Source organism: Pollachius pollachius (assembly GCF_949987615.1).
Source record: "Pollachius pollachius genome assembly, chromosome: 6".
NCBI lineage: Eukaryota > Metazoa > Chordata > Actinopteri > Gadiformes > Gadidae > Pollachius > Pollachius pollachius.
Window position 1 is genome coordinate 25517572 of NC_136939.1, and position 142389 is coordinate 25659960.

At 46.0% G+C, this 142389-nt stretch overlaps 7 protein-coding genes across 9 annotated transcripts; 5 read left to right on the forward strand and 2 right to left on the reverse strand.

Annotated features, from left to right (window-relative positions):
* Positions 1-1086: 1086 nt before the first annotated feature.
* Positions 1087-18004, forward strand: LOC307076961 (double-stranded RNA-specific editase 1-like; the record flags this gene model as incomplete). Its single annotated transcript, XM_079738193.1, has 10 exons — positions 1087-1201; positions 5150-5224; positions 8556-9565; positions 10336-10450; positions 10866-11034; positions 11475-11629; positions 12585-12753; positions 14099-14280; positions 14957-15135; positions 17828-18004. 10 exons carry the CDS (start codon positions 1087-1089, stop codon positions 18002-18004), a joined length of 2346 nt encoding a protein of 781 aa, XP_079594319.1.
* Positions 18005-25537: 7533 nt separating this feature from the next.
* Positions 25538-37203, reverse strand: LOC307076881 (septin-8-A-like). The gene is made up of 10 exons (XM_079738102.1): positions 37005-37203; positions 36355-36469; positions 33152-33347; positions 31492-31678; positions 30408-30569; positions 29748-29844; positions 29191-29359; positions 28918-29050; positions 27321-27511; positions 25538-26620 (listed from the first exon to the last, which is right to left on the reverse strand). Exons 1-10 carry the CDS (start codon positions 37035-37037, stop codon positions 26605-26607), a joined length of 1299 nt encoding a protein of 432 aa, XP_079594228.1. The 5' UTR covers positions 37038-37203; the 3' UTR covers positions 25538-26604.
* A 332-nt stretch (positions 37204-37535) lies between these two features.
* On the forward strand, positions 37536-41888 carry LOC307076879 (ankyrin repeat domain-containing protein SOWAHC-like). The gene has a single exon (XM_079738099.1). It carries the CDS (start codon positions 37873-37875, stop codon positions 39505-39507), a length of 1635 nt encoding a protein of 544 aa, XP_079594225.1. The 5' UTR covers positions 37536-37872; the 3' UTR covers positions 39508-41888.
* A 5915-nt stretch (positions 41889-47803) lies between these two features.
* kpnb3 (karyopherin (importin) beta 3) lies at positions 47804-75836 on the forward strand. 3 transcript variants are annotated; one of them, XM_079738088.1, is made up of 26 exons: positions 47804-47963; positions 50692-50772; positions 52181-52373; positions 52628-52730; positions 53049-53145; positions 54106-54210; positions 55373-55495; positions 56007-56127; positions 57130-57217; positions 59279-59385; positions 62881-63005; positions 63924-64013; positions 65141-65314; positions 65715-65933; positions 67144-67227; positions 67365-67497; positions 67859-67980; positions 68388-68484; positions 69226-69398; positions 69769-69880; positions 70132-70187; positions 70599-70721; positions 71658-71877; positions 73025-73253; positions 73400-73541; positions 74556-75836. In XM_079738088.1, the coding sequence occupies exons 1-26, from the start codon at positions 47886-47888 to the stop codon at positions 74640-74642; spliced, it is 3282 nt and encodes a 1093-aa protein (XP_079594214.1). In that variant the 5' UTR covers positions 47804-47885; the 3' UTR covers positions 74643-75836. The 3 variants fall into 3 exon arrangements, with proteins under 3 accessions (XP_079594214.1, XP_079594215.1, XP_079594216.1); XM_079738089.1 differs by lacking the exons at positions 47804-47963; positions 50692-50772; positions 52181-52373; ... (3 more) ...; positions 55373-55495; positions 56007-56127 and adding an exon at positions 56155-56176; XM_079738090.1 differs by lacking the exons at positions 47804-47963; positions 50692-50772; positions 52181-52373; ... (3 more) ...; positions 55373-55495; positions 56007-56127 and adding an exon at positions 56611-56617.
* Positions 75837-77428: 1592 nt separating this feature from the next.
* On the forward strand, positions 77429-93755 carry ddx4 (DEAD (Asp-Glu-Ala-Asp) box polypeptide 4; the record flags this gene model as incomplete). Its single annotated transcript, XM_079738194.1, has 22 exons — positions 77429-77452; positions 77536-77575; positions 77661-77717; positions 77796-77843; positions 77924-77962; positions 78062-78082; positions 78164-78226; positions 78323-78355; positions 78437-78493; positions 81042-81074; positions 81160-81195; positions 81639-81674; positions 82005-82147; positions 83719-83871; positions 84594-84748; positions 85194-85323; positions 86256-86422; positions 88681-88826; positions 89158-89257; positions 92405-92675; positions 92892-92999; positions 93658-93755. 22 exons carry the CDS (start codon positions 77429-77431, stop codon positions 93706-93708), a joined length of 1911 nt encoding a protein of 636 aa, XP_079594320.1. The 3' UTR covers positions 93709-93755.
* A 697-nt stretch (positions 93756-94452) lies between these two features.
* On the forward strand, positions 94453-120933 carry LOC307076875 (ubiquitin-protein ligase E3A-like). Its single transcript, XM_079738094.1, has 13 exons — positions 94453-94676; positions 95419-95463; positions 96567-96901; positions 98009-98319; positions 98995-99369; positions 99668-100234; positions 108695-108839; positions 110456-110661; positions 111184-111348; positions 116534-116689; positions 116878-116951; positions 117378-117521; positions 118064-120933. The coding sequence occupies exons 1-13, from the start codon at positions 94600-94602 to the stop codon at positions 118182-118184; spliced, it is 2721 nt and encodes a 906-aa protein (XP_079594220.1). The 5' UTR covers positions 94453-94599; the 3' UTR covers positions 118185-120933.
* A 1399-nt stretch (positions 120934-122332) lies between these two features.
* On the reverse strand, positions 122333-137390 carry LOC307076878 (cyclic nucleotide-gated channel alpha-3-like; the record flags this gene model as incomplete). The annotated part of the gene is made up of 9 exons (XM_079738098.1): positions 122333-122857; positions 123290-124119; positions 124601-124707; positions 126502-126603; positions 131208-131264; positions 131660-131716; positions 132610-132777; positions 132913-132966; positions 137326-137390. The coding sequence occupies 9 exons, from the start codon at positions 137388-137390 to the stop codon at positions 122333-122335; spliced, it is 1965 nt and encodes a 654-aa protein (XP_079594224.1).
* Positions 137391-142389: the final 4999 nt, after the last annotated feature.

The following is a 142389-nucleotide window of genomic DNA, read 5'->3' on the forward strand; positions in this document are numbered from 1 at the left end:
CTTAAATATGACAATTATATGATATATTTATATATCTTCCATTAGTGTGTTCTTGACTTTTAATTTTGCTCGGACCCCGTTAATCACCGCTTGCAGTTATATTTTAAATTGATTTGGTTTGAAGTCAATAACCATAACTATATTTCACCTAATATTGCTGCTGAATTCCTTTCTTTTCAATAACATTTTTCAATATCATTAAAGATTATATTCGATTATCCTAAAATAGTAGATTATATAATATTATATTAGAGAAGTAGATTAGAAACTACACGATAGCATTAGAGGAGGAGAGGGGTAGAGGAGGAGAATGATGGGGATATATGGAGAGAGGAGGAGGAGGAGAAGAAGAGAGAGGAAGAGGAGGAGGAAGAGGAGTAGAAGGATGGGGAGAGGAAGAGTGGAGGAAGAGGAGGAGGTAGAACCGAAATCCAGATTAGCGGCCCTTTCAAATGGACTGCGCTGTCAGAGCTCTCTCTCTCTCTTTCGCTATGTTGCGATTGAGTGACCCTCCCTCTCCTCCTCCCCCTCTCCTCCCCTCCCTCTCCTCCTCCCCCTCTCCTCCCCTGCCTCTCCTCCCCTCCCTCTCCTCCTCCCCCTCTCCTCCCCTCCCTCTCCTCCTCCCCCTCCCCTCCCTCTCCTCCTCCCCCTCTCCTCCCCTCCCTCTCCTCCTCCCCCTCTCCTCCCTCTCCTCCTCCCCCTCTCCTCCCCTCCCTCTCCTCCTCCCCCTCTCCTCCCCTCCCCTCTGTATACCCTCCCTGACACGCCCGCACATGCTGCACACTTGTAAAGTTGACGACGACAGAGGAGGAAGGAAGGGTGAGAGAGGATCAGTGTGACAGCACTTAGAGAGAGAGAGAGAGAGAGAGAGGAAGAGGGGGATAGATAGAGAGAGAGAGAGGAAGAGAGAGAGAGAGACAGACAGAGAAAGAGAAAAGGAGAGAGAGAGGGAGAGACAGACAGACAGACATTGAGAGAGAGGAAGGAACTGAGTTAGAGAGACAGAGGGAGAGAGAGAGACAGTCTTCCAGAGGGGAGAACGATTTCTGATAAACTAAAAACACGGAGCCCCACGACGGCTCCACGATGGCGGAGCTGTTGCCTGGCAACGCAGAGCCGTTGCCGTCGGTGACGGCCGCCTGTTGCCTCGTCCGGCATCGCCGCTTCAGACGGAGGCGCAAGAAACGCTCCGAGCGCAAAGGTAGAGTGTGTGTGTGTGTGGGTGTGTGTGTATGGGGGGGGGGTTATTTTTATGCCACAGGAAACAGCTGTTAATTGTTTAATTGATATTTTGAATTTTGGACGATTTTTCATCCCTCAGTGAAGAAGTGTGTGTGTCTGTGTGTGTGTTTTTCTGTGTGTGCTGCGTGTGTATGTGCGTGTGTATGTGTGTGTGTGTGTGCATTTGTTTCTGTGCGTTTGTGTTTCTTTGTCTCTGTGTGTGTCTGCGTGTGTTCTTCTGCGTGTGTGTTTGTGTGTTACTCTGTCTGAATTTGTGTGTGTGTGTGTGTTTCTGTGTGTATGTGTCGGTGTGTGTGTTTTTCTGTGTGTGTGTGCGCAAAAAATTCCTCTGTTGTGACTTGAGCTCTGAACTTTTTCCCCAGTTTGAACCGGTTTCCGACAAGTTTTCGTCGTTAGCGGCAGAAGTCTATACTTCGGAATCGCCATTAAAACGGTTCACCGGCGTTTCCGGCGATGTCGTTGATGGCGGTGAAGTCTTTGTCCAGACCGATGGGCGTTCTGATTGGATGCCGGAACAAAGGAGGGAGGGAGGAGTGGTTGGGAGAGGGGGGGAGGGAGAGGATTGGCACTTGCGTCGCGGTGCAGGGTGGTGTGTTGTTGTGTGTTTATGCTGCGTGGTTGCTAACAGCGATGGTGTGAACACAGATCGGGAGGATTTTCGACGGCGCGAATGTTGTGTGATTTGTTGTGTGAGTGTTGTGTGAGTGTCGGCCGTCGCGATCGGGTCAAGATATCACATCGACATGGCCAGTGTAGTCTCTCTCTATCTTTATGTCTGTGTGTCTCTCTCTCTCGCTCTCTTCAGCTCTCTATCCAACTCCCCCCCCCATCTCCCCCTTCACCACTATCGTTCTCTCTCTCTCTCTCTCTCTCACTGTCTCTCTCGCCCTCTCTTACTCTTTCTCTCTTCCCCTCTCTCTCTCTCTGTCTGTCTGTCTGTCTCTGTCTCTGTCTCTGTCTCTGTCTCTGTCTCTCTCTCTCTCTCTCTCTCTCTCTCTCTCTCTCTCCAACAGACCCACACCCATCACACTAAACCCTTGAGACAGATACAGGAGTAACAATCTCCAAACACACACACACACACACACACACACACACTCTCTCTGATACGGTCTCACCTGTCCATCAGCCCTTGAGGTCGGGCTAATCCTGAGGCCGCGGGGCGTGAAATTCAACATCTACCATGAGCCTCACCCCCACCTTCACCCCCTTCCCCTGCCTCTCCCCCCTTTCCATCTCCCTCTCCCTCCCTCCCTATCTGTCTCCTTCCTTGCTGTCACCCCTCTCTCTCTAGCTCTCGGGCTTTCTCTCGGACGGTCCCTCTCATCCTCCTCCCCCCCCCCCCCCCTCTCTCTCTCTCTCTCTGCTGTGAGGGATAATCAGGGACAGTGTGGCCGACCTACACAGAGTTCTCCATTTGCTGAGAGAGTCTTGGGGGGGCGGGGGGTTGGGCAGCCATGCCAGCGGAGTGTGAGGCCGTGATCACTCAGGCCAGCCAATAGATCACAGAACGTCTGATCAACCCTCGGGAACAATTAACTATATCTGACAAAAGACTTCTTCTTTGAATATTATGATATATATTAACTTTCACTGTTTGCTGAATAAGAGCTTGATTGTTTATTTTGAACTACCCCGTAAGAGATGTTACGCTGGCCTGTAAGGTGCACTAGTCACTTCCTCATCAAATATTTATTTATATACATAAATATTTATAAAGCCATAAAGAGTGTGATTGATAGTGCCTGGCACTTGGTTCTATGAACATCCTTCCTGTACCGACAGCGATATATTGTTTCTCTTTCTTCTGACAAATGTAGTTATTGTAAGTCCCTTTAGGTAAAAGCGTCTGATAAACGCCCTGAATGTAAAATGAAATAGAAGAAAGATACTGCTGCACTCTGATTGGTCAATGAGCAACAGGTGTGCAGCCTCTGTTGCTCATCTCTCTCTTTCTCTCTTCGAGCGAGAGAGAGAAAGAGAGAGAGAGAGAGAGACTAATCTAATCTAGCCATTTCCTTTTTTGAAATTGAAATCGATAATAAAAATATTGCAAAAGTCGAACCTGTAAGACGACAATGTTGCTTCACACCGTATGTGTTTGCGCACATGTGCTTGTTTGCGCACGTGCAAGTGTGTGTGTGAATGTGTTTGTGTGTGTGTGTGTTTCATATGAAGTGCATTAAAAATGGCTACGTTGCAACCTTTTCCCCAACCGACGAATCACATGCTTAGGAACGCAGACAGCTGTGGTTAATTCACTGGTAATCTAGCGTCTTAAATGCCACATTTCCATTTTCCGGCCTCTCTCTCTCTCTCTCTCTCTCTCTCTCTCTCTCTCTCTCTCTCTCTCTCTCTCTCTCTCTCTCTCTCTCTCTGCGGTTAAATTACTTAAAGGCTGACGTTTGTAAGCTGTCGAGAACGTAAAAGTAAGATCGCAGTTTCAATGTGTCCCGATGATTGCGTTTCGTGCTTAGCTTTTTTTGCGTTTCACGATCGCGTTTTGCGTGTCAGGAAATGTTGTACTCTGTCGTTGTTCAATCTGCAATTTACATTCCGACCTGGTTATATTTATCGTAAATTAGCGATGGATGTTTTGAAATTTCTGTTTAGTAGGAAATTCCTCTCAAAAAATAACTAGACGTAAATCTTGTTTGAACCAAAAATAAAGGGTGATAGATGAATTATTCTGTTGTATGTGTGTTTGTGCAGTTGGGTTTGTGTGTGTGTGTGTGTGTGCACGCCTTGATCCATCTGTATTAGGTCTACAGGGGCTACATTAAGCCAGACACACACACACACACACACACACACACACACACACAATGTTCCGGACACTACACCACACCCACACACTTCCTCCTCATCGATTGGAGGGTGGGGTCAGCGATTGCCCTCGGCAACAAACCAAGACCTCCAGAACCCATCCATCATCGTCGGATATTGTCGCCATAGTTACCATACAGCTAACATATCCAGCAGTCCCCACGTAGCATGTATCATAGCATCGACGACAAAATGAGTGTAAGGAGAGACTGACAGACAGACAGACAGACAGACAGACGATCGATAACATTTTTTTACTTGCAAAAGTCTCACCTGTAAGATGACATTGTTACTTCACATCGTGTGTGGATGTGTTTGCGCATGTGTGCTTGTTCGTGTGTGTGCACGTGTGCTTGTTTGCGTGTGTGCTTGTTTGTCGCATGTGCGACTGTGTGTGTTTGTGCAAGTACGCTTCTATACAAAAATTGCGTTGTTGCTGACTCGTTGCACAAAAAAGACAAAGCACCACAAAAACATTCAAAAAGAGACACACACATCAGTTACCGTCATCCTCTGAAGGAGAAGCCACATCAACTTTCGCTGCGTGTCATTTTTTCCCCCTGTTCGCTGCCCACAGAACACTGAGCTAATGGGGACATTAGCGCTAGCATATGTCAGCGCCACCACCAGATGCTAACCCTCTTGATGTATCAGCGCGCTGCCGCCATTTTGCGGCAAATGTTTTTATTATTTCCTTCTTTGCTGACCGAGGCTTTTCCTTGTGGCTTCGTTTAAAATTACATACAATAAAATAATACAATGAAACAAAATAGATAAGTAAAAGAAAACAAAGGCAATGTTAAAAAATGCATTGTAGAAAGTGCAATGTATTTAAAATTTTGCAGAAAGCTAAAGCAAACATAAAAGTACAGGCTAGGCGAGCCAGAGAAAATAAAAACGTCTTCAGCTTTCACAGAGAAAACTAAAACTATAGCGGACTGTAAACTTATAATTTTTTTGCCACGAAATTTCCAACTATTGTATTCCTTCACAGTACTGTACTGTCTGTGTGTTTATGCATATATGTGTGTGTGTGTGTGTGTCTGTGTGCATGTTTGTGTGTCTGTGTGTGTCCTCCTAGGTCGCCCTGGGTCCGAGCCAGTGAGGAACCAACAGAAACTGTTCCCCGGAGCAGGTGGAAAGGACGAGGTCATGAGTGAGTCACCAACTTCACCTTCAAACCTTAACCGCTTTTTATATCTCTCTCTTGACACTGTCTCTAAAAATATAAATAATAATAAGCCACTCCCTCCAACCCTTCCTACTTATTGTATGTCGTACTTAGTTATAGTACTTTATCCTAGCTATCTCTGTTGTTAATTGGGAATGGGTCAACCTAGTGATTGTTAGTGCTTGGCACTTGGTTCTATGGTCATCCTTACTGTACCGACTTTCTTCTGACAAATGGACTTATTGTAAGTCGCTTCGGGTAAAAGGGTCTGTTAAATGTAATGTTAATGTAAATGTAAGAATAATAATAATACAATAAACTAATGTATAGTATACTTTTTAAAATACTGGAAGACGCTTTAGAGAGTGAACACAAAATAAAATCATTTAATCAGAACGTAAATAAGTAAAAAAAAAGATAAAATAGGTTCAAATAAAATAGGTATCCAAAAAAACTAAAATAGATAAAAGAAAAGGTGGGTTTTGAGGGCCTGTTTAAATGATGAAGTATATCCCTCTTTCCCCCCCCGGATTTTGCGTTATTTATTTCGTAAACTGCGTAATGCCACCGCTTTCACGTGACGTACGGCGTCGATCGATATTGCTATGGTCGATCTCAAATCTTTAAATCGTACGACAAAAAATCGTATCGCATGCCGATCGGCTCCTCGTGTGGAATCATAAAAAATAAATTATTCTAATTTTTTTTCCCCAACTTTTTCGTAGGGGAAGAAAATAGGGGTGCCTTCCAATTATTCTTTCCGTTCTTTTTTTCCTCCGCGCCCCTCTTTTCGCGGCGGGCTAAGCTTCTAATCCGGGCGGCCAGGGTGTTTCGGCGGGGATATCTCAGCCAGTTTGGATGACAGATTCCAAAGCTTGACCCCGCGGGCCCCGACATAAAACTCTCCCCAAAGCCCCCCCCCCCCGGGGTGCGGTTTATTTGAGCCTCCTACCCCCCCCGTCTCCCCCATCTTTCTCTCCCTCCCTCTCCCCCGTCTCCCTCTCTCTCCATCTTTCTGACCGCCCCTCTCCCCCCCTCTCACTCCATCTTTCTGACCCTCTTTCTCCCTCTCTCTCTGAAAGTAGAACTAACCAGGCCTAACGCCACCCATTCATCCACACGTTCATAAACCCACATTCACCTATTCATACACAAATTCACCCATTCATACACACTTTCACACATTCATACACAAATTCACCATTCATACCCCGACGGCGGAGTCGACTCCTCAGGGCGACAGCCAGCCCGTTAGGAGCAGTCAGGGTGAGGCGTCTCGCTCAGTGACACCTCCACACTCGGGGATCCAACTAGCAACCTTCCGGTTACCAGCCAACCCGCTCTAGCTCCTGAGCCGCGTGCCGCCCCAGTCTCGCACCAGTGGAGCACGACTTCCGAAGCGTCTCGCTGTATGTTTTATTCACCGCGGGGAAAGCGCTCCGCTATCAATAAACGCTATACTTAAAATGATACGATCAATGCGTCCCGAAACAAATAACCGATTTTAAAGTTTGCTTTCTTACTCGATTTAAATTGTATTTATCCTGCACAGGGGAATTGAACCAGATAGCACATTTGGTACTTTGCCCTGGCTTTGCTGGCCCGCTGCCTGACCTTCTTGTTCGCGTTGTTTCCCCCCAAACACTAGTAATCCGTCTCCACTCTTTTCTCGCTGGCTCTCTCATTCCCCGACAGACCAGTAATCGCTGGTTTTCCCTGCTGCTGTGTTGGGTCTTAACTGGTATTGTGTGTTCATTGTGTATTCTTGTACTGGTTGTGCGCTCTGATGGCAAGCCATAGGCCATTCTAGCTGTCGGGGAACATTATGACCCACTGAGCCACATTGTATTGACGGTGCCATGTATCGGTGTGTAGGTACAAACACATGCTCACTAGCAAATGGTGCTCATCTGTCCGTCACACATCTAGGTGGACGCACCCACTTGTGATGTCAGAAGAGGCAGATTTTCAAAACAGCTTTAACGGCTAATCACACTCACACCTGGTGGTACCTTTAATATAAAGGGCACCTATTGAACCACCGCTGTGAGTGTGATTAGCTGTTACAAGCCATTTTGAAAATAAGCCTCTTCCTGTGTTATAGTGACATCACAAGTGGGCGTGTCCACCTAGATGTATGCTAGATAGATGAGCAACGTTTGCTACAGTCCACTGGGTAGGCTGGTAGACTGATTTATCCAGCATACGTCTAGGTGAACACGCCCACTTGTGATGCCACTAAAACACAAGAAATGGCACTTCTCTCTCTCTGTCTCTCTCTCTGTCTCTCTCTCCCTCTAGCTCTCTCGCTCTACATCTAGGTGTACACGTCCATTTTCAAACGGCTTGTAATGGCCTATCACACTCCCACCTGGTGGCACAATAGGGGACCTTTAAGCTACATAAACACTGCATATAGAAATCATATTCTGAGTCCTGTGTGTAAGTCCTTAATATACAATTTAACTGTTTCTGCGATTCCCGATAAAAGTGTTTGCAATCGGAACTTGGTGTTTGAACCTTGTGTTTCTCCCCCACCTTGTTACAGACCTGTGAAGTTAATTCGGTGTTTCTCGACTCGAGTATCAGAGTGGGCGTGGTTAATATGTGGGGGCGTGTCTTACATCAAGGGGGTGTGTCTTACCTCAGGGGGGGTGGGGTGACCCCTCCCCCTGTCAGGCTTTTGCTGAAGGATGTTATAAATGAGAATTTACATCATGTTCCAACCGGCTTTGGTAACAGGACATGGTGATCTGTGTTCCAAAGATAGCGATAAGAATTAAAAAAATGAGTGACAATATTTGAATTAAAACAATGAAAAATAAGTCATACAAGGCCTTGGTAGAGGGTTTTATCACAGACCTGAGCGGCGGCCATTTTTATTTTAACGCCTTTCAAAACTTCCTACTCCTTTTACCCTAGCTAATGTTAGCATGTCGTTTGGTTAATATCAAACTCCTGTCAACTTTATTCTTTGATTATGTTGTTTGTCTTGTGTGTTAGACCAAAAACATTGTTGGTAAGCTAGCTAGCTATTTGATTGTGGTTTTTTGAATAATCAGCATTTCTAGATTAGATCAAAAAAGTACTCGATTTTTTTCCAATTTTACTTAAACTAATATTGCTTTTAACGGCACTTTAAACGACAAACGTAATCCATATTTGTATTAGCTTAAATATTAGCAACGGAACACACATCACCTGTTAAAAAAAAAAAACGCAAAGAGCGAAAAAAATAAAGGAACCTTTTACAAATTCTCCGTTCACAAAATCCTCCAACAAAGGCGTCGTAAGTCACTCAATCCCGCCGCCGCAGGTTCCAGCGGCGCCGACGTCAAGGAGAACCGCAACTCCCACAACCGCCGCTTCTCCAAAGACGGTGGCGGCGTTGGGGCTGCAGCAGGGGGGGCGGGGCCTGATGGCGCCCTACTGCCCAATGGGAAGCCCACCGGGGGCGGAGTCAACAGCAAGAAGCGCCCCCTGGAGGAAGGGAACAACGCCAGCTCCAAGTACCGACCGAAGAAACGCAAGAAGGCGCCGGGACCGGTGCTCCCAAAGAACGCGCTGATGCAGCTGAACGAGATCAAACCCGGGCTGCAGTACAAGCTGCTGTCCCAGACTGGGCCGGTCCACGCGCCCGTCTTCGTCCTCAGCGTGGAGGTCAACGGCCAGCTGTTCGAGGGCGCCGGACCCACGAAGAAGAAGGCCAAGCTGAGCGCGGCCGAGCGGGCGTTGCGGAGCTTCGTCCAGTTCCCCAACGCGTCGGAGGCTCACCTGGCGATGGGACGCACGCTGGCGGTGCACACAGACTTTACGTCGGACCACGCAGACTTCCCCGACATGCTGTTCAACGGGTTCGAGACGGCCGTCGTTGCCACGCCGACGGATGACCCCTTCCAGTTCCACCTGCCACCGGCACCCGGAATCAATGGTTCCTTAGGCGCCGAATTCCCCTCCCCGGTTGTGAACGGACAGATTCTGGTGGGTGTTGGCGTCGCCGGTTGCGGAGGAGGTGGAGTCACAGCAGCGGCTACGCCCGCCTTCGCTCCGCCCTCGAGCGCGAAGAACCCGGTGATGATCCTCAACGAGCTGCGGCCGGGTCTGAAGTACGAGTTTGTCTCGGAGAGCGGCGAGAGTCACGCCAAGAACTTCGTGATGTCGGTGGCGGTCGACGCCCACAGCTTCCAGGGCTCCGCCCGGAACAAGAAGCTAGCCAAGGCGCGCGCAGCGGCGGCAGCACTAGCGGCGCTGTTCAACGTCCAGCTGGACCAGGCGCCGTCACGGCAACCGATCCCCAGCGAGGGGCTGCAGCTGCACCTGCCCCAGGTACTGTGTGTGTGTGTGTGTGTGTGTGTGTGTGTGTGTGAATATCTTAATGTGTGTGTGTATCTCAATTTGTGTGGTTGTGTGTGTTTCTTTTTCTGTGTGTGTATTATGTGTCATGTGTCTCGTGTGTGAATAACTGTGTGTGTGTCTTTTTCTGTGTGTGTGAATATCTCAATGTTTGTGTGTGTGTAAACATGTGTGTGAATATCTCAATGTGTGTATGTACATGTGTGTCAATATCTGTGTGTGGTTGTGTATGTGTCTGTGCGCGTGCGTGCTATCTTAATTAACATCACCACTGAGTGCAATTCAAACAGCAGCCCTGGCGGCTGGTTTCAGTTAGCGATCAGAGACTGAACAATCTAACACAAATTAATGTGTGTATGAATGGGTGAATGTCCAAATTAATGGGTGAATGTGTGTATGGATGGGTGAATTTGTGTATGAATGGGTGAATGTGTGCATGAATAAGTGAATGTATGTATGAATGGCTGAATGTTTGTATGAATGGATGGGTGTGTGTATGCATGGATGAAGGTGTGCATGAAAGGTTGAATGTGCATGAATGGGTGCGTGATTGTGTGTATGAATAGGTGAATGGGTGCAATAATGGGTGCAATACTGGGTGAATGTGTGCATGAATGGGTGAATATGAATGAAAGGGTGAAAGTCAGGCAATATTGTACAGCGCTTTGGATAAGAGCGCTATATGAATGCAGTCCATTTAACGTGAACGTTTATCGTGTTCTACCGTTTCCAAACTCTCTCAGGTCCTCGCAGACGCCGTGTCGCGTCTCGTCGTGGACAAGTTCAGCGAGCTGACGGACAGCTTCACCTCGCCCCACGCCCGGCGGAAAGTTCTGGCCGGCGTCGTCATGACGACAGGTAATGTCTTGTGTTATTTTGGTTTTTCTTTTTCCCGATCGCTTTCTTTTAGAATTTTGTCGGAAAATACAAGAATTATAAAATTTAATAGCAGCAATTTTAAGGCTCTGTATAGTTTGATGTTATAGCATGGCCACTAATCCTATGAATAAATATCGGACGGCAGCAAATCTATATAAATTGTAGTTTCAGCACGATTTTTTCTGTCGAAATCCGTAATCAATCACCGATTTTTGTGGCTTAATTCCGGGAATTTCCGGGAATTTCCAACAAAATCCGAAAGAAATAACTGATCTTTGTCATTCCATTCTGTGGATGTCCATCGAAATCCGTTACAAATTAAAATCTCACACAGATACACACAAAGATAGACACTCAAGTCACTTTATGTTAACTCGTTCCCGTTCCCATCCAGGCGCGGATGTGAAGGAGGCGCAGGTGATCTGCGTTGCCACGGGAACCAAGTGCATCAACGGCGAGTACATGAGCGACCGCGGCCTCGCGCTGAACGACTGCCACGCCGAGATCGTAGCACGCCGGTCCCTGGTGCGGTTCCTGTACGGACAGCTGGAGGCCCTGCTCAGGTGAGACACACACACACACACACAGTTACACACACAGAGTCACACACAGAGACACAGGCACAGATACACACACACAGATACACACACAGAGACACAAACACAGATACACACACACAGAGACACACACCTGTACGGCCAGCTAGAAGCACTACTCAGGTGGGTGCACGCACTATACACACACATAGACACACACACACAAAGAGACACCTGAAAGCCTTCCTCTGGTGAGACACACACAAATACACACGGATACACACAGTCACTAACATACTCACTCACAAACTTACTGTGTGTATGTGTGTTTGTGTGTGTACGCCTGCTTGTGTGTGTGTCTGTGTCTGTCTACATGTGTGCGTGCCTGCGTCTGAGTGTATGTGTACGTATATGTGTGTGTATGCGTGTGTGTGTGTGTGTGTGTGTGTGTGTGTGTGCGTTGTCAGCAGCAGTAGCCCGTCCCAGCAGGCGTCTGTGTTCTCCCGCTGCGACACGGCCCCCGGCTTCAGGCTGAAGGAGCAGGTCCAGTTCCACCTCTACATCAGCACCTCCCCCTGTGGGGACGCCCGCATCTTCAGCCCACACGAGACCAGCGTGGAGGGTCAGTGGGGACCAGTACACCACACACCACCACCACCACCACCACCAGTACACCTCACACCACCACCAGTACACCCTACACGTACAGAACCAGTACACCATGCACCACAACATCTTCCACGAGACCAGCGTGGAGGGTCAGTACACCATCACAACACCACCACAACCAGTACACCACCACAACACCACCACAACCAGTACACCATCACAACACCACCACAACCAGTACACCACCACAACACCACCACAACCAGTACACCATCACAACACCACTACAACCAGTACACCTCAGACTACCACAACCAGTACACCTCACACCACCACCAGTACACTTCACACTAACACCACCACCAGTACACCTCACAGCATCACCACAACCAGTACACCACCACAACCAGTACAAATCACAACACCAGCACGACCAGTACACCTCACCACCACAACCAGTACACCACCACCACCACAACCAGTACTCCTCACACCACCACCACCACCACCAGTACACCTCACATCGCCACCACCACCAGTACACCTCACATCACCACCACCACCACCAGTACACCTCACACTCACACAACCACAGGGCGCCTCAAGATACGATACTCGTTACATTGCCTGACATGAAAATGCAAAATATTTTCATTAAATAAATTCTTTTTTTATGGGAAAATATTATATCATAATTTGCACCAGTTCATCGACTCTCGTATCGCACGAAGAAGGGCGACGATATATCGCTGTATCTATATTTTTCCCACCCCCATCTTTTCAAACCGCTTGTAACGGCTAATCACACTCACACCTGGTGAATAATATCAATCATTTTCGGCAGCTAAAATGACTTCCGACCCAAAAAATAATTAACGTCCATTTCTCTGCGTGGAAAAAACACCGTCCACATCAAAAGTACATCAGCCCTTAACCCTGACCTCCACCCACTGTCCTGTTGTCCCCAGACCAGGGGGACCGACACCCAAACAGGAAGGCCCGGGGCCAGCTGAGGACCAAGATAGAGTCCGGGGAGGGCACCATCCCGGTCCGGACCAGCAACACCATCCAGACCTGGGACGGGGTGCTGCAGGGGGAACGCCTGCTCACCATGTCCTGCAGCGACAAGATTGCCAGGTGAGCTTTGTCAAAATAAAAGCCCCTCTGTGGTGTGGTTTAGGGGTGCCTGTTTTGTTTTCCTTTCTTTGTGTGCGAATGTATGGATGAGTATGAATGGGTGAACGTTAGAATGAATGGGTGAACGTGTGTATGAATGGGTGAACGTGTGTATTAAAGGCATGTTTTAAATTGCAAACCGTCCTCGGTTTGTCACGTTGCAATCACAGAGCCCCCCCCCTCCCCTCCCAGAGGCCACAAGGGGCCCCTGAGGGCCTGATTGCATCCCTGATTAACCAGCAGGGGGCCGGGTTGGCTGCCGAGTGCAGGAGTCATGAGAGAATTACCGCATTAACACTCGTTGCTGCTGCCATTTTACTATATTTAAAAACTTTATTAGATTCTTCATTAACCATTTTTCCTTCATAATTAACTCTTTCATATTTATATTTCTTCCGTTAGTGTTCTTGACTACAAATGTTTAATTTCCCCAGAATTTCAAAGATTTTTCAGGTATATGCTTTGAAGAAAGCCCTTAATTCACTTGAGTATGCTTTGAGTTTTCTGGATGTTGTGTCAATAGACATCAATTGACATTTTGACCATGTGAATGAGGCTGCAGTTCAGGTTTATAAGTGGAACATCTGTCCTTAAATATGACAATTATATGTTATATTTATATATCTTCCATTAGTTTGTTCTTGACTTTTACTGCTTGCGGTTATATATTTTTATTGAATTTCAAGTATGTCGGAAAAGTGCTTTAGATAAATAGGTAATACAACTTTATTAACCTCCCGGAGGGGAAATCCCTTCGTTACAACAGCTCAGCAGCAGTGGAAAACACAGGATAAGATACAATATAAAGTGTAAATTATAAATTATACTTTGACGTGTATACCTATAGTGAAGCTTCATTTCACGTAGGGTAACTGTTAGCTTAGCTCGCTGGTAGCTTAGCTCAGTGTTGGCTCAGTAGATTGTCATCCAGCCCTAACACCTCTCTCTCCTCTCCTCCACTCCCCTCTTCCCCCTCTCCCCTCCCCCCTCTCTCCCCTCTCCTCTCATCCCTCCCTCCCTTCTCCCTTTCCCCTCTCCCCCCTCCCCCCTCTCCCCTCCTCTCTACCCTCTCTCCTCCCTCTCCCCTCTCCTCCTCCTTCCCTCTCTCCCCTCTCCTCCTTCCCTCTCCCCTCCCCTCTCCTCCCTCCCCCCTCTCTCCCCTCTCCTCTCCCCCCTCCCTCCCTCTCCCCTCTCCTCCCCCTCTCTCCTCTCTCCCATCTCCTCCTTCCCTCTCCCCTCCCCTCTCCTCCCTCCCCCCTCTCCCCTCTCCCCTCTCGCCCCTCTCTGCCCTCTCCTCCCCTGTCAGGTGGAACGTGGTGGGCTTCCAGGGCTCCCTCATGAGCTACTTCACGGAGCCGCTGTACTTCTCCAGCCTGATCCTGGGCAGCCTGTACCACGCGGACCACCTCTCCAGGGCCATGTACCAGAGGATCACCGACATAGAGGACCTGCAGAGCCCCTTCGCCCTGAACCGGCCTCTGCTCAGCGGTCAGCCCCCACACCACACCTCACACAGAGGACACAACGCACAGAACACACACAACACAGAACACAACACAGTACAACGCACAGAACATGGAACACGCACCGCGCAGAACACAGAACACACAGCGCACAACGCACAACACACACCGCACAGAACACAGAACATACAACACACCGCACAGAACACAGAACATACAACACACTGCACAAAACACAGAACAGACACCGCACAGAACATACAACACACTGCACATCGCATAGAACATACAACACACTGTATACCGCACAGAACACAGAACATACAACACACCGCACACCGAGGCGACAAGGAGTCCACGGAGCGAGAACAATCGCATTATATTTGTTGGGGAAATGAATAGAACGTTGTTTAGCTCACTTTAGCTCAAGTCACCAAAAAGCTAAAGTGAAGCTTAATTTAAGTTAGAGTTCATGGTAGCTTAGCTCACCGGTTGCCTAGCTCAGTGTTAGTTTTTTTATGTCTTTACGCAAATTATCTCGTAAACCTTTTTCGATTCCTTTTTTTTCATTTTTTTTCACTTTCTAAAAGACAGAGGTAGATGTTTTCCAACCTCTTCAGTTATCCTCGCCGACAAATCGCTTCACAAACTGAATAACTCACTCGAGTCTAAGATCCCCCACCCCCCCCCTTTCGCCACAGGGATCAGCAACGCGGAGGCCCGTCAGCCGGGCAAAGCCCCCAACTTCAGCATCAACTGGACGCTGGGCGACCAGGGGCTGGAGGTGATCAACGCCACCACAGGGAAGGACGACTTGGGCCGGCCCTCTCGCCTCTGTAAACACGCCCTCTACGGACGCTGGGTCAACCTGACCGCCAAGGTGGGCTCGCATCCCCCCACACAAAGCTTCATTATTATTTTATTTATTTTATTTTTTACGGGACAGAAGATACAGAAACAAACAACAACTATAAAGACATATGGACACAAAAATACCAGAAGGTACAAAAACAAACATCAACCACAATAAAGATATATGGACACACAAAAAAGAAAGGTACACCAACAAACATCAACAACAGTAAAGACATATAAACACACAAAAAACAAAGGTACACCAACAAACAACAACAACAATAAAGACGTGTGCCCTGTACTACGAACCTCGATTAGTGGGTTAGCGAGATATGTTGCACTCAAAGCCTGGGTTAGCTGGGACACGAAAGTCTGTCTCTTTTAGTGTCGCTGTATTGCCATGGTGACTTACGCTCTCAACCAAACCTGGTCGGGAGCAGGTTTTCAGCTAAGTCAATCGGGTTAGGTTGGCGTGCGCAGCTTCCTAGCCCCTCCTTTGACAATGGCTTCACCATAACTGGGTGTTCCCGTGGACCTCGGAAAACTAGTCATTACCCAACCCTTTGTTTGTTAATTGTTCCTAAAATATCTATTTGGCCCAAGTTAATAGTTTTTTTCACTGACCACAGAGTGTCGCTGGTTAGAGTTAGGGTTAGGGTCGTGTGTTAGGGTTAGGGCCGTGTGTTATGGTTAGGGTTAGGGCCATGTGTTAGGGTTAGGGCCGTGTGTAAGGGTTAGGGTTAGGGTCGTGTATTAGGGTTGGGTTAGGGTTATGCAAACAACAATATTCAATTAATGATGAAAAAACGATTAACTTGTGCCAAATAGATATTTTTGTAACTATTAACAAATATAAACAAAGGGTTAGGTAATGACTAGTTTGCTATTTATTATGGCACCTTATTATAAAGTGTAACCAGACTGCTTGATCTATCCAGTTTGTAAAGGTGAGTAAAATGACTGATAAATGCCCCTTTCACGTGAACGTGCATTGAACCTAAAGCGGAAAACATGGCTCGACCAATCGAATCCTAAGTGAGCTTCGTAGTACCATTTAACTCTGATAGCGAGTCACTCTGTCGAGCCTGGTTTTCCCAAGAAAGCCTGGGTATGTTCAGCGATGTTCATAGTATACCCCACTGGACACACAAAAAACAAAGATACACCAACAAACATCAACAACAGTAAAGACATATGGACACACAAAAAACAAAGATACACCAACAAACATCAACAACAGTAAAGACATATGGACACACAAAAAACAAAGATATACCAACAAACATCAACAACAGTAAAGACATGGACACACAAAAAACAAAGATACACCAACAAACATCAACAACAGTAAAGACATATGGACAAACAAAAAACAAAGATACACGGGAGGTTGCTCTCCCAAAACCCTCTGCTATAATATCTTCAATGTTGAGATTCCTCAACCGCCCATCGCTCCTGTTTGTTAAGCTTGGTGATTGTTATTTGTTTCATGATTTAGATTCAGATTTTATATTTGGGGCGTTTAGCAGATGGTTTTATCCAAAGCGACTTACAATAATAACATTTGTCTATAGAAAGAGAAAAAACAATACATCGCTATCGGTACAGTAAGTGCCTAGCTCTAACAATCCCTAGGTTAACCCATTCCCCAGCTAGGATAAGATGCTACACGATGCTATGTACTTTTTTTTAGATGAAAGGACGTACAACGTACAATAGGTGTGTACATTAAGTGCGTGGACATATATGTAATACATGTAATACATGTAATAAGTGCATACCAGTGGCGGCTGGAGGTTTTTAAAGTGAGGGAGGAAGGACTGCGCACTTTGTTTCTATTAGTGGCGTTTGGTGGCATAAGTATGTGCGACTCAAGTTGTTTCAGGGTGTTTTGGTGAACTACATAATATAATGGAGGGATAATTATATGATTTGATACAAATCCACCAGTGGCAGCATTATACTATGAAAGCTGGTGGGTAGCATGTCTTCGACTACAAGGGCAGAAGGAAAGGACGCAAAGCCAATTAGTCAAATCAGGCCTACACTTCATTTGTAAAACTAAATAAAAAAATCTGGGCCTATCAATGGGCCTATTTTTGACCTCAATGACTAAAGCTGTGGTTGTCATTTGGCTATGTTTATTTTCAGCGACAATTGTTGAAAAAAAATGAAGACACAAGACCAAAAGTGATGCCAGTTAAAATGCAACATTATCAAACAGAACGGTCAGAGGAACAAACAATTAAATGAACAAAAATAACATTATCACACAACTATTTACATGGGCTGTAAGCCTAACATTGTTTGAGGCAAATGTGGATGTTAATGGATGTTTCAGAATGTTGGTCATGGTGTTAAGCCAATCCTCCTCGCGGGCTCCGCACCTCGGCCGCGGGCAGCCGGTCACAGTCTTCGCAGCCCGGTAGAGGGCAGCCCTGCCCAGCCGCGGCATTAAAGTAGTCATATGTAAGGGCAATTAATTCATTGCAGTAGTCTGGGCAATCTACATTTTCTATTCTCAACAATGTTAAGGAGGATCTTCCTCCCTCTCCTCACTCGAGAAGCCTCTACTGGTGCATACATGAAGTGGCATCTTTTCTTTTTTGCTTTTTTCTACGTTATTCTGGCATTTTACTGGCATTTTTGCAGCATTTTCGCAGCATTTTCCTGTCTGTTTTCCTTCAACCTCTCTTTCTCTCCCCTTCCTCCGTCAGCTCTCCACTGCGCTGCGGATCCGGGCGGGCACACCGGCCACGTACCATGACAGCAAGCAGGCGGCCAGCGAGTACCAGGCAGCCAAGCAGGCGCTCACCAAGGCCTTCCACAAGGCCGGGCTGGGCGCCTGGGTCAAGAAGCCCACCGAGCAGGACCAGTTCACCCTCGCCACCTGAGCCGACCGCACAGACTCTGCACTCCGGAACTCCAGACTACGTACTTTAATGATTTATTTTTGCATTTTTTATGCTTTATGATAGAGTGAGATCGAGAAGAAGGTGTGGGAGATGCAGAAAATGACTACGGGCAGGATTGGAACCCGTGTTACTGCGTTCAGGACTGAGGCTATATGGGACTACTGAGAGACTACTAACTTTAAAGATTTATTTTTGCATTTTTATGCTTTATGATAGAGTGAGATTGAGAGGGAGTTGTAGGAGATAGAGGAGAGGACATGCAGCAAAGGACCACAAGGATTGGAACCCGGGTCTCTGCATTCAGGACTGAGCCATTATGGTACGTGCTCTACCTGCTGAGCCACCGGGGCCCCCAAGAGACTACTGACTTTACGTCATTGTGTCGTCGCACAGCTCGTCGTGTCTGAATTCCGATTTTTCGGGAACTACCGATTTCTCTGGGACTACCGATTCGTCGGGAGACTAACGATTTATCCGGGACTACCGCTTTCTCTGGGAACTAACGATTTCTCGGGACGCGGAAGAAATTAATAATTGTGTTCTCGGGTGAAGAGTTCTGGAAAAAAATACAGAAATTGGGACAGATGGTGAAGTCTCGGTTGTGTGCGTCTGGGGTGTAGTTGGTGTGCAAAGTATAAATTCTTGTCAGATTTAAAGGTACCATGGCATGAAAATCTCACTTTATGAGGGTTAGGGTTAACATAAAAATGATTTCCCCTAGCCTGCCTATGGTCCCCCAGTGGCTAAAACTTGCGTTTGGTGTAAAACGAGCACTATGTGTTCTGCTCGCCTTTGAAAAAATGGAGGCTCAATGATTTGGAATGTGGTCCCATATGTCGTCATAAAGGATGTAAGCTCCTCCCCTTTCTCTGCCTTGCCCGCCCAGAGTATTTGGCCCGCCAATGAGACACGAACGTGCAAGCGCCACATGTGTGTGTTTGATTACACACACTGTAACGGAAGTGTTTGCTGTTGGTGTTATGGCGCATAACACATCGGTTCTTTGACGTCTCTTGTATTTCCACAACGAGACTGTAGTTGGGGTTATCTCAGCCATGGTTGAGAAGGAATTGGGGGAAAGGAACTTTGGCTTTGAATCCCTGAAGTACATGAACTGCGACATGCTGCCTGCCGCAGGTTGCCGCGAGGCACCACCGCCCGGCAGCCAGCAGCAGGCAGCGTGCGGTTCAGTCTACTTCAGATTGATGTGGAGTGGAAGAACCAGAGACGTCGGAGAACCCGACGATCCCGTCGTTTGTGATTCATAATATCGTCTGGAGGCGCACACAGCTTTTGGCCGTGATAATATGTATTATATGATATAGATATCTATGTATTATATGATATTATTTAGATATAGAGCTCCAGGACTGTAACGCAAGTGTTGTACACTTCCTTGTTATTTGGATAACCGTTCTTCTGTTGGTGTTATGGCTTATAACACGTCAGACTCTCGTCTGGTATTTCCACAACGAGACTAGTGGGGGTTATCTCAGCCATGGTTGAGAATGAATTGGGGGAAAGGAACTTTGGCTTTGACTCCCTGAAGTACATGAACCACGACATTGAGGAGAAAGGGATTGTTGGCCGCGAATGTCTCCCGCTTGAGCCCCGCTTCCCACTGCCGAGGGACCACCACCTTGGCGCTGCAGGAGGCGGTGGTGCCTAAGCGCTGACCGCTGCTGAGGTGGTGGTCCCTCGGCAGCGAGGCTCCGGCGGGAGACAACCACGGTCAACAATTGCGGTCAACAATCCCTTTCTCCTCCATGTCGTGGAAGAACCAGAGACATTGGAGAACCCGACGCGGTCGTTTGAGATTCATAATATCATCTGGAGGCTCATACAGCTTTTGGCCGTGATAAAATATATTATATGATATAGATATCTATGTATAGTATGATATTATTTAGATATAGAGCTCCAGGACTCTATATCTAAAAAGGTTAAAAAATAAATCAATTCCGTCACACCAGAGTACTTTTGTCGCGCCTGGGTTGTTGTTGTCACGCCAGGGTGTTGTTCCCGGGGCTGCAGCTGGACTCTACTCCCTTGACCCGCCTCTCTCCTCCTCATTTGCATTAAAGCTACAGACACCGAAACGGAGCATTTGGGGAAAGCTCAATGTGCGACTGGCTCGTAGTGGCTGTAATTCTGCACCACAGCTGAATTTTGGGAACGTCTTCAAATACTGTGTTTGGGGCCTATTAATATCTATATTAAAGCATCCATAAAGTAGCATGCCATGGGACCTTTATTTCTCTCATTGTTATTTAGTCCGTTTTTTTGTTTCTCTTTCTTTGTTCTGTCATGTTGTACTCACCCCCCTGTTCCTTGGACAGCACTTGGTATTTAATGTGAATCTAGATTTGTAGACGTCAATGAATTATGCAACTTTATAAGAACGAACGCAAGTGTACATTCGAAAATATTTATTGGGCGGTAGCGGGGTTTGATGACAGACAGCGACAGTTCCCATGTTGTCAAAGGTGATCGGCACACACGATGGAGTGAGTAGTCATTTTGCACGTACAAATGTACCCAAACTCGGAGGAAGATTCGGCAGGTTTGTGGTAAAGATCGAATTCCCTTCCTTAATTTGTTCCGCTGCTCTTTTTCCGACCATGTACCTACGGTTTGCATACGATTATAGAATTTGGTCTGCCATAATAGTGACGATATCACATTCAAACCGGTAATGCGATGTTGCATCGGTAACAACAAAAAAGTTGTGCTTTCTTCAAAATTTGTGCAAAATGATGAAATTATCCTGTGATTGTCCAAGAACAGAGCCGTACCACCCACGCTTTTGCCGCTGCAAACGACCAATAGCATGACTACCTGCGTTTCGGATCGGACGTTTGTGCACCATTGTCGTCGTCGATCCCCCACTGTTAAATGTCCTGTTTCCTGTTTTCTCTTTCCTCTTTCCTGGCCCTGTTGCACTTGTATAAAGGTACCAGCAAACCCTATGCAATGAATGAACTGTTCTGCGCCTGTGAAATTCAAAATAGTATTCCTTTTTTTTTGTTTTTGTTATTTTATATTTTTACATTTTTCCCTTTTTAGAATTTTTTTTCTTTCCTTTCGAAGCAAAAATCATCCATATGCAGCCCGTGAACCACAGCAGAAAACCAAACCAAACTGTTGTCGACATCTTTTACCCCCACACCCCCCATACCCACACTGTATCGCTTTGCACCCGAATCGATCCACAAATGTCTTTTTTATAAACACTTTTGTCATCGTTTGTAAATCCTCTCCCTTGTGCGTTTACTTCTGAAGAGAGAACTCGATCATTCTTACCTTCTCATTAATCTTCACCAAAGATGATGTCAGCATCCGTGTGAGAGTCAAAACGTTTTTGTTTAATATATACATTCCAATCTTTTTTAAAATCCGCACAAAATCTTCGTTCTCTCAGTTTGCGTCGGGATTTCGGAAAAGTGGTTGTGTTTTTAATGTATTTATCTGTGCCCGTTTGGGTCGACATGTGTTTGTGTGTGATTGCGTGTTGGTGAAGTGTTGTGTTTTTTTTGTGTTATCCTTCACTTATTCGGGCCCGGACTAAAACGCTCGAGAATAATATCCCAAAATTCTGAAAACTGTGTTTTCCGTAGCACTGTCTCTTCACCTGAGTGAAGTTTTTTTGTTAAAGCTTTGTTTAAGTCGATATTTCTCTAATTATCTACGTTCCTCTTTAAACGTTACCCTTTTATATAAAGGTTTTATTTTATACCAGTTGAAAGTCTAAACTGACCCTCCAGCCTCAAATATTTCTCAAATTAATTTGACCTCCACCTATACATAATTAATAAGATGTAACCTTCCTTTTGATGTAAATCAACGTAAATCTCACGATGTATATCAACCCTGAAGCTATTTTGAATGTCTTATCTTTGTTGTCTTGGGGATGATGTTGCGTGAACAAATGTGTGTGTGTGTGTGTGTTGGTCATGTTTGAAGGTCATGGGTTTGCTCAAGGGTAGGGCAGCCTACTGCGTTTTAAGCAGCGAAGAGGTAGAACAGTTTTAATCAGTTGGACTTCCACTTAAGCTGGGGTGAATGACTTGGGGTGGAGATATAGGTGGGTGGGGAGGCGTTCCTGCCATTTCGATGCTTATCTCAGGACTGATTCCCACCTGGAACGTGAATGCTTTTTTGGTACAAATATCAGAGCATTTGGGTCCTTGTCCCCAACACACCCCTCATCGGAATAGGGCCTCTTTTGCTTACAATCGATACTTTAATCACGCTGAAAGGTAAAGAGATGTAGGCTGCAGGAATAATCTGATCTTTTTGTTATGTTGTAACTGAAGTTCCAGGTCTGAAACATTTGCTAAAGAGTTAGCCGGGGAATCAGCTAAGCTAAGCATCTCAACGGCAAGACTACGAGACGGTAGGGTGGGGGGGCTGACAGAGTTCGGAGACATCTTGAGTACAAGCCGCCGGCTGGTACGCCTTGCAGTTGACCCGCCATCATTCCCTCCCCCCCCCCCCCCCCCCCCCCCGGTCCGTGAACACATGGAGCACGCTGCATGAGCCGTCACTGTTAAGCATGTGAAAAAAAATATCTGCAATTCAATAAACACAAAATGACTGACATGAAAAAAATACAAAATAATAAAGAGGATGTTAATCTCAGATCCGGAGATTCGAATAAAGTGCTGATGATATGTTTATTGCGTTGTGTTTGTTGTTGGTTTGTGTAGCAGAGGGACAATTTTGGGGGGTGCTGCTCACTAATCGAGATGGGGATGGCTAAGTTCAGGCGGTAGAGTGGGTTGAATGGTGACCGGAGGTTGCTGGTTCGATCCCCGGCAACTCCTAGCTAGAGTGTCGAGGTGTCCCTGAGCATATCAGCTTTTATCAGTCGTCATGTAAAAAAAAACGAGGTAGGCCTAACACTTTCGTCTTTTATCTGTCGCCGTCAAAAAAACATAAGGGGTCATCATGAAAACAAACATAAGTGGTGTTTTTCACAGAAAACCTAAGGGGGAACATTGTAATATCGTCGTCAAATAAATCATAGGGGTAATGCTGTCGTTTCTTAAAAAAACATAAGGGTCACATTAGTTTTTTATCGGTCGTCATGAAAAAAAACAGGGTAACACTGTCGTTTTTTATTGGTTGTCATTAAAAAAACAAGGGGTAACGCTGTCGTTTTTTATCAATCGTCATTAAAAAAAACATAAGGGTAACACTGTCTTTTTTATTGGTCATCATTAAAAAAAAAAAGGGGTACCACTAATTTTTTATCGGTCGTCATCAAATAAAACAAAGGGTAACACTGTCGTTTTTTATCAGTCGCGGGCGCTCCTTTTGTCAACGTGTCACAAGGTAGAAGTAGCCGTCTCGCTACCCTCTTATCTACGACCGGCGTATCTTAAGCTATGGAGAACCGGGCGCCATCAGCCATCGCCCACAACTGGCTGCCCGTCACCTGGCTTCATGTCAGTGACCGCCACCTGTTCGAAATAAGTGGGGCCGGCGGATTTCGGCGCAGATTAGCATCGGTCTTTTCATCCCCGCGGCCAAAGCAGGCTCGCTTTTCAACAGCAAGAACGTTTCTCGAGTTAACATGGGAGGGAACGTACAGTATGTTTCAAAGGAAATGGCATCGTTATGTGCTAGACATATGAGAAAATGGTCTCCTCACATTCACTTGCAGTGCCGAGTTTAGAGGGGGTCTCTTTCCCGTACCAACAAGAATGAATTAAGTTTATTCATGGGTATATGTATTTAGACGATAGATTTAGAATAATCAGCATGTGAGACCAAATTTTGGTTATTCTGGAATTCGGAACGGCGGTTAACCCAAATCTTAATCAACACATTATTAATTCTAGGCGTTTGGATGATCTTTGACCGCACAACGCTACCATCTTATGGATGGAAGTGGTCATTGCAGCGTTTTGCTTATTTTTAAATTCTTGCTATTTAAGTTAGCTATTTAAGTTAGTAACTATTACTATTGAGTTAGTTAATAGTAAATACGTTTGTTCATAGTACAAAAAAAACGTTGACATTGTTAGAAAGACAGACACCCTTGTTTTATATCCTCCTACCAAAGAGTAGTTGGTCTCTTTGGTCAATTGTAAAAGGTCAAAGGTCAATGACAAAAAAATGTATTAACCACCCCCACCCGGATAGTGTGGTGGGCAGGAGTTGAACCCATGTACCCAGATCTCAGTGAGATCATGTTTTATCACTTTCGAATCACTGCCTTGGCAAATTAACTGTTGAATTGATGAGTGTGAATAACTCTGTGTGAATCAATTGATGTGAATGACTTAATTCACATCAATTGATTCACACAGAGTTATTCACTCTCATCAATTCACCATACATTCATTCACAAAAAGGACTCAAACCCAGGTCTGCAGTCCTTATGAACTTCAGCCCATATAATCTTCAGTGCATTCCACTGGACCACAGACCTGCTGGCTATCATTTTGTCAGAGTTGTATGTTACATTACAATTCACATGACATTGGTTCCAAAATGAAACCAGGTTACCCACGAGAATGTCCAGGACTTCAGTCATCTCCACTGAGATATCTATCACCTTAGCTGTGGTTGAATGGCAGTAAGTGTATAGTGTGAGTTATAAGTGACCATCCACGGTGGGACGTCTCCACTGCGCCACATGGTCAGAGATTATGATTAGGTCTGAAGGAATATTTTACATTATATTCACACATCGTAAAAATAGTAATAGCGGCCGATAAAACAAGTATTTTTTTATGACGACTCTTTATGTTTTTTTCATGACTGCCGATAAAAAACGTGTTTTTATGTTTTATTGGACGGCGACAGATAAAACGACATTGACGTTTATTCAGAGACGACAGATAAAAACAACAAGTGTTACCCCTTATGTTTTATTTGACGGCAACAGGTAAAAAACGAGAGTTACGTGCTTGCACACCGCCGCGCGGCAACCGCCCTTATAACCGCCTCGCTGCCGGAGGGTTCAGCGCGGCGGTGTGAAGGGCCAGGCGTTTTCAAAAGCGGCTGCTGCTGCTGCCGCTGCCGCTGCTGCCGCCGCTGCCGCCGAAAGCTGCTTTCACACCGCCGCGCGGCAACTCGCCGCCTCCATTCATTTCAATGAGGGAAGGGCGGCAGAGGGGAGGCGGCAGCAGCAGCAACAGCAGCCGCTTTTGAAAACGCCTGGCCCTTCACACCGCCGCGCTGTACCCTCCGGCAGCGAGGCGGTTACAAGGGCGGTTGCCGCGCGGCGGTGTGCAAGCACCTAAAAGTTTCAACACGGGGAAAGCTGAGCGGTAGGGTAAAATCTGTGCGCGTTCACGTAGGCGGCAACCGCTTCCTGGTTTTCAGCCGCTTTTGTAACCGCCTCCCCTCTGCCGCCCTTCCCTCATTGAAATATATGGAGGCGGCGAGTTTCCGCGCTGCGGTGTGAAAGCAGCTTCTTTTAATGACGACCGATTACAAAAAAAAAATTGACTCAGGCACCATTGATTTTGCAACATCATGCTTTTTTTTTATTGTTCTCCATAAAAAAATCGAATTGTACCAAATTCAATATCATATCAAGGTTAAAAATGAGCCGACAGTGGTCAATAAACACAGCCTAAGGAAAAAGCCATACATAATATCTATATATAACGAGAGGAAAATCTCAACACTGTGTACTCGGGGTGAGTATAATACATAATAACAAAAGTCAATAAGAAACACTGGTCATGTAGTGAAGGCACCATAGAAACGTTGTGGTTCTTGAGCAGCTTAGCAAGCCAACAGAGCTACGCACTTTGAGAACCACAGCAGTGGAACTAAGATGGTCCATGGCCCGCAAACTAGTGAGAAGAGCCGGACTAGAGGCTCTCTGTGGAGGAATCTTCTGGCTAGACCGAGGAAACCGCCGAATGTAGCTTAGTCTGGAGCTAGCTAACTGTGATCGTAGCTAGCTAGCTAAGATCAAGATTAGCCAGAAAGTTGTAGGGTACAAACTAGCTAACTAACTATTTGTAGGGAACAAAATAACTAACGAACTAGGATGCAAACTATCTAACTAACTAGCTGTAGGGTGCACACTAGTTAACTAACTTAACTAACTTGACTAAGTGGGGTACAACTAGCTAACCAACTAGTTGTATGGTTAAAAACTAGCTTACCAACTGGGCTACAAACTAGATAGCCAACTAGGCTACAAACTAGCTAGCACCCCTCCCAGATAATTTAACCGGACCTCATCCCATGAAATAAAATAAACCATAACCTAAACACCAAAATATGCCATCTGACATTTACACCCAAACAGCTTAAACCCTTGAATATGTAACCATGAGCATCATCCCAAAAATACTTCTCTCTACCAAAATACTTTGCCCCCCTGTGGCTATAGAGTGAATTGCAGACACAGGTTTAACGTTTAACCCAGTTAAACATTTGTTTAAATAAAGCCGTACGCTATGGCAAGATATACTAAATACACGTTAAATCACACAAGGACAATAATTAAAGCTTTTTTTGTTGATGTTTTCTTCTTTTTTAAAGGTGATTTTGCTCGTCGCAACATCCAGGAATTATTGTTTTTGTCGCTTCGGTCGCAGCGTTCCTCACATGAATCCAGAACTGTTTGGAAAGAAGGAAACACAATTAAAACAACAAGAGGGTGGAGAAATACTAAGTGTGTGTCTGGTTGTGTGTTCATCTCACTTCTTGCGGTCTTAGTCCTGCTGTTGTGTGTGCGTTTTGTAAGTTCTGTGTAAGTACATGCATGCGCTCGTGTGTGTACATACGTGTATACGTGTGTGTTTGTGTGCTGGATGTTGTGTTGGGTGTGTTTACGTGTGTTCCTCTCACTTCTTGCAGTCCTTGTCCTGCTGTTGTGTGTGTGCGTACGTGCGTGTACATGTGTGAGTGCGTGTGTCTCACTTCTTGCAGTCTTTTCCTTCCTGAGGTTGTTGTGTGTGTGTGTCAACATGTGTTTGTGTGTGTACGTGCGTTTGTATGGGTGTGTGTACATACGTGTGCACTTGTATCCATGTGTGTGTCACTTCTTGCAGTCTTTGTCCTTCAGGTTGCCACTGTGTGCGTGTGTATGTGTGTGTGTGTGTGTCAGGTTGTGTGTCCATCTCACTTCTTTCGGTCTTTGTCCTTCTTCAGGTGGCTGCTGTGTGTGTGTCTGCATGTGTGTTTCTGTGTGTACATGCTTGTATACGTGTGTCAATCTCAATTCTTCTTCTTTGACCTTCTTCAGGTAGCTACTACGTGCGTGTCTGGTTGTGTCTTTGCCTGTTGTGTGTACGTGTGTGTCTGGGTTGTGACTCACTTCTTGCGGTCCTTGTCCTTCTTGAGGTTGGCCCCGCCCCCCCCATAGCTCCCCCCCTGCAACAGGAGCTCGGCCGCCGCCCTCTTGGTGCTGAAGCCGTTGAGCTGGTCCTCCAGGGAGCGCCTCCGCTCCTCCAACCTCCCCTTCTCCTCCTGGTGGAGCCGCTTCAGCTGCTCAAAGCGCCCCTGGAGCTGAGGGGGGAGAGGGGGAGAGGAAAAGAGGGAGGAGAGAGGGGAGAGAGGGAGGAGAAAGGGGACGAGGGGGAGAGGAAGAGAGGGGGTGAGGAGGACAGGGGGAGAGGAGGTGAGGAGGACAGGGGGAGAGGAAAAGAGGGAGGAGAGAGGGAGGAGAAAGGGGACGAGGGGGAGAGGAAGAGAGGGGGTGAGGAGCAGAGAGGGAGAGGAGGTGAGGAGGACAGGGGGAGAGGAGGGGAGGAGCAGAGGGGGAGAGGAAAAGAGGGAGGAGAAAGGGGACGAGGGGGAGAGGAGGGGAGGAGCAGAGGGGGAGAGGAGGTGAGGAGGACAGGGGGAGAGGAGGGGAGGAGCAGAGGGGGAGAGGAAAAGAGGGAGGAGAAAGGGGACGAGGGGGAGAGGAGGGGAGGAGCAGAGGGGGAGAGGAGGTGAGGAGGACAGGGGGAGAGGAGGGGAGGAGCAGAGGGGGAGAGGAAAAGAGGGAGGAGAGAGGGGAGAGAGGGAGGAGAAAGGGGACGAGGGGGAGAGGAAGAGAGGGGGTGAGGAGGACAGGGGGAGAGGAGGTGAGGAGGACAGGGGGAGAGGAGGGGAGGAGCAGAGGGGGAGAGGAGGTGAAACACACAAGGGGTGCATGGATGTTAGATTCTGGACCAGGGATTAGCAACTGGCATGATAAATAGGGCCAACATTTTTCATCATCATCATCATCACTTTAACTAATTGGATATGAGAGAAACTACAAAATAATTCTTAATAAGAACTAAATATTTGTAGATATATGTCTGTATGTTTATTGAACAAACATACATTAATTTAATATTTTCCATGCTCAAATGCATTTTTAACGTGTCTATACTCTTGCTAAACAACAAATACAACAATAACAATAACAGCCACATGAGTGATTGGTAATTTCCATGCAAAGGTCTCACATACGTCGTCATTCAATGATGGCAGAAAACTGAAAGACAGTGGCCCAACATTAAGTGCAACAACTAGCATTATATTCAGTGCAGATGTCGTAGTTGTAGTGGCGACTTAAGTTGGAATCTTTCATGACTGATATCGTTTCTAAAGAAACTAGACACATGTGTTTGCCTTTGAATTCTATGAACAGATACTCTGTTTCCCCATCTTGACTGAAAGGTATGGTTTTCTTGATCGAGTTTTCACTGCTCATGGCCATGACGCTCTGTCCTTATTTCTCGCTGATGAGCCCCTCGGCCCTGAAACTGTTTGCATAGGAAGCGTCCTTTATCGGTGAACAGCATCATTACAATGACTGACTGAATCAGTTGCGGTACATCAGTCAGTCGCATGCGCCCGCGGGCCGCCACTCGCCCATCCCTGCTCTAGACTCTGGGAAGTAGTCTAGAGTCCAGCAGGAAGTGGGGGCTCCATCGTACCTCTCTCTCCTTCTCCTTGAGCTCCATCTCCTTCTCCTTCACCCTCTGGACGAACGACTGCCTCATCTCCTCCTCCCTCTTCTGCAGCTCCCCCTGGAACTCCTGCCGCTTGAACTCATACGTCTCCTGGAGACTACACACATATACACACATATATATATCAGACACACACACATATCAGACACACACATATATATCAAACACACACACACACACACACACATCAGAACTCCTGCCGCTTGAACTCGTTCGTCTCCTGTGGGGGGGTCCTACCTGACGGGCTTGCTCTCCGGGTCTGTGTCTCTGAAGCCCATCTCCTCCAGCTTGCAGCGGCGGTAGAGCTCGTAGTGCCGCGTGTGCGTCTGCTCCCGCAGGTCCTCCATGTTCACCCCGATCAGCATCTCACGCAGCTTCACGAAGTCGCAGTGGCTCTCGTTCTCCACTGGGGGGAACCAGGGGGAGCGTCAGGCTCACCGAGCTAACGGCTGGCTTCATTTTAAGGTGGGGCTAGCCTTTAGCTGCTAAAGCTCCAGCTATGATAGCCGTTATGTGCTTGGTGTGTGTATGAATGGGTGAGTGTGTGTATGAATGGGTGAGTGTGAGTATGAATGGGTGAATGTGCTTATGAATGGGTGAATGTATGTCTGTGTGCATGAATTGGTGAATTTATGTGTGAATGTGTAAATGTACACATTGCATGTTTGTGTGAATGGGTGAATGTATATGTGACTGGGTGAATGTGTGTGTGAATGTCAGTCCAAGCGCGTCTAAACAGAGACTAGCCCCCTAATAATTGCAGCCGTCTTCAACCCTCAGCTCAGGGAGCTCACCTTGCACCACACCCCAGGGGTACTGCCGTGCCTTTACCATCTTGTTCCCTATCTTCACCTCCTCTGTGCTGCCCACCACCGCAAACGGGAGGATGCCCTGGGGGGGGGCGGGGGGGGTTATATTTGTAAAAACGAAAAGGGACTTAGAGCAGATCACACACCTTCACCATTTCATACACACGTTCACCCCTTCATACACCCATTCACTCATGCATACACACATTCACCCGTTCATTAACACATATTCACCTACTCATACACACATTCAAGTATTGGACATTTGGCTGTGTCTTATTCATTCACTATGAAATCCCAAAGACACTTTTAAATCGTCTTGAAAAAGAGATTTTAAATCTCAAGAGACTTTTATCTGGTTAAATTAAGGTTTGATTAAATGAATAAAATAAGTATTCATTTATATATTTTTAAATAAAATCAAAAAACAATAGTAATAGTAAAAGATATATATATATATATCAATAAATAATGTAAAAAATAGAAAAACCCTTGGGTAACCGCGGATTTTCTGGGGAATTTCTGTTACTCAGAGATTCGGGAGCGTCAAACAAGAGACTGCATGGCCAAGCAGACATAAACAAACAACAACTTCTGCCTAAACGGTTGAAACGATATGTTTTTGGATCAACGACCTGTACTCACGTTCATGGCGGAGTTGATGCTGGACACGGTCTCGTCGTCGGTAGGGAACTGGTAGATCTGGACGCCGTTGCTGACCAGCTCGCTCATGATCTTTAGCTTGAACTTGTGCAGCTCGCTCTTGGAGATGGTGTCCGCCTTGGCGATGACAGGGATGATGTTCACCTGCAGAGGGACATTCCCCACAAGACACGGGGAGAATTCTTACATGTTTGAATAAAGGTTAAAAAATTATTAATAATAATAATAATCATAATAATATACATATATTTTATTTTTAATTAATAAATATATATTTAATTAAATATCGAAAAAACAATATAAAATATTAAAAATATATATTAATTTTATAACATTTATTATTTACATCGTTTCTTATTTTAATTATTCCAAAAAGGAAAAAAAATTCCCAGCCCGAAACCGGTGACATCATCGATCGACCTCTCACCCCTTTCCTTCACACTAACGAACAGCCTTACCTAGCGCTGACATACCTGTCGCTGACTCAGCGTCGTCAAATCCTGCTCGGTCCTGCCTCTGTCAGCACACGTTATTACCGAGGCAACCATTTCAGTTTAGAACGCAACCCTGGGCTTAATGATACCCCCCTCAGGTATGTTCTTCAAATAGCGGCCTGCACCTCTCCTCAAGTACAGGCTGCTACCGTAATGCTTGTGCTATAGGAGCTGTGTGTGTGTGTGTGTGTGTGTGTGTGTGTGTGTGTGCGTGTGCGTGTGCGTGTGTGTGTGTGTGCGTGTGTGTGTGTGTGTGTGTGTGTGATAGTGTGTTAGCTCTGTCAAATGTGTGTGTGTGTATGTGTGTGTGTGAGTGACTGTGTGACTGTGTGTGTGAATGAGTGAGTGCGTGAGAGAGGGACTGTGTCTGCGTGTGCGTATGTGTGTGCATGAGTGAGTGAGTGAGTGAGAGAGTGAGTGTTTGTAGTGGGCCGCACAAACACACACACATACACTAAAATGGCCGACCTTGCCATCCAGTTTCTCCTCTAAAACGTTCAAACTTGCGGTCCAGCTTCTCTTCTAAAATGTCAGACCCTGCGGTCCAGTGCGCCCTCTCTGAAATGGCCGACCTTGCTATCCAGCTTCTTCATGGTGACCAGGTCCAGGGACTTCAGGGAGTGGCCGGACGGGGCTATGAAGTACAGGCAGGCGTGGATGCGGGAGTCGTGGTAGTTGTGCAGCGAGCGCTTGATCTTCAGCTCCTCCTGCAGGTACGACTCGAACTGCGTGTCGATGTAGTCCACGATGTGCTGGTAGCTGAGCGCACACAAACGCACACACGCACAAATGCACGCAGGGTTTACCTTACATTTAGGTTCATTTAGCACATGCTTTTACCCGAAGTGAGATACAACGGTTAACACACACTCACACATTCACCCTTTCACATACACATTCACCAATTCACACACACATTCACCCAATCAAACAGATTCTCCCATAGTTGACATTACAACAGGTGACTTACAACAGGTCACACACACATTCACCCATTCCCACACATATTCACCCATTCACACACACATTCACACACACATTAACCTATTACATTTACTTTTACATTCAGCAGCAGATTTTATCGAAAGCGAATGGTAAACGGTTCATGCACACATTAAAACACACACACACACACACATACACACACACACAATCACCTATTTACACAAACATTCAAACACACATTAATCCATTACATTTACATTCAGGGCGTTTAGCAGATTATTTTATCCTGAGCGACTTACAATAAGTACATTTGTCAGGAGAAAGAGAAACAACAATATATGACTGTTGGTATAGTAAGGATGTCCATAGAACCATAGAAGTGCCAAACACTAACCATCCCTAGGTTAACCCATTCCCCGTACACAACAGAGTTAGCTAGGGTCCGACGATACACAACTAAGTAGTATAACTAAGTACGACACACACAATTCTACCCAAAGCGATTTACATGGGATACAGACAATCACCATTTCACACACACATTCACACACAAATTCACCCATTCGCACACTGAGGGAGGAGTCAGCTCAGTTACAAAGTGTTTTTTTGGAATGAATGAACACATTACGTTATCAAATTCAAAAATAATTGTTTGAATAACCGTGATTTCAACATTGACCATAATTATCTTGATTATGATTTTTGTCCCATAATGAGCAGCCCCAGGACCCACCTCTGCTGCTTGTTCAACTTTTACCAAAACGATTAATTAACAATTAACAATTAATATTACCAAAACAAACTCCAACTGAAAAAGATGGTGCGCCGGCCCTTTAAACCTCACAGTATTCAACTCCAGCCCCGAAACCGCTGGCCCTTTAAGCACCACCCTCGTCGCTGCCGTCGTCATGGTAACCCATAAGGGCTTTGCAATTAATCCAATTTTAATCGTGATTTCGAATTTTGACTCAAACGATCTCCAAACCAATATTAAAAAAAAATCCTTCTTCTTTAAAGTATATTTATTGAACGGCTGGATACATATTTGCACATTATTTTCGATTTGAACTTTTTGTGTATTTTCTTTTAGGGGATATTTCAAAGTTCTCAGTTACAAAGTGGTTTTTTTGGAGAGAAATGTTTTCAAACTTAAAATTTATCGATTGAATAATTGTGATTTCAACCTTGACCAAAATAATCCTGCCCTCCAAATTTCCCCACTGTGGGACTAATAAATGATTATCTTATATAGATATTTATCCGTAATCGAGCAACCCAATCACCCACCTTTGCTGCTTGTTCATCTGGTCACCGAATCCCACGGTGTTGACGATGGTGAGCTTCAGCCTCACGTTGCCTTCTTGGAGGTCGTAAGTCTTGGCCGAGAGCTTCACCTTGGGCTCGAAGTGGGACGACTCAGCACTCTCGAAGTTAGTGTTGAAGAGCGTGTTCATCAGGGTGGACTTACCGATGCCCGTCTCTCCTGGGGGGAGGGGGGGAGGGAGGGAGAGGGAGAGAAAGAGAGATAGTGTGTAATATAATATATATAGTAATCATAATTATATATAACAACATTATTATTATTATTATATATTATATTTATAATAATAATTATTGGTTTGAGGTGGAGCTGTTGGAGCCCTTTGGTTTCTTGAGATGATGTATCAGGGATAATAATAATGAACAAGGTGATGACAAATAAGTTGATGTATTCAATAACAAGTGCCTGCGCAGAATTCTCTGTGTCCGATTGCAAGATCATATCAGGACTGAGGACCGGCTTAAGAGAGCTGAGATGAAGCCACTGAGTGAGGAAGTCAAGATCAGAAGATGGAAGATGATCGGCCATATCTTGAGGCAGAATAGAGAAAGTGATGGCAATGTGGCACCGGAAGGGAAAAGAAGACAACGTGGAGAAGGACTATGGAGAAAAAGAGGAGAGATGTTGGCTGGGGCTCATGGGATGAGGTGCAGCAACGGACCGGGAGAAAGTGAAAGGTTCTGTAAAGGGCCTACAGTGGGGCAAAAAAGTATTTAGTCAGCCACCAATTGTGCAAGTTCTCCCACTTAAAAAGACGAGAGAGGCCTGTAATTTTCATCATAGGTAAACCTCAGCTATGAGAGACAAAATGAAAAAAAAAAATCCAGAAAATCACATTGTCTGATTTTTTAAGAATTTATTTGCAAATTATGGTGGAAAATAAGTATTTGGTCACCTACAAACCAGCAAGATTTCTGGCTGTCACAGACCTGTAACTTCTTCTTTAAGAGGCTCCTCTGTCCTCCACTTGTTACCTGTATTAATGGCACCTGTTTGAACTCCTTATCAGTATAAAAGACACCTGTCCACAACCTCAAACAGTCACACTCCAAACTCCACTATGACCAAGACCAAAGAGCTGTCAAAGGACACCAGAAACACAATTGTAGACCTGCACCAGGCTGGGAAGTCTGAATCTGCAATAGGTAAGAAGCTTGGTGTGAAGAAATCAACTGTGGGAGCAATTATTAGGAAATGGAATACATACAAGACCACTGATAATCTCCCTCGATCTGGGGCTCCACGCAAGATCTCACCCTGTTGGGTCAAAATGATCACAAGAACGGTGAACAAAAATCCCAGAACCACACGGGGGGACCTACTGAATGACCTCCAGAGAGCTGGGACCAAAGTAACAAAGGCTACCATCACTTACACACTACACCGCCAGGGACTCAAATCCTGCAGTGCGAGACGTGTCCCCCTGCTAAAGCCAGTGCATGTCCGGGCCCGTTTGAAGTTTGCTAGAGAGCATTTGGATGATCCAGAACAGGATTGGGAGAATGTCATATGGTCAGATGAAACCAAAATAGAACTTTTTGGTAAAAACTCAACTCGTCGTGTTTGGAGGAGAAAGAATGCTGAGTTGCATCCAAAGAAAACCATACCTACAGTGAAGCATGGGGGTGGAAACATCATGCTTTGGGGTTGTTTTTCTGCCAAGGGACCAGGACGTCTGATCCATATGACGGAAAGAATGAATGGGGCCATGTATCGTGAGATTTTGAGTGAAAACCTCCTTCCATCAGCAAGGGCACTGAAGATGAAACGTGGCTGGGTCTTTCAGCATGACAATGACCCCAAACACACCGCCCGGGCAACGAAGGAGTGGCTTCGTAAGAAGCATTTCAAGGTCCTGGAGTGGCCTAGCCAGTCTCCAGATCTCAACCCCATAGAAAATCTTTGGAGGGAGTTGAAAGTCCGTGTGGCCCAAAAACATCACTGCTCTAGAGGAGATCTGCATGGAGGAATGGGCCAAAATACCAGCAGCAGTGTGTGAAAACCTTGTAAAGACTTACAGAAAACGTTTGACATCTGTCATTGCCCACAAAGGGCATGTAACAAAGTATTGAGATGACCTTTTGTTATTGACCAAATACTTATTTTCCACCATAATTTGCAAATAAATTCTTTAAAAATCAGACAATGTGATTTTCTAGATTTTTTTTTTCATTTTGTCTCTCATAGCTGAGGTATACCTATGGTGAAAATTACAGGCCTCTCTCATCTTTTTAAGTGGGAGAACTTGCACAATTGGAGGCTGACTAAATACTTTTTTGCCCCACTGTATGTGCCACGAGGCACTTGGAGGACAGGCAACATGATAATAATAATAATAATAATAATAATAATAATAATAATAATAATAATAATAATAATGCTGTTTGACACGCGCTGCCGAACGGAAGAGGCACTGAAAAAGTATGATAAAGTTTAAAAGCATGCACACACACACTCGCAGGGAGAGACACGCACACACACAATGTTTATCACATGATTGATATATTAACCAGGGACACACACACAGATGATAGGAAGATCTAAATCAAATTAATTACATAATGACCATGGACAAACACACATAAAGGATCTATATCAAATGAATGACAATGGACACACACGTAAACACGCACACACACACACACAAACTGGGATAACAATATCAAATGAATAACATAATCAGCACATACACACACACACACAGGATGTTAAATCACATTATCGACATAATATCCTTGGACACACATACATACAAATACTGGAGAATCTATATTTAATAAATGACATAATGACCATGGACACACACACACACACACACACACACACACACACACACACAGGGAGCTAAATCAAATGAATGACATAATGAGCAATGACACACAGATCTTTCCCGACACACACCCACACCCACACCCACACACGCACACACACACACAGGAGAATCTATATTTAATAAATAACATATTGACCATGGACACATATGTACACAAGATATTTTCCGACACACACACACACACACACACACACACACACACACAGGGAGAACTATATCAAATTAATGACATAATGACCACACACACACACACACACACACACACACACACACACACACACACACACACACACACACACACACACACACACTGTGGGGGTTTGGGGGGGTCCTCACCGATGCAGAGGATGTTGAAGCAGAACCCCTGGCATGTTGACTTGTTGACCAGCTGATGCGGGAGACCGTCGAAACCCACGTGACCGGACAGCGAGAGGGGGCGGGCGCTCTTCTCCTGCACACCAATCAACGGAGGAAGTAAATGACAGTAATCCTGAACACTTTAAAACGCATTCATTTGAAACAGTGTGTGTCACTCAAACTCAAACCTAGAATCGCAATAGTGACGTCATACAGGTTGAGGGTTCGACGCGATCTCTTGTTGCGTAAAAGGTTCTTCCTCACCGGTATTTTTAGGTCGTGCAAAAATAAACACTATGGTGAAATACTACGGTGATAATATGTATAAACAAGTAGATACAACGGATAAACGATGAATATATTATGGAAAAACTATGGCGATACTATGGTATACTATGGAGATACTACGAAAGTACGAGGAGATACTACGGATAAACTATCCGGAAAAGCAGTACTATGGACATACTACGGATAAAAAATACTTCAGTTAAGTTTAGCTGAGTTGTATAAACAATTGACGGCTACCCGTCCACTGTTTATAGTGAGGGGGGCTTTTAATGTGTAGGGCCGTCGCCCTACACATTAAAAGCCTCATTATGGGGTTAAAGTACACAAATGGGAATATTTACCCCTTGGCCCTGCTCGACATCCGACGATATCATGGTGGTTTGAGATGTTGATGGTCAAACTTTGGCCCAAAGTGTTAATTAAGCATGAATAAATCAGTGCTGCTTGACGTACTCCGGTTTGTTTGCTTTCCACATAACTTGAGAATGAAAGAAAACTTTTTTTCGGCTCATGCTACATCGCGGATTATAACAGGGGTGCGATAGTGAAATAAACGATTGCATTCTTTAAACTGTAAATATAATTAACAGCTGTTTGTTTGTATTTAATTCATATCAAACAACTCTAACCCGTTAGTTTAATTTAGGTCGTTATTACGAATCTGGTCCAGCGGATTATGTTTACAACGTCTACACTTCCCCCCCATCGCGTACATGGTACGCCCCAACATGGAAGGTTGCAGCCGGCGCCATTTTGGCTCTGAAAGGAGCCATTCCCCGTACACGTAGAGCGCTCACCGGGTCCAGTATGGCGTCCTCCGGGCGCCAGTTTCCTCAAAGGCAGTTGCTAGGAGGCCGGGAACACGTCCAGCGTTGCCAGATTGGCCAGATTTACCGCACAAACTGGCGTTACTATAACAACCAGCGCGGTGCAGCCATCGTTGCCAGATTGGTCGGGAAATCTGTCCCAATCTGGCAACACTGAACACGTCGTTTGGGACGAAACATATAACAGCCACAACCCGCTGCGCGGCACTTGTTCATCCTCTGTCGCAATAACGAACCATCCTACACGTATTTTCTCCGCAACGGGCGTACATTACGGACGCACACTAAAGAACACGGGGAATGTGTGTGACATTTTGACTGAGCGCGTTTTAAACTGCCGCTTGATCGATTATCGCCACTAAATCAAACTTCATCGATCGCGATGGCGACCGAGTGCACCCGGGACGCGATCCAAAGCTTCCTCACGGAGAGGGGGGGGCGGGTCGCGCACGCCGACCTGACGCATCACTTCCGGCGGGTCTTCCCGGAGGACGATCCCCCGCTGAGGACCGCGCTCCGCGAGACCTTCAAGACCCACGTGGATGCTGTCGCGTGCGTCAGGGTGGAGGACGGCGTGCGGCTCGTGTGCCTCAAGAAGCGCTACATGCGCCTGGTGACGCCGTGCGTTGCAGCGGTCGTGGATGATGCTGCCCCGCGCGTTGCTGTTGGCAACGGGGCAGGGACGACGCGCGCGGGGCCGGCTGACCGCCGCGCGCGCAGAGACGGAGATGGATACAGGGAGACAAGTCCGTCTTTGCGCGCGAGCAGCACGGCAAAGCCTGCCTCGGATTACGGAAATGACAGTGAGGTGAGAGCGAGCGCACCGCCCGTCCCTTATGTACACATCTCGTTCGAGAAAACTCCCGCGTCCCTAAGCACCGCGGACACGCACGGGGAGAACGACATGGGGAACCGGTGGAGTTCAAACGGCGGGAAGACTTTATCGATTGAGAGGTGCGCGCCGAGGATCGCCGTGATTGACGACTCACCGCTCCCGGTGGCGGGCGAAGGCTCCCTGTTCGTCCTACCGGGAAGCGCGCCCGGTTCCGCGTCTCAAGATACGCCTAGGCGCCCCTTAGCGACGGCAGAAGAATCACAACAAGTCACTTCGGTTGACGAAGACGTGTTTGGACGTGATGGCGGTGGTGGCCAAGTGGAGTCTCCCGACTCCGCGACCGACCGCTCGCCGCAGGCGCTGCGCTCCATGTCGCAGCGCAACGCGTCTTTCCTCTCGGCGCGGCGTGGCAACGCGGACAGCGACGCCGCATCGCTTGCGTCGTCGAACACGGACACGGATACAGACGACGGTTCCTCCTCCGTGGCGGCGCTGGACCCGCTGGAGCACGAGTGGATGATGTGCGCGTCGGACGGCGAGTGGGAGCGCCTGCTGGCCCTGCTGACCGGCGAGCCGTCGCTCGTCCTGCGCAAGGACTTCGTCACCGGCTTCAATCTCCTTCACTGGGCGGCCAAACGGGGCGACCCCGAGCTGCTCGCGTTGGCGGTGAACTTCGCCAAGCGTCGCGGCGTGCCCGTGGACGTCAACACTCGGTCCAGCTGCGGCTACACGCCGCTACACCTGGCGGCTATGCACGGCCACCTTGAGGTAGTGAAGCTTCTCGTCGGGGCGTACGACGCGGACGTGGAGGTGCGGGACTACGGCGGCAAGAAGGCGGCGCAGTACCTTGCGAACGGCGCCGCGCTGGACATACGTGATATTATCGGCGCGTTTGACGACGGCGGGGAAGAGGATGCAGTCGACGGCCGGGAGGAAGGTGCTCGCTGGAGCTTCCTGCCGCACCTGAGGCCCCTGCGGATGCCCGGCGAAGGGGAGACCGGGGCCAGGGCGAGGGTGAAGCCGTTGCAGAGGATGTCGTCGCTGGGCCGTGTTAAACCGAGGCTCCAGAAGCTACGGGACAGGACGTCGCAGATCGTCCACAGCGCGTCGTTTCGTGAGCTGGGCGTGGGGCCGGCCCGACCCAGGTCCGAGTACGTCCCTGGACCGGAACCGGCGCACTGAACAGTGGGGGAGTGGATGGATGGCAGGGGATTCGGGGGGAATTCAGGGTCGGAATCAGTAAAGTACAAGCTCAGAGTGCAGGGTTTAAATCTGGTGTCCTGATCGGTCAAGTACAAAGTACAGAATTGAAATCAGTAAAGTACCAGCTCAAAGTGCAGGATCTAAATCAGTAAAGTACAAGTTTCGAAATCACTAAAGTACAAGCACAAAGCCCAGGCACGAAATCAGTAAAGAACCACAGCTCAAGTGCGGTTCTTTTACAGAAGATAGGCCAGACTATAAACAGCGTTTCCAGACACTGATTAATGTTAGTCTTGGAAGTTAACCTTGCTGGATTCTGCGGTATTAAGCACTGACTGATTTGATGGCACTAAGCAGGTGGAAGGAGGGGAAATGAGGTTGAAATCAGGGTCACAATCAATAAAGAACCACAGCTCAGAGTGTTGTTCTTTTACAGAAGATAGGCCAGATTATAAGAAGCATTTCCAGACACTGATTAAAAGCAGCCTAGGATGAAAACCTGCTACAATTCTTAAGTATTAAGCACCTTTTTGAGTTTGAAGGATGGGGCACCTCACACTAGTGAGGTCACTAAGCCTCTTAATGTGCTCACCGGGCGGGGGGGGGGGGGGGGCAGGAATGTCTTAATATCCCTGAAAAGACTCTTGAATGTCAGTGAAAGTAAATCATTGTTAGCCCCTGACAAAGACCCCTTTTCTGCTGCTTTTCGATGCTGTTTTAAACTGGGTTCCTTATGGGATTTCCCGATTTGGATTCAAAATGAACGCCACAAGGTTGTCAGGTTTCTGCTGGCTATTCTCCCGAGTCCAAATTCTCCTAAGCATGTGGAGGACTTTGAGCTAAGGCAAAGCCTCTTTCGCCTAATCCACCGCCACAGAGTTCGACTGTACCAGGGACAAGTATGTGAACATGGGAAGGGGGGAGGAGGAGGGAGGGGGAGAAAGAGAGTCTGTACTTGTGCTCACTTTAAGAAAAGGTGTGGTCGCTCAGGGTTTAAACTGGTTGGACGTGCTGCGTCTTGTCGCTGGGAGGGGAAGCATTGACTGGAATATCTTCTTCTTGCGTCTACCTAACGTTTGACCTGGTTACCGACCCTTTCTGAGTCCTGTGTGGCAGTCTGTGTTTTTAACTTAGAAGCCTGGATTGTTTAGTCTATTTTACAATTGATTCGACGCACTCGTTAGGTAATTGCTTTTATTCGAACTGCGCTCTTAATTTAAAAACTTCTAGGAGTTTTTTACTCACTAAGCCTTGATTGATTTGTCGACTAAATTAACTTGTTTTTCTTTTGATTGTATTGCGCTCTTAATTTGAAAACCTCTAGTTAATTACTTGAATTGACTTGCGTTCTTAATTTGAAAACCTTGAATTGGGTGTGGCTGCTTGGTGATGGTTGCACTTTCCGCACTTTCTCGTCAATTTGTTGAAATGGGTGAACATAATACATAACATGATACAGGGGAATTATAGTGTTACACATTTGTTTTGGTTTTTTGTGTTGACTTAAAATATAGTGCAGCTTTGCACAGCTTTTGTTTACACTAAAGGAGTTGTTTGCATTGTGTTTAACGTTTGCATTAGTTTTTCATTTACATTTTGGGCGTTTTAGCAGACTAAAACAACAATATAGCTCTGTCGATACAGAAAGGATGTTCATAGAGCCAAGTGCCAAGCACTAACTATCACTAGGTTAACCAATTCCCTGTATACAGCAAAGATAGCTAGGATAAGGTGCTACACGATGCTAAGTACTATAACTAAGTACGACATACAATAAGTGTATACATTAAGTGCCAGGACGTACAAACATACAATAAGTGTCGGAGGGGTGGGAGTGGTTGGCTATGCAGAGTCTAGGTGAACTCTGAACAAGTGAGTCTTGTTTGTTGTACTTTTAATTTTTATATCTTGTAACTAAGCACTAAAACCACTGTTAATGGTGTCTTTTGAAAAGCTATGCATATTACGGAACCATCATTATTTTACGCCATACATCTCAAGTTACACATTAAGTTTTAATCGTAGATTTATTGCTTGTTCTGGTAACGGATTTCAAAGGCTATGCATATTACGGAACTATCATTCCTTTAACATGAGCTACAAGTTTTATAGTACATTTAAATCGTTGGCCTCATATACTGTACTGCTAATTGATTGATTCATGACAATGATGCATAAATAATTATATTTAAGTCTAACCTGCACATCTCTAGGGCTGGATCCCAGTACGTGTGTTTGATGTGTATACTACTATGCAAGTATTGTTGGGGGGGCTCGTGGCCATTTTGAATGTTGCATGATGCCGTAGAGCTAACATAACTAACGAGACAGATCTGACGAGGAACTGACTAATAAACTGTCTACACGTTATCCTGTGTGTGTTGTTGACTGCTTTCACACTGTTCATCTCATATTGATGGAGCCACATTTAAGTTTTTTATATTTTGATTGACTCACTAATTTCTCCTTCTTTCCCACCTGTGGTGAGTGCGCACCTGCAACAGATGCTGATGGTGAACCCTTTAAATAGGTGACGGATACTTGCTTTGCATCCTTATTTTTGTTATATTTTATTTACAATAAATGACGGCAAAGAATGCAAAATGCGAGAACGGCGTATTTAAGTTAAGTCAAAATCCCCTCCAAAAGTTCAAAGGTAGAGCTGTTAATTTGAACTAATGCTCCAAACCTGATAGAACCATGGGAGGTTGTTAATAGCCAAAGTGGGGGCCCCTATGCAGTTAGAAAAGAATTTGGGTGGGTGGTAAATGGGCCACTTAGAAATAGAACTGGCAATGTAAGGAGTGTTTCTGTGAACAGTGGCAAGGCTGGAAGAGCTTCTGATCTCCCAGTACAATCAGGATTTTAATGAAATTGCAACACTAGAGAAGAACCCGCCTAGAGTGCACAAGGGCAGCAAGATTTTCAGGCTTGATCCTGTGCTGGACGAGGGCATTCTAAGTGTAGGTGGCCAACTGCACAAATCTGCAATGCCCGAGGAAACAACACGTTTCAATACTGCTCTTAAGACATATCCATGAATGCTGTGGCCACAATGGCAGAAACCACATGCTGCCCGACCTCCCGAAAAAGTACTAGAATCTAAAGGGCAACTCGGTAGCAAGGAAGGTCTCAAGATGTGTCGTTTGTCGGCATGCAAGGGGAAAAGCAGGTGAAAAGAAAATGGCAGATTTGCCGCTGGAAAGAATTCTACCTGACCTCCCTCCCTTTAGATATGTCGGGTTGGACTACTTCGGCCCGATTGAAGTGAAGCGGGGAAGAACCACCATCAAAAGGAGGGGCCAAGTTAAGCACATCAGGTCTGATAATGGAACCAACCTGAGGGGTGCTGACGTTGAGCTCAAAAAGGCCCTGATGTCACTGAATGAGCGGAAAATCCAAGATGCCCTGCTCCCAGATGGAATCTAATGGAGTTTCAATCCACCAGCATTCACACTGGCAGAGTCTGGGAAAAGCTCATAAGATCTGTCCGCCAGGTGCTGAACTCCGCTCTCCATCAGCAGTCCATCGACGATGAAGGCCTTCAAAAGCTGCTCTGCGAGGTGGAGGCAATCCTGAACAACCGTCCTCTCTCAACAGTGTCCTCTCACCCACACAACCTTGAGCTACTGACCCCAAATCACATCCTCCTGTTGAAAACCAAGCCAATCTTCCTGAAGTCCGACATCTATGCCAGGCGCCGCTGGAAACATGTCTAGTACATGGGTGATCTGTTCTGGCACAGGTGGACTCAAGAATATCTTCTACTGCCGCAGGAGCAACAGAAATGGACTGCAGTAAAGAAGAATTTGAATGTTGGAGACATTGTCCTGATCATTGACCCCACCGCCCCTCAAGAGTCCTGGCCATTAGGAAGAGTGCTGGAGACCAAACCTGATGCAAGGGGTCTGGTGCGGGCAATGAAGCTCCAGACCAGGACATCAGTCCTTGAGAGGCCCATTACCAAACTGTGCCAACTCCTTGAGGCTGAAAAGTGACCAGAGTTCCTGATCACATTTCAAAGGAATGTAATCTATACATGTTTTCACACCTTTTGAAAAAACATTATGCATTACATATACCTAAAAGCATTAAGTGCTTATTAACTTCAACGATAATTGCCCCTCTTATGGCTCCTTTCTTATAAATTTAAGTAATTGGTTCTATGGAGAACAATTAGGGGCCGGTGTGAAGGAGCCGCATTTAGTTTTTTTATGTTTTGATTGACTCACTAATTTCTCCTTCTTTCCCCCCTGTGGTGAGTGTGCACCTGTGACAGGTGCTGATGGAGCAACCTTTAAATAGGTGACGGAAGTGCATGATGGGGAGAAGGCAGGCCAGCAGATAGAGTTATTGACCGTTCTGTTTGTGAACTGTGAACACCTTGATACAGATACTTGCTTTGCATCCTTATTTTGTTATATTTTAGTTACAAAATATGACGGCCTTGGACAGTCAAACCCTCACTCTTTTTTGAACACAAACTGTGCGTCAGACAATGCCATCACCTGCTTTCTCCGTGTGGCAAAAGGATAGGAAACTTGGAATATTGTATACACTACCGTTCAGAACTTTTGGGTCACCCAGGCAATTTCATGTTTTCCATGTAAACGTAAACCTTCAGCTGTCAGCTGTGCTGACATAATTGCACAAGGGTCTTCTAATCATCAATTAGCCTTTTAACACGATAAGCTAAAACAATGTAGCATCAGAACACAGGAGTGATGGTGGCAGGAAATGGGCCTCTGTACACCTATGAAGATATTCTATAAATAAACAATGGACTGTTGTGATTCATTTCATGTTATCTTCATTGAAAAACATTGGTTTTCCAAAAAAATAAGGACATTTCTAATTTACCCCAAACTTTTGAACATTAGTGTAGATTTACATTTACTTGATAAACTTGATTCTGTATGCGGTCTATTTAGCTTAATGCAGTGAGAACTCGGGGAAGAAGGGTAAGTGCATGAATAGTTAATGGGGGAACTGGGATGGGAGACACAAGGATGTCAACGCTCTCGACCCGATGTGTTCGCTTCCAAGGGAAAAGGGGGAGGGCAGACGTCGAAAAATACAAAAGAATATTTATATTTACATGACTGTTTTCCCAATTACTAACTCAACCTATGAAACTAAAATTATCACACAAAAAAAAGTCTAGGTGTGGGGGAAAAGTTTACAAACTTCAAAGTACATATTGCCTCAGGGAACAGCGATATAAGGTTTGGAGGTCCAGGCACAGTTATTGACAGCCAGGCTGACAGATGAGGCCTTGCACTGACCTCAGGTCTTGTTGACAGGAGGTAGGGCGTCAGAGATAAGGACCACACAGACTAGAGAGTCATGGACACCGTGAACGCACTTGGCTATCTTAAGTACTTGAGTTCAGAGTGATTACTGATGAGGTTGTGGGGTTGTTGTGACATCTCTTGCCATAGGCAGTAGGCGTGTAGACATTTTGAGACATAGTAATTATTATAAACATATAAAAGTCTCTCTCTCTCTCTCTCTCTCTCTCTCTCTCTCTCTCTCTCTCTCTCTCTCTCTCTCTCTCTCTCTCTCCCCCCACTGGAAATTGCTGAAGCTGTCAGGTCCTTTTGAACATTTAATCCATCAGCGATGTAGGATTGTATCTGCAACCTAGGCTTTTTTTCCAAGGTTAATATCTCTATCTCTCGACCCCTCCCTCTCTCTTCTCTCACTCCCTCCCTCTAACCCTGCCTCTCTCTCTTTCGCTCTCTCTTCCACTCCCTCTGTCCGTCCACCTCTCTCTCCAACAATTAAGTGATAATCTAGTGAATGCATGTTTTCACTTCACTAAATATGTTACACTCGCTAAGCGCTATATATGATATCTAGCTGCGGGCAACATTGAATCATTTAACTTAAGAGATTGATGTTAACATGCTCCTATGGCTTTTAAATATACGAATGCACATGGCGTATCACTTTTGTGGCCGTAGTTTCAAAGACGTCCACTAGAGAACATCATATGACCACTAATTCCTTCCCTTGTGATTCAACCGAACCCACACATTCTCCTTGGGGGAAAAGGGCCACCGGCTCTCTCTCTCTCACACACACACACACACACACACACACACACACACACACACACACACACACACACACACACACACACACACACACACACACACACACACACACACACACACACACACACACACACACAACACACACACACGCACACAAAAAAAACTGTGTGTGTGTGTGTGTGTGTGCGGGGGGGAGAGAGGGGGGGGAGAGAGAGAGAGAGAGAGAGAGGGGTGGGGAGAGAGAGAGAGAGAGAGCGAGAGGGGGAGGGATAGAGAGAGGGGTGGGGAGAAAGAGAGGGGTAGAGAGAGTGGCCGACGATAGAGACATAGATTGGATGGTTAATCTGTGTTCTGCATATTAAACGCAGTACTTTAATACAGAGTTTTTGCCTAACTTTATGCCATTAAACATGGATTCACACTAATATTCACGCTGAATAGTATATAATATGTATTATATGCACACTGAATATAGGCCTAATATCTCATATAAAATAGGAATCGTTCATTGATACACTAATTCATGTGAATAACTATAGAATATAAGAGTTATTCTCTCGTAGCTACGCCATTGAAGGGCTGGTCATTCTTAAAGCAACAACGAAACCTAGAGGTGAAGAACGAGCGCTGCACGCAAAGGGGGTTTAAACATGGAGGTTTAAACAGATTCTGTTTGCTCTGTTTGAACAGAGGAGGCGACATCAACTAAAGTATGAGATGGATGGATGTGAAGTAAATAGTGTGCGCCTATTTTATATAAAATATAACAGTGCGCTAAGCATGCATTATATAGTGTAAAAAATTGATTGATTTAAGAACTTCCTCTCTGAAAAAACGTTCCCACACTGATAAACTACAAATCAGTCCCCATTAAAGTCCCCTAAAGGAGCCCCCCCTTCCCTCTCTCTTCCCCCCTCTCCGTCTCCCTCTCTCCCCCTCCCTCCCTCTCTCCCCCTCCCTCCCTCTCTCTCCCCCCCCCCTCTTTCTCTCTCCCCCCCTCTCCCTCCTCCCTCTCACCCTCTCTCTCTCCCTTCCCTCTCCCTATCTCTCCCCCCTCTCTGTCCCCCTCCCACTCCCCCCTCTCCCTCCCTCCCTCTCTCTCCCCCCTCTCCCTCTCTCTCCCCCTCTCTCACCCTCTCCCTCCCCCCTCTCCCCCTCTCTCTCCCCCCTCTTCCTCTCTCTCCTCCCTCTCTTTCTCTCTCCTCCTCTACCTCTCTCTCCCCGCTCTCCCTCTCTCTCTCCCCCGTCTCCCCCTCTCTCTCCCCCTTCTTCCTCTCTCTCCTCCCTCTCTTTCTCTCTCCTCCTCTACCTCTCTCTCCCCCTTCTCCCCTCTCTCTCCCCGCTCTCCCTCTCTCTCTCCCCCCCTCGCCCTCCTCTCTCTCCCCCTCTCCCTCTCTCTCCCTCTCCCTCTCCCACTTTGGTTCCACTGTCTAACACCAAACTGAGCACACGACCCTGATACATTTGAGTAAGTACACAACACAACTGACCACAACAACACAACAATCTGCACCATCTGGGACGCTGAAATATGTTTAATGATATGTACCATTATTTGTGTTTTATATTATTTTTGTTCTATCGTTCAGAACCATCGTTGTATCGCCAAATAAATTAAAATCATAGCCTACATAACAAAAAAATAAAATAATAATAAATGCAGTATAAAGCGACATTTTAATCGATTCAAAAAGGGATCGAAACAAAGGTATTGAAACAGACAAAAATCCAGGAGATAGTCAGGGCAGTGTGAAGGAATGTTATCGTCTCTTCCTGTTGGAGAAGCAGCTTAATTGAGTGTCACCATGGGTTTCCATTTTGTCATGTAAATAAACCCAACCCTTTATCTGATAATGAAGCCGTCGGTTTGGTTTTGAGGGGGCGCGAAAGTCGTGGCAAAAATAGCCTTTATGTGGTGCGCATCACTGCGTTTACCGCACTTACGCAATTATCTCCGCGGCGCTATTACAACCATTTGGCAAGCCTTTCCATTACCTCGTTCACGCCCCCCGTCCCTCCCAGCAGCCAATCGAATCGCATTCCCTTTGCCACACACACACACACACACACACACGCACGCACGCACACACACACACACACACACACACACACACACACACACGATTGATTGCCAACGGACCAATCGCGACGTAGTTGTGTCATTGTGTCATCGGCGCCGGCCAATCATCTCGCGGACCGGCGGGGACCACGGGGGGGTCGGGCAAAACAGCGCCGTCCGCCGCTCACGTCTCTCTTCCGCCGGGCTGCTGCTCCTTCTTCCCCCTGGATCTCACTGCAATGGCGGAACAGCAGCAATTCTACCTCCTGCTGGGCAACCTTATGAGCCCCGACAACGGCATCAGGAAGCAGTCAGAGGTGAGGCGGGAGCCGGGGAGGAACGCGATCCCGATTCGATCCCGAAAACGTTGACGCGGAGCGGATCAGTTGCGGAGCGGAGAAACCGTTGTTAGCTCTCGGAGGCTAACCGGGGCTAGCTGCGTGTGTGTGTATGTGTGTGTGTGTGTGCGCGCGCGCTCGCGCGCTGGGTTCCCGCCGCGGCGGCGAGGCGCGGATCGCGGTGCGGCCCCACGTGGGGAGCCGACACACCCGCGAAACCGGCCGCCCGAGTCGTATCGCTCGCTAAGCTAACTAGCTTAGTGCTAACTTTATCCCAATATGTCGTGGACGGTGCACGCTAGCTCAGCTTACTAGCCTAGTGCTTACTTTACCCCCCGGTGTTGTGTGGACGGTGCACGCTAGCTCAGCTAACTAGCGTAGTGCTAACTTTATCTCCCGTGTTTTGTGGACGGCGCACGCTAGCTGGATAGCTAGCGTGCGCCGTCCACGCAACATGGGGCGATAAAGTTAGCACTAGTTCATTAGCTTAGCCAGCTAGCGCTAACTTTATCCACCGTGTTGCAGCGTGGACTGATCACAGGCCCCGGAACATGTGCTAATGTACGATGCTAACCCTTAGCCACCTAGCCAGAGATGTGTGATAGACACCATAGTCGTGGCGTGAAGGGGAAACTAGCACAGCTGACTGGTTAGCAGAATGGGTAGTTGACTGGTTTGCAGACTTGTGACTTTCGAGTTGGCTGACTGGTTAACTTCCCTGTTAGCGAGTGATAAAGCAGCTTACTTCTTAGCTGTGATATAGCAGCTGACTGGTTTAGCCGCTGTCCAGTTTGCTAACATGTTCGCCTGGTCGCACTGGTTCTGCGACACTGGTTCTGCGCCACACGGTCCCACCATAATCATGGGTTTAACTAGTGACCTTAGTTTATTGATTACCTGTTTATTATTGACATCATGGGAGTGAGCCTGTGTACATCGATCAGAGTGTGTCGTGACGTGGTCTCTATGTGTTATCAGGGTTTCACTGTACTGTCATCCCCGCTGTCTCCCAGCGGAATCATACACTCCCTTTGCGTTGATTAATTGACTAACTAATTGATTAATTGAGATTAAACCCACTTGGCCCAAGTCGCGTCACTGCAAAGCCTTCGCCTGGGGTCACTGCGATCTCACTCTCGGATCACTGGATTAGTCTCACTGAGTCACTGGATGTGTGCTGCGGTCACGTCTACTAGTCTCTCTGGCCCTTTCTCTCCCTCACCCCTTCACTCTCTCACCCTTTCACTCCCCCACCGCCCTCCCCCCTGATTAGGGTCTTATCTTGTACAGTGAGGGGTCCCCACTTTTGGATACGTGTTATAAACGTATCGGCGCCATCGGTCAGCGATTCTGTTGTGTGGGTCCGGTGGACTGTCTGGTCTAAGCTCAGTGGAATCCAGGCTTCTGGTGGAAACGCACATGTGTGAATGCACACACACACACACACACACACACACACACACACACACACACACACACACACACACACACACACACACACACACACACACACACACACACAGGCAGGGAGGGATAAACACATACATACAAGTAGGGAGGGACACACACGTAGGCAGGGACACACACTCACACACACACAAGTAGGCAGGGATAAACACACACATACAAGTAGGGAGGGACACACACATAGGAAGGGACAAACACACGTAGGCAGGGACACACACACACAAGTAGGCAGGGACACACACACACACAAGTAGGGAGGGACACATGCACACACACACAAGTAGGCAGGGACACACACACACAAAGTAGGGAGGGACACACGCACACACAAAGTAGGCAGGGGCACACAAAGTAGGGAGTGGGACACACACACACAAGTAGGGAGGGACACACACACAAGTAGGGAGGGACACACACACTAGTAGGCAAGGACACACACAGTAGTAGGAGGGACACACAGACAAGTAGGCAGGGACACATACAAACACACACACAAGATGGAAGGGACAAACACACGTAGGGAGGGACATACACACACTAGTAGGCAGGGACACACACACTAGTAGGCAGGGACACACATAAACACTATTAGGCAGAGACATACACATAAGTAGGCAGGGACAAACACGTAGGGAGGGACATACACACACTAGTAGGCAGGGACACACACAAACACAAGTAGGCAGGGACACACACATACACACTAGTAGGCAGGGACACACACACACACTAGTAGGGAGGGACACACACACACTAGTCGGGAGGGACACACACACACACACTAGTAGGCAGGGACACATACCCACACACACACACTAGTAGGCAGGGACACGCGCACACACACACTAGTTGGCAGTGACACACAAGAGGAATATCCAGTTTCCCTCCAGCACACCACATGTTGGCCATGTGTGAAATGCACTGAACACTCTTTTTCACACTTAAAGTACGCACTTATTGTATGTTGAACGTCCTTACACTTAAAAGTAGCCCTGGTGTAGCATCTTATCCTAGCTATCTTCCTTGTTTACGGGGAATGGGTTAACCTAGTGATTGTTAGTACTTGGTTCTATGGACATCCTTACTGTACCCAGTACCACAGCGATTTATCGTTGTTTCTCTTTATTCTGACATATGTACTTATTGTGAGTCGCTCTGGGTAAAAGTGTCTGCCTAAAGCCCTGATTGTAAATGTTCCCAGGAGTGTTCCTGACACACTATCTGCTGTCTGCGTTCACAGGAAACTTACGATGGGATTCCCGGTCAGAACAAGGTGACTTTTCTGCTGCAGGCCGTCAGAGATGCGACTGGCACAGAGGAGGTGAGTCTTGACATTCACCCGTTCATACACACAATCACACACCGACGACGGATTCAACCCCTCTGGGCGACAGCCAGCTCGTCAGGAGCAGTCAGGTTAAGGCGTCTCGCTCAGGGACACCTCGACACTCAGCTAGGAGGAGTCGGGGATCAAACTAGCAACCTTCAGGATACCAGTTGACCCACTCTACCTCCTGAGCCAAATGCTGCACTGTCTTGCAAAAACAGTTCTGTGTTTCAAGTGTGTTGAAATAAACACAACATGAAATTTCTAAAAACATGTGCAGTCATCTCTGGGTTATTTCCGTGTTGACAAAACCCCAGAGGAACTAGATTTCATCATGTGGCCGTGACGAAACATTTAGTATGGTCCGCTAGACGTATGAGGGGCAGGGGTGCAACTCCAGGGAGTCATGGAAACCTTTCAGTGACAAGAGAGCGAACAGGGCTTTGCAGTGAATGGTTTTTGGGGGATATATACGGTAAACGATGACTTGGGCAGAGTCATATTGTCAGGGTTAGGATATATAATGAGGTGAAGGAAGGGGAGACGAGGAGGAGAATGAGGAGGAGGAAGGGGAGGTTGAGAAGGAGAATATGAGGAGGAGAGTAAAGGATGGAGAAGGAGGGAGGGGAGGTTGAGAAGGAGAATAGGAGGTGAGGTAGATGAGGAAAAGGTTAAAATGAGGAGGAGGAAGTGGAGTAGGAGAGGGAGGTAGAGGAGGAGAGGGAAGTGTTTTCCTGGCCTGGAGAAGAAGACACAGCAGCAGCTGCTCTTCTCTGTTCAGCGCTCACCTGACCGCTCGCGTTCACTACGCAACGTCTCTGAGATCACATGGCCGCTCTCCCTCCCGGCCTGGTGCCAGTATTTTTAGACCCATCAAACGGGCGTCAGGGTTGCAATACACTGTCGGGTGTGTGTACACACAATACAGGCATACATGGTATTTAAATGGTCTCTGGAACCGGTTCTCGATGAACTGTGACTAGATCCAGAGCGATGCCAGGCCCTGATATCCTGGTCAGCGACAAAATAATATTTGTGTTTTAGGTTTTGTGAAGCATCATGGGTTTCCTGGATGTTCTTCAGAGGCTGATGTTGGCCTCTGAGGACTGTCGGCCTCTGGATGGTCTTCAGAGGCTGGTGGTCTTCAGAGGCTGATGGCCTCTGAGGCTGGTCTTCAGAGGCTGTGGTTCTCTGGAAACCCTTGGCCTCTTGATGACCCCACACCTCACTCCCCTGACCCCCTGCTCCTCCTCCACTGACCCCCTGCTCCTTCTTCACTGACCCCCTGCTCCTGACCCCCTGCTCCTCCTCCCCTGACCCCCTGCTCCTTCTTCACTGACCCCCTGCTCCTGACCCCCTGCTCCTCCTCCCCTGACCCCCTGCTCCCCCCTAACCCCCACAGGTGAAGCAGATGGCGGCGGTGCTCCTGCGCAGGCTGCTGTCCTCCTCCTTCGAGGAGATCTACCCGGGGCTGACGGTGGAGATGCAGACGGCCGTGAAGACGGAGCTCCTGGCCAGCATCCAGACCGAGGCCTCACCCAACATCCGCAAGAAGGTCTGCGACATCGCCGCCGAGCTGTCACGCAACCTCGTCGGTGAGAACGCGCTCTGGGGATGCCTGGGTTTGCCGTGGGGACCATCTGTGGTCGGATCGGTTGTCGTGGTTCTGGAGCGGTTTACTGTCGGTTCTACAGCTGTTTGCTGAAGGTTCTAGATCGGTTGTCAGATCTGTGTTCTGATGGGTCTAACGGTTCTAGATCTGTTGTCAGATCAGCGTTCTGACTGCTCTAGATCTGTACTCTGTCGTGGTGCCCTGCCTGACGTGCGGTTCCTTCTCGGTTCCCTCCAGGTGACGACGGGAACAACCAGTGGCCAGAGCTCCTTAAGTTCCTGTTCGACTCGGTCAACTCCCAGGACGTGAGCCTCAGGGAGTCGGCCCTGCACATCTTCTGGTGAGCACCGCCGGGCTCTCTCACCCATTCATACACGCATTCAGCAATTCAAACAGAAATTCATCCATTAACCCATTTATGCTCACATTCATCCATTCCCCCATGCATACACCTATTCATCTATTCACCCATGCATACGCACATTCATCAATTCATACACATTCAGCCTTTCAAGAACATATTCACACACATACAGTCACCCATTCACACACACAGTCACCCATTCACATACAGTCACACATGGTCGCTGTGATTGGGTAAACGTTTTTCTCTGTCGTTCCGATGTTGACGTTCCACCGATTTCCCCGACTTCTCCAGGAATTTCCCGGGGATCTTTGGGAACCAGCAGCAGCATTACATGGAGGTCATCAAACGCATGCTGGTCCAGTGCATGCAGGACCAGGAAAACCCACAGGTAGGAGCCCCTGAGGTCATGACCCCTGAGCCCCTGAGGGCAGTGTCCTTCTGTACCAGTTTAGGCAAGGCAACTTTATTTATATAGCACTTTTCACACAGGAGGCAGGCTCAAAGTGCTTCACATAGAAACATTGTCATAAAATTAAATAATAGAAAATAAAAAATAAAGGCAGAGTTAGAAAAAGCATTTTAAAAATAGATAGCAAAGTTAAAAAAGCATTTTAGAAAGTGCAATGTATTTAAGATCAGATCAACAGTCTCTCTGGTACCCAGTTCGGGACTCCAACCCGACCTAAAGGAACTTGGTCCTTTCTCTGGGAATGAACCAGTGTCCTCCTATACCAGTTTAATGAACCAGTGTCCTCCTATACCAGTTAAATGAACCAGTGTCCTTCTGTACCAGTTGAATGAACCAGTGTCCTCCTATACCAGTTTAATGAACCAGTTTGAAGAATCAATCGCCAGTACTCCCAGTGTGGTGTTGAGTATCTTTGGTGTATGAGTTTGAATCCCTCTAGAGGGGGGGGCCTCAGTTAACACACCAGACCAGGGGTTTGAGCTTTCCTCTGTGGTCCAATTCTTAAGAAGCACCAGGTCAAATGGCAGACTCCTACAAAGGAAAATTAGGACCACTAGGTAAAGGAAGTCTTTTGTGCCTACAGAAATAAGGCTGTACAAAAACATACTTAAAAACGTCATTTTAAACTATGAGCATATTGTATATATTGCCACTGAACTATTTTATTTATTCATACATGCTTGTCATGTTTTCTATGTTCTTACTGCTCTGTCTGTCTTGTCCTTCTTTTGATGTTTTGTATTTGTTTTTTTTAATGCTATGCAGTAGGCTGCATTACAATGGAGCATGTAATGGTGACCACATTCATTTCCTACTTGGATAATAAAGTTGACCTTGTCCTTAGTTGCTCATGGGTCTCTGCCCTCCTACCCCCCTCAGATCCGCACCCTGGCCGCCCGTGCGGCTGCCTCCTTCGTCCTATCCAACGAGGGCAACACCCCCCTCCTCAAACACTTCTCCGACCTGCTGCCCGGCATCCTGCAGGTACGACCCCTCCGTCCCTCGAACCCCAGAGCCCGTTCTGGTGTGAGGTCTGACCCCTCACACCAGACGCCTTGGTTTGACCCCTCACACACAGCCGTCGTGGCCCAGAGCGGTGATAAACACATGCATGCAGACGCAGACACACACCGCCTATAAAACGTTTCCCCCCCTGGTGTGAGGCACACAGAGACAGCTCCTATTTTTTTCAAAACCTGAAAATCATTAATGTTTGGGCTTATCGATACCACTATCGAGTCCCATCGTTCATTTATTTATTGTTTTTGTCCTGTAACGTAATGTTGTGTCCCTCGAGTCGCGTCACGGCATTTAAATCAAATCAATCCAATCACTGCAGCGTGTCACCAATGTTTTTGAATGGAATTGTAAGCAAACAGGTATTACAAGTAAAACAAGTGAAGTCTGGCAGTTAACTTGGTTAGCAAGGATGGCTAACAGGCGAAAAGGGCGAAAATATTTTTTTGCAAAGGGGGGAACACAACCTCAATGGCCAAGCACATTAGCATTGTCCATCAAATAAAGGCCAAATGCAGTACCTTCGACTGTCTCCGAGTTGAAAAGACTCCTCCTGTTGCATCACAGACGGGCCCATCTTAATCATCCACTCAAAGTACGAGTGGTAATCGCACACACACTCATTTCGCTAGTCCCGTCAGTTAAAAATAGTAATCCAAATGTGAAATCGGTGTTGTAATCGGCAGCATACAAGCTAGTTATCTTAAAAAGTAAAAGTTTACAATGTGCTGCGTGATGATGTGTTGATGTTGGCTCAGTTAAACGACTGTTAGGTTATCGTGATGCTTTCAAATGTAACATAGAGAAACGGTAAATTGAGTTTTTGGTGAGAAACATGTTTCGGTATTCCCCATCCCTACTTAAGACAATAAGAGGTAATAAAATAGGGCTGTCATACGATTAAACATTTTGATCTTGATTAAACGCATAGTATTGATGAGTCAACTCACGATTAATCTCATTTTTTAAATCCTCTCCAATGGACGTTAAATTAGATTATCAAATGGAATCACGCATTATCATTCATAGCAAATGTACTTAATAAGCGAAAACGTGTCCATCTCCCTGTACTCACCCTTCCACCTGTCCCTAATCTTTTGGTCTCCTCCCCGTTTCTGTGGCCTCCTAGGTGGTGAACGAGTCCTGTTACCAGGCCGACGACTCTGTGCTAAAGTCCCTGGTGGAGATCGCCGACACGGCGCCCAAGTACCTGAGGCCCAACCTGGAGGCTACGCTGCAGCTCAGCCTCAAGGTGAGTCAGAGGTCTGGGGGCCCCACAGCACTGGGGGACCCCTGGACTCTTTGTTAGATGAAGGGTCGCTCGTACAACCTCAAACCCTGATCGGCATGTAACGGCCATCACACTCGCCCTTACAATACATTTAAATTAAAACCTGTCCACATATTGACCACCTCATCAGACTACGACCCCCGTGGACCCCCCCCAGTAAAGCGCTGTTTAACTGCTAGATTAGGGTTAGGGTTTGAGGGTTAGGATAAGGGATGAAAGCTACCTTCGGGACCATGAGTGCTGGTCCCTGGCAAAATAACTTTTGAACGGAAGGTCCTATCGACTAGACGTTGATACTTTTGAATACTAACTCGGGGAAGAGCTTTCCAACGGTACCAAGCTCCTCTCTCTACGACAACCGGAAGTGGGGGTAGCCCTAGCGATACCATGTGTTTAAAGGCCAACAACTCCGGAGCAGAATCATTTCATTGTGACCCCAGTTGACCCTCTCTCTCCTTCTCCTCACCCCCAGCTGTGTGCAGACACCAACCTGAACAACATGCAGAGACAGCTGGCTCTGGAGGTGATCGTCACGCTGTCGGAGACCGCTGCAGCCATGCTGCGCAAACACACCGCCATCGTGGCCCAGAGCGGTGAGACACACAGAGACACAAAAACACACCGCCATCGTGGCCCAGAGCGGTGAGACACACAGAGACACAAAAACACACCACCATCGTGGCCCAGAGCAGTGAGACAAACACACTGACAGACACACACAAACACACACCGCCATCGTGGCCCAGAGCAGTGAGACAAACACACTGACAGACACACACAAACCGCCATCGTGGCTCAGAGCGGTGAGGCAAACACACAAACACAGACACGCAAACACAAATACACCGCCATCACACAGACACAAAAACACATGCACACTAAGAGACACACAATCACACCGCCATCGTGGCCTAGAGCGGGGAGACACACAGACACACAAACACACAAAGGCACAGACACAGACACACACAATCACAACGCCATCATGACTCAGCGGTGAGAGACACTGATGCACGCACACAGACACAGACGCACACACACACACATACAGACACAATCACAACGCCAATGTGGCCCAGAGCGGTGAGACACACACATACGCACACAGAAAGACACATAAACACACCGGCATAGTGGCCCAGAGCAGTGAGACATACACACAGACGGACACACACACACAGACAAACACAATCACAACGCCATAATGGCCTAGAGCGGTGAGACACACACATAGGCAGACACAGACAGACTGACACAGACGGACCCAATCACAACGCCATCATGGCTCAGAGCGGTGAGATAGACACGCAGAGACGGATGAATCAAACTTACTTGACGTCTAAAACCTCCTTTGTATCTATGTCTTAAGGACACAGATGATACACACACCACCCTCCTGGAACTCTCTCCTCCAGATGTTGGGAGCTGTTTTAACCCCTCTTTTGTGTCTGCAGTGCCCCAGATGTTGGGAGCTGTTTTAACCCCTCTGTTGTGTCTGCAGTGCCCCAGATGTTGGGAGCTGTTTTAACCCCTCTGTTGTGTCTGCAGTGCCCCAGATGTTGGGAGCTGTTTTAACCCCTCTGTTGTGTCTGCAGTGCCCCAGATGTTGGCCATGATGGTGGACCTGGAGGAGGACGAGGAGTGGGCCATGACCGACGAGCTGGAGGAGGACGACTTCGACAGGTAGCACCTCCTCCTCCTCCCTGCTGCCACAATTGGGGTCCAGGCTACCGGGTCTCTTCAGGGGAGACGTACGGGCAGACGTATGGGGAGTCTTCCTTTAGGGCTTCTTTCAGGGCTTCCTTCAGGGGACCTTTCCTTAAGGGGTTACTTTAGGGGAACCTTAAGGGGTTACTTTAGGGGTACCTTTCTTAGGAGAACCTTCAGTGGCTGGTGGCTTCCTCCCCTCTCCTCCCTGCTGCTGGGGAGGGGAACCTTCTTAAAGGGATATCTCCACCGGTGAAGTATCCCTTTAAGAAGGTTCCCCTCCCCAGCAGCGGGGAGGGGAACCTTCTTAAAGGGATACTTCACCGGTGGAGTTATGAAGGTTATATGAAGTAAATAATTCTATGTATTATAAATGTGCAAAAAAAAATGAAATCGGTTCATCCTAGCCTGAGAAAAGGCAGAAAGTGTCTCTCTGGCTCAAAAGCAAGATCCTCCAACTCCCACAGTGCATTGCGCTCGCTGCACCACCCGCCTGTTTCCGTTTGGAGGAAGTAGGGCCCATTATACTAGCGTGATTGGTAGCGCGAGCAAACTTTGTGTAAACATATCCCCGTGATACGTAGACTAATTTAGACTTCTGCTTTCATTTTTTCAAGCGCATCATTTGTATATAACAGCATAAAAATATTTGCTAATTACAGTAGCTCAGCATATCAAGTATTTGTACTCAACCTTTTCTCTCCAGCTGAAATAAGTGTTCTTATCTTATCTATAGTGTAAGTTCTTATCTTATACAGTAGGTCTACTTTAGTATAACAGCACTTGGGTTAGTAAACAAATCACAACAATCAACATGAATTAGAAGTTTTATTCATGAAAAAATATGAACTATTAACAAAAATGAAACGTGTAGGGTCAAAATAGTCATACTCATCTTGAGCATCTACTCTCTCCTGGTAGCCACGGTACTGCCCATCTGGTGCTGGGTAGTTAGCTGAAGCCGATACTGTCAAAGGAAGAAAGAGCTCAACATTAGCAAAGCAAGATAAATTATGCCTTGAGTAGCCTATACAGGATTATACAGACTTCAAGCTAACGTAATGTAGCCTATGTTCTGCAAATAAGATCAACTACATTGTCACGTTCCCTGGGACTCACAACTATTGTAGTCAATGTGTAAAAAAAAACAAACACTTACTCTATGCTCAGACGTCTGTTTCTCCCGGCGGGCTTTGGCTGGCGTTTCCAGTTCACTTTCTGGGTCCGGATATATGTATCCAATGCCCAACTGTTCAGATGAGGAGTAAAGCCTGGGTGAGAGGTTACACACATGGCCCTGTCCTGGCCAGATTCAGCCATTTATTCTAGAAGAAACTGGCATCGCTGAAATTCGCTGCAGCACAGGAACTCTGTGTTAGTCTATAGGCGAACAGAGCAAACCGGCGCGCTCCTCGGCAACAGCTAAGGCTTGTTCAGCTGCAGCTGCAGCAGCCTCCTCCTCCTCTGTGTAAATTCTTCCTGGCTGTATTCTGGCTCGTACTAATAGCCCTGAATGTCCGAATCCACCCGTAGATTTTCAAAATCCATTTTGGCTGTTTCACATTGCAAATTTGTTCTCTAGCTAAACAGTGAAGAAACATGGCGGACATTGTGTTTACATCTCGTACGCGAGCTCCCGCCCCCCCTCATTCCTTATTGGTGGGCTGACAAATTTGCGGAACCAATGGGTGTAGTCCTCTAGTAGGCCCTTTTAGCAGGCAAGCAAAAGTTTTACTTGGATGACGTCAAACGCGACATTTGACGTCCTCTCTGGAGAAAATTAGATCAGGAAAGCTGTATATATAACATATATATATATATATATATATATATATATATATATATATATATATATATATATATATATATATATATATATATATATAACAATAGCATTTTATAATGTTACGCTGGTTCTGAATCGGTGAAGAATCCCTTTTAAGGGGCGCCTTCCTCTAGGGGTACCTCTGGGGGGGAGTGGTCCAGGCTGTGGGACCTTCGGGGGTACTGACCTGTCCCCCTCTCTCCCCTCCTTAGTAACGCAGTGGCTGGGGAGAGCGCTCTGGACCGCATCGCCTGTGGGCTGGGAGGCAAGATCGTCCTGCCCATGATCAAACAGCACATCATGACCATGCTCCAGAACCGTGAGTCTCTTCATTTACTATTAGGGCATCTAGCAGACGCTTTATCCAAAACGACTTACAACGGTTTATACACACATTCACACATCCACACACACGTTCGCACATTCATCCACACAGTCACCTATTCAAGCACACATTCACACACCCATTCACACACACGTTCACCCATTCACACACACGTTCACCCATTTACACACACGTTCACCCATTCACACACACGTTCACCCATTCACACACACACTCACCCATTCACACACGTGTTCACCCATTCACACACATGTTCACAAATCCACACACACGTTCACCGTTCCACACATAGGTTAACCCATTCATACACTCGTTCAACCGTTCATACACATTCACACATTCACCCACCGAAGGCGGAGTCGACCCCTCAGGGCGACAGCCAGCTGATCAGGAGCAGTCAGGGTGAGGCGTCTCGCTTAGGGACACCTCGACACTCAGCTAGGAGGAGCCGAGGATTGAACCAGCAACGTCACAGTCAACCCACTCTACCTCTTGAGCTGAGCCGACCCCGTCTTTATGTATTTCTTGGACTGAGAACGGCGTCTCGCGAAGGGGAGTGAACGCAAGCACCTTCTTAGTCACGGTGTTTTTTATTATTTTCACATACTGCTCGCAGATGATGTTTTTTAAAAATAGCCCCGTATCACCAGATGTCGCAGAACACGGATGTGGTCGGGGTGTGACAGTTGTGTTAGTATCGTAACGTAAACTCTTGAAAAGACGATGCTGGTCTGAGGATGAGACCATCGCAACATTTCTTTTGGCCTGGGTAAAACGACTGTTGGCTAGATCATTTGTCAACATATTTTCTTCCGCTTCTGGAAAGTACCGCTTTTGTGTGAGCGTGATTAGCTGTCACAAGCCTTTTGAAAATCGGGATTCTCCTGTCACAAGTGGGCGTGTCCAGCTAGATGATTGCTGTATAGATGAGAAACGTTTGATACAATCCATTGGTTATGCTGGGAGACAGATCTATCCATTGTACGTTTAGGTGGTCACGCCGACTTAAACACAGGAAGGCCAGCTTATCACATTCATACCTTTGGGCCTAACATCACCCCTTTAAAGGTCACATGGCATGCTACTGTATGGATGCTTTAATTTAGATATTAGTAGGCCCCAAACACAGTATTTGAAGACGTTCCTGAAATTCAGCCGTGGTGCAGAATTACAGCCACTACGAGCCAGTCGCACATTGAGCTTTCCCCAAATGTGCTGTTTCGGTGTCTGTAGCTTTAATGCAAACAAGGAGGAGAGAGGTGGGTCAAGGAGGAGGGTGGGGGTGTGGCCCTGAGCAGCTTGCAGCCACGGTACAATGCGCTCTGTTTACAGTGGGTGTGTATCTTTAGCCGTGTTCTGTAAATATTCTAGAACACACCGGAGTCCTGGAGCTCGATATCTAAATATTATCATATTATACATAGATATCTGTATATATTATCACGGCCAAAAGCTGTATGAGCCTCCAGACGATATTATGAATCTCAAACGACGGCGTCAGGTTCTCCGACGTCTCTGGTTCTTCCACGTCCATATCAATCTGAAGTAGACTGAACCACGACATGGAGGAGAAAGGGATTGTTGCCCGCGATTATTGACCGTGGTTGTCTCCCGCCGGAGCCTCGCTGTCGAGTGACCACCACCTCAGCAGCGGTCTGCGCTTAGGCACCACCGCCTCCTGCAGCGCCGAGGCGGTGGTCCCTCAGCAGCAGGAAGCAGGGCTCAAGCGGGAGACATTCGTGGCCGACAATCCCTTTCTCCTCTGTCGTGGTTCATGTACTTCAGGGAGTCTAAGCCAAAGTTCCTTTTCCCCCAATTCATTCTCAACCTTGGCTGAGTTAACCCTCACTACAAGTCTCGTTGTGGAAATACCAGAGACGAGAGTCCGACGTGTTATGCGCCATAACACCAACAGCAGAACGGTTATCCAAATAACATGGAAGTGTACAACACCTGCGTTACAAGTCCTGGAGCTCTATATCCAAATAATATCATATAATGCATAGATATCTATATCCTATAATACATATTTTCACGGCCAAAAGCTGTGTGCGCCTCCAGACATTATGAATTTTTTATGATATTATGAATCACAAACGACTTCGTCGGGTTCTCCGACGTCTCTAGTTCCACATTCCACATTCACTTCCACATCAATCTGAAGTAGACTGAACCGCGAGCTGCCTGCTGCCGGCTGGCCGCTGCTAGGCGGTGGTGCTTCGTGGCGGTGGTGCCTCGCGGCAACCGGCGGCAGGCAGCATGTCGCAGTTCATACTTCAGGGCCAAAGTTCCTTTCCCCCAATTCCTTCTCAACCATGGCTGAGACAACCCCAGCTACACTCTTGTTGTGGAAATACAAGAGACGTCAAAGAACCGACGTGTTATGCGCCATAACACCAACAGCAAACACTTGCCTTACAGTGTGTGTAATCACACACACACACACACACACACACACACACACACACACACACACACACACACACACACACACACACACACACACACACACACACACGGCGCTGCACGGTCGTGTCTCATTGGCGGGCAAAATTCTCTGGGCGGGCAAGGCAGAGAAAGGGGATGAGCTTAGATCCTTTATGACGGCATATGGGACCACATTCCAGATCAGCGCACTTGAGCCTCCGTTTTTTCAAAGGCGAGCAGAACACCTAGTGCTCGTTTTACACCGAACGCAAGTTTTAGCCACTGGGGGACCATAGGCAGGCTAGGGGAGCTCATATTTATGTTAGAAAACCTCATAAAGTGAGATTTTCATGCCATGGGACCTTTAAACACAAAGTCATCTTGCGGATCTATGTGTTGATAAATCCTTAAATAAACAAACGGATCATAATCTGTTGTGCAATTCTAAAACCATTCTAAAAGGCACTACACTTAGTTTAAGTCAGTTAAATGCCACCCAAGATGCAGAGAACAGGAAAAACGGGTGTCTTTTTAGATAAGAACAGACACTGACAATTAGGGATGGGCATGATTAATTGATGATCGATCATTGATTGTTAAGAATTTTGTCGATCACGTGATATCTTTTATCGATCAAAAGGAGGTTGCATTCCATAGTGTGAGAGCGGAACAGCCAAGCCGTTGCGTGTCTGTTTAATACAGATTTTGTCTTTTTGAATTGATTCCCGTGTTTAGTGCGCACTAAACGAGTTCGGTCCCATGGTGCAGACCTTTTGGGCTGTTGCGAAATCAAACCATCGAACTCGGGAGCGGACTAAACAGCCGGTCCGAGACCCAGCCGGAGAGGTGGTCTCGGTTCACTTAAAAACGAACCCTGGTGTGGTTCGCTCGAGATGTGAAAGCGAACGCACCTCGGGCCGATCAAGTTCTAAAAATCACATGCCTCTTTGGCCGTAACAGGCACCCGCTCAGCCGCGGTTAGGGTTAGTTAAACCCTTTATATTTTATATCGTTTATATTGCATATTACTCCCCCCCCCAGCGGACTGGAAGTATCGTCACGCCGGCCTCATGGCGCTGTCGGCCATCGGGGAGGGCTGCCACCAGCAGATGGAGGCCATCCTGAGCGAGATCGTCAGCTTCGTCCTGCTCTTCTGCTCCGACCCTGTAAGTGTCTGTCTGTCTGTCTGTCTGTCTGTCTGTCTGTCTGTCTGTCTGTCTGTCTGTCTGTCTCTGTGTGTGTGTGTGTGTGTGTGTAGGACCCCCCCTGGTCCCATTCGCATCGGCCTGTTGTCAATCATCAAGACCGAAGTGATCCCTCACACAAGAAAAGTTTGTTTACATTGAGGGCGTTCAACTGACGCTCTTATCCAAAGCCACTTGTAATAAGTACATTTGTCAGAAGAGAAACAGGGGTAACCCCCTCGTGATGATGAAGGAAACCCTTTTGCAGACTTCAACAAAAGAGTCCTCACCAGCCTCATCCAGGCCTCGGACAGCTTGTGTTGACATTAACTTTTACAGCGTTTATCAAACACTTTTATCCACAGCGACTTACAATAAGTCCATTAGTCAGAAGAAAGAGAAACAACAATATATCGCTGTCGGTACAGTAAGGATGTTCGTAAAACCAAGCGCTAACAATCACTACGTTAAACCATTCCCCATATACAACAGAGATAGCTCGGTTAAGACGCTAAACCATGCCAAGTACTGTTTTTTAGTTCCAGGACGTTCAAACATACAATAAGTGTGTACATTAAGTGCCAGGACGTACAGCACACAATAAGTGTGTACATTATGTGCCAGGACGTACAAACATACAATAAGTGCGTACATTAAGTGCAAGGACGTACATACAATAAGTGTGTACATTAGTGACTGGACGTACAAACATACAATAAGTGTGTACATTAAGTGCCAGGACGTACAACATCCCCATACATGTTTAAATCTCAGTGTTTGTATTTAAGCAGAAACTGATGTTTTCTTTTCAGTGATGGTTTAGCCGTCACAGACCCCCTATTCCTGCGCTGTTGCGGTCATGGTGGTTGAACTCTTCCCTGCCGTGTGTCTCTCCCCCAGCATCCCAGAGTCCGCTACGCTGCCTGTAACGCCATCGGACAGATGGCCACAGACTTTGCCCCAACCTTCCAGAAGAAGTTCCACGATAAGGTGAGGAGGCGAAAATATTGGTAACCGATCTGAACACTTTTTGATTTCCGATGGGAACACATTGTTTCTGATCGACCCATTGCAGTTGACCCCTAACCCCTGGCTGTCCCAAGCCCTAACATCCCAGCCACCTCCTGTGCGCAATACATTTTGCTCATCTCCCTGACTTATAAGGGTGTAAATCTCTGGTTTCATCACGATACAATGTTAAATCGATTCATTGGAAAACTATACGATATTTGCCAATATCGAAAGTCTGCTGCGATATGATTTCGATTCAGGGGAATGCGATCGATATGAGACGATATCACATGCCCATTTAACACAACATCTTACATTCACATCAACTCACTAAAAGCAACTTAATTATAATTTTGACATTTTATTTCTTTGCTCTTCCGTATATCTAAAACAATACATTTTTAATGCAAATAATAAAGTCCCACATTGCATTAAAGTGCAAAAGCTTTTTTATGGATTAACTTAGAGTAAAAAAAAAAAAAAAAAATTAAATAAAAGCGTACACTACAGCGATATGCATCAATGCAGTTGGATTGTTCGCCAATCAATCGATTTATCAATGTACATCGATGGATCGTTACACCCCTAGTATCAGCCTGTACTTGAGGAGAGGTGCAGGCCGCTGTTTGAAGAACATTTCTGAGGGGGGTATCATTAAGCCCAGGGTTGCGTTCTCAACTGAAACGGTTGCCTCGGTAATAACGTGTGCTGACAGTGGCAGGATCGTTCCACCCCTACTGACTATCCAGTTTAGGTTTCACACTTATTTATAATTCTTTTCATTTCTGTTAAAACTCGTTTTGTAATTTATTTTATTAAATGATCGGAACAACCCAATTTGTCCCGATCGGCCGGTTATTGATTGGAACACATTCAGTTCCAAGTTCTTAAAGTTTTTGTTTCCAATCAGCCAGTTATCGTTAACCAGAACAGAACACGTTTTGTTAGTGATCGGAACACGTTTTGTTTCTGATCGGCTCGTTATCGTGAACCGATTGGAACACATTCAGTTCCATCGGTCTGTTAATTTGTTCTGATCGTCCGTTTCGGTTGACCCCTGACCCCTGCCGCCCCCCTAACCTTCCCCCCTCCCCTCTCCCCCCCAGGTGATATCGGCCCTGCTTCAGACCATGGAAGACCAGACCAACCCCCGGGTGCAGGCCCACGCGGCCGCCGCCCTCATCAACTTCACAGAGGACTGCCCCAAGTCCCTGCTGGTGCCCTACCTGGAGAGCCTGGTGCAGCACCTGCACGTCATCATGGTGGCCAAGCTCCAGGAGGTGGGTCAGCTGGTCTGTCTCCGTCTCCATTCCTGTCTCTTGTCTCTCAGCTGATCCAGAACCTGGTCATGCTCCTGGGCTCTCTCTTTCCCTCTGTCTGTCTCTTTCTGTCTCCCTCGCTCTCTGTCTCTCTCTCTCACTCTCTCGCTCTCTTTCTGTCTGTCTGTCGTTCATTCTTTCTCTCCCCCCGAGGTTGATCCAGAACCTGTCCATACTCAGTCTTTCTCTCTCTCTGAACCTGTTCTTCATGCTCTCCCTCTCTCTCTCTCCGTCTCTGTGACTCTTTCTCTCTGTCTCTGTCTGTTTCTCCATCTCTCTCTCTCTCTCTCTCTCTCTCTCTCTCTCTCTCTCTCTCTCTCTCTCTGAACCTGTCCATAATCATAGTCTCTCTCTCTCCCAGTTGATCCAGAAGGGCACCAAATTGGTCCTCGAGCAGGTGGTGACCTCCATTGCCTCGGTGGCGGACACGGCGGAGGAGAAGTTTGTGCCGTACTACGACCTCTTCATGCCGTCGCTGAAGCACATCGTGGAGAATGCCGTCCAGAAGGAGCTCCGCCTCCTCCGGGGGAAGACCATCGAGTGCATCAGCCTCATCGGCCTGGCCGTCGGCAAGGAGAAGGTAACCGTGACGAACATGCTGACCCCGACGTACTCTGTACACGTTATTATGACTTTACACGCACCATCATTGACCTCATCGGCCTGGCCGTCGGCAAGGAGAAGGTAGCCGTGGCGACCACGTCCACGTAGTCCTCGCTGTTGGAGTGATGCTTCCGAAAAGGGTAGGACAAAATATTGCTATGGCGATATATCGTCACCCTTCTTCTTGCGATAGTATCTAATCTTTTACTCCTCAATATTGGCATGGCCCCCTAGAATCCAGTATCCATCGGACTCTCAAAAAGCCTAGAAAACAAAACTAATCTCCCCATCTGAATATGAATACATAATGACTGTGAAACAGTAAAGTGCTGGATTTCCGTCTTTATTCACGGACCAAACTAAGTTTTTCAGTGACTTGCCTTTGGCTAGTTAACTTCCGTTCAGGTTTCCCTCGTGTGTGTTAGTAGCGACGTCGGGAGCAGGGAAATCTCTTTAGACCGCCTTATTTTATTAATTAAAATATCAATATGGGGGCACTATTTCCTGTCGAACAATATTTGGCTACGATATTATATATATATCCTTGCTGAGAGCAAGAAGAAGGTTACCATTATTACCATTATACCATTATTGTTTCCATATTCCGATTCTTGCACTTGAGTATCAGCCGATGCTAAGTATATACCGATCTAGCATTAGCACTAGAGATTTTCCTTCCCGATACCAGTTCCGATTTCCTGAACCTCCTTTCCTGAGTATCGATACTGATACAGCATCTAGCGTTGTAACCACTAACAGTATTTGTTCTTATTGAAGGGGTGTCTTTCGGTGACACCAATGTATAATCGGTTCACTTAATGTTTCCGAACTAGATTAGCATTAATAACCTATAAGTATAATAATACATATGTATTCTTGTAGTTGTAGCTGTAGTTGTAGCGTCGATGCATCCATTTGGGTGGCGACTTGGTAGCTCGAACACACGTAGATCGGAGATGGCGCGTTTCCCACTCCGACAATTAAGGAACGCAGCATAGCAGTGCAGCATAGTAGGGATATCAGATTCTCCTTTCTTTGTCTGTAGTTCACCTCCTGTGTAGAGCTAACCCCTGGGTTTCTCTTTTGTCTGTAGTTCACCTCCTGTGTAGATCTAACCCCTTGGTTTCTCTCTGTCTGTAGTTCACCTCCTGTGTAGAGCTAACCCCTGGGTTTCTCTCTGTCTGTAGTTCATGCCCGATGCCTCGGCCGTGATGCAGCTGCTGCTGAAGACCCAGACTGACTTCAACGACCTAGAGGACGACGACCCCCAGGTGGGTACCCCTACCGTCTCCCCTCTCCTCCTCCCAGCTCCCCCCTCCTCCCACCTCAACAAAGTGTGTGTTTGTTCTTGACTGTGTGTGTGTGTGTGTGTTCTTGATTGTCTGTCTGATCCTAACTTGTGTCTCAGATCTCCTACATGATCTCAGCGTGGGCACGCATGTGTAAGATCCTGGGGAAGGAGTTCCAGCAGTACCTCCCCGTGGTGATGGGGCCGCTAATGAAGACCGCCTCCATCAAGCCCGAGGTTGCTCTGCTGGACAGTAAGTCACCAACCACCACGTGGACTAGAGCCCTACTGATACTTTGTTACCAACCCCCCCCCAAACCACCATTGAAGACCACCACTAGAGCCCTACCGATACTGGGTTTGAGATATAGATACAACTTATTATCCTACCCCCTCCCCCCAACCGAAGACCAGAGCGAGGGTTGTGTGTGTGAAGCTAACCCTCTCCCTTTCCCTTTCCTCCTCCTCTACCTCTCATTCTTCTTCCTCCTCTCCCTCTCCCTTCCTCCTCCTCTCCCTCTCCCTTCCTCCTCTTATACCTCTCCCTTCCTCTACCTCGCTCCTTCCTTCCTTCTCCTCTACTCTCCTCCTCCTCCTCCTACCCCCCCGTCCAGCCCAGGACATGGAGAATATCTCTGAGGACGACGGCTGGGAGTTTGTGAACCTGGGCGACCAGCAGAGCTTCGGCATCAAGACGGCAGGCCTGGAGGAGAAGGCCACCGCCTGCCAGATGCTGGTGAGGACCGGCTGTCTCACTTTCTGTCACTCTCTCAACCACACAGTCTCACTCTCAAATGCTCACTCACTCTCCCCACGATCACACTATTGCTCTCTTTCTCCGTCACTCCCTCAAACGCTCTCATTCACTTTCTACCTCACTTTCTCCATCACTCTCTCTCTAACACTCTCTATCTCAAAGGCTCTCACTCTTTAGCTCTCAAACAACCACTCTCTCTCTCAAAACACTCTCACTCTCTATTCCTCTCCCGTTGAATCCCCTCGATGCGTCGCCGTGGATACCATGTGTGTTTAACCTTGTTCCCTCCCTGATGCTCCAGGTGTGTGTAACCTCCCCCCCTCCTCCAGGTGTAATGCTGTGTGTAACCTTGCTCCTCCCCCCTCACCCTCCCCCCTCTCCTCCAGGTGTGTTACGCCAAGGAGCTGAAGGAGGGCTTTGTGGAGTACACGGAGCAGGTGGTGAAGCTCATGGTACCGCTGCTCAAGTTCTACTTCCACGATGATATCCTTTCACCTCTGACCTGCTCTCTGACCCTGAGGACCCGACCTCTGACTCCTTCGACCCCCTCTGACCCTCCCCGCCCCGGCCCCCCGGGTCGTCAGCCATGTTGAGGTGTGGGCTGGTGGTTGTTAAGCACCTGGTCTACTGAGGAAGCTCCACCTGCTAACGATAGTTGGTGACAAGTGAGCAACTTGCTAATGATAGTTAGCCACTTGAATTGTTGACTTGCTAACGATAGTCAGCGACTTGACTTGTTGACTTGCTACCGATAGTTATCGTCTTGACTTGTTGACTTGCTAATGATAGTTAGCGACTTGGGTTGCTGACTTGCTAACGATAGTTAGCAACTTGCTGACTTGCTAACGATAGTAAGCGTCTTGACTTGTTGACTTGCTAATGATAGTTAGCCACTTGTAGGGATACTTAGCTACTTGCTGACTTGCTAAAGATAGTTAGCGTCTTGACTTGTTGACTTGCCAAAGATAGTTAATGATAGTTAGCGACTTGCTAGGGATACTAAGCAACTTGCTGACTTGCTAAACTTGCTAGTTAGCGTCTTGAGTTGTTGACTTGCCATCGTCACTTTTCAATGACGGCGATAGTTTTTGCAATTTGCTAGAGATGGTCACGGCTGACGATCGCTCACAAGAGGGGAGTTGAAATTATGACTAAGTGAAATCCATGTCGTCGTCGATGCACTGCCCCAAGGTCCCGAGTGTTGTTCCTTGATCCCCCCTGTACGTGTGCGCGTGGCGGCGGCGGAGTCCATGCCCCTCCTGCTGGAGTGTGCGCGGGTGCGGGGTCCCGACTACCTCACACAGATGTGGCACTTCATGTGCGACGCGCTCATCAAGTCCATCGGCACCGAGCCCGACTCCGACGTGCTGTCAGAGATCATGCACGCCTTCGCCAAGGTGAGCGCCCCTCCGTACCTTAGCTAACGGCGTACCTCCGCTAATGCTAAGAGGCTGTGATTGGTTAGGAGTTTACTAAAAGTAACTAATGCCCGACAGTGGGAGAGTGAGAGTGTCTGAGAGTGTCTTCGTCTGAGAGCGTGTTGGTGGGTGAGGGAGTGTGTGTCGGTGGGTAAATTAATGTCACCGTGGCCACTGGCTGTGTCTCCTCCTCCCTGTGCCGCTCACCGACCCCCTGCTGTTGCGTCCTGTTGTGTCTCCTCCACCGACCCCCTGCTGTCTCCTCCCCCCTGCTTACCGACCCCCTTCTGTGGTGTTCTGTTGTGTCTCCTCCACCGACCCCCCTGCCTTGTCTCTCTCACCCCTGCAGTGTGTGGAGCTGATGGGCGATGGCTGTCTGAACACAGAGCACTTTGAGGAGCTGGGAGGCATCCTGAAGGGCAAGCTGGAGGAGCACTTCAAGAACCAGGAGCTCAGACAAGGTGAGGACCCCTACCAGTCAACCTGCTCCACCTCCTGAGCCTCAAAGCTGTCGATTTCATGCTAACCAGACATGAAATGTTTTGGACAAGTAATTTATTAACAATTATTATCAATATGGTAAAAAGTATACGTTAATTATACACCAGTCAAACGACCTCGTGACACATCAGATGTCAGGTCAGATGTTGTGGAGGACTCCCCTGGGAGTGTGTTTAATCCAACACCTCCTCCTGTCTCCTCTCCATCACAGCCAAGCGGCAGGACGAGGACTACGACGAGCAGGTGGAGGAGACATTACAGGACGAGGTGAGACCAGCCCCGCCGTCCTCCCCCTCAGCAGTCATCCATTCACCGTCCTAAACACTGCGGTCACAACCCACACGCTGTGTGGAGCAGGGATTCTTTAAGCTAGAGGGCTCCCCACAATTCAATATCATCATGATGCAGCCTAAAATACTTCATACAGGAATCAAACTAACATCTGGTGTGTAAGTTCTGTGCTAGATTCATTAGCAGACATGCTAATGGGGCCAACTGAATATAAATTATAATCTGAAACCTAACCTGCTTCCAGGATGAAAATGTATTAATTGCATTTATAGAGCGCTTTTCTAGGTACCCAAAAGGTGTCTCTGTAAAAGAGTGTCTGTCTGTAACCATGTCTGTGTGTTTATATGTGTGTGTCACCTCATCCACTGACCCTCCTGCCCCCTGTAGGATGAGAACGACGTGTACATCCTGACCAAGGTGTCTGACATCCTGCACTCGGTGTTCAGCGCCTACAAGGAGAAGGTGCTGCCCTGGTTCGAGCAGCTCATGCCCCTCATTGTGCAGCTCATCGTGAGTCTCCTCCACACTCAACTGACTTAAGACTGTATTAAGTCACTTTTCTCCTCCACACTACACTGACTCAAGACTGTCTTAAGTCCCTTCTCGCCTCCACACTCCACTGAGTCTATCTTAAGTCCCTTTTCGCCTCCACACTCCACTGACTTGAGTCCGTCTTAAGTCCCTTCTCGCCTCCAGACTTCGCTGACTTAAGACTTGCTTAAGTCCCTTCTCACCTTCACACTCCAGCGACTCAAGAATGTTTCAAGTCCCTTCTCGCCTCCACACTACACTGACTTAAGACTGTTTTCAGGCCCTTCTCTCCTACACACTACGCTGACTTATGACAATCTTAAGTCCCTTCTCTCAACCAAACTCCACTGACTTAAGGCTGAAGTCCTTTCTCGCCTCTACACTCCACTGGTCTTACTGGTCTTAAGTCTTACTCCATAATGAGTAACTTCATGATAATTGAGTGCCATCGTCAACGGCGTCTCGTAGAGGCTTTTTATATATTTTAACGTTTCAAATTCAGGATTGGGGTCTCATCATGGTTTTATTGTGTAGCCCGTCGGTTATAGGAAGTCTCAAAGGGCCTCACAGGCTGCGTTTGATGGCCGCAAGGAAGGAAGGAACCAAGGAAGGACTTCTTTCCTTCCATCCATTGAAGGAGCCAAGGAAGGAAGTGTCTTCCTCCAAGGAAGCAACACAAGGATGGCTCCTCCCTCCCAGGGACGCCAATTCCATCCAATAACCACCAATTGAATCCTAGACGACAGCGGCGTATTAAATCACAGAGTTCACAACACTGTGCTGACCCTTCACTTCGCTGTTGGTGTCTGACCTCTGACCTCCCCCCCAGTGCCCCAGCCGTCCGTGGACGGACTGGCAGTGGGGGCTGTGTATCTTCTGACCTCTGACCTCTCTCCCTCTCTCGTTCCCCCCCAGTGCCCCAGCCGTCCTTGGGCGGACCGGCAGTGGGGGCTGTGTATCTTCGACGACGTGGTAGAGCACTGCAGCCCCACCTCCTTCAAGTACGCGGACCTGTTCCTGCGGCCCATGCTGCAGTCCCTGGTGGACGCCAGCCCCGAGGTCAGGCAGGCCGGGGCCTACGGCGTGGGCGTCATGGCGCAGTACGGCGGCGAGAGCTACCGGCCCTTCTGCACCGGTGAGTGGGCGCGGTGACCGGAGAGTGACTGAGAGTGAAGAGTGTGGTGGAGGCTGAGTGTGGTGGTGGAGGCTGAGTGTGGTGGTGGAGGCTGAGTGTGGTGGTGGAGGCTGAGTGTGGTGGTGGAGGCTGAGTGTGGTGGTGGAGGCTGAGTGTGGTGGTGGAGGCTGAGTGACATCCCGAGGGAGAGCTGCTGAGCGGATTACAGAGTCAGAGTAGTAATCTTTGGCTAAAGGGTCCGGGTGGAACTCCGACTTCAAGTTTTAAATTCTGCATCGCAAAACAAGCCTTTACATTCGCCATATTAACACTGTGTACGCCACATTTAAGAACCGCGGTACACCTCTGTAACCGCACCGAAATGCCTGTACTGTGACGGTTCGGTACAAATACGTGTAACGTTACATCCCTACTGAGTTAGTGGGGGAGACGGGATGGATGGAGGGTGGGATGGGTCTGGGCTGTGTTTTTGGTGTTGCAGCAAAGTGTGTTGTAAGGATGGATAGACTTGTGCGACGTTAGTATTTTAAACTATGTCCTTCCAAGACAACCCCCCTTACTAATACAGTAACGGTGATGAAACGATGTAGATTACTATGTTGACGATCATATGAAACAGTCGGTCTTGTTTAAAACCCAATTAAAAAAAAAAGCATTTGGGTTCACCGTCTCTTTAATTTGGCGCCCCATCTGCTTGGAAATTCCTCCAGAAATACAGAACTGATCTCATTTGATGCCTTTGGCTCGTTACATAAGGATTTATTGTGTAGAACTATTGGAAAATGTAACTCGGTATAACTCCTTACTCGAAATCCCCAAACTGTCTTTTAATTGTGTGTAAAATAAAATAATAAAAACATTCTGGTTGAATTTGAGCTGAAAAAGGGTGAGGCTGGATTCCGGGTTGGACAATGTAGTGATATATGTACTGATTTGCATTATTTACCTTCAATACGGTCCTGCTGTTTCACTTTCTGCCTCACAACAAGCTGCTGAATGCCCATTAGAAATGGAAGTAATAGTAAGAAATGCCATCAAAACATCGCAAACAACAAGGAATTCAAGCTTACATAACTAATATGCAACCTGCACAGCTAACCAAAAAGGGTGAGGCTTACATTCCAACCCTTGTGTGTCTCCCCCCCAGAGGCGATCGCGCTGCTGGTGGGCGCCATCCAGGCAGCGGAGTCGCGCTCAAAGGAGAACGTCAACGCCACTGAGAACTGCATCTCGGCTGTGGGCAAGGTGATGCGTTTCAGGCCCGAGTGCGCCAACGTCACCGAGATCCTTCCCCATTGGCTGGCCTGGCTGCCACTCAACGAGGACAAGGAGGAGGCGGCCCACACCTTCGACTTCCTGTGTGACCTCATCGAGAGGTAGGCTCCTCTCCCACAACGAGCCGTTTTGTGTGTGTTGGAGAGTGAGAGAGGGGTGGGTGGGAGAGTTTGAGGGAGGGAGAGAGTGAGGGAGGGAGGGAGGAGAGAGAGTAAAAGGTTATATCTTTTTCCTTTCGTAACCACAGCAACAACCCCATCGTCCTCGGACCGGACAACTCCAACCTCCCCAAGATCTTCCTCATCATCGCCGAGGGTGTGGCCAACGAGTCTGTGAAGAGCGAGGACGCCTGCAGCAAGCGGCTGGCCAACGTGGTCCGACAGGTCCAGGTAAGTCTCACCTCTTCTGAGACCGGTCAGGGGCGGGATGGAGCTCAGGAGGTTGGCTGGTAACCGCAAGGTTGCTAGTTCGATCCCCGGCTCCTCCTAGCTGGGCGTCGAGGTGTTCCTGAGTGAGACGCCTCACCCTGACTGCTCCTGACCAGCTGGCTGTCGCCCTGAGGGTCCACTCCGCCGTCGGGGTGTGAATGGGTGAATGTATGCATGAATGACATGAATGACAATAAAGAGATTCTGATTCTGAATGGGTGAATGTCAATATTGTAAAGTGCTTTTTTATTTAACCTTTATTTAACCAGGAGAAAAACCTATTGAGATTAAAAATCTCTTTTTCAATGATTACCTGGCCAAGACAGGCAGCAGCACAATGAACCACAGTTACAGACAAACAGTTTCAGACAAACACTCAGGGACAAACATTTAAATAGCACTAAAATAAAGCAAATCAATTCACACTGCATCAATCTTAAAAGACCCATTTCTTTAACCGGAGGGCTTTGAGTGGACACTGGTCAGAAAAGCGCAGTATAAATGCAGTTTATTTACCGTTTAAATATAGTTTAATCGCCAACCCTAATGTGACGATACAATTTTATTTAGTAGACGTTTAAATTCATTCCTTACTAAAAGTAATTCATAGTTTTTATTAACACCCCACTACTTTTTATAGTTAATAATATAAATAAATAGTTAGATGGGTCACACCTGATTGTTGTGATGAGGTTTTTCGGACCAGCACTCACATTTTGTCTGCACAAACGCGATAGAAGGATTACGATAAATGTTTACTTTTGATTTCTAGATGTTTCATGAAGCCTTTATTTGATCAGAAAGTCTCATCGAGGTGAATCTCTTCTGAACGAGACATGAAACGATTACAAATGCGTAAAATATAAGATACTATAACGAAGATATAACTTTCTATGTAATAATTTTCAAATAAACCTTCCTTTAGTGTGTTATTCTCGCTGTGGTTGCCGGTTCTAATCCCGTCTCTCTCCTCAGACGTCGGGCGGCCTGTGGACGCAGTGTATCTCCTCCCTCAACGAGGCCCAGACGAAAGCCCTACAGAGTCTGCTTAGCAGCGCCTGAGTCCCCGTCTCCCCCTCCTCTCCCCTCTCCCCCAGACCCCCCCACCATCGTCGCCACTGCTCCCATTTTAACGTGAAATAAAGTCAAAACATCCAGAGCCGGGAAAACCTCCCTCCCTCCGCTCATGAGCACTTCCTCTTCCTCCTGCTGCGAACTCCGTGTGAATGGACTTCTACACAAACACACACACACACACCCCCCCCCCACCCCTCCCTCCCACCCCAGCGCTACACTCTCACCCTCCTCCACCCCACCCTTTCCTGACACGAATCTCGGCCGGACGGGAGGCAGAGCCAGCTGGACACGGAGGAAAATAAGCTCCCACGCTGCGACATTTTGTGTTTTTTGTTTTGAAGGCGATGTCGACCAATCGAAGGCCTCCTCCTCCTCCACCGCTCCCGCCCCCTCCCACGAGCAGACTCTACCCCGGCCTCGACGGAGCGCCGTTTGTCTAACGATCCGAAAGCAGATTAATTGTCTCGTATCTGGACTATTTGTTTTTTCTTCTTTTTGGGGGAAGCTATTTGTTTTAAGGGGTTTATACATATATATTTTTTTCCTTTCACGTGTTGCCCAGTGGAAACCAGTGAAACCATTGGAGGGAGGGGGGAGTCTCTGGTCGTCTGGGTCCCGGATGGAGACTGGACATTCAGGAGGACTCGGACCGAGAGGGGAATGTGCATGTGTGGCCGCCGCCGCCTGTGAATTTACTTTTTATTTGTCATATTTTGTTTTTGGTTTACGCCCAGTATGGGACTGGGAAGAGGTCTTGATGGACTGGGAAGAGGTCTTGATTGACTACTGCTTTGATGAGGGGGGGAGGGGGGCTTCTGAAGGGGGCTAAGTGCTAACCCCCGTGTTAGTAGCAGCGCAATTCTAACGACTTAGAAACCCAGGGAGAGATGGTCGCCCAAACCCTGGCTTGGTCCGGCAAAACTCGCGTCGAAGCCCAGGTGGAGTTCAAAGGTGTCAAAGTGTCTCGTTTTAGAACGGTTTTGATAGTACTAGGGAGTTCTGGCGAGGGAGAGCAATAACCTTTATTAGTTGCCGGTCTCTGGCACGCTGTCGGGGATCGAACTCAGTTCAGAGAACCTCTGTTCGGGAAATGTTTCGCTGCCAACTGCTGATTGGTTTAGAGGCTGAAGGTGTTTGATGGAATTACACGAATTAATACCAAGAATAAATTCCAACTGAAAGAACTGTCTTTTTCTGTTTGCATCTCTGTGTTTGTGTTTTATGCCAGGTACCTTGGGTCAAAATATTATTTTCAATATGTAAAAAAATAGGTCATTAATATATTTATGACGTTACTTTGTATTTCTTAGGAAGGCAACCAACAGTTTGCTAATGTTAAATTCCTTAACAGGTTAGGGTCAATTACAATCCATTGAAACTTATTTAAATGATGTGCCATAAAATACCGGTACATCTTTTTGTGTAGCCATGTGGATATGGGGTCAGAACGGTCTCATTAATAATGAATGCACAGAAGGATTCACAAATGTCTTTTGGGATTTATTTATAAATGACTCTTCTCACAAATACATTTCAATGCACACACAAATTGATATCGGTATGTATAAATGTAAAATAAATCCATAAACAACAATTTTCACAAACACATTTCTGATCCACAGTAGTAATTTATATATAAATCACAAAATACATTTGTGAATCCTTCTCTGTGCATTCATTATTAATGAGACTGTTCTGACCTCATATGTGGACGCTATATATATTTAATAAATATATTTTTGCCTAAAATAAATCATTCTGTATTCTTTTAAATATATTGCCGGAACTTTTTCAGAAGGTTTTTAACTAGTTACACGCAGGAAACTACAGACAATACACCATTTTATTGGCGAACGACATTTGACGACGAATTCCTAGAAGTGTCCGTGATTGGCGGATGCAATCCATGCAGGTGATTGACAGCCGTGTGAGTCTGTCGCAGGTCGAGGGGCCGACCAGCCCCCTGATACCACCGAGCCGACGATGTGCCCGCGCTCTCACACGACCAACAGGCGCATGGTAGACAGCTGCAGTTCGCCGAACTCCGTTCCTGCATGTAAGGTTACAATACGCTATTTAATAATTTAATTATTATCGTTTAATGTTTACTGGATCATGAAAAATAAACAAACAAATTAGTGCGAAGTTGGAAGTTTTAATTGTTAAATTTAAATCCTACTCACGTTAGCCGCCTCGAGTTCAGGTTCAAGGTGAAGAAGTTGGCGACTTTTTCGCAAATATGACTTTAAATTCCGGGCGAACACACATTTAAGGGTTATCTGTCGTCTATTTAACTAACTTTCACACTATTAAACCTGATAACGTTACGTTTTCGCCGCTAACTGAAGTTGGCCGCTAACTAAGGCTGCTAGCTAAGGCCACATGGAACATTCGCGGCCCACGCCGCTAGCTTACTAGCTTACGTCGGACCTTTCGCCCATCACCTACACGTGTTTTAATAGTCTGGTGTTTCCCCGTCAATTTTATATATATTAAGGATTAGATGTATAATCTAATATATTTAAAATGATTAAACCTTTCCTTTTGGATATCATCACTGGTCCGCCACCCTTTGTAACAGTAGCATTTAGCCGTAATTTACTAAGCAGCTGGGTAAAAGGCCCCTACAGGGCGCGTGATATGCGGCAGTAATGGCGAACTTGTTTCCATTAAAATGTTAATGCTTGTTTCTGTCTGTTGTTTCTGACTTAACCAACACTTTTTTTGTCAATATCCTATTTAGAAAATACTGAAATACTCCATCGTGAATAATGGGTGACGAGTGGGAAGAAAAGGTAATAATCTGCAATCGATTTTGGTCTCTAAATGAACTGGCAATGGCGCATTATTTACACGTGTCAATGTCTCTTGATCACAGGAAACTAAGACCACCACGTCAAGTTTTGCATCAAATGGCGGTAAGTTAATCGCCGTCATTAATTGGTGGTCGATGTTCTGCTTAGTTATCTGTATATATTTTTTTATATACAGATAACTGTATAGTCTCCAACGGGACGTCCTCATGGAATAGTCGAGGAGGTGGTGGAGTAGACCACAATGGTGAGTAAATCTCTTGCGTTTAAAACTGCTCAAACGTGAATGAAAGTATAAATATGAGTACATAATTGCTCCAAACAGGCAATAAAGAAGGATTCTTCGGGGGTAGGGGAAATTCTGGGGGGAGAGGTAAGTAAGGTTTCATTTTGATATCATCTATAGTTTACTTTATTTAAGCTGAAAGGTTTAATACTATTATTTCTCCAAAGGTTGTGGAGGAAGAGAAGGATTTAAAGGTTTTTCTTCTGGTGAATATAATAATTATGTTTTTACGTTAAAATGACGATTGTATGGTGGAGGGGCGGTGTAAACAAGCTACAACTTAAAGAGGTCTTTGTCTCATACAGGTGGAGACGACAACGAAAATGGTGAGTTTAAAACTATTTATCCATGGTGTTGCGGTGTGATATTGCCTCCCAGTGACTGACTAGGTGGTTCTGTTGTCTTAGATACGGAGGGAAGCTCCTGGAACGGTGGAGGAAGAGGAGGTTTCAGAGGGAGAGGAGGAAGAGGTGATGATGGGGCAGATCCTGTTACTTAAACATGAGTTGTTTGATTTCTTTGGCGCCATGGCACACATGGTAATAAGTACTTGATTTAACCACCAGGGGGCGGCAGAGGCTTTAGGAGCGATTCTGGAGGTATGTTATATTTATTTAACTTTCAGATTTGTGTAGATAGTTTGCCTACACTTGTGTTTCATCTTTTTTTTTCATTTGAAGATGATGGATATCAAGATGGTGGCTCTGGTAGAAGAGGTGGGCAGGGCTCTTTCAGAGGTACAGCCAATGGCCTCGCAGAACACATTCTTCCTGTCTAATGTATAGTATTTTTTCCCCAGAATTCAACAATGTATATAAAACTTCCCCCAAAACTATGATGGTTACATGATGGAAGCAGATTTTCATATGTATATTTATATTTATTCATTCTTTCCTTTTACCCATATTATAGTAAGAATCACTTTAAAGGGTAATTCCGGTGTAAAATGGATTTGGGATATGTTTCGTATGATAACGAGTTGAATCGTTTGGAGCACAAAAAACGTTTATAGACGCTTTCTTCAGTTTGCTGTTTTTAGCCAATTCTGTCAAAACGCTATAAACTTGGAACGATCGGGGTACTGGTTATGGTAAAAACTAAATCGCTATTTTAAACCACTTGAAAGGCTAAAAGCAGCCCGACACTTCTGTAGTAGTATAATAAGGGTCTTAACATATAAAACAAGGCATTGAGAACTTTGTAAGTACAGATTGCTTATTAAAGGTCCCATGGCATGAAAATCTCACTGAGGTTTTCTTACATAAATACGAGTTCCCCTAGCCTGCCTATTGTCCCCCAGTGGCTTAATCTTGCATTCGGTGTTAAACGAGCACTAGGTGTTGTGCTCGCCTTTGGAAAAATTGAAGGCTCAAGCGCGCTGATTTGGAATGTGGTCCCATATGTCGTCATAAAGGAACTAAGCTTCTCCCCTTTCTCTGCCTTGCCCGCCCAGAGAATTTGGCCCACCAATGAGACACGACTGCTAGCGCCGTGTGTGTGATTACACACACTGTAACGCAAGTGTTTGCTGTTGGTGTAATGGCGCATAACACGTCGCTTCTTTGACGTCTCTTATATTTCCACAACAAGACGGTAGTTGGGGTTATCTCAGCCGTGGTTGAGAAGGAATTAGTGGGGGAAAGGAACTTTGGCTTTGATTCCCTGAAGTACAGGAACTGCGACATGCTGCCAGTTGCCGTGAGGCACCACCGCCAGGCAGCAGGTGGTTCAGTCTACTCCAGATTGATGTGGAAGTGGAGGAACCAGAGACGCCGGTGAACCCTACAAAGTCGTTTGTGATTCATAATATCGTCTGGAGGAGCACACAGCTTTTGGCCTTGATAATATGTACTATGATATAGATATCTATGTTTTATGATATTATTTGGATATAGAGCTCCAGGACTGTAACGCAAGTGTTGTACACTTCCTTGTTATTTGCATAACCGTTCTGCTGTTGGTGCTATGGCGCATAACACGTGAGACTCTCGTCTCTGGTGTTTCCACAATGAGACTCATAGTGGGGGTTATCTCAGTCATGGTTGAGAATGAATTGAGGGAAAGGAACTTTGGCTTTGACTCCCTGAAGTACATGAACCACGACATAGAGGAGAAAGGGATTGTTGGCCATGAATGTCTCCTGCTGGAGCCCCACTTCCCGCTGCTGAGGGACCACCGCCTCGGTGCTGCAGGAGGCTGTGGTGCCTAAGCGCTGACCGCTGCCGAGGCGGTGGTCCCTCGGCAGCGAGGCTCCGGCGGGAGAAAACCGCGGTCAACAATTGCGGTCAACAATCCCTTTCTCCTCCATGTCGTGGTTCAGTCTACTTCAGATTGATGTGGACGTGGAAGAACCAGAGACATCGGAGAACCAGACGTGGTCGATATCTATGTATAATATGATATTATTTAGATATAGAGCTCCAGGACCATGTGTTCAAGAATATTTACAGAACACTGCTAAAGGCTGTGTGCGCCTCGCCATTGCGATACATCCAATGTATACAGAGTGCATGGTACAGTGGCTGCAAGCTGCTCAGAGCCACACCCCCACCCTCCTCCTTGACCCGCCTCTCTCCTCATTTGCATTAAAGCTACAGACACCGAAACGGCGCATTTGGGGAAAGCTCAATGTGCGACTGGCTCGTAGTGGCTGTAATTCTGTACCACGGCTGAATTTCGGGAACGTCTTCAAATACTGTGTTTGGGGCCTACTAATATCTATATAAAAGCATCCATAAAGTAGCATGCCATGGGACCTTTAAAAAGTACATTTTATACACACAGTACCATCAGTAGAACACCCGTCGACGCCATTTTGTTTTTAAGACTCGCTAGGTAGTTTGACGAACAGAGATTGTGACATCCGTCAGCAACACGCAAGCTCTGTTCGCCAATGTACTTATTGAGTCTTAAAAACAAAATGGCGTCGAAGGGTGATCTACTGATGGTATTGTGTGTATAAAATAACATTTTTAATAAACAATCTGTACACTTAAAGTTCTCAATGCCTCGTTTTATATGTTAAGACTTTATTATATACTAAAGAAGTGTCGGGCTACTTTCAGCCTTTTAAGTGGTTTAAAAAAGCGATTTACTTTTTACCATAACCATTGCCCCCATCGTTCGAAGTTTATAGCGTTTTGATAGAATCGGCTAAGAACAGCCAAGTGAAGAAAGCATCTATCTTTCAACTCGTTATCATACAAAACATCCCATATCCATTTTACACCGGAATTACCCTTAAAGTATGTTCCTCAATTAATACCAATTTGTGTCTCTTGTTAGGGGGATCCCAAGAGGAAAGGGGAGGTGGTGGAGGTAAAGTGTCTAGACTACGATTTTGTAAAAGACTGATTTTTACCTGCTGTAGTTCTATTCCCTGTGTAACCCTTTTCATCACTAGGTTATCGTGGAAAAGACGAGGATCACTTCTCTAAAGGTGACTATCTCATTTCTTGATCGTAATCAATACTTCAATTGCCACAGGTGTTTCTGCATTTACGTTAACATTCAGGGCGTTAAGCAGACGCCTTTATCCAAAGTGACTTACAATAAGTACATTTGTCAAAATATGGCGAAACAATAAAAATATCGCTGTCGGTACAGTCCGGATGTTCATAGAACCAAGCACTAACAATCACTAGGTTAACCCATTCCCTGTATACAACTAAGATATATAGGATAAGACGCTACACCATGCCAAGTAATGTTTTAAAGTGCCGAAAACAAGCATCAATTGCTGCTCCAGCTATAGTTTGTAATCCGTGTTGAGCCAAACAATGCCTGTCTTCCTTTAGGGGTACAGCTCTAAGCCCCCCCAGTTCCAGTTCAGTCCTTCTGAGTTCAGCGTTGAATCACTAACCCTTACTTCGTCTGTTTCAGTTTCTACCGGTGACGGAGAAACAGAAGGGGACGAAAGTAAGTCTCCAGATGTTTGTTGACACGCTACACCACTTTGCTGTGAGTCGACTGCATATCAGTCAACCCTGACTAGGGGTCGACTGATTTTTTTTATTACCGATATTCTTGAGCCGATTTTTTATTTATTTATTTTTTTCCATCAGTCTTAGGCGATAACCGATACCGATATTCGTGAGCCGATATTTGGAGCCAATACTGCTTTTGCTCCCTTAATTTACGTCATAAAAATTACACGATGACAAATGTTACAAGTCACAATTCACAACGCAAATATCGGCCTGCCGGTATATCGGGTCGATCACTAGCCCTTACTCCTTCCCTCCTGAGGACCGAGGGTGACATACATCCCCCCGCCGCTGGCTGAGGACGAGGACACCATCTTCGCCCACCACGCGTCGGGCATCAACTTCAACAAGTACGACGACATCCTAGTGGACGTCAGCGGCCTCAACCCCCCCCAGGCCATCTACGTGAGTGTGTCGACCCCCCGCCTTAACCTCTATTAATGCTTGAAGGTTGTATCAGCAATTCTAGGCCGAAACATAAATGATCACATTCATCTGATCTTTCCACCCGATCTGCCAGCTGCCTGCCCCATAAGCAGGCAGTCAAAAACCCTTGTCTCGGTTTGCAGACCCTGCTCTGAGGTTGTACACAAAACAAATGGTACTACCAGCCACCCAAAACCAAAATAAATAGTATTCCAACTAGGGCTGGGCAAAAAAAATTCTGATATGGATGTACCTAACAGCCAATCACACAGCAGAAATAAAGCTCTACAAACATTTGGGATTGTTGCCTCCCTGCCAAAGGAGTTTGTGATAGTCACTCACAGATCTTTTCGTTTTAAACGCATTATTTTATGTAGCATAATATCTGGTTTTACAATGTTTACGTTTTGCACTTGCATAAGCACTACGTAGTTCATATTTTATATATTAAAGTTCGGTTCATGTGCCAAGGCCTTTATTCATCCACTTTTTAAGATGTTTTCTAAAGCCCTGCCAAATGAGTTAAATGTGAAAGAAGTCAGAGCTTTTATTTTCATTTACATTATTTTCAATAGTTTACAAGGCAAGCTACCTTATATTGTTCTGTTGGGGGCAGATAAAACATGTTTGAAGTTAAATGTTTATATTTAAATGTTCCCTTATCACAAATATGGTAATAAACAAGTGTATTGGTTTAACTAATGAACGCTCAGGCTTCAGAAGTATGGAATTATGTCGTGATTAATATCGTTATCAATATCGAAAAAATAATTGTGAGAATAATTTTTGCAATATCGCCCAGCCCTAATTCCAACCAATCACCCTCAAGGGGTGGCTGTTGTGGGGTTTTGCGCTGCGTTCATTATAGTTTTTACTGGATGCACGTAACACAGAAGGGAGGGGCGAGCAGGCTGTTAGTTTGGGATCTCGCTTCAAATACCAACAGAAGTGACGTCACCCAACATCGCTGATACAACCTTTAGGGCCACAGCAACATTACCTTAAATCCAAGAGCTAAAGGAACCAATGACCTGTAGGGGAGGAGCTACTAACTAACCTTTACACAGAACGTGATGTACTGATGGATGTGCTCTATTTAGAGGGAAATAAAGAGGCGATTACGTTAATAAATCAACACAAATTCTACACCTACCGATGTATCTGTGATAGGCCGATAAAATCACCCAACCGGGCTTTAGTGGGAATCGAATGATGTATTGACTATTGCGTTTCCATCGTTTTCCACTGAACAACCTGTCCCACTCATCGGGACAGAGCCTTCACCATCGCCGGCCCTACCACCTGGGACTCCCTCTCTCTTGCCATCCGAAACTCTGATACACTCCTTCCGTACAAAAGTCAGCTTAAATCCCATCTCTTCAGGACCGCCTACAACATCTGGCTAATCATCCTCCGCCATCTTCCACCCTTCCTCTTAATGTGTTGTCTATTGTTGTAGTGTTTATTTGCCTTTTAGTTTGAGTGTGTACTGTCTGTAAGTCTTTTTTGTAAAGCGTATATTATTAATATCGTTTCTCTCCTCCATCCAGACGTTCGAGGAGGCATGCCTGTGTGAGTCTTTGGCGAGGAACGTGGCCAAGTCGGGCTACGTGAAGCCCACCCCGGTGCAGAAGCACGGCATCCCCATCATCGCCGCTGGCCGGGACATCATGGCATGCGCCCAAACCGGCTCCGGAAAGACTGTAAGATACCCTGGCAAGACCGGGACCATTTACACTACTACCCACAAGTGTGTAGTAGTGTACACAAATCATCTGCTCCTTGTCTTGGTGTAGTAGTGGTGGTGGTGGTGTATAGATTTTGACGAATGGCATGAAGTATTTAATGTTACTTGATTTGAAAATTGTAAAATATAATGGCTAAAGAATCAAATAAAGGAACTGGAAATTTTGAAAAGCTACTGAAAACGTTGGACATATATCGTATTACATTACAACGGAGATACAATCTTTTAACGTTTTTTTGATATATTTTTAAAGGTGTTAACATACGCTGAAAACAAAATGGCTTTAAAATTTGAAAAGCTACTGAAATCATCCAACATGTGTTACTGTACAAGGCAGGCAATGGTTACGTTGTTTTACAAGAACATAACAACTCATTCGTCTTCAATTATCATGCTTTGAATCTTTTGATGTAACCTTTTTTAAAAAAATAATAATAATAAATGTCTTGTAAAGGGAGTGTCCAGAAAAACGCTCCACAAATATAAAGCATGAATTAAACTGCCAGCTCTTCATCAGCAAACGTCTACCTGACGAGATGTGTCTCCTCATGGTCTCTCCTCCAAGTCACACCTGGTCTCCTCACTCTCTCCTAGTGGTCTCTTCTCACTCTCCTCGCCATTTCCTGGTCTCCCTTCTCACTCTCACCTGGTCTCACCTCTCCCTTCTCTCTCCCCCAGGCGGCCTTCCTGCTGCCCATCCTCCAGAAGCTGATGGCGGCCGGTGTGGCGGCCAGCTCCTTCAGCGAGCAGCAGGAGCCCGAGGCCATCATCGTGGCCCCCACCCGCGAGCTCATCAACCAAATCTTCCTGGAGGCCCGCAAGTTTGCTCATGGGTCCGTGGCAAGATTAGTGTTTATTGCATGTTTGTCCTCGGGTGAAGGGATTGTTTATCAGAATGCATCATGGGAGTTGGTGTCATAATGACAGAACTCTTAACGATTTAATTACAAAACCATGTCTAAAACACTGACTAATGCAATGCCTAACATTACTTATGTTTTATACTATCTGTTGTTCCTTGGGTGCAGGGTTTGTTCAGAATGCATCATGGGAGTTGGTGTCCATAATGACTTAACATAAAAGGCAGACGCTTTTCTCCAAAGTGACTTACAATAAGTGGTCTGCCCGCCCTGGCAATCTAGATGTGTATTAATTTGGTGCTTTATGTGTTGAAGGTATATTGATGTAGCTGAACGTCAGAGCTTGATGAGTAACTGATTAAAGGAAGCGTTGGTAGATGTGGTTCTCAGATGTCCTTGTCTGCCCTCCTTCCTGTAGGACCTGCGTGCGTCCAGTGGTGGTGTACGGAGGGATCAACACGGGGCATCAGATCAGAGACCTTTTGAGGGGCTGCAACTTGCTCTGTGGCACCCCAGGGAGACTGATGGACATGATCGGGAGAGGGAAGGTGAGTCGCCATCTTGTTCACACAGAAGTGTGTTCAGACTCGCTCGACATCCGTCCAGCGGTGTTGATGGTGTGACCGTGGCAACAGTGTTGTTGGTAAGATAGGATTGTCAAGAGATTAGAGAGGAGTGGAACTTGGGGAGAATCTTTCTGTCCCTTTCTCGGTCTATGTCAATCTTTCTGTCTGTCCCTATCTCTCTGTCCCCGTCTTCCTCCCTCCCCATGCTTCTCACCCTTTAAGTATTGCATGTCATTCGAATGTGGTCTTTTTAAGAGATCCAGTCTTATCAACCGTTGGAGGAAGAGATTCCCTGATTAGTCAAAACTGAGCCGGACGTGGTCTGAACATCACTGGTCTCACACAGCGGAGGCAGTGGAGTCAAGAGCAGATCTTATCAGACGCTGTTTCACTCACTTAGCGCTGACGAATGGCTTAGGCCTTTCTAACAAATTAGTCTTGAGCCCTAAATCTTGCCTGCTGGCTTGACGACGGATTGGTGTTGAGATTATAACGATGCTACTACTCTAATCTTTGCTGCTTTAGGATCAGATGCTTACTGCTTTAGTACTGCACCACAGAAGCCTTAATTTACAACAAAAATGTATTTGTCTTTCTCATGTGAATCTTCTCCAGTAGCAACAGTTTAACATTTTAAGGACAAATAAATTTACCCTATGAGGTGGTGAAAGATGACTCAAAGACGAGTAACTGAAAAACTTAGTTTGGACCGTGAATAAAGACCGAAAAACCAGGACTCAAAAAAATCACAGTGGCTTAGTATTCATTGGTAGAGATGTATCGTTATAGGATTGTCTCACAATATATTGATTATCACGGAATCACTATCTTGATATCATCAGTTTCGGGGCCACGTATAGTATCGTGAGGTACCCTGTGATACCCTCCCCTGACCCATTGGTTGTCGTCCCCAGGTGGGTCTGACCAAGCTGCGCTACCTGGTGCTGGACGAGGCCGACCGCATGCTGGACTTGGGCTTCGAGCCAGAGATGCGTCGCCTGGTGGGCTCTGTCAGCATGCCCTCGAAAGAGGAGCGCCAGACCATGATGTTCAGCGCCACCTACCCAGAGGACATCCAGAGGTAGGGGAGCCGGGATGGACCTGGGTCTTTTTGTGATAGTGTGTGTGTGTGTGTGTTGATAGACGTGTGTGTTGGACGTGTAGCTGAAGCACGTGTGTGTTGGACGTGTAGCTGAAGCTGATAGAGGTGTGTGTGTGTGTTGGACGTAGGGCTGCAGGATATATCGGCTATGTAAGATATATCGATATAATTTCCAAGGGGATACAAGTTTTGACAATATCGATATATGCGTTAAAATGGTAAGTTTCCGCTTCAAGCGTCTGTGTTTGCCTTGGAGACTGAGCGCGACCGCGACCCCTCCCACTGTCATTTCGAACATGCGGTGTGTAAAGACGCCTCGTTCCCGCTCCGCCGCTCCCCCACAAACACAACAAGCATGGAGGATACCGGTATAGAAAACGAGACGGCGGCGTGAGACTAAATTGTTTCAAAGAGGAGAAACAACGGCTCCATAATATGGATGGTTCGGCTTTAAAAAAACTGATGAGCAGCAGCTGCAGGTCATCTGTAAAATGTAGCAAAACCGTTGCAGCTAAAAGTGGAAGCACGACAAATCTGTTCCACCATTTACAGCAGCGGCACAAAGTGCAGTATGAGGAATGCGTAAAACTCTGTGGCTGTGCTGCTGCATCACCGGCCACGACAGCTTCTGCCCCGAAACCAGGGCCGGCGCTCGGCATAGGCAACCTAGGCGGTCGCCTAGGGCAGCAAATATGTTGGGGGTGCCCTCTGGTGGCGCCATTAATTGATTAATTAAAGTATACAAAACAAGCAAAATTAAACCAAACATGTTCCCAAATGGAACGGAGAAGGGAGGGGGCGGGGGATTAAAGTTAGGGCGCACTGAAACCCTCACCGAGTACGCAGGACAATGCGACGAAGCCATCTAACCAACTCTTTAGAAAATATCGAGATATATATATTGTATATCGCCATTCAGCCAAAAGATATTGGGATATCATATTTTGCCCGTTTCGTGCAGCCCTAGTTGGACGTGTAGCTGAAGCTGATATACCTGTGTGTATTGGACGTGTAGTAGGGCTGGGCGAAATGCACCAAAAGTCATATCTCGATATCTTCAAGCAGAATATCGATATAAGATAAATATCGATATTTATTGATGCAATAACATAGTTGCTGTTGCCGTGCTCCAACTCGTCATTCTACATCGGTGGCGTCGCTGTGCTCTCAATTCCAGCCTGCCTGTGTCGCTGTGCTCATTGACCTGCCTTGCTGATGAGGGGGGAGTTACCGTTATTACTATAGCCTACCTATCTACCGTTTGGATTTACCGTTACTATTCCTACCATTCGGAATTGAATACAGTTTGATGGTTGAATAAGCCATGGACAAGACACTGCCTCCCCCTCGTATTTGAGAACATTGAAATATAATATCACGGCCAAAAGCTGTGTGCGCCTCCGGAATATTATAAATCTTATTATATATTAATTAAATTATATCTCCCGACCAACCCGACGGTCTCTGGTTCTTCCACTTCCTCATCAATCTGAAGCACAATCGCGACATGGAGCGACACCCGCCGGAGCGGAGACCCGCTGGACACTCCATAGGGCGTCCGGGAGTCCGGAATCATTTTGGGACAATTGCTGTACTGCCTTTATCCGAATAAAAATAATTAATGTCGAGAAAGCTTAAGATTTTGGGTCGCTGCACACATTTTTCAGCACGTTGTGCTGCTGCAAATGATGGAAAAGGTTGGTCGTACTCGACCCTTTAGTTGAGACAGACTTGAAGCACAGATTTGAAGCACAAAAACCTGATTCTGTCATTCGTCAGACACCTTGTACCCAAAACATTTCCAAACTATGGAGCCATTTGTCTTCTGCTTACATACAAGCTCCTCTGCGCCGCGTTTGCCGGCGGACTCCATGTTTCGCGCAGTAGGGGATTTAAAAAAGTGATGTGAGTGGAAAGGGGGCCGTATGTGTGTGAGCCGGAGGGAGAGCGGGAGAGAGATAAGCAGAGTTACGAAATAGCAGGCACGGTTCGAAACTGCTGTTGATAAAATATGCTGTGCTTTCAACGCAAATTAAACAATCGATGTTGACGATAGCGTCTCGTTCCATATCTCTTTTGAAAAAATATCTATATTTCAGATATCGATATATCACCCAGCCCTAATGTGTAGGTGAAGCTGATAGAGGTGTGTGTGTGTGTGTAGGTGAAGCTGATAAGACGTGTGTGTGTGTGTGTGTGTGTAGGTGAAGCTGATAGACTTGTGTCTCTGTGAGTAGGATGGCAGGAGACTTCCTGAAGAACGACTACCTCTTCCTGGCTGTGGGCGTGGTGGGTGGGGCCTGCTCCGACGTGGAGCAGAAGCTGGTCCAGGTCACCAAGTTCTCAAAGAGGGATCAGCTCCTAGACATCCTGAAGAACACCGGTAAAGACTACTGGTCCCAGAATGGGCCAACCCTTTTTGACTGAGTTTAAAGGGGTGATTTATTGGCATAAGTGGGTGTGTCCACCTACGTACGACGGACAGATGAGCAACGTTTGCTACGGTCCACTGGGTAGGCTGGTAGACTGATCTATCCAGTGTGCATCCAGGTGGAGTTTCAAACGGCCTTTGGCGGTGACACCTGTAGGAAAAATATAAACCCTTTTTAAACAACTTCTTTCAGGTCACTTCTTGGGTCAACGATGCTTAATTTAAGATGAGTGGTACGACTTAACGATCTCAAGGTGTTGTTGCTGGTGGTTTTTATTTTTAGGAACCGAGAGGACGATGGTGTTTGTTGAAACCAAGAGGCAAGCCGACTTCATCGCCTCCTTCCTCTGCCAGGAAAACGTCGCCACCACAAGCATCCATGGGTGAGTGACATTACCAAGCTATTGGGTCTTAGCTAGGAGAGGTTAGACTACAATAAGGGATGGGGGACAAGCCCCAGGCAGGACTGCATGTGTATATAGGGACTCGCTCATTAGGGTTTTAAAAGCTGAGCAGTTACGGTTTCTTTAATGTGCGGCCATCTAATCCGATACTCAATCCCTTTCTGAAACAGTCACAGTAAAATATAGGCTTGAATCTTCCGCTTCTTAACAAACTTTTAAAAACAGGCTGCCAGTTTCTTAAAGCCTGATCAGACTGCACAGACCCGAAACACTCTAGTAGTACTTTATGGAAGATATTGAATATCATTTTAGTGGTATAATACTTAATTGTATCATTTTGGCTAGGATTTTCATGCAGTAGTGTAGCCTACCTTTTGATTGAGTCTGAATTTTAAAAAGTAATCAGCGCAAGTGTTTCGCGAATGCTGTGACAGCAACTGCGACAGAAGACTGCCTCATCTGAGGGCATCGTCAAATGTCTTGGTTCGCTTTTCCACTCTACTGCTCGTATCTCCTCAGTACACTTATTTTTGCCCCGATCTTAATTGCAGGGATGCAAACAGCTCACTTTTTAAGTGAGACTCACTTTTTTTGCCGGCCAAATGGGTCACTTGTGTGATTCATGCAGATCCGAGGAGTTTTTGTTTTTGGAGGGGGGGGGGGAACTTTTGTGCGCATGCGCACTCCTCATTCCCGTAACTAACGTTTCTGCTATCTAGATCATTCAAAAACTATCAAGCGGAGAAATAGAGCTTGCGCCCGTATATTAATCATTACGGTGGCCCACACCACTTCCGCAGAACGACCGTCCAATCACAGAGACAAGATTCACCAGCATGTGACGTATTTGTAACGCGAGCTTGTACCGGAACTCCTGAATGGTTGGGGCAATTCAAAAATTTCGACCGGTTCCTGAGAGTAAAGTACGAGAGCTTTCCAGTGGTATATGGTCTGATACACTAGTCTTTACGGTGAAAATACGCTCTGCTTGAAAAATGTCAGTTACAGAAGCAATTGGGATCCATTTGACTCAGATAGTTTTTTCGGCAAAAAGGGCAAGACCTCTGCCTAAGGTAAGGTTGCAGTCTTTTGCTGAAAGTTTAACATGAATATTAATTGTCTTGGAAGTATCCATGATGAAGTGACCAGACGTTCCCGGTTTCAGGGGACAGTCGCAGCTTTTGGTTGCCTGTCCCCGGGAAAATAAAATTGAAACTCTGTCCCCGTTTTTTTAAGATAAAAAATGAAGGTAGGCCTATATCAATCAGACTGATGGCCAAACAGGAAATGTCTGTTTCTTTCCACCTTTTCGGGATTTATGTCCCGGTATTGATCTCGGACGTCTGTTCATTTTCATCCATGAAATCAGTTAACTTGAGCTGACGTTAGAAGTGACGTCAAAAACTGAGCTACAGCTGAGTGTGTATCAGGGTATGCTCGCCATCCTGAAGGAGTATGTCATGGTTTTCCAGGTTGGTATTGGTATCATTTTGTCAAACATTAAAGGAGACATATTATGGTGTTTTCCCAACAAGTAAACAAAGTATTTGAGTTCCAGAAAACATGTTTTTGAAGCAGTTTGCTGGAAATAGCTTTTAGGAAAAAAAATATTGTCTACCGCTATTCCCCTCTGTTTCAGTCCCTTCAGATTGCGCTGTTTCTGGTGTCTGTAGCTTTAATGCAAATGAGCTGCTGCCCATTGACCAATGAGCTGTCAGACTGAACCACAGCATGGAGGAGAAGGGATTGTTGCTGTTTGACTCCTGGAGCTCTATCTATATAATATAACATGATAATATTATATACGGGTATTCATATAATATATCTAATATCACGGCCAAAAGCTATGTGCGCCTCGGATGATTTTATGAATAATAAAGACTGTCTGACGTCTCTGGTACTTCCCCAAGTAAAGACTCTTAGTGGGGGATATCTCGGCCATGGTTGAGAAGAATTGGGGGGAAGGAACTTTGGCATTGACTCTCTGAAGTCCATGAACCGCGACATGGAGAAGAAAGGGATTGTACTCCGGGAGCTGAGCTGCCGGACTGCAGTCCGGCCGCAGTCGAAGCCGTCCGGCCACAGTCCGACAGTTTACTCCGGGAGCTGAACTGGCGCCGAAGCTAGGTGGCAGCTCCGGCTGGGGGAACTCGGCGGCAGTCCGGGAGCTCAGCTCCGGGAGTACAATCCCTTTCTACTCCATTTCTCCTCTTTCCGACTTCCGCTGAAGCTTCGGCGGCAGCTCCGGCGGGCTAAGCTCCGCGCTAGAAAAAGGGATTGTACTCCTGGAGCTTCACGATAGGCAGCTAGAGTTGTTCAACCTCTTCATGAGTTTTATCAGAGCTGGGCACCTAAAGGATGCAACTCCTAAAGAGATGGCAAAGCTCGTGATTGAGGGAAAGATACTCCCTTTCTCCCAGCTTTATATTGAAAGAGAGGCGGATTCATTCAGAACTAAGAGTCCTAGACATCCTGTTAGTATAATCTCAAAATGACCTATTACATTGCATTAACAGTTTTGACATATTGGCCTATTCTTTCAACATATGGTAAATGTTAATGCATTGGTTTTGTTCACTTTAGCTCCTCAAGACATTACAATTACAATTAGGGCATTTAGCAGACGCTTTTATCCAAAGCGACTTACATCAGTTAATATACACATTGACACACCGACGGCAGAGTCAACCATGCAAGGCGACAGCCAGCTCGTCAGGGCTGAAAAGAGGGCAAGAATGAAGCATGCGGCCAAACATAGGCGTCAGGCACTCGAGATCCTGGTGGCAAAAATAAAAATAAGTAATTCTATCAAAATGAAAATGTGTTTGTTTTCATCCGTTACTCTAGCTATGGCTAATATGTTTACAATTAAATAAAGAATGAGGCAGAAATCTTTGGCCCTTTTCATCATTGCGCACCTTCCATGGTCTCACGTGGGATCGGCGCGCGCACCGAACAAGTCGCTGTATGTACTCACTTTTTTGACCCCTCACCTGTTTGCATCCCTGTAATTGGAACGTCCTATGTACTTAAACCAAGTGCAGTGAGTACATATAGTATGGATATTGGAACACATCACTGGTCTCTAATCAAGGTCAATCATCCTTTCTGTTCCTTCCTTCACAGGGACCGGGAGCAGCGGGAGCGTGAGCAGGCCCTGGGGGACTTCCGCTCAGGAAAGTGTCCCGTCCTGGTGGCCACCTCCGTCGCCGCCCGCGGCCTGGACATCAAGGATGTTCAGCACGTGGTGAACTTCGACCTCCCCAGCAACATAGACGACTACGTCCACCGCATCGGCCGCACGGGGCGCTGCGGGAACACGGGCCGGGCCGTCTCCTTCTACGACCCGGACCAGGACAACCAGCTGGCCCGCTCGCTGGTCAAGATCCTCTGTAGTGTGAGTGAAACATTAGGGCGACGGGGTTACTGAAAGGGCTGGTGTTACGCCACCACTATTAACGCAGTCCATTTATACCTTGAACTCTTTGCGACCCTAAGCTCTTGCAACGTCAATTTCTGTATGACCTGGGAGATTTCCGCCCCTCCCAAGTGTACAGAGGAGACGTTCCCCTCCGTTAGAAGGGAGTGACCCTGTGTTTTAATGTGTGTTCAGGCCCAGCAGGAGGTGCCGTCCTGGCTGGAGCAGTCAGCGCTGGGGGCCTCCGGTACGTGCGGCTTCAACCCCACGGGACGAGTGTTCGCCTCCACAGACAACAGAAAGGTAACTCGTTCACAATAGAGTGCTAATTGTTTCTCTCTGCATAGTCTCACCCCTACATCGCCCCTTCTCCATTGCTCTCCTAAAAACACCCCTCTTACACACTTAATGTATGTTGGTACATCCTGTCACTTAATGTACTCACTTGTGTGTTCGTACATTCTGGCACTTTATGTACACACTTATTGTATGATGTACATACTGGCACTTAATGTACATACTTATTTTATGCTGTATGTCCTGGAACTTAATGTACACACTTATTGTATGATGTCATCCTGGAACTTTATGTACGCACTTATTGTATGTTGTACGTCCTGGCACTTAATGTATGCACTTATTGTATGTTTTGACGTCCTGGCACTTAATGTACACATTTATGGTATGTTTGTACGTCTTGGCATTTAATGTACGCACTTATTGGACGTTGTACATCCTGGCACTTAAAAACATAACTTGGCATGGTGTAGCATCTTATCCTAGCTGTCTTTGTTGTATAGGGGAATGGGTTAATCTAGTGAAGGTAAGTGCTTGGCACTTGGTTCTATGAACATCCTTACTGTACTGACAGAGATATTATTTCTCTTTCTTCTGACTAATAGACTTATTGTAAATCTCTTTGGATTAAAGTGTCTGTTAAACGCCCTGAATGTTTCCACAGACCGGAGGCTGCCAGTCCAGTGCCGCGATCGATGACGAAGAATGGGAGTAGAGGACTCCCAGTACGGCCCCATGTTGAGTTGGTGTTTGTTGTGCAGTGGAAATTTGTTCAGTTAAAGAGAAAACTTTTGGCTTGTCCGTGAATTTATGAGTTATTAGTTTACTTAATTATTTGTTTGGCCTTTTTTATTTTAAATGCTAACCTGCATGCATTTTGTTCTCCGTCAAGAGTTTTGCTTCGGAGTGTTTCTGTTCTTTCTATGTTGTGAACTGTGTGATATTTGACACTCTTTCGTAATAAAAACACGAAACTCAAAACAATGAACGCCCCCTAAGAAAATAAATGTTTCGGACGATTGCCTCGACTTGAGTCGCCTAAATGATGTACACTCCTGTTAAAGTTGGGTAAAAAACATAAAATCTAAAGGATTTAATGTCTGGTGTCTTTCTATATCTGGTGTTTTGGTTGTGTTAAGTCACTTAGTAACTTAACTTTCTATTGCACTCAATTCAAATTAAATGTAATTGTGCATTTGTGGTTAACTATTTACAATGCATTTATGAATTGTCTGGCAGGATTCAAAATAGTTTGACAATTCAATTAATTCGGACCCTGATTTACCGACCTGACCCCAAAAGTTGCAGAATAAAGTTAATGCATCATCTCTGGTACTTAAGTCCCTCTGGTTTAGAAAAGTGAGGATGAATTTTAAACCCAGCGTGAGCCTGGTCCTGCCGCGGTGCATTGTGGGTCGAGGGTTCGACCGCTGACTGCTGAAGTCAAGATGGCGGTAAACATCAGAAAGAGGATAGAACACGCCACAAAAAGGCCTTGAATGAAGTTTTAATTCAATATTTAACACCCATCGGCCAGGACGGACTCACCGGTATTTCGGGAATACACACGCACCGACAGAATAACAACCACGGGAGAAAGTCTCGTATGAATCCCGACGATAAGGAGGACCGTGAGTGTGCGCCACCGCAGGCCGAGAGCAGCCCCGCGGGAGGGTCCGACCGGTGGGTACGCGCCGCAGGAAAGAGCCGCGGCTTCATGGCGGAGGCCTGACGTTAGCTTTAGCCTCTTGCTCGGGCTAACTTGCTTGTCAACAGTTATTGATAAGATTATCAATAACTAATACTTAAATGTAATAAATATTGTATCAAGCACTTATAACAAGACACCTTTTTTCGCAATAGTGAGTGGTATTGTTACACAATTAACGCAAAATCCAAGAGGGTTGTGTAGCGTTAGGAGCGTTAGCTTAGCGAGCTAACATTAGCCGCAGCTCAACATATACGCATCCGCCTGTTAGCGGCTAGTTAGCAAGGCAGCTTGTTAGTAGGTCTGACAACTTTGCTCCGGCTGTACGCAGTGAGCACCGTGTCACCGCAGCACTGTCACCGGTGAACACTACGAGGTGAGTCGGGTGTTTAATGGGTTTGAACGCGGCTCATGACTTGAGACCACCGGGACTTATTGGGCCTGATGTGTACCCGTCCTGGGGTTAGAAGGGGGGATGGCTGTGTGAAACACCGGCTCATGTGTCGCATGCCCGCTCGCTGCCCGGCTCTGCACAGCCCGCTCAGGTCCCTCATCACAGGGGCACCTGAGCGGGTGTCGGGGAGCGCTGCTGATGGTGCACAGAGCGTCATTGGAAGCCTGTTAGTTGCAGTTATCTTCGCACACGCACGCACACACACACATTTATTATTGATGCGGTGATTGATGTGATGCTTCCTTTTTTTTGTGCTCCGTCAGAGAACACGAGGAGACTCAGGCAGAAAACCCCGAAACAAGCCGAATGTAAGCACAAAACTGAAGTGTGTGTGTGTGTGTGTCAGTCACTCTGTCTCTATCTGTGTGTGTGTGTGTGTGTCTCTGTTTGTGTCTGTCTGGCTGTCTGTTTGTGTTGCTGTGCACGCAAACCGAAGTGTTTGTGTGTGTGTGTGTGTGTGTGTTCCGTTTGTGCAAGTCTGTCTGTCATGTGTGTCCTGTTTGTGTTTGTGTAGGTGTCTTCCCTGTGTGTGTGTGTGTGTGTGCGTGTGTGTGCCTGCCTGTTTGTGTATCTGTGCAAGCATACAGAAGTGGGCATTTGTGTGTGTGTGTGTGTTTTATGATCATGTATTGCAATGCTTGGAAAGCGATCTCCTCTTGCTGGTTTACAACAGACAGCCAGGTTTGACATCTTTACAGGACAACTCCCGTTGAAAGTCTGTGTAAATCTCAAGCATCTCGGGGCATGGATGTATTGTAGAACATGTGACACTTCTCTTTACTCTGTTCACCTGACATGGTGTCAGACCAGTAAACACGTCGGTGACAGTTCACAACCCTAAACCTGAACCCTTGATTGAGTGCCACATAAATTAACCCTCAGGCTCAGTCATTAACATTTACATTTAGGTGGTTTTGCTCAAGCTTTTATCCAAAGCGACTTACAATTATTCTTACACACATTCACACACCGACGGTGGAGTCGACCACTCAGGGCAACAGCCAGCTGGTCAGGAGCAGTCAGGGTGAGGCATCTTGCTCAGGGACGCCTCGACACTCAGCTAGGAGGAGCCGGGGATCCAACTAGCAACCTCCTATATAAAGCCTGTAATGGTCAGGAATGTTCACTACATTGTTGCATAGAAACTGCATTTTGGAGGATCGATGCTTTCGCGATAATACTCCAAAGTACGACCCTTGAATTTACAATGTTGTGTTGCTTAAAGAATAACAAAGTCAAAATATAAACTCTCATCCCTTCCCTTCATAAGTGGCGTTTCTTGCAGTGTTGCCAGATTGAGACAGATTTCATGCCCAATCTGGCAACACTGGTTTCCTGACATTAGTCCCCTGCTCCCTCCCTTCACACTTTGCGTTTCCTCACCACCCCCCTCCTCCCCCTCCCCTCACAGGAAGCGGGCGGCCGCCAAGCATCTGATAGAGCGCTACTACCACCAGTTGACTGAGGGCTGCGGCGATGGCGGCTGCTCCAACGCGGGCTGCGCCTCGTCCCCCGGCTTCCTCCGCACCGACAACAATGCGGCCGCAGTGCGCTCGCTGGAGCTCTACAAGGCGGGGGCACCGCTCTGCGACCCCCACCCCTCTAAGAAGGGCACCACCTCGGCCCACGTAGAGAGCAGCGCCCTGGCTGCTGCCGCCGCCGCCGGGGGAGGGGCGGCGGCGGCGTGCGGGAACAGCCGTGTGAACCACCGGGATGGCGGGCATTTTGTGCGGGAGGACTTTAAAGGTGAGGTGTAGCCCGTGTTGGTTGGTTTATCGGTGGGTTGGTTGGTGTGTTGTAGGGCTGGGCGATTAATTGAATTTTGATTGTGATGATTGATTATTTATTTTTTGTATGTTTTACAGAAAGGGCAGGACAGCTGGATACATATCTGTATATTATTTTAGATTGGAACATTTTCTTTTTGACCATTTTGTGTATTTTATTAAGGCGAAATTTCAAAGTTCTCAGTTACAAAGTTTTTTTCGGGAGAGACATGCTGAATAAATGCAACATATTTTCAAACTCAAAAACAATCGTTTGAATAATCGTGATTTCAATATTGACCAAAATAATCGTGATTATGATTTTTCCTATAATCAAGCAGCCCTTGGGTGTTGGTTGGTGTGTGTGTGTTGGTTGGTGTGTGTGTGTTGGTTGGTTGCGCGAGGGCCGCCTTTAACCTTCGACCTGCGATCTTGGAGTGAAACCGAAAACGACTCGAGGCGTTGTTTTGTGTTCTGCATTTACTTTTACGATTAGGGCCTTTTACCCCCCTTTGTGCGTGAGGACTTTAAAGGTGAGGTGTTGTTAGGTTGATTTCCCTGGCGGTCATGACAACGTATGTATACATGTTTAATGTCTGCTAAGCCAGAAAAATCAGCCAGAGGGAGTATTCGTGTCCACCGAGAACACCCCTCAATAAGTGTGCGTGAAATGGCTTGTTTGCGCTGAAAATTTCTTCCATGGAAAAGTTCCCAGACTGCAGTCGGTGGTTCTGAAGTGCTGAAGTCCCGCCTCCCGGCTACCCGCACTGTTTACATCTTCTCAGGGGCTTGAATTTGCCGACGCACATGCAAAGCATTCGACCAAATGCGACAGAGTGGGCGTGCTGACCAATCACAGCAGACTGGGCTACTCGGGGAGGCGGGCCTTAACACAACATGATACAAATCAGACCATCTTTGAAAGACGCAGAAATTGGTTTTGCAATGAACAGTGTGAGGATAATAAATAATATTTCTACCATACAGGCATGTAACCCTATTCTAGTCGTACCCCCAAATGGAAATATTAACCCCTAAAAAGCATGATATCACCCCTTTAACATTGTTCCCCCCCCCCCCCCCCCAGACGTGAGCTTCCTGACGGAGGACAAGGTGTACGAGATCCTGGCCCTGTGCGCTGCCAAGGACGATTACTCGCCGCTGATTCGCGTGATCGGCCGCGTCTTCTCCAGCGCGGAGGGGCTGGTGGCGTCCTTCCGCCGGACCACCCCCCCAACCAAGGAGGAGCTTAAGTCCCTCCAGGGCAAGGACGAGGACAAAGACGAGGACGAAAAGGAGGTGGAGGACCAGATGGAGGAGGACCCGCCCGCCTCCTCGTCGCTGTCGCGCGTCGCCGGGGGTGAAGGAGGCGGGGCAGGACCCCTAGTGGCCGACGAGGTAGGGCTGGGAGTTAAAGAGGGGTTTTGATCGTGGTTTTGGTTTTTGGTGACACAATCTCCAAATTATTATTATTTTTTAACTGTATTTAATTCATTTTTAGTTTCTTTATTCTCATTCATTTAATTCTAAACTGCTTTATAGAAATTGCAGAACAGCTCCATACATATTTGTACATTCCTTTCAATTTAAACCTTTTCGATGTGAAGGATTGTCTTAATTTATTTTCTCAGTTACAAAGTGTTTTTTTGCAGAGAAATGCTGAATAAATGCATCATGTTTTCTCAAAACATGATACAAAAATAATCGATAAATCGTGATTTAAAAATTGACTAAAATAACCGCTTGAATAATCGTAGTCGTCCTCTCCATCTTTGCCCCATTAATGCCGCGTCCTGTCTCCCCTCATGCTCTCTCTGTCTGTTTGTCTCCCCTCTCTCTCTGTCTCCCCTCTCTCTCTCTGTGTCCCTTCTCTCTCTCTCTCTCTCTCTCTCTCTCTCTCTCTCTCTCTCTCTCTCTCTCTCTCTCTGTCTCCCCTCTCTCTCTGTCTGTCTGTCTGTCTGTCTCCCCTCTCTGTCTCTCTCTCTTTCTTTTCTCTCCCCCCTTGCTCTCTCCTCCCTCTCTAACCCTTAACCAAAATAATCCTGATTCTGCTTTTCCTTCCCCACAATGCAGCAGCCCTGGGCGGACGAGGTGTCGGTGGACGCGGAGGCGGTGCGGCGGGTCTACGCGCGTCTGCTCTCCAACGAGCGGGTGGAGGCGGCCTTCCTCAACGCGCTGGTGTACCTCTCGCCCAATGTGGAGTGCGACCTGACCTACCACAACGTGTACTCGCGCGACCCCCACTACCTCAACCTCTTCGTGATCGTCATGGAGAACAGTAACCTGCACAGCCCAGAGTACCTGGAGATCGCGCTGCCGCAGTTCTGCAAGGCCATGAGCAAGCTGCCGCTGGCCGCCCTGGCCAAGCTGGCCCGGCTGTGGTCGCGGCAGGGCGCGGCATCGCTGCGGCGCATGCTGGAGACCTTTCAGCAGCTCATCACCTACAAGGTGAGGAGGAGTCACTGTTGCGGTTTTACCTTTAGTGGATGCTTTTAACCAGAGCAAGTTGTAAGTTAGTGGGCTACACTTACACTTAGGCTAAAGGGGATAGGCTAAAGGGGCTAGGCCATAGGGGCTAGTGGGGTAAGACGGGTGTGGGGGAGAGGCTATGCAGAGTCTAGGTGACCTCTGACCTCCTAGCTGACCTCTGACCTCTAACCCTAGCTGACCTCTGACCCTCTAGCTGACCTCTGACCTCTAACCCTAGCTGACCTCTGACCCTCTAGCTGACCTCTGACCCCTGCAGGTGATCAGCCACGAGTTTGGCGGCCGTAACCTGGTGAACGACGACGAGGCGGTGGTGGGCGCCACGCGCTGTCTGAAGATCCTCTACTACGCCGACGTCCTGGGCGGGGAGGTCGACACAGGCCACAACGAGGAGCCGGATGACGAGCCCGTCCCCGAGTCCAGCGAGCTGACCCTCCACGAGCTGCTGGGGGAGGAGCGGCGCAACAAGAAGGGCCCCCGGGTCGACCCCCTCGAGACAGAGCTGGGGGTCCGGGCCAGCGACTGCCGCCGACCCTTGGTCCCCTTCGAGGAGTTTGTGAACGAGCCGCTGAACGAAGTGCTGGAGATGGACAAGGACTACACCTTCTTCAAGGTGGAAACGGAGAATAAGTTCTCGTTCATGACCTGCCCCTTCATCCTCAACGCTGTGACGAAGAACCTGGGCCTGTACTACGACAACCGCATCCGCATGTACAGCGAGCGACGCATCACGGTGCTGTACAGCCTGGTGCAGGGTCAGCAGCTGAACCCCTACCTGAGGCTCAAAGTGCGGCGCGACCACATCATCGACGACGCGCTCGTACGGGTAGGTTGTGCGTCGTCGACTCCGTGCATTATGGAGTGTTTTGAAGCGTTTTTTTTGTGCAGGCATTTGAGTTGAGGTTTGCGGGATGATATGGTTTTGGGTTGGAACCGGTCCGAATTATCGGAAGGTTGATTTTTATCGGACGATATTTCCCCAAGTTCCGAATTATGGTACGGGTAGGTTGTGCGTCGTCAACTCCGTGCGTTATCGAGGGATGAGTATGTTTGTTTTTGTGCAGGGATTTGAGTTGGGGTTTGTGGGGTGATGTGGTTGTTTTGGGTCGGAGGTCGGTATATCGGATGATTTATTTTATTGGACGACCGAATCCGAATTATGGTTCGGCTCGTGCATTATGGAGAGACTTGTAGTGTTGTTTTTTGTGCAGGGATTTGAGTTGGGGTTTTTGGGATGATGTTGGTTGTAGTAATGCGCGATATAAACGATATACGATATAAATGATAACAAAAATGGCCTACGATAGAGATTGTAATTCTATCGCGATAATGCATGTTGAGGACGCAAAATACAATGTTTAATTTTTGGTTTGGTGCAATTCCTTTTCACATTGCAATTTTCGCAACAGTGCCAGAATTCGTCAACAAACCTGCATGTGTGCAAAGAACGTTAACCCATTTGTACCGGCTGCTGTGCGGCGCAACATTGTATCTTGTAGATACAATGTTGCTCCGCGCAGGGTACAAATGGGTTAATGGTAAACACGCATTGATGCGCAATCCGGTCTTAAAGGTAAACACGCACAGATGCGTGATCCGGTCTGAATGGGTTAAATCATTGGACAAAAAGGTCTGGGGCGTTGTAAAGCGTTAAAGAAAAAGGGGGGGGGGGGAAGCACCGGTGAAAGTCAACAATCATGGATATCCAGCGTGATATACATTGATCTGTGGACTGGTCCAACTCCTTCTCCCTCATCCTGACTCGGAATGTGTTAAATGCATCGGCATTTTTAAGTTATGTTTTCCAGCATACATTTTACTTGCTTTTGTCGGACCGTCGGGTGGTGGTTCAACATGGAGGAAAGAGGAGACGGAATGTCTTTTGGATATCGGACCCAAATATCCAAAAGACATTTTGGATATTTGCTCCATGTTGAGCAACGTCTCCGAGACCACCTCTCCGGCTGGGTCAACCTCCTTTTGATGGTTAAAAATATCACGTAATCTACAAAAATCTTAACAATCAATGATCGATCATCAATTAATCATGCCCATCCCTAATTGTCAGTACAGTGTCTGTTCCTTTTCTTGGAACAGACACTGTTCCACTGTTCTTTGCCTTTTAGAATGGTTTGCCCTAAAGGAAAGAAACCCAATACTAATTTTATTTATCTGCAACATTATGTTGTATGATTACAGTGTTTCACAATAAATGTTCTCGAAATGACATACTTTATTTCTCTTTTTTTTTAAATACATTTAGCAGTTTGGCTTTCCTTAGGGTCTATGTAACCTGTTCTGAAACGGTTATTTTATGATTTTATATCGTTATCGCAAGAGGCTGCAATGTATATCGCAATATGGATTTTAGGCCATATCGCCCATCTCTAGTTGGTTGTAGTGATTTTTATATTTAAATTAACTATTTATATGCTATATTCAAAATGCAATGAAAATGTATCGTTAATTCTCCCGCGTTTACATGGACACTTGTAAGAACAGCTCAATCGGAATAGAAAAGGATCACATATAAGCCTCAATCGGAATACACGAGAAGGCGCGAGAGACATACGGACTTACGCTTGCCACTTTTGTAAATGCCATATATACAGTACATTCGGATTGCATGATAGAAATATATCTATTCCGATTTATAAATCTAATCGGATCAAAAGTGTCCATGTAGACGCGGTTAATCAAAATACAATTCTCTGATTGGAATATAATTCCATGCGGAATAGAAGAGGTGGTGTAGTCCGCTATAATCGACATGTATACACTTATTCCATTAACTTGGAGAGATGGCATCAGCAGTTGCAGTAGTTCACAATTGGCCCGTCTGTACTTTTATGCACACCGAACTGGACTGCTGTCAAGGAACGTAGATTTATTTTTTTGCATGATTCACGTCTTTCTTATCACTCCGAAAGTAGTCCGGTAACTTATGAACCCCAGCGCTTCCGGTTGCTAAGCAACGTCAACGTCTTTGGCAGACTCTTTCTCTGCTGAACAACACAACGAATGGTAATTGTAAAAAGACACACCGTTTGAAGATATTTTATAGCATTAGTTTTATCGATTGAAAAATTCACGTCATCGACGAAATTCTTAATGATCAATTAGTCGATCGTCGATTAATCATGCCCTTCCCTAGTTGGTTGTTCTGGGTCGGACGATACATCGGATGGTTAATTTTAGTCGGACGACCGAATTCAGAGTTATGGTTTGGATCGTGTGTTATGGAGGGATGAGTGTTTGTTTTTTTTTTGTGCAGGGATTTCAGTTGGGGTTTGTGGGATGATGTGGTTGTTTTGGGTTGGAGGTCGGACGATATATCGGATAGTTGATTTTTATCGGACGATATTCCCCCGAATCCCGAGCCATGGTTTGAATTGTGCGTTACAGAATAATGCAGGTCATTGGTTCGTTTAGCACATGATTTTAGGAAGACCAAGCAATATTTGGAATATCAGCCGATATATTTATCGATAATCTTTTATTCCCTAATTTCGGCATCTGTCCCTAAATTCCAGTATCGGTCACGCTCTATTTTGTATACAGCCTTGTATTTGGTTTCAAGAACTCCGAGACCGGATGATGAATTTACTGATATGACTTGTGGAAAGAGATTGTTTCACTGCTAGAAGAAACAATGAAGGATTGAACATCTTGGATTCTGGCTGTTCTTAGCGGTGTGATGTTTACACGTTTACGTTTTCCAAAGAGAGATTCTAATACAGTTGAATCTCCAGCCACATCATTTCAAAGTATGTGTGTGTGGTTGTGTGCTCCAGTGTGTGTGGGTGTGGCCTCTAGTGTGAGTGGTGGTTCTTTCCTCATCTCTAGAGGTGAGCTCTAGTGAGCGGTGGTTCTGTCCTCATCTCTAGTGTGAGCTCTAGTGTGTGGTGGTTCTGTCCTCATCTCTAGTGTGAGTGGTGGTTCTCATTAGGGATGTGAATATCTCAAATTTTTCATGGTCGAATAATCAGTGGGTGGTATGAACAAATAATTGATTATTGGATGTGTGCCGACATTCACAAAGGCAGCCATGGATCATCGGAAAGAAATCACTTAATATCTTACACGCAAAAAACAACTACCTGCTTACCTAGTAGTTCCAGTCAAATTGTCTGTTCAGCCTTCAAAATGAGAGCTGGTAAATTGTAAAAAATGCATTAAACTGTAATCAGAAAACGCGGGCATATGCTATAGACCCTATAGTATCTGGTATAAAGGCTGGGATGAAATTCAAATTATAAATATGTACACTTTATGTTGAAAGTATAGACCGTCGCGATTCCCATTGAAACGAATGGCGCGGTGATTCAATCTTCAGAACGAGAGCTGGTAATTGACGCGGGAGTGCCATGGCCACTGTCCCGGTGCCCAAGGTCACGGTGCCCGGGCCACAGGCACCATGGAAGTTTAATTGGGTTTATTACAGTGATGGCCAGTACTGTTAGCCAATCAGAGGTGAGACATTTGCAAGTCATGAATACTCATTTTTATTTTTTATATTTTTTTTCACCAAAACCGACTCAGAGGGCATTGATTGCTATTAGTGACCACCACGAAATCAATGAAAAACGATGCATTGACACCTTTAAGCAATATAACACGAGTGTGAGTGGGGTTGTTCGTTTATTATCATTTTTTCATTCGGGGGGGGGGCGCCAGAGGATCAGGGTATGGTCAGGATGGAGTTTGCTCAAAAAAGGTTGAGAACCACTGCCCTAGAGTATCTGTGGTATAAAGGCTGGGACGAATTTTGAATTATAAATATGTGCATCTCATAACATTAGCTCTCTGGCTCATAGCTGAGCGGACTAGAATACCTCCCGTTGCCAAGTCGCAGCTAAGGTCCGTCCTATTTACTGGAGGAGTGAAGAACGTTTCCGTTGCATAAGAACCTTACGGGAGGGTATGATTGTTCCAGGTATTAGTCAAACCCTCAGGCGTTACCAAGGAAACAAAGTTATGCCTTTTGAAAAACTTTATATTTGGATTGTAAAACGCATAAAAATATAAATGAATGGTCTTAATTTATTTTCTTTAAGTGACCATGGTATAAGCAGGATCAGGCCCAACAAGGTGTTCATTATAAGGAATTAATGGACTTCGCGGAGGCCACCGTCGACACATAGTCGGGCATTATCCCTTACTTATTCTTGTGTATTGTGTATATTGTATTTCTGTACATGATTAATAATAATAAGAAAAACTAATAGTGCTACAGAACCAACATTAGTTCCGTCCGTTAATTCTTGTTTATTTGAATGGGAAAAAATGTTAACGGCCCAAATGTTAAAAACTGTCTTTGACCCTCGGGAACGAATGATCAAATATTCTGACACATCCCTAGTTCTCATGCCTCTCCTCATCTCTAGTGTGAGCTCTAGTGAGTGTGGTGGTTCTGTCCTCATCTCTAGTGTGAACTCTAGTGTGTGGTGGTTCTGTCCTCATATCTAGTGAGCTATAGTGAGTGGTGGTTCTGTCTTCATCTCTAGTGTGAGCTCTAGTGTGAGTGGTGGTTCTCATGCCTCTCCTCATCTCTAGTGTGAGCTATTAGGGGTGGGAATCTCTTGGCACCTCACGTTTCGATTCCGATTCAGAGGTCAATGATTCGATTCTAAAACGATTATTGATGCATCTCGAATAGGGGTGTTACGGTACACAAAAGTCACGGTTCGGTACGTACCTCGGTTTTTAAGTCACGGTACGGTACGGTTCATAGTTAAGGGGGACATTTAAAGAAAACTGCTTGTTTGTCAACAACGGAGAATGGCCGTAGATCAGCAGCAATGAAAACACCAATAAACTTGGTTATGGCATTTGCATTTCGGAATTCCCAGACAGGGGTTGTTGAAATAGTCTCGTGAGTTGGATTTGCACAGCTCGTTTTTTTTTTCACAGCAACGGTGATAGTAACACCTGGATGGTGCCTTTTCAAATGCGTGTGATAGGGATGATCATTTCTGGCAAAAATACTATTCGATATTCGCTTAGAAGTATTCAAATAATGTTCGAAAATCGGTCAATCAAGAACCCCCCACGCACGCACGCACTTCGGATACACGCACACACAATGACACAGGGAGAGGCTTTATGATTTATATGAAATCAATCTGTTTATTTCAACTACTGCGCCATCAACATTCAACATCAAAATTATTTCAACGTGGGCTAAGGCAGATAGACCTACATGCGCCGAAAACAGATCGCTATTTATTTATTTATTTATTTTACTGAACACAGCCTGCATGACGGTGAACTAGACATGTCAAAAAAATAACTTCACACGGTGTGTCTTTTTACAATTTATTTGTTACCAGCATTCGTAGTGTTGATCAGCGGAGAAATAGTCTGCCAAAGACATTGACGTCGCTTGGCAACCAAGGACACTTTTGTTGCTAAGCTTTCCTTGACAGCGGTCATTATAGAGTGGCGAAGTCACGCCCCTTCCGGTAGAGCCCATGGGACCTATGAGATTGAAAAATATGAATGGGTTTCAATGGAGAGAAAGTAATTATCTTCTGGTCCCAGTCTTTATATGCCCCGGATTACACATATGTTGTTTGTGGATTTTAATGATAATTTTTCATGTCAAGAGTTTGACCGTTTATTGTGCAATTGTTCAGGTAAAGGCTGTAGAGAAAACACAATGAGAAAGACTACACGTCTCGTATGTGACGTCACGCTCCCTGCGACCGACAGTCTCCCCATCGGCATAACTGAAACTCTCCACATGCCCGAACTTATAATGGTTTTCACCTCTTTCGATGCTTTTATCCTCCCCTTAGAAAAAAGCGGTGAAGTGGAGCAGAGAGATCGCCATGTCTGTACCAGAGTTCCAAGTGTGGGTGGTGACGTATATCATTCGCGTCGAGAGCAGCGAAGAGCTGTAGTTCACAAAGTGGCCTCACACAAAACCTAATATTATCAAACTTCTTCGCGAATTTTTTCAGTTTCTTTGCATGAAAAATTATCATTTAAATCCACAAACAACATACGTGTAATCCAGGGCATCTAAAGACTGAGACCAGAAAATAATTACTTTCCCTCCATTGAAACCCATTCATATTTTTCGATCTCATAGGTCCCATGAGCTCTACCGGAAGGGGCGTGACTTCGCCACACTATATACTTAGCAACGTTGAATTATCAAACAATTATTCACTACCGGAAGTTGTGAAGGCCCATGCAAGTGAACGGAGCGTTCCACAGCATTGAGAAGAGCCGTGTAATAAATAACGATAGTCACATTCATTATTCGATATTCTACGTGACTCAGACTATCCGACTATTCGATGATCTTTGCCCATCCTTAGCGTGTGCATGTTAAAGTGCTGTACATAGACACGGAGAGCCCCCTCCATAGCTGGAGAGCCTGTCAGAGACCCTCTCCGTAGCTTACATGCGCATCCAATATTTTTTAACTATCCGTCGACGCCATGGACCTATTGGTCGACACAACGGAGACGGCAAGGGCTGTGATTGGTCCTCTAACAAAATAATTTCCGGAATCACTTCTCCGGTTTGACTTTGCATCTTAACTACTTTGTACATTGTTTACTTTGCACCTTAAGGACTAATAAAACACCAAATAAGATTTGAAAAGCTTTGGAAGTGTATTTACAGCACTGCTTACATTGTTTGTAGTCAACATATAAGATAGATCGGGCGGCGAATTGCATTGCGTATCCGACATCCCGACGGAGAGCTGCTGAGGGGTCTCCGTAGTTACGGAGTCGGATTACAGAGTCAGAGTTGTATACTTTGGCTAAAGGGTCCGGGTGGAACTCCGACTTCAAGTTTTAAATTCCGCATCGCAAAACATTCGCCATATTAACGCTATGTACGCCACATTTACGCACCACGGTATACCTCTGTAACCTCACCAGAGTGCCTGTACTGTGACGGTTCGGTACAAATACGTGTATCGTTACACCCCTAATCTCGAAGCAATATATTTTTTTTATTTACATTTCCATGCGGGATTTTCCAAAAAATATATATACATCTGAATTTGCGACTCAAAGTTTGCTAATCACTTCCAACTTTTGTGATGATCATTAAAGAAATCAACAGATTAATTACCTTATCTAATATTTTATTAGAGAAAAAGCTTTTGTCACAAATATGACTTTCTATGAACAATGCAATAATCAATGCACGTTGCATTACAACACGCTATGGAAGTAGGTAAAAAATAAACAGATTTAGTTTTCTTTTCTTTCTAATCTTTCTTTTCTATGTCATTAAAGAAAAAGCTTCTCTTAGTCAATTATAAGAATAAGAACTTGTTTGTCGTTCTTGTGTCTGGCTGTGAGTTTTATGTGCATGCTATGCGTAGGCTGAATCGCATTCGCGTCCAGACAGATCAGATTGGCCAAATCACATTCAAGATAAATTAAATATTTTTAAAACTACTCTAATTATCCGTCTCTGTCTAACAGAATGTTGTAGGAGGCAAACAAATAAATAAAATAAAAAAGCTATATATATATAGCTATATATATTTTCTTTTTTAAATTCAGATTATTAACTTATCTAAATCGAGACGGAATCGTTACACACAATCGCGATGCATCGAAGAATCGATTGTTTTTCCCACCCCTATGAGCTACAGTGTGTGGTTCTGTCCTCATCTCTAGTGAGCTATAGTGAGTGTTGGTTCTGTCCTCATCTCTAGTGTGAGCTCTAGTGAGTGGTGGTTCTGTCCTCATCTCTAGTGAGCTATAGTGAGTGTTGGTTCTGTCCTCATCTCTAGTGTGAGCTCTAGTGAGTGGTGGTTCTGGCCTCATCTCTACTGTGAGCTCTAGTGAGTGGTGTTTCTGTCCTCATCTCTAGGGTGAGCTCTAGTGAGTGGTGGTTCTGTCCTCATCTCTAGTGTGAGCTATAGTGAGTGGTGGTTCTGTCCTCATCTCTAGTGAGCTATAGTGAGTGTTGGTTCTGTCCTCATCTCTAGTGTGAGCTCTAGTGAGTGGTGGTTCTGTCCTCATCTCTAGTGTGAGCTCTAGTGAGTGGTGGTTCTGTCCTCATCTCTAGGGTGAGCTCTAGTGAGTGGTGGTTCTGTCCTCATCTCTAGTGTGAGCTCTAGTGAGTGGTGGTTCTGTCCTCATCTCTAGGGTGAGCTCTAGTGAGTGGTGGTTCTGTCCTCATCTCTAGTGTGAGCTCTAGTGTGGTGGTTATTATGCCTCTCCTCATCTCTAGTGTTCAAAGTAGTGAGCTCTAGTGTGAGCTCTAGTAGGTGGTCGTTCTCATGCCTCTTCCCCTCCCCCTGTAGCTGGAGATGATCGCCATGGAGAACCCGGCCGACCTGAAGAAGCAGCTATACGTGGAGTTCGAGGGCGAGCAGGGTGTCGACGAGGGGGGCGTGTCCAAGGAGTTCTTCCAGCTGGTGGTGGAGGAGATCTTCAACGTCGACATAGGTGGGTGGAGGAGGTTCAGGGTATCGCCCCTGATTTCCCGAAACGATTCGATTTCGATTCTTTATCAATTTTATCGGTTAGGGATACAATTGATTCTCATAGAACTAATGATGTGAATTGTACAGCTTTTTCGCACGTCTACATTAAAAGATCGATCATAGGATTTTATAAATCGATATCAGAACCTTCGAATGAAGATCAATTTGAGTCAGAAAACGATTTGATTTGAAACCAGCTCCACTTATTCCGTTTTGCGTTCCGCCCAGTTTTATTTCGACTTAGTCAACGTAATCAACCATGAAAATTAGTCAACGGCAATTTTTTTAGTCGACGAGTGGGGAGTCGCCCGCAAGGCAACATCAAAATAATATATAATATACCGGTATGCCGATATTGTCGCAACTACATATCTCTTTCAAAGATATACCGGTATAACTCTTACTACCGGGTTATCGCCCAGCCCTAGCATGCACTAGGGGTGTACGGTATAAACGGTATAGAAATTACACCGGTGTGAATTTGCACTACGGTATGGATTTTGACGTTACCGTGAGACCGGTGTGACCGGTAGACGATGTGTGTAACGCGTTATAAAGTAAGTAACTCATTATTACAGTAACATAACTACTTTTTCATGTAAAATGTAAAGTTACGCACAACTACTAAAAATATGGTAACGAAACGTAGTTCCTTTTTCAATTCGGCGCAACGCTTCTTTTCCCAGGGACAGATTTGACAGCGATACTGCCTTCTTATGCAGTATTGCGCAAGCGTGGAGGCGGGCTTGCTGCGTGCCTACATGCTTGCGCAATAGTCCCTTCACAAGCTCTCATTCCACACCGTACAAGACAGACGCTGGTAGCATGAAGCTGTCTCTGCATCTCAGACATCGCTTTCGCAGGCATTTTCCAAAGCCAGTCCTTACGACAAAAAAAGCCAGCGGTGGAACGAGATAATAAACCTCATCACTGTTTACCTGTGTAAGGACATGGTTCCCTTTCAAAATGTCGATAGAGCTTTTAAGAGAAACACTCAATCCCAGGTACGCGTTACCTGCCCGCACACACTTCAGCCAAATTGAGATGCCAAAATGATACGGCAAGGCCCTCTCCTCGAGCAAGTGGAGAAATAAATCCATACTATTAAATGTTTGTGTTTTTCAGAGATGGAAGTAACTTGAGAAAAGATTTTGCATTTTTCTGTGCAGTTTTGCTGCCTAACCAGTATTTTGCCCCTTCAGAAGCATTTATATATCAAAATTAGAGGATAAAATGAACATATTGTGCTATAATACCGTTACCGTCCATGCCTCAAATCATACCGTGATATACATTTTAGTACATACCGTACAGCCTTAGCATGCACAACACTAAATGGAAATATCAACAAATTGGCAACCCCTGCATAACACCTCCTCGCAACAAATAAAATGGACACAATGAAATAACAAACACTTGATTTTTTTATATTAGTCATTTAGATCAGTGAAGTAATCTAAAAAATTGTCAAAAGATTTAATTGGAAAATTAGTCATTACTGGCAGCACTAGTTTTACCGGGTACGTATCCGTTTTAGCGCCCGCATATTCTAACGTATTCGCCGTCTCGGGTCCACAGGCATGTTCACCTACGACGAGACCACCAAGCTGTTCTGGTTCAACCCGTCATCGCTGGAGAACGAGGGGCAGTACACGCTGATCGGCATTGTGCTGGGCCTGGCCATCTACAACAACTGCATCCTGGACGTCCATTTCCCCATGGTGGTCTACCGCAAGCTCATGGGCAAGAAGGGGACGCTCAGAGACCTGGCCGACTCCAACCCGGTACAACGTTTTATTATGTCTCTCTCGCTCTCGCTCTCTCGATTTGAAATTCAAGGCGATGAGGATCTGAAAACGAGCTGAAGTTTCTCTTCAACCCAGGGAAGTCTGAGCGAAATCCCATAAGATGCCTTAGCCTTGAGGAAGATGCTAATGGTTCAAAGAACAGCTGCATATCAGCATGGCTGACCTGTGTGTCTCTGTCTCTCTTTGTCTTTCTGTCTCTGTCTGTGTCTCACTCGCTTGCACGCTCCCTCTCTGTCTCTCTCTCGCTATCTCTCTGTCTCTCTCTCTCTCTGTCTCTCTCTCTGTCTCTTCTCCTGCAGCAGTAGAAGGAATAATTCCTGCCACGGACAGTTTTATAAATTCATTTATTTTTGGGAGCTTGAAATTTGAAAAAGCTGAATAGTTTGGCATAAAATGACTTTCTTTCTAGATACGACAGTAGTTCTACTATGTAAACGACATAAAATGGCTGCAAAAGTAGAAAGATGTAAAAGTGAAATTTGTCCGTCTGTCTCCCAGGTGCTGTTCCAGAGCCTGACAGAGCTGCTCTCCTACGAGGGCAGTGTCGAGGAGGATATGATGATCACTTTCCAGATCTCCCAGACTGACCTGTTCGGGAACCCCCTGATGCATGACCTGCGGGAGAACGGGGACCAGATCCCCGTCACCAACGACAACCGGAAGGTGAGGAGGCAGCGCTTCACTTCGACCTCGGCGCTCTACCATCGAAGAAAGATTAACACAAACGGGTCGAAGCACGCTTCTGAAGTGAACCGCCCACCCTAGCTTTAACTGGGATGGGGCCATCCCCCATCCCATTTATTCCAGTATTCAACAGCAATTCCAGTATGCCAACCACACTCACACCTGGTAGGGTATTCCATTTACAGTGGGGCAAAAAAGTATTTAGTCAGCCACCAATTGTGCAAGTTCTCCCACTTAAAAAGATGAGAGAGGCCTGTAATTTTCATCATAGGTATACCTCAGCTATGAGAGACAAAATGAAAAAAAAAAATCTAGAAAATCACATTGTCTGATTTTTAAAGAATTTATTTGCAAATTATGGTGGAAAATAAGTATTTGGTCAATAACAAAAGGTCATCTCAATACTTTGTTACATGCCCTTTGTTGGCAATGACAGAGGTCAAACGTTTTCTGTAAGTCTTTACAAGGTTTTCACACACTGCTGCTGGTATTTTGGCCCATTCCTCCATGCAGATCTCCTCTAGAGCAGTGATGTTTTTGGGCCTTTGCTGGGCAACACGGACTTTCAACTCCCTCCAAAGATTTTCTATGGGGTTGAGATCTGGAGACTGGCTAGGCCACTCCAGGACCTTGAAATGCTTCTTAAGAAGCCACTCCTTTGTTGCCCGGGCGGTGTGTTTGGGGTCATTGTCATGCTGAAAGACCCAGCCACGTTTCATCTTCAGTGCCCTTGCTGATGGAAGGAGGTTTTCACTCAAAATCTCACGATACATGGCCCCATTCATTCTTTCCGTCACACGGATCAGACGTCCTGGTCCCTTGGCAGAAAAACAGCCCCAAAGCATGATGTTTCCACCCCCATGCTTCACTGTAGGTATGGTGTTCTTTGGATGCAACTCAGCATTCTTTCTCCTCCAAACACGACAAGTTGAGTTTTTACCAAAAAGTTTTATTTTGGTTTAATCTGACCATATGACATTCTCCCAATCCTGTTCTGGATCATCCAAATGCTCTCTAGCAAACTTCAAACGGGCCCGGACAGGCACTGGCTTTAGCAGGGGGACATGTCTGGCACTGCAGGATTTGAGTCCCCGGCGGCGTAGTGTGTTAGTGATGGTAGCCTTTGTTACTTTGGTCCCAGCTCTCTGGAGGTCATTCACTAGGTCCCCCTGTGTGGTTCTGGGATTTTTGTTCACCGTTCTTGTGATCATTTTGACCCCACAGGGTGAGATCTTGCGTGGAGCCCCAGATCGAGGGAGATTATCAGTGGTCTTGTATGCATTCCATTTCCTAATAATTGCTCCCACAGTTGATTTCTTCACACCAAGCTGCTTACCTATTGCAGATTCAGACTTCCCAGCCTGGTGCAGGTCTACAATTGTGTTTCTGGTGTCCTTTGACAGCTCTTTGGTCTTGGTCATAGTGGAGTTTGGAGTGTGACTGTTTGAGGTTGTGGACAGGTGTCTTTTATACTGATAAGGAGTTCAAACAGGTGCCATTAATACAGGTAATAAGTGGAGGACAGAGGAGCATCTTAAAGAAGAAGTTACAGGTCTGTGACAGCCAGAAATCTTGCTGGTTTGTAGGTGACCAAATACTTATTTTCCACCATAATTTGCAAATAAATTCTTAAAAAATCAGACAATGTGATTTTCTAGATTTTTTTTTCCTTTTGTCTCTCATAGCTGAGGTTTACCTATGATGAAAATTACAGGCCTCTCTCGTCTTTTTAAGTGGGAGAACTTGCACAATTGGTGGCTGACTAAATACTTTTTTGCCCCACTGTATGTTCACTTTCAGGGCGTTAAGCATACTCTTTTATTCAAAGCGTCTTAAGGTACGGCCACACTGAACGCGTTACGAGCATTAGAGGCGTAGAAAATCTGCATTTTTGCATAGGGAACCATTGGTTTAGGCGAGTAGATGCGTTACACGCGCTAAAGCAGCGCGTTTGGCGCGTTTTATGCACCTAAATAACGCACCTATGCGCCCAACGCACCTACGCGCGGAGTTCAAAAAATTTACATTTTTACGCTCCTACGCGTGACGTTTAGCTGCGATAGCCAATCAGCGTTGAGCTTGACCCGACGTCACTGGCAGAGAGACGGAGGACAGGCGCTCCGCAGCTGATATGGAGCGCCTGTAGTTGGTGTCCTGACGGGAGATCCTGGCACCAACCGGGGCTAGCAGGTCATCGAACATGGCCCCAGTCAACCGAAAGTACCGCTGGAACCAGCCGTCATCCAGGCGGAGTTCCTGGAGGAGGTGGTCAAACTCACCCAGCTGTGAGCGCCTACGGAGGATGTTCATGCACCCAAACACGACGGCGTTTGGGTTTCCTACTCTCCTCGAACTCCCACAACAAATACAGCGCAGCGATGGTGGGGATCTCAGCCATGTTTGTGGAGCAAAAGAAAAGTAGCGGGGGAAAATACGTTTTGGGCGGCCTCAATTAGCTTCGTAGGCGTGTAAGGAGCAGGGGTTAAAACTAACTTTTTTCACCACCGTCCCGAAAAACATTTTGAACCGTCCGAATCGTCCCAAATTTTCCCAAGAATCTTTTTTACATTTTGAGTTGTTACTTACTGATGATATAATAAAAACACAATACATTATGTTGATAAAGTAATTTATTTATTTCCAGACTAGATTTTTGTTAGCTTCAAGATGACAACCAACACCCTTAGTCACAGAAAGTGACCTTCTGCCAGTATTCCACCATTTAGTGACTGCATTTAGTGAGTTGTATTCGTCAAGAGGAGGGTCATGCATTGAGATTTGCATGAGGCTGTTCAGAGTGTCATTGGCTAGGCGAGACCTCCAGTCCGACTTCACCCGTTTAGAAACCACGCTTGCAGCAGGAGCGTAGATAGTATATAAAATGGATGTTGCATCCGGGCAGACCTGTTATTCCAACTGCATCCAATTCTCTTGGCTTATGAGTGCCGCCATCTTGTCATAGTTTGACTCCGCCTCATTTATTTTAGATAGCATTCTAATCCTGAAAACTAGCCTCAGAGTCGAGGTGAGAGTCGGCGGCTAGCTGTCACTCAAGGCGGTGCCCCTAATTATTCATAATTTTTAACCTCCAATAAAATAAAAACTAGCCTGCTAAAAAAAATAAAATTCACCCCCCTCAGTGTTATGATGGAGATATGAACTAAACATACTGACTAGAATGTTTTTTTGGACCAGGCTGTAAATAGGTTTAATAAGACTGTGAAAACGGCCTGTTTAACAAGTGAGTCAACAAAGAATTGCTCACTTTTGGTACCACCTCGTAGGGGCCACACGTTGCGGCCACCCGTTGCTACTGCAATGTTTGTCACTTCTGCATTGGATGCTGGTCAGCGCGTTTACACTGCCCAAGGTAAATTGCCTGCTTGAGCTAGCACCCCAATTTTCCCACCCGTACCCTGCACACATTGGCGTTTTTAATGGGTTTCATTCTGATGTAGTGTGACGGCTTCGCGGTTCCGGGGGGGGCTTGGGTAGAGGTGTACGCTTCCTCCACAGAGACAACGCAGCGATATCATCAGGGCCCATCGGACTGCGGGTATAAGGTAAACAGTTGTGGGGGGCACCAAGGCAGAGGGGGGCAGATGGGAATAAAAAAAAAAAAAAGTCTTTAGAACAATTCTGCCCCCGTCAACAATTCTGCGCAGGGGGCTGGTGGGGGGAATTCGGGGTGGGGCCATCAGTACCTCTTGTATACAGGCCCAGAATTTGGTGCTACGGCGCTGGATATCAACATGAGCAGTTCAACTGGAGAGAAAGTGAAATCCGCGAGCTGCTGATTATGTAGAAGATGGTGATGCAGTCGCATTAAACAAAGACGTTGAAAGATGGTGCGATCTGCGAGAGAGACCCAGAGGAACTGTCCTTACAAGGCTTTTCTGGTGGTCAGCAAAATAAAGAATGTGGCGTTTTTGAACTTAAATAGTTAATCGCATTTGTAGCCTACACTCAGACGTGAACTCATTCTTGCATGCGGGTGTCTTCATTCATAAAAAAATAAAAACATTCGGGAGTAGGCCTATGCAAATTATTCTAAAGAGGTCTAGACTAGAGATGCGCGGTTGGCACTCATACCCGCGGACAACGTGGATAATCCACGGGTTGGGTGGATTGCATAAAAAAAGTAATAGCCTACTTGGAGGAATTGCGGGCGGGTTGAAATAAATAAATAAATATTAAGTAGGCTAACATATTGACTAGACAAACGGCAAACTCACACACATTGTTGAAATATGCTGGATGCTTTATTCTTTCTATGTGGCTTTTAGTTAATGATCGGCTATGATAAGACCATGTTGGCTATGTTATCACTGAAGACGGGACATTTCATAGTGGTTGGACATTTTCGCGTGCCGACAGGCTTTTATCGGGACGCGGAACACGCAACTCAAAATCTGGTCACCCGATGATCGGGCGGTGCGGGCATCAATTGTTGACAAAGACATTGCTTCGGGTGGATATTGATATTAGGCAGCGGGTACGGATGACATTACAGCTCATCCGCGCATCTCTAGTCTAGACTCCGTGCGCAGCCCCGACTTCTCCAGTAAACCAAGAAAGCCCTCACCGTGACGAACGGGGGATTTTACCCCCTCGGTTTTACACAGGAAACTTGGGATAAGACGGTGAAATCGCCGGGCTTGCCAAGCTGCGACCGAACCGGCTTGGCAGTGTTAAAAGGCTGTCACCATTGTTGCAAGCAGTTTCTGTGTCTCACTGAACAACACAAACGCGAGTGGTGTCAGTGCCCACAAAATTCTCTTCGTCCCGAGGTCGACCCGAGAGAGAATATTGATCCTCCCGATGACAATTAATTACGTCCCAGGGATGACGGGACGTCGTTAATTTTAATCCCTGGTAAGGCGCGTTGAACCATTTTTGTGACACAATGATCAAGTGGCAGGTTAGCCACGTTACGCGCGTAATGCGTTCAGTGTGGCCGTACCTTTAGGACAAGTACATTTGCCGGAATGTTACGGGAAATAGCGTAGACTGTACGGACAATCTCGTGTTTCCAGTGAAAAATGTAAAACAAAACGTAGGATTTAACATCCAATGTTCGAGATCTTTTATATTTGTCATACTTTTATTTTTGTCATATTTGTATTTCCTTAATGGCACTCTTATTGTGGCGGCGGCGGTGCAGGAGTTTGTGGCCCAGTACGCGGACTACGTGCTGAACAGGACGGTGGAGAAGCAGTTCAAGGCCTTCAGACGAGGCTTCCACATGGTCACCAACGAGTCTCCGCTCAAGTACCTGTTCAGACCGGAGGAGATAGAGCTGCTCATCTGTGGGAGTCGGGTGAGGAGAGAGGGGGGAGAGGGGCTGAGAGGGAGGAGTGGGAGTAGAGAGAGGAAGGAAACTTCTCCATCTCACTTTCTTTATGTCTCTCTCTGTCTGTGTCTCTGTCTCTCTGTGTCACTTTCTCTCTCTTTCTGTCTCTCTGTCTGTGTCTCTCTCTCTCTTAACTCTCTGTCTCTCTTGCTCAGAATCTAGACTTCTTGGCTCTGGAGGAGACGACAGAATACGACGGCGGCTACAACAGAGACTCCCGGATCATCAAGTAAGATAAACACGACACGTGAAGGGCTCAGTTATGGTTTCATGTTGACGCAACGCAAGGACCACGCGGACGCTTCAACGCAGTCGTGAACCTGTTGTGGTTCTGCGTCGGGTTTCAGCCAATGACCAATCACAGCCCTTGCTGCTGCGTCGCCTCGACACAAGGTTAACATTTTTTGGAGGCGCACGTCAGGCCCTTGTTGTGGACACAAGGAGGGTCCGAAAGGACGTAAGGGGTCCGTAACCCCCTTGCGTTGCGTCAACGAGGAACCATAATTAGCCCTTAAGTGTGCGTACATTAAGTGCCAGGATGTACAAACACACAATAAGTGTGTATATTACGTGCCTACATTAAGTGTGTACATTAAGTGCATACATTAAGTGCGTACATTAAGGTCATACACTAATTGCCCTTTCACTCCCTCAGGGAGTTCTGGGAGACCCTGCACTCGTTCGGAGACGACCAGAAGCGTCTCTTCCTGCAGTTCACCACGGGGACGGACCGCGCCCCCGTGGGCGGCCTGGGGAAGCTCAAGATGATCATTGCCAAGAACGGCCCCGACACCGAGAGGTAAGGGCCTCCATATCCCCTGCGGCGGCCATGTTGTTTACCGTCTGTGGTGATGGGAGGACCTAGTGATGGATAGACTGTGTTTAGCGTAACACTTAGCCTGTTTAGCCTAGCCACCTAGCCCCTTTAGGTTAGCCGCTTAGCCCCTTTAGCCTGGCCGTCTAGCCCCTTTAGCCTAGCACTGACTGCAATGTTAAAAGGGGCTAGGTGGGAGGGAGGGAGGGAGGTTTGGCTGGGCGTGGGTGGTTTCATCTTCTCAGTGCCTTGCTCAAAGGTGCTAGGCTAAAGGGGCTCAGTGCCCAGGCTAAATGGGCTAACACGAAGCCCCTTTTAACATAGCACTTAGTCCCTTTAGCCTCTATAGCATCTCACCTAGCACCTTTTATTCTAGCACTAAGCCCCTTTTTAACATTGCAATTAACCCCTTTAGCCTAGCATCTACCCCCTTAAGGCTAGCGCTTTTGCCTATTACTTAGCCTACCCCCTTTAGCCTACTTTAGCCACTTACCCTGTGTGTGTTTCTGTGCCCCCCCCCCCTCCAGGTTGCCCACCTCCCACACCTGCTTCAACGTGCTGCTGCTCCCGGAGTACGGCACGGTGGAGAAGCTGAGGGAGCGGCTGCTGAAGGCCATCACCTACGCCAAGGGCTTCGGCATGCTCTGAGAGGCCCCGCCCCCGACCCCCACCCCCGCCGTGATCTCGCCCTCAAACCCTGTGACCCCCCCCCCCCACCTCATAACACACACCGCAGTCCTGACCGCCGATAAAAACACACGAAAAAACACACAAAAAAAAGATGAAACAAGGACATGAAAAAGGGGATTTAACCACAGAACCGTGCGCTGTCGGGGGGGCAGGGCCTATGGGGGGGGCGGGGCCACGTGACTGGCCAACCACGGCTCAACCAACCCAGTAGTCCCGCTAGTCCGTTGCTACTACTGCTAAAACGATTATTACTACTACTACTTCTACTAGCCCCGCCCACTTCCCCAAGCCACGCCCCCCCTCCGATGTGAACCCCCCACCACATACATACTTACTTGAATGTGCTACGGCAACCATGGCAACCACAGCCCTCCCCAAAAAACAACCCAGGCTTACCCGCCCTTCTTTTTTCCTTTTTTTTTTTCTACGTCCCCAGAGGATTTCAGTTTTTTTTTTCGTAGTATTTATTTGAAAAAAGATATCGGGTTTTTCTCTTTTTTTTCGTTCTTTTGTTTTCTTTCATGGTGACCTTTAACCCCCAACCCCGGGGGTGTGGTGTATGTTTTCGGCACGGTCGGCATGGAAATGGTGCAGACTGCGGACAACGCATCGGAAATGGAAAACCGGTCGATGATGGAAAATCAAGCTAAATCCTGACCGATAAAAAACGGCCGTAGACTGAAAAATGAAAAGAAAAACAACGACGACCAAACAATCCAACTTCGTAGGTCTTTCATTGCTTTGTACGAAGATCAGTCCGAAATATATGTTTTGGTTTTCCTGTATCCCGCCTTCACCCCCGACCCACCCAAGCCTCTCCTACTATAGCATGTGGAACGCACCATTTTAACTAACAACGTTGACCCCACCCCCCCCTCTCTATTTGGACCGGTCCGCGGAGAGACTTAAGTCAGAGCGGTGTAAGTGCACTTAGACATTTTCAGAATGTTTCCTTTGTCCGATATATTTTTTTTTTTATGCATACGATTTATTGTTTTGTTTTTGCCGCACATTGTGTCCTATTTCGAAAAAACACGTTTTATTTCCATGTCTTCCTGTGACGACGATTCTCAATAAAACGAAACCCAAGAACACGACAGTATTGTGTAAGCTGAGGGGACCCTCTCTCGCTCTCTCCCACTCATTCACTCTCTCTCTCACTGTCGCTCTCTATCACGCTCTCTATCTCTCTCTCTCAGCCTCTCTCTTTCTGGGCGAGCCTGGGCGAGCCAGACGTAGTGTGTGCTGGTGCAAGCCCCACCCCCCCCCCCCCCCCCCCGGGAAAGACTTGACCCTCGTCTACGAATAGACGGATCTGGGCGAGCGAGATCCAAGTGAAACACCCGCAGCAGGGACTCGAACCCACCACCGCTCCAATATAGGGTCTTCGGACAACATCCCAGCATCCGGAACCCCCCCCCCCCCATTTGTGAACAAAGTTTTATTTTATTTAGTATTAATGATTATTATGATGACATCATTTGTGTCTTTATTTGGGTTTTCTTCTGTCACATTTTCTTTTTTTATCGGAACAAACAATCAGAAACGCAAGATCGGGGGGTTTTCGAGTCTTCACTCATCTTCGTAAGTTCACCTTTGACCTGTCCCCCATGGGGTCTCACGGTCCCTCCCTCCCTCCCTCCCCCTGGGGGGTCTGTGTGATGGGAGGAGGGAGGGAGGTTTGGTTGGGGGTTGGTGGTTTCAACTTCTCAGTGCCTTGCTCAAAGGCACTTTAATGGCAGTTTAATAAATAGGGTTTAGCACAGGGGGTCACTCACCTGCTGCTCTACGCTTCCTTCCCTGCTCGACCGACGTTCAAACACACCGCGCCGTCGTCACGGCAATCACCATCCCCCCTTCCAACCCCCCTTATCAAGGCGGGCAAGGAATGTGGGGGGGGGGTACCGGACAGTATCCCAGCATGCATCTCGGTTAGTGTCGTGGACCACACCCCCTGTCAAAGCACCCCCTTTGTAGCGAAGAGGCGAAAGTTCAGCGTTGTGGCAGGAGAATTTGTTTGAGGCTACCTCGGTTAGCTTCCGTTATGCCACTCAGAGGAGGGCCCACTGGCACAATAACATAAACCTGGGCCGTCCTCGCATTTCTTTTGCTCTTGTTCCACCATCTTCTTTAGTTTTTCCGTTGGAAATCCCTGGGCGGCGAGAAAACGATCTTTTAGACAAATTTCGTGTTTTGTTTGAGGGTTGTTTGGTTCGTTCTTTTACCTGCTCGAGAGCTAGCCTGTTTGCTTGCCGGTGACGATCCAAGTGCCATAAATGAGGCTAGCAAGGAATCTGATTTTATTGTTAATATAATTTAATAATTTTTTTTTCTTTTTCGGCGGCCATTTTTGTTGTCCCAGCGCCGTAAAAACGGGAAACTTTGTGTTGTGTAAAAAAAATAAACGACACACAATTCTACGAGATGACTCAGAAAACGTCAGTTGGGACTCCGCCATCAGTTGCTCTGCGTTTCCATTTGTTGCCCTGGTTTCTGTTTTTTTTTTTTTTTGTACCGTTGAATCTGCTGCTCACACGGACATCGTACGCTTAGGACTCTAGCGCCCGATAAAAATAAAACGTTGGCGAGGCATCGGAGAGCCCCCTCGCCCGTAGACGGCTTTGAATCGACGGTAACACTTTAAGGGATGAAGATGATTTAAAGACTCAAGGCTATGAAGTGTTGAGTGTTGTGTAAACATGCTAAATAAAAGTGACAGCTTTTTTTTACAGTTTGTATCGTGTGGACATCGTGATTTTACCATCCTGACTGTTCATGTCGGAAACGAATGAAAAAGGTCCAAGTTCTTTGATATTTAGACAGGCTTTTAGAGGGTAAAAGTACCCTAGTAGGACACATTTTAGTAAAAGACCCCTATCCCTTACCTAATAAAGAATTATTCTGTACGATTTAACCAATAGGGAGGAGTCAACACCTGATAATCTGGCTAACATTTGTATCAAGTAGTGATTATTAGCATTTATTTATTTTGTATAGTTTTTACAGTTTAGCGATATTTTACTGACTTACAAGAACTCAATTTTTATTGGATAAATGTATCGTACCACAGGAAACAATAACCAGGCCAACATTGGTTTGGAACATTTATTTTTAAAACCAGGAAAATTTATTGACTTGAAAATTGAAGTTTCTCGGTGTGTTTTCTGCATCGTAATCACAAACAAAACAATTGGGTTTCTTACACAGGTAGTATTTCATAAATAGTTCTCATCCAAGTCACATCTTTATATGAATGTGATTAGCAAGCGCATACAGGAAGGAATCAGATAAGATGCATATTGCTGCAACTAATAATGTATAGTACAGAGTATTATTCACATGAATTAATAAATGAGAAAACAGTGAAGAAAAGATCCATGGCTTGGCCTTTCTCGAAGTCGAACCCCTTCTACATTGTTCTTAGTTAGCTAATGTGTTAGCTGGTGTTAGCTACTATGTTAGCTGGGGTTTAAGCTAGTGTGAAAAGAACAAAAAACATGTAACTCCTCGGTTCTTGCACCACCACGCCCATGTGTCCCGTTACCATTGCAGGGCATCCTATCAAGGAAGCAAGAGGGATAACATCTAAATCGTTGGATGGTAGCTCTAGCTTGTTAGCTGCTGTTAGCTTGTGTGTTAGCTAGTATGTTAGCTAGCACTCGCCATGAACACATCATGTTTTCACTGGGGTCCCTGTCTAACCCAGGCAGTCAAAGTCCGACCCAGTCCCCGGTTCCCGGCACATCTGAACCTCCAGACGACCCTTGTCACTGGCGTCGTCGTCCTCCTCCTCTTCCTCCTCCTACTCGTTCGGCCTCAGCGTGCTGACCTAGTGTTCCCATGTTGTCCTCATCCTCCTCTTCCTCCTCTTGCTCCCTCCTCCTCCTCCTACTCATCGGGCCTCAGTGTCATACTCCTCCCTCTCCTCCTACTCCTGCTCCTCCCCCTATTAGTTGGGCCTCAGCGTCCTCTTCCTGCTCCTCCCACTCATTCGGCCTCAGCATTCTGACCTGGTTCTCCATGTTGGCCTCCTCCTACTCCTCCTCCTCCTACTTATTGGGCCTCGTGTCCTACTCCTCCTCCTCCTGCTCCTCCTCCTCCTCCTCCTATTCGTTAGGCCTCAGGGTCCTGACCTGGTTCTCCATGTTGGCCAGCCGCTGCTTCAGCTTGCGCTCGTACGACTCGTGGTGCGCCGCCATCTTGCGGAACTTGACGTTCATGATCTCCATGTTGGCCTCGAAGCGGCTCACCTTCCCCTCCAGCTCCCTGGCATCCGGCACCGCCAACAGCGACTCGTCGATCAGGTTGTCCTTCATCAGGATGGCCCGCCCCTTCTCCTCCAGGATCCCCTTAGCGTCGGGGTACTCCGTCAGCGCCTCCATGAGGTCGTCCTTCGACAGTGCGAAGAGGTCCGAGTACCCCACGCTGCGGATGTTGGCCGTCCGCCGGTTTCCCGCCTTGCTCCCCTTGATCCCCAGAATGCTGATCTCCCCGAAGTAGGCGCCGTCGCCCAGGACGACAAACTGCGTGACCCCATCGTCCGCGACGACCGCCAGCTTCCCCGCCTTGATGATGTACATCTCGCGGCCGATGTCGCCCTTCTTGCAGACGTAGTCGCCTGGGCTGAACACCTGTGTGGTGGATAAACTGCGTTTAACACTTTAACAAAAGAGTTTGAGAAGCCTGAAGCATCAAAGATAAAGACTTTATTATTACTCGCGAACAAGTAAGACCAAAGCCATGTTTTTTTTCCTATTAAATTGTATTTATAGATACCGTTTAGTTTTGCCTACCAATATTTCAAGACTATTTTGCACTATTTAAAATAATTTATTGCAAATAATTTATTGTAAATGTTACAATTATCTTATTTTATTTGACCAAATTTAAATTTTATCCTTTATACTTAATGCACTGTGGGTCAAAGACACGCAATTTTTCTATTTGTCTTGTACATTTGTTGTAATTGACAATAAAGCTGACTTTGACTATGACTTTGATATAGCGTATAGGCAAGATAATAATGACATATAATCATTAAATGTAAGTAAATTCTCCCATACCTGCGGCTGCAGTTTCAGCACCAGCTCGACCAGCAGCCCCGCCTCGCAGTCCTGGAAGATGCGCACCTTCCGCAGGGTCTCCAGGTGCACATTGATGGCGATCTCCGCCTTCAGCTTGTCCGGAAGGTTTTTGAGCACCAGCTTCTCGTCGCACGTCTTCTCCTCGGTCCACAGGTAGTCGAACCACTTGACCACGCGGATCTCCAGGTCCTTGGTCACCTTGCGGAACTCCATGTACTGTTTGATGGAGTCGATCTTGGCCTGGAAGTCTGCGCGTGCCGCGTTCATGTTGGAGATCATGGCGCCCACGTTTCCCACGATGGTGGCGAAGATCAGCACACCCGTGAGGAAGTCCACCACCACAAAGAGGTACTCGATGTCCTGCACAGGCGGCGGCGTCTCGCCAATGGTGGTCAGGGTGAGCGTCGACCAGTAGAGGCAGTAGACGTACTGGCGCGACAGCTGGCCGAACTCCGGGTGTTTGATGTCCGGGTACACCCAGGTGTCCGAGCCGAAGCCCAGCGTCTTGGAGATGGCGAAGTAGAGACAGGCGTTCCAGTGGATGATGATGATGATGTAGAGGACGAGGTTCCCGATGCGGAAGATGTTGGGGAAGTTGGTGCGCGTCTCGGTGCGGTCGAAGAACTCGAAGAGCCGCCCGAGCTTGAGCAGGCGGTTGAAGCGCCACTCTGGGTTGTCGATGCCGATCAGCAGGAAGACGAAGTCGGTGGGCAGCATGGAGATGACGTCCAGCTTGAACTGACGTGTCTTCATGTAGTTGTCCTTCAGGATCTTGGAGTCGCGCACCAGCAGCCCCTGCTCCAGGAATCCTGGAAAAACATATTAAAAAAATATATTGGAAAATCGTATTTAAAAGCAGAACCAAGCCTTTTAAAACTACATTTATTAAAGCAGACACAAGCCTTTTAAAACTATTTTTTTTAATTAGACAAGCCTTTTAGAACTACATTTTTTTAAAACAGATGGAAGCCTTTTAATGTTTAACATTAAGGGCGTTTAGCAGACGCTTTTACCCAAAGCGACGTAAAATTAAATGAGATGGCAAGGCTAAAGGGGCTAGATGGTTAGGCTAAAGGGGCTAGGTAGCTAAGCTAAAGGGGCTAGGTGTTAGGTGGCTAGGCTTAAGGGGCTTCACATGTCCATGTACTATTTTCAAGTGCCAGGACACACAAATATACAATAGGTGCATACATTCAGTGCCAAGACGTACAACATACAGTAAGTGCGTCAGAGGGGAGTTTTTAAGGGAGTTTTTAAGGGAGTTTAAAGTGCAGGTGTTTAGAAGCTCACCTGTCCTGGCCCTCACAAAGGTGTCCACCCAGTAGAGGAGGTCCGAGCTGTAGTCAAACACCAGCCACATCGTCACGTTCTTGATCTGTAGTTCATTAAAACAAGACCTAGGGGAACGCGGAGCAGAAGCAATGCTTGTAAGAACATAAAAAATGGCTGACACCTTTAACTGATCGACAGTTGAGAACATAAAAAATGTCCGACATCTTTGACTGATCGACAGTTGAGAATACCAAAAATGGCCCACATCTTTGATTGATCGAGAGTTGAGAACATCAAAAATGGCTGACATCTTTGACTAATCGACAGATGAGAACATCAAAAATGTCCGACATCTTATCTTGAACTTTCAACTTCTCGGATTAATAAGGCTACTGAGACCAATTTAAACAACTGGCACTCTGCCGCTAATTCTCTGAAAGAATTTTTAAAGTGACCCCTTTCCCGTAATCGTGCTTAAGTAAACCCACATAATCTCCCCTGTGTTTGTCTGTCTGTGTGTGTGTGTGTGTGTGTGTGTTTGTGTATGTGTGTGTGTTTGTTTTGACATATTAGGGATGTATTATTTTATTGTTTACACTGGCTTGTGCTTGTAACCTTTGGCACATTTCCCTAGCTGTCTTTATTCTAATTTCTATTTTATTGGTGTTGTTTTTTTTCCTTTTCTTTCTTGTCTTTTCTTTTTTATCCATACACTTCTCTGTATCTATTTGCAAGTATGTGTACTAGTGTATTTTTCTTTATATTATTACTTAAGAAAAAAAATTTGCGCACTTTTGTCTGTTAATCTGTATATGTGAAATAAAAAAAAAATTGATCGCAAAAAAAAGATCTGATGTCTTTGACTGATCGACGGTTGAGAACATAAAAAATGGCCGACATCTTTGACCGATCGACAGTTGAGAATACCATATATGGCCGACATCTTTAACTGATCGAGATTTGAGAACACAAAAAATGGCTGACATCTTTGACTAATCGACAGTTGAGAACATGAAAAATGGCTGACATCTTGGACTGATCAACAGTTGAGGACATCAAATATGGCGGACATCTTTGACTGATCGACAGTTGAGAATACCAAAAATGGCCGACATCTTTGACTGATTGAGAGTTGAGATCATAAAAAATGTCTGACATCTTTGACTAATCGATAGTTGAGGACATCAAATCTGGCCGACATCTTTGACTGATCGACAGTTGAGAATACAAAAAATGTCCGACATCTTTGACTAATCGATAGTTGAGGACATCAAATATGGCCGACATCTTTAACTGATCGAGATTTGAGAACACAAAAAATGGCTGACATCTTTGACGAATCGACAGTTGAGAACATGAAAAATGGCTGACATCTTGGACTGATCAACAGTTGAGGACATCAAATATGGCGGACATCTTTGACTGATCGACAGTTGAGAATACCAAAAATAGCCGACATCTTTGACTGATTGAGAGTTGAGATCATAAAAAATGTCCGACATCTTTGACTAATCGATAGTTGAGGACATCAAATATGGCCGACATCTTTGACTGATCGACAGCTGAGAATACAAAAAATGTCCGACATCTTTGACTGATCGTCGGTTGAGAACATCGAAAATGGCAGACATCTTCGACCTTTCGACAGTTGAGAACATGAAAAATGGCTGACATCTTGGACTGATCAACAGTTGAGGACATTAAATATGGCCGACATCTTTGACTGATCGAAAGTTGAGAACATCAAAAATGGACGACATCTTTGTCTGATCGACAGTTGAGGACATAAAAAATGGCAGACATCCTTGTTGTCCTTGTCCTTGTGTCGGCCATTTTTCATGTTCTCAACTGTTGGAATGGTTGAGTACACTTGTATATAGTCCTAAGGAACCGGAGGAACGTATGTTAGTGTTGGAGACCTGGCGACCAGCATCATGAGGTTGTAGAACACGGGGAAGGCCATGGTCACCAGCCAGTTGTAGTACGTGTCCGTCTGGGGGTCCATCACCCACACCTCTTTCCTGGAGGAGCAGGAAGAAGGCTTTTGTTTGTTTTTTTCAAAATAAAAGCATACAACTTACAACTTTCGATTATAATTGTTTGTGTTTGATTTGTGTGTGTGAGTCTGTGTGTGTGTCTGTCTGTGTGTGCGTCTATTGTGTGTGTGTGTGTGTGTGTGTGTGTTTGTCTGTCTGTGTGTGTGTCTGTGATGTGTGTGTCTGTGTGTGTGTTTGTGTGTCTGTGTGCTGTGTGTATGTGTTATGTGTGTGTCTGTGTGTGATGTCTCTGTGTGAGTCTCTGATAGCTGTGTGTGTGTGTGTGGGGGGGGGGGTCATAAATAGCCTGGCTCCGCCCGCCTAAGTTCTTCCGCTCAATTTGAATTTCCCTTCAGTACTAGGTCTGCTGTATGTTAGTGGGTTTTCTCTGTCTAAATTTTCTGCATCCAATCAGCGAACAGAGGGAGTGGCTGAGATCAATGACGTTAAAGTCAGCTCTCGTTGACGGACATCTTCACCATGGACCTATTGATGTTCACTCGTGCTAGGCTAGCGCACGGCAACGGTATGGAAGTAAGTCTGTGCCATCGTATTTTGAAAATAAAAAGCCATTGAATTCTAAGCACTGAATATTTATGCATTGAAATAACGTATCTGGATTTTTTGCCTATGAATTTAACTCTTAATATTTTCAATAAATACTAATCAGCATTATTTTTCAATCTTAAAAAATCTAAATCAAATATTCAACGTTAAACAATTCAACGTAAATATTTTCAACGTCCCCAATTTCAACATGCCAAATTCAGCAGCAAAATTCAATGTCAGAAAATTCAGAGTTAACATCCGGGGACCCAAGGAAGAGCAATCGATCCTAGATGCTAGATCGTGGCCAAGCAAGGAGAGCGAAATAAGAGCGTCACTCGATTCTTCTGTTTTGATACAAACGTTAAATTCTAAACAGCATTTTACACAGTAGCCTATAATAGGAAATGCGCAAAGGTAAATCAACGTCATTAAACACTGACTAGCTTTTTATGGGGAGAGAAGCAACGGTGGTGGGCCTTACTAAATTCCCTATCCATTGTATCGGTCTGTAAAATGCTAATCAAATCAAATGTATTTATTAAGCATTTAATAACAAGGCGAGGGGGGGGATCTTATGTTTTATTTATGTTTTTGCTATAATGCACACCGTTTTTTTTTTTTTCACTGCAGTATGAAGTAAACGATAAACTAATGCCTGTATATGAAGTGCGTGTGTGATTGCAGTGACTTGGCTGGATTTACTTGCAACGTAAGAGTAATTGTAGTGGGTCAAGGAGCCCAATTTATTAGGGCACCAATTTGGGGCAATCCGCCGAGGTCACTTTGCCTACGTTTGGTGTGATGCTGGGGCAATATGTGATGTGATGCTGAAGCCGGCTGCCCACTGTGGAACGAGAGCGCAGAGCCGACAGTATCGCGCAACTGAAGCAACAGCAGCCTGTAGTTCCAGTGGAAGCACAGCGTGCCTCGGGAAGAGGCGCCCGAAAACAACCTGCTTTTAATTTGTCATCCTCATACCTGTATCATGTCACTCGGTGCGGAATAGTGTTGGCTCTGCGCGCTCGTTGCGCTCTTGTTACACCACAGAGGCATATCAACCGTTTTGCTCCAGCCACTTAACGTGCATCCGGTGTCACAAAAATAATAGGATACAATCCGATCCGAGTGATCAATGACGATACAAACGTTAAGTTTTAAGCTTGGGCATGTGAACGACTTCATGCCTGTCTACGCTTCAAACTCGTGCATGTTGCAGAAAATGTGCAACAGCGCCCCCGGGGGTCACACTGTTGGATGGCTTCATTCCCCATAAAAAGCTACAGTCAGTGTTTAATGAAGTTGATTTACCTTTGAGCATTTCCTATTAGGCTACTGTGTAAAATTCTGTTTAGAATTAACATTTGTATCAAGAAAGAAAGAACCATCAAGTGACGCTCTTATTCCCGCTCTCCTTGCTTGACCACGATCTAGCATCTAGGATCGATTGCTCTTCCTTGGGGCCCCCAGTGTTATAACACTGAATTTTCAGACATTGAATTTTGCAGCTGAATTTGGAATGTTGAATTTGGGGCCGTTGAAAATATTTACGTTGAATATTTGATTTTGAAGTTTTTAAAATTGAAAAATAAAGCTGAATATGATTTATTGAGTTCAATTTAGAGGCAAAAAATCCAGATACGTTATTTCAATGCATTAATATTCAGTGCTTAGAATTCAATGGCTTTTTATTTTCAAAATCCGATAGCACAGATTTACTTCCATACAACAGGCAATACTAGCCTGCTAATAAAACAGACTTACCCACTCCACAGTACACCCAAGGTAAATCAATTATAACGCCAGACTATAGATGTAAATATCTGTGTTGATAGAATAATGTTAGAAACTAGAAAATGCATTTCCTGCAGAAAATGCGGTAAGTGCTGTAGTACAAACTGAGGTTGAAAATATCTTTTTAATAAAGCCACATAGATTAAGACAAAGAAATGTTAAATGGCTTAAATCAAGTGAAGGGATTTGAACAAAAGTTCAAAAGTCTAAATCGAGTAAACAATGTAAACATGCACACCATTTAGGGAAAAGTAAATGGTTGGAAACAAATAAAGTTACCGCTGAACGAAAAGCGCAAAGCAGAACTGCACTTAGACTGTTATCCCAGGCTCGGGGGGAAATTTTTCATCCCCACCCAGAACGTCTGGCTCTCTGGGCTTGGCCCGTGAAAGGGTAAATCTAATGTCGTGTGGCCTGCCACAGAATGTTATAATGACCATGATCCAAAGCGTGAGGGCGCCTTCGACGCGTACTTTGTATTAGGCGTGTAAGTGGTAAGTGGCGTGTCTTTGAGGATTGGTGTACTTCTACTGATGAAGTCCCCTTCCAGTGTTCTGTTGATACTGTGTTGATATTTCTACAGTCTCTCCTTGAGAAATGGAGAGCTTTTTCTACGTTGAAAGTGTATCTCGCTGCCATATCAGCATGTCACGTGAGTATTAATGGTAAGACAGTTGGACAGCATCCCTTGGTCTGTCGTTTCCTGTGGGGAGCGCGTTGTTTGCGCCCAATGTCAAAACCTCTATCACCTGGATGGGATTCACTGGTGTTGGGGGCTTTTTTGGGGCCTCCCTTTGAACCATTGTCAGAAGTGGACACGAAAACGCTTTCCCTTAAGACGGCGTTGCTCATGACGTTAGTCTCAGCAAAACGAGTTGGTGATCTGCACGCTTTATCGGTGCATTCGTCATGTATGCAGTTTGGATCAGGATGCTCTAAGGTGTCGCTGCGACCGAACCCGGCATATATTCCTAAGGTCATGGACATGCCCTACTCGTGCCTTTCCATGCAGTTTAATGCTTTCTACCCTCCGCCGTTCACGTCTGCGGAACAAAGGCGGCTACATACGTTGTGTCCTGTGTGCGCTCTGAGAGCTTATGTGTCAAGGACTCTATCGTTTAGGAAAGCGGATCAATTGTTCGTCTTATGGTCTGGTCCTCAAAAGGGGTAACCCTATCACGAAGCAGCGTTTATCACACTGGGTTGTTGAGGCTATAGCTTTGGCTTATTCAGCAAAAGGGCTGGAGGCGCCTGTTGGTTTGCATGCGCATTCAACAAGGGGCATTGCCACGTCGTGAGCCTTGTTTAAAGGGGTTTCGTTGCAGGAGGTGTGCGAATCCACTTCTTGGGCTTCACCCACTACGTTCATGAGGTTTTACAGACTTGACGTTACTGCGCCTAGCTTGGCTCATGCTGTTTTGAGTGTGTGAACTCATAGGGAGCGCAGGATGCTCTGTCATGATTGGAATGGTCACGTATCGTTGAGGTTGGCCTGTCCGGCAATATGGGAGTGAACATATCCCATATGTGAGATACCTGAAGATTGCTTGAAAGAGAACTTAAGGTTACGACCGTAACCCCGGTTCTCTGATAGCATGAGTGAGGTATCTCACCGGATTGACCTTCTTGCGGTGAGCGAGAAGGGGTTGCTGCCTTGAATGACGCCGTACGCACGGTCAGATACTTAAATAGGGGGCTGACCTGGGTGCGTCAGATGTGGCCAGCCAATCATGGCTGGCGTAGTGATAAGGTGCTTCTTAGGGATACGAGGGGAGGCGTACCCATATGTGAGATAACTCACTCATGCTATCAGATAACCGGGGTTACGGTTGTAACCTTAAGGTTTATTAGCAGGCTAGTATTGTCCGTTGCCGTGCGCTAGCCTAGCACGAGCAACCTCTGCAACTAGAAGGACTGAATGAAATGTGTTGAAAACTGTCTTCAATGATAAAGAACACCAAGGCTAACTTGGGAATCAGGCCCTATGTCCAAAATTCCGAACTACCCCTTTAACGTTTGTCAATTGAGTAGGTCCAGACTCTCTGTACAAATGAAATGAAGTACAAGAGTCTGGTAGGACCAGGCTAGGTCATAAACATACGGCCTGTGAAGTCCTTTGAGACTCAAGCTGTGATTAAGGTACGTATGAATAAAGTTTAATTGAATTGAATTTAATTGATGGGAGCTGAGGAACATATTGGTTAATCAAACTGTTAATCAAATCTTAAAATATTGCGATGAACACTTACGGAGGCTCCTCCTTCTTCTTCTCATCCTTCTTCTCATCCTTCTTCTCGTCTTTTTTCCTGCAAACGCCAGAGCACACGAAGTCATGGACGTGGAAGAGAAACTACTGAAAGCCGCCACAGGGGGCGCCAATGTGCGGGTAACAGCGGAGGTGCAGCCCCTAACGATGGGTGCTGGATATGCGTTTGAATCCATCTCGGGTACATACTACTCGTGTCGTTGCAGAGTCGCTACTTTTAATTAATTAATTAAATTACTTTGACTCTTGAATTCCGATCTATGGTCAAATGCAAAGTCATATTTTAGTCACAGATTCCACAGTTTGTACACAAAGTGCCGACGCAGGAACTGCAGGGTTGCTTTTTTGCTTTTTTACGGTTGACTGAAGTGCAAAAATGTTGCAAATGACAGAAATATGAATCAAACAATCAGTTTTTGTAGTGTGCGTACTTACTCATCCTTGTTGTTGCAGTTGTTCAGGTTCATCGCTGCCAGGGGCCACTGAGCGGCCCTAGAGAACACAATGGAGAGAGACCTTAGGTCATGGGTTTAAACAGGAACACAATGGAGAGAGACCTTAGGTCATGGGTTTAAAGAGTGACACCTTATGTCACGGGTTTAAACAGGAACACAATGGAGAGACCCCTTAGGTCATGGGTTTAAAGAGAGACACCTTATGTCACAGGTTTAAACAGGAACACAATGGAGAGACCCCTTAGGTCATGGGTTTAAAGAGAGACACCTCAGGTCATGGGTTTAAACAGGAACACAATGGAGAGAGACCTTAGGTCATGGGTTTAAAGAGAGACACCTCAGGTCATGGGTTTAAACAGCTCAGTCCTAAAGCAGCCATATTGGGATTCAAAGAGTCTCAGTGTGATTTTATGAACAGGTTAGGAAGTCTTCTATGAATTAATCAGGCCTATGTTTTGCAACGTGTTGTCTCTCTGTTACAAAATAGCTTTTTGGAGTATAAGGTCACTGAGGCTGGATTTAAATTTGACGAATTGAAGCGATGAATTTGATGAACTGATGCGATGATTTGATGAATTAACAAAATTAATTTGATGAATTACGAAATTTGATGTATTGTAGAGATTTATCTGATAAATGAAAGCAATGAATTCAATGAATTGAAGCCAAGCAATTAAATAGATGAATTGAAACAATGAATTTGAAGAGTCTGTGAACCTTCTACGGACGACCTTTGGCGTTTTAGTTTTCTGCACCAATTCCCAAACTCAACGACACAACACTGAGCCACATCCTGCCCACATTCCCAATGGTAATCCCAGACACTTTTCCCGTTCTCCCAATCATCCAGTGGCCCTCAACCCCCCGTCCAGCCACGCCCACATGGGCCCTCAGACCCCCCCCCCCCCCCCCCTTCCCCCCAATACTCACTCCCTCCGGTCGGCATTCCGGTCGGCGTTCCTGGGCGACGTGGCACTCTCGGCCCTCCAGGCGGTCCGAAACGCCGAGTGGCTCCCCACGGTGCAGTCGGCGGGGGCCACACTGCCGTCCCGGGGCCCGGGCCCCCAACTCAGAGCGTAGTGCACCAGCCGGAAGATTCTGGAGGAGAGGAGCCTCAGTGTCATGGAGATGATGGATCAATGTGATGGATTTTGAAGCAATGAATAGGCTGAAGGCTAACGAGAGCTTAGCTAATGCTATTAGCCGCGTGGTCTCCCGAAATGCGATCCTTACCTGGACGCCGACCTGGTTTCTGGGAAGGCGGGTTGACCTCCATCTTCTCTTGACCTGGAGGGTGGAGGAGCAACATTTTCGATGAATGGGTGAATGTTGAGCCATATTGTAAAGCGCTTTGAGTGGCCACTGGGTGGTAAAGCGCGGTATAAATGCAGTCCACTTACCATTGCATAAAATTGTCAAGGGTTGAAAAAACTTTTGACCTCCAGAGCGAAAAAATATTAGTTGTTTGTAAATGTCGCCCTTAATTAGTATACAGCTGAAGATATGAAAAAAAAACACCTAACCCCAAAGTAATTCTAACGAAAGGTTTCTCAGCTGTTTTTTGTAGTATTAGGTGTCCTCAATAACATACTAAAAGTTTACCAAAGTTTGACCACTAGAAAGGTGTAATTTTTAAGATGGCATCCAAGATGGGCAGGAAGCCCTTAAAATACCCTAACTCCTTCATTATTTGACCTAGCCAAGTAATCTTGGTGTCTAACCCCATGTTTTCTGGGTCTATGAATCCATTGGAATTGTATAAATTGCACTGACACGATTACATACTTATGGAAAACATGATAGAGATTACTGTAAGGCTTTATCTTTGTTTGGGGTGAACCAGAGATCGATTTAGCCTGTCATGTAAAGGCGAGGACACATCGGGCCTAAAATCAGTCGGAGAGTCTGGAGAGGTCTGTGACATGAGTCATATGAGTAGAAAAAATGGAGTAATAACTTCGCTAGCAACCATGCTAACTAAACCGTAGTAAATTACGTGCAATGTAATGGCAGCTAGATGCTAGCAAGCTAACAACAAATAGATTACAGACTGATCTGAGGGGATCTAAGCTCACACACAGTATTTCTGGTATGTGATGAATGTATTTCACTTCCTTATCAGTGCTGCATTATCTAAATATAAAACAATTAACCAATGTCCCTAATCTGACAAGTCAGAGCTAACTGAATCGACTCCATTTTCTGGCGACGATCGGTAGTCGTCTTGGTCTGTCTTCGCCTTAAAGCGAAACTGTCGCCAAAATGCAAATGTGTTTCTGCCAATGATTGAGCTGTGCTCCACCCATTATTATGTTCGATCATGGATGCACCAAAGAGTAGTCAACTGAAAAGCATAGTCTTAATGCTTGGAGGTTCTCAACTTTATGATCCTACTTGGTGCAATAGGCACACTGATGGAAGGTACAGGACTCAGGAACATTATGGAAGTTGTCTATGGATCAAATGCCATCCAGCACATGATGACTGGCAAGTCAGTGCAAAGAGCTTTTCGTGGACGTTTGCTAGTTGACAGATGTCTCAATCACCTGGTTGTGTCAGAGCTGCAGGAAGATGACTCACAGTTTTAATCATTGGTGAACCAAGCTGGAGATATGTAGTCATCCATGGTAGCGAAAGAAAAAACTTTGGAGAGTGCTGCAGCATCAGATATGCTGAACCAAATCAAGGAAAAGGTGGACACGAAGAGGGCTGTCTGCCGCCGCAGGGCACTACAACTACCTGAAATCTGCATATTTCTACCTCCAAGAAATGTGCCAACTCGAAACCAGACACCCTGATGTACATGACAAGTTTTCCAGGGGTTTCCATGTGATCCGCCGCAGCAACCAGTACTGGGCAGACATTGATGCGATCCTTAAAAAGCAGTGGAGGTTTGACCCATGGAAGTGGGAATGCAACATCGGAATGCAACAACGCCATGCAGGAATTCAATGACCTCACCTACACGACCAGCGAGCAGCACTGAGATTCCTCAGAAGCAAGGATGAATAGAGATCACTCTGATCTAGAAAAGATCATGGAAAAGCTTAGCATTTGCACACCATTCTCTCCAGTCCCATCTCTGAGAAACATTGTAACTGGTGTTGTTGCCAAAGAGGAGGTGAATGTGCATGAGTTTGAGACTGTTGGCAATGAGATCATTGAAAAGATGATTGGAAAACCCGTTTTTGGAATATCCTTCAAACAGAAAGACTGGGCAAAAACCCTTGCAGATGACTCCACCATCAAATTGCAAAAGACCGAACCATTGATCCTGCTTTTCTGTTCCAACGGTTCCTGATCATGTCGAAAACTGGACAGTTTTCACTGGGAGATGTAATGAGCTATGAGCTCTGCTCATTTCCTGCAGCCCTGTTCAAAGGCAAGGAGATCTTCCGTAAAGCCAACAAGCTCCAACTAGTGCAGGCAGTCACTGAGTTCTCAAGCAAGAAATCGAACAAAACTGTCCTGGATTCCATCCCACCAACTGAGCATTATGTCCTTGACGGTGGCTCCCTGGTTCACCGCTTATAATGGTACGCAATAATGGTAAAGCAACAGTCGTTGTTGATGGTTATAGGGAAGATCCTTCCATCAAAGACAATACTCATCAAAGACAATACTCATCAGAGACGTGATGCAAACACTCACCCCATCGTTAAATTCAATGCAGAGACTGAGTTTGTGGGAAGAAATGATGATTTCCTTTCCAGATCTTCAAACAAACAAGGAATGATCAATCTTATGACCATGTAGCTGGAAAAGAAGGGCTGCACTGTTATCAATGCATCAGGTGATACAGACGTGGACATTGTCAAAGCTGCAGTCAAGGCATTTTTAGTGTTGGCAAACAGACAGCATTCCAAAAACTTTTGAATGGGGAATCAACCATCCAGTCCTGTGCAAATGTGTTTCTGCTCTCACATCAAGCAAGGAATGTCATAGAGGACCATGGGACCAAGGCAATGGCAGTTTTGTTTGGTGGAAAGAGTACCGATTCACTTGCCACTTTGCGCTACAACCTTTTTAGCAAGAAAATCGTTACCGCCAAGTCATTTGTTACCCCTGAACGTCTGGCTCCAACTGAGTCCTCAACCAAATATCACTGCCAAAGAGGGTACTTCCAGATCATGGTGTGGATTGGAAAGGAAGGTGACACGAATAATGTCGATTGGGGATGGAAACTGGTGGAGCACCAGTTCCTGCCAGTTATGACCAATAAGTCTGCTGCCCAAAAAGGCCTCTTGAAGATGATCCACTGTAATTGCACAACTGCCTGCCGAACACAACGGTGCAGTTGCAGGGCATATGGACTACCATGTATGCCTGCTTGTGGACCATGTCAAGTTGGGAATTGTCAGAATCACTATAATCAACATCTATGGGAGGAAGAGAGTAACAACTAATGGTCTATCTAGTGAAGGTCATAACGCAAAAGAATATAAAAAATAAACCATAATAAGAGGAAACAACTGAAGAAAATGGAAAAAGATATGTAGAAATAAGAAAAGTATTAAAAAAATCAAAAAAACAAAAGGCAAAAAAAACAAAATGCATAAAAAAATATATAAAAACAATAAAACACAAAAAAATGAAAGGGGTTAGCAGTACTGCGCCTTCACGTGGCAGCACTGTTTTGAATAATTTTACAGTACCACACATGAATTTATTCTTTATTGGAATCAAAAGAATGGTTATGAACAAGAGAAACCACCACCACAAGGAAAAACGATATGAGAAAGGAGAAATATGCAATTACTTCAGGGAAATTGTACTTATTTTTCACATGAATATGCTTGTAACCAATTGTTTTAATATATATTTGTACTTGTAATTACTTATCTATCATGCAAATATGCAAATTAGAATATTACATGGCCAAAACATGTATCAGGCACCAGTATTCCTGGTCTAGGAGGAATACAAAGGGCTATTGTGCCGTGTTCCAATATCCATACTTCCATGAGTACACTTAAACGTATTACACTATCCATACTCACTAAGTGCGCTAATTTTCAGATGTCAGTGTTGTTCCAAACCCAATACTCCGTGGGGCACTAACCGGAAATTATGATCACGACTACCGCTGCTGCTCCTCCCCCGCAATAAACACCCCACTTTGAACAGTGAACTCTTTACGCCTAGCAGCTATAAAAAGCTATAAAAGCTATAAAAACTACAAAATTACTCTATTAATGCAGGCTATGTGGAAAATGCGGCGACTTTGGCTCAGCCTGGCTCCGCCCTCTTCCACTAAGTAGCTAAGATGGCTGCCGTTGAGTACGAAAAGTGTACATCGATCCACGCTTCGCAATTTGACCGTTTTGAGTACACCATCCGGGTCCTTTCAGTACACTTATTTTCGCTCAATCTGAATTGGAACGCCCTACGTACTCAAACTAAGGCTATTAAGTACGGATAGTATGGATATTGGAACACGGCATTGGTAATTTTTGGGACCTGACGGCGGCCATTTTTAAAATGGGGCCTTTCTTGGTATCAAACTTTGGTAAACTTTTAACATGTTTATAAGTACATTTGATACTACCGTAATCCACTGAGAAACCTTTTGTTAGAATTTGTTTGGGGTCAAGTAATATTTGCAGCTGACTGTCAGCCATTGGCTGGAGGCTGAGTGGAACCCACCTGCTGCTGTGGTCCCCCCCTTCCGGACCCAGGTACGAGGACCGCTCCGTGCAGACCGTCACCATGACGACAGCTCCTCTCTCCGCCTGGCTCCTCCACCTCCTCCTCTCTGCTGCGGCTCAGGTTGGCTGCATGCTTCGGACAGGTGAAAGGTCTGGGGGTCAGAGGGCAAGGGTTAGGACCTGGGTCAACAGGAAGTGACTTAAGTACCCCCCCCCCTCCCCCGTCACACCGTAATCCCCTCCTCTTCCTGTGTTTTAGTGACATCACAAGTGGGCGTGTCCACCTAGACGTTCGCTGGATAGATCGGTCTATCAGCCTACCAAGTGGACCGTAGCTAACGAGACACAACTAGGTGGACAGGCCACTTGTGATGACACTAAATCACAAGAGTTTCAAACGGCTCGTTACGGCCGATCACACTTACATCTGGTGGCATAATATCACCCCTTTAAAGCAGCTGTAGTTAGGATTGGAGAGATGTATAGAGAGAGAGAGACTTTGAAACAAAACAACGCAATAATGGTCCCCTCTCTCTCTCTGCTCCCTCCCTCTTTCCTCCCTCCCTCCCTCCTTCTCTCCTCCCTCCCTCCCTCCTCTCTCCCTCCCTCCCTCCCTCTCTCTCTCTAATAGATGTATAATAGATGAAAGATACAAAGATATATTAAGATGGATGGATATATGGATAGATAGATAGATAGATAGATAGATAGAGATAGACAGACAGATAGAAAGGTAGGTAGAGATGCACGGTAGTGAGTCCTCTTATCCTACCTACTGCTACTCTTTGAGAAGATAATCCCATTTTCTTAGATTACTGGGCTAAAATTAGAGTTTCAAACCGGCAGCAGAACTGGTTGATCTCACAGTGAAGAGATCAACAACACACTCTGAAAAAACAAAGATTCGCTAACTGTACTTTCCCTCAGTGTGGTAAATGAGACCATTAATGTGTCTTCACACAAACTAAGACTTAAGAAACACTATAACATAAAACACACAGTTAATTGTATTACATCTTATTGTACTTAAGTACACAAGAGTAAAATTATAAGGGTTGGTTCCTCCGCAGCCACATAGCAGCAACAATAGAAGATAAAGTAAATATAGATAAGTAAAAATAAAAACATGTAAAGATGAGTAGCAGCATAGATCACAATATTAAATAATAAGATAAACTAAGACAATGGTCAAAGATAAAACGATAGATATATAGATAGATAGATAGATAGATAGATAGATAGATAGATAGATAGATAGATAGATAGATAGATAGATAGATAGATAGATAAGTATAGATAGAGATATAATGATAGCCAGATTGGTTTGATAGATAGATAGTTTGACACAGAGAGAGAGAGAGAGAGAGAGAGAGATAAACCACTCACCTTCAACTCTGATTTAATTCCATCTTTAATCTTTTTGCTTCAATTCATTCTAAACAAAATCCCAGGACAGTAAAACGGGCGAAGAATCAGGTTTTCCAGCCCAAGACAACGTCCCATTACGCGGCCTGAAACGTTCGCGACCCGCTGTTTGGACCAGAGCGGACAGCTCCCCAATCTGCATGCGTCTAACGCGCCCTCTGCTCTCTCTTCTCGCGATGTTTGCGCCGCCACGGGAAGGACGAGAGAGACAGCCTGTAGAATACTAATTGATTGATCAACTTGATCAACCCGTCGATTAGAATACTACTATAATTGTATAATTGATTAGTAATATTATATAATATACATAAAAATATATAATTCACATAATATAATAAAATAAAATAAATATACATAAACAATTATAATATTATAATATAATATATATACATAAAAAATATAATATAATAATATAATAAAATATAATATATCATAGCCAACATATATTTTTTATATTTATTTATGCATACTTTTTATATTTATCTTTTTTTTCTACAAAAGTTAGCAAGACAACACTCTATTTATATATTTTACTGACCCTTTTGCGGTTGTCTTCAAACATGGAGGAATTTTCCAAGGCCAAGTTTGAAGGAAAAGAGCTAAATCCTCTTAGCCACTTGCTAGCTAAAACGAGACAGCAAAACACAAGGGAAAAGCAGTTAAACTAAGATAATCTCAGCTAAGGGCAGAGTGTGCTTCCCCTGAGCTCCACTAATGCTCCTGCGTTCACTGGCCCCTGAGTTTAAACACACTGTCGAGCGAGAGCTAAAGTTAGCTAGCGCAGATGGCTAGCTGAAAGCAAAAGGCAGGCTAGTTTGGCCAAGCTAACAGCTAAAGAGGTTTCTATGAATAACTTCTGTGGCCTGACAGGGGAACTACTTTTTTTTTCGAACGGAAAAACCAAACTACTTTCTCACCCGAATACATAAAAAGATATAAAAGTATCTATATAAAATAAAAGTATAAAATCTATTTGATTTATTCTATTATATTATATTATTATTATTATACATTTGATCGGATGTAGTTAGGCTTATTTGATGGGTGGTGTGTCTTTCAAACAAGCAATGCAAACAAAGCATAGAAAAGTGTTTATTCGTGAATTGAATCACATGTATGATAAATAATATTCTGAATAGAATATCTGAATCATATTATATATATATTATATCATATTCAATAATTATTATACATTTTATTGGAGACAGACAAGCAATACAAACGCAGCATATTGTGTGTTAATGTATTTATTGTGTACACACTGTAGTGTTTGGTGGTGTAGGAACACCTCAAGCCTGGGAGACTAATGTCCACAAATAAGATTGTCTGTAATCTTCTGACAGCTGCAGCAATGTTGCATTGTGTAGGAGCGGGTTGCTGGTTCGAGCCCCGGCTTCTCCGAGGTGTCCCTGAGCGAGACGCCTCACCCTGACGAGCTGGCTGTCGCGCTGAGCGGTCGACTCTGCTGTCGGTGTGTATGAATGGGTGAATGGGTAGAGAGAGAGAGAGTGAGTGACGTACGATAGCATCCATCCCCAGCATCATCACAAACCACCTGGAACCACACTGTCATCCAAGGGGACTTGTTGTTCCTCAGTCACTGCCTTGCTTGTGTCGTTGGTTTTTCCGCCTCCGACGCAAATTGCCCCCTCTCCTGGGGCTTGATAATTGGCCGCCTGGATTGTTCATTTGTAATAGGTCCGAATTGTCTGGGGCATGCACTACTAAGACACTGCGGTGCACCTTAACATTTATATTTACATTTAGGGCGTTTAGCAGACTCTTTCAACCAGAGTGACTTACATTTGTCAGAAGAAAGAGAAACAACCAAATATATCTGTCGGTACAGTAAGGATGTTCATAGAACCAAGTGCCAAGCACTTACAATCATTAGGTTAACCCATTCCCTGTATACAACAAAGATAGAGGGTGCTACACGATGTCAAGTACTGTTTTTAAGTGCAAGGACGTACAACATACAGCGTAAGAGGGGTGTGGGTACACCTTTCAGTAGAAATGCATGAAAATGATTCAGAATTCGACTTGTTTTCATATTTTATGCCTTTAGACACAGTGCAGATAAACACCTGTGAAATGCAAACTTTGAACCAAACTTATACCACAACGTCAACAACCTGTTATGTAAATCCTGTCCGGCTTTAAAGGGTTTTTTGCTCGCTGTAATGTAGTGTAGGATAGGGTCGAACTATAGAGGCTACCTTCATGCTGGAAATGTGAAACACCTCTATTGCACTGAGGCTCAGTCTGAGAGAATCTCCTTCTTACAAACAGCGCATTATCATGTGAGATACGGTTTTGACTTAGGAATCTAGTCACTATGAACATAAACTAAACCAAACGCATGCAAGCTTCTTGTTAGTTTCATGCAGGTGTCAATCATCTTGATGCATTAGCATCACAGTGCATTCCCATTGGTGCTGACGAGCTAACAAGCTAGCGAAGAACAATTAAACTCATTAGCCCTTCTGCACAGCTTGGGCTGACTCGAATCCCCAGGGGGGGGGTCGTGTTGGTTTCTGGAAAACACTTTGCCCCCCCTCCCAACACAATGACACACCAGAGGCGGCATGTGGTGGCTGGTAACCGGAAGGTTGCTAGTTGGATCCCCGGCTCCTCCTAACTGAGTGTGGAGGTGTCCCTGAGCGAGACGCCTCAACCTGAACGCTACTGACCAGCTGGCTTTCGCCCTGAGGGGTCTACTCCGCCGTTAAGCAACTGCAGATGAAATTTGAGGTTACAATCATTTTCTAAAAGTTCAATAGAAACAACCGTGTTCTCAACATCGTGTTATGCAAACATTGAATTGAATTGAATGAAATGAATGGAAATTATTATCAATGAAATTCATTTAGGCCCAATCCCATTTCCAACCCTTACCCCTCCCCCTTGTTTTTGTAGGGGTAGGGCTGTCACAATTCTCATTCGGGTTAAGGGCTAGGGCCAAGACGTAGGGCTACGTAGCCCTTGAAATGAACCTTCCAAAGGACCACACTTTAAAGGGAGAGCTTTGAGGAAAAGCCAGCCAGCAATTTGGCAGCTGTCATGAATTATTTTTTTTGTTTTGTTTTTCTGAACCCTTATACTTTATTTTTTCTTTTGCGAAGCGCATCCTAGAAATGGGCTATACAAGACTGATATTATTCACTCATATTATGTATTATATTATTACTAATAATATCACTAATAAGGATATTATCGTATTAATAATATTATATTATATATGATCTTTATTTGAAAGAGCATATGCACAGAAAAGCAGACGGAGGTAGTTACCTGGAGCTCCAGTGAGTTTTTAAAGCCATGTGACATGTTGCATAGGGAAGTTGTCACCAGCATTTCTGTCGTTTTTATCTCAGAATTCATATGTTATGCAAGGCATTGCAACGCAACGCATGCTTGATCTGAAACACGCCTACTCTTGGCCACTGTTGACATAGCAGTCCGCGAGCTTCAGGCGATATTGACGTGACCTAATGGAGGGGTGTCTCATTTCTTAGGGGAACATTTTACCCTCTGTATTGAGGGGGAAGGGGACGGGGGGAAGGGTAAGGAGGAGGGGTAAGGGGTGGAAATGGGATTGGGCCTTAATTGAATAGAATTTAAATGAATTGAATAT

Coding starts and splice junctions, on each gene's coding strand:
- LOC307076881 (XM_079738102.1), bottom strand. CDS start 37,037: ATGATATCGTCGGATGTCGAGCAGGGCCAAGGG. Junction 36,470..37,004: donor ATGTCGAGCAGGGCCAAGGG/GTAAATATTCCC, acceptor ATTGGTGTGCAG/GAGAAGAGCGCCCGCCCCCT. Junction 27,512..28,917: donor TCAAGGAGAAGGAGAGAGAG/GTACGATGGAGC, acceptor CTCCCCCCTCAG/CTCCAGGGGCGCTTTGAGCA.
- LOC307076879 (XM_079738099.1), top strand. CDS start 37,873: ATGGCGACCGAGTGCACCCGGGACGCGATCCAAAGCTTCCTCACGGAG.
- kpnb3 (XM_079738088.1), top strand. CDS start 47,886: ATGGCGGAACAGCAGCAATTCTACCTCCTGCTGGGCAACCTTATGAGC. Junction 65,934..67,143: donor TGGCCGTCGGCAAGGAGAAG/GTAACCGTGACG, acceptor CTCTGTCTGTAG/TTCATGCCCGATGCCTCGGC. Junction 69,881..70,131: donor GAACCAGGAGCTCAGACAAG/GTGAGGACCCCT, acceptor TCTCCATCACAG/CCAAGCGGCAGGACGAGGAC.
- LOC307076875 (XM_079738094.1), top strand. CDS start 94,600: ATGAATCCCGACGATAAGGAGGACCGTGAGTGTGCGCCACCGCAGGCC. Junction 94,677..95,418: donor CCCGCGGGAGGGTCCGACCG/GTGGGTACGCGC, acceptor GTGCTCCGTCAG/AGAACACGAGGAGACTCAGG. Junction 117,522..118,063: donor AACGGCCCCGACACCGAGAG/GTAAGGGCCTCC, acceptor CCCCCCCTCCAG/GTTGCCCACCTCCCACACCT.